The sequence below is a fragment of the Gossypium raimondii genome, chromosome 1 (assembly GCF_025698545.1).
Source record: "Gossypium raimondii isolate GPD5lz chromosome 1, ASM2569854v1, whole genome shotgun sequence".
Classification (NCBI taxonomy): Eukaryota; Viridiplantae; Streptophyta; class Magnoliopsida; order Malvales; family Malvaceae; genus Gossypium; species Gossypium raimondii.
The window spans coordinates 10,708,413-10,852,591 of record NC_068565.1 but is presented as its reverse complement, the minus strand read 5'-3'; the positions used below and the strand labels follow the sequence as shown (position 1 = coordinate 10,852,591).

At 32.3% G+C, this 144,179-nt stretch overlaps 8 protein-coding genes and 3 long non-coding RNA genes across 17 annotated transcripts; 4 read left to right on the top strand and 7 right to left on the bottom strand.

Annotated features, from left to right (window-relative positions):
• Positions 1 to 8,968: 8,968 nt before the first annotated feature.
• Positions 8,969 to 10,318, bottom strand: LOC105781927 (uncharacterized). The gene is made up of 4 exons (XM_052628999.1): positions 10,279 to 10,318; positions 9,632 to 10,161; positions 9,202 to 9,379; positions 8,969 to 9,099 (listed from the first exon to the last, which is right to left on the bottom strand). Exons 1-4 carry the CDS (start codon positions 10,316 to 10,318, stop codon positions 8,969 to 8,971), a joined length of 879 nt encoding a protein of 292 aa, XP_052484959.1.
• Positions 10,319 to 14,014: 3,696 nt separating this feature from the next.
• LOC128039289 (uncharacterized) lies at positions 14,015 to 17,124 on the bottom strand. The gene is made up of 4 exons (XR_008193802.1): positions 17,046 to 17,124; positions 16,489 to 16,574; positions 14,681 to 14,746; positions 14,015 to 14,336 (listed from the first exon to the last, which is right to left on the bottom strand). It is a non-coding gene; the product is annotated as an uncharacterized LOC128039289 (long non-coding RNA).
• Positions 17,125 to 20,303: 3,179 nt separating this feature from the next.
• On the bottom strand, positions 20,304 to 35,022 carry LOC105781910 (E3 ubiquitin-protein ligase UPL1). 3 transcript variants are annotated; one of them, XM_052631670.1, is made up of 16 exons: positions 34,663 to 35,022; positions 33,437 to 33,532; positions 33,152 to 33,358; positions 24,995 to 32,920; positions 24,611 to 24,928; positions 24,174 to 24,375; positions 23,811 to 24,094; positions 23,394 to 23,686; positions 22,109 to 23,237; positions 21,872 to 22,018; positions 21,664 to 21,744; positions 21,345 to 21,570; positions 21,117 to 21,256; positions 20,933 to 21,039; positions 20,672 to 20,847; positions 20,304 to 20,601 (listed from the first exon to the last, which is right to left on the bottom strand). In XM_052631670.1, the coding sequence occupies exons 1-15, from the start codon at positions 34,693 to 34,695 to the stop codon at positions 20,745 to 20,747; spliced, it is 11,292 nt and encodes a 3,763-aa protein (XP_052487630.1). In that variant the 5' UTR covers positions 34,696 to 35,022; the 3' UTR covers positions 20,304 to 20,601; positions 20,672 to 20,744. The 3 variants fall into 3 exon arrangements, with proteins under 3 accessions (XP_052487630.1, XP_012461891.2, XP_012461897.2); XM_012606437.2 differs by having other exon boundaries at positions 20,304 to 20,574; XM_012606443.2 differs by having other exon boundaries at positions 20,304 to 20,574; positions 24,995 to 32,917.
• Positions 35,023 to 53,391: 18,369 nt separating this feature from the next.
• Positions 53,392 to 58,633, top strand: LOC105781888 (uncharacterized). Of its 3 annotated transcripts, XM_012606419.2 has the most exons (17): positions 53,395 to 53,668; positions 53,936 to 53,998; positions 54,295 to 54,449; positions 54,711 to 54,824; positions 55,115 to 55,180; positions 55,308 to 55,391; positions 55,472 to 55,558; positions 55,762 to 55,853; positions 55,942 to 56,002; positions 56,213 to 56,272; positions 56,578 to 56,638; positions 56,905 to 57,012; positions 57,166 to 57,284; positions 57,367 to 57,438; positions 57,611 to 57,696; positions 57,777 to 57,873; positions 58,012 to 58,633. In XM_012606419.2, exons 1-17 carry the CDS (start codon positions 53,545 to 53,547, stop codon positions 58,141 to 58,143), a joined length of 1,581 nt encoding a protein of 526 aa, XP_012461873.1. In that variant the 5' UTR covers positions 53,395 to 53,544; the 3' UTR covers positions 58,144 to 58,633. The 3 variants fall into 3 exon arrangements, with proteins under 3 accessions (XP_012461877.1, XP_012461885.1, XP_012461873.1); XM_012606423.2 differs by lacking the exon at positions 56,213 to 56,272 and having other exon boundaries at positions 53,392 to 53,668; XM_012606431.2 differs by lacking the exon at positions 55,472 to 55,558 and having other exon boundaries at positions 53,393 to 53,668.
• Positions 58,634 to 72,011: 13,378 nt separating this feature from the next.
• Positions 72,012 to 76,113, top strand: LOC105781864 (poly(A)-specific ribonuclease PARN). Of its 2 annotated transcripts, XM_012606392.2 has the most exons (7): positions 72,012 to 72,463; positions 72,924 to 73,054; positions 73,159 to 73,487; positions 73,693 to 73,803; positions 74,216 to 74,342; positions 74,424 to 74,694; positions 75,071 to 76,113. In XM_012606392.2, the coding sequence occupies exons 1-7, from the start codon at positions 72,114 to 72,116 to the stop codon at positions 75,906 to 75,908; spliced, it is 2,157 nt and encodes a 718-aa protein (XP_012461846.2). In that variant the 5' UTR covers positions 72,012 to 72,113; the 3' UTR covers positions 75,909 to 76,113. The 2 variants fall into 2 exon arrangements, with proteins under 2 accessions (XP_012461846.2, XP_012461853.2); XM_012606399.2 differs by lacking the exon at positions 73,693 to 73,803.
• Positions 76,114 to 76,408: 295 nt separating this feature from the next.
• Positions 76,409 to 79,192, bottom strand: LOC105781879 (probable L-type lectin-domain containing receptor kinase S.7). The gene has a single exon (XM_012606409.2). The coding sequence runs from the start codon at positions 78,718 to 78,720 to the stop codon at positions 76,744 to 76,746; it is 1,977 nt and encodes a 658-aa protein (XP_012461863.2). The 5' UTR covers positions 78,721 to 79,192; the 3' UTR covers positions 76,409 to 76,743.
• Positions 79,193 to 79,486: 294 nt separating this feature from the next.
• LOC105781832 (uncharacterized) lies at positions 79,487 to 88,043 on the bottom strand. 2 transcript variants are annotated; one of them, XM_052631658.1, is made up of 11 exons: positions 87,622 to 88,043; positions 83,929 to 86,990; positions 83,764 to 83,826; positions 81,867 to 83,223; positions 81,398 to 81,747; positions 81,138 to 81,311; positions 80,604 to 80,758; positions 80,414 to 80,505; positions 80,230 to 80,342; positions 79,794 to 80,102; positions 79,487 to 79,692 (listed from the first exon to the last, which is right to left on the bottom strand). In XM_052631658.1, the coding sequence occupies exons 1-9, from the start codon at positions 87,782 to 87,784 to the stop codon at positions 80,302 to 80,304; spliced, it is 5,457 nt and encodes a 1,818-aa protein (XP_052487618.1). In that variant the 5' UTR covers positions 87,785 to 88,043; the 3' UTR covers positions 79,487 to 79,692; positions 79,794 to 80,102; positions 80,230 to 80,301. The 2 variants fall into 2 exon arrangements, with proteins under 2 accessions (XP_052487618.1, XP_012461821.2); XM_012606367.2 differs by having other exon boundaries at positions 79,487 to 80,102.
• A 163-nt stretch (positions 88,044 to 88,206) lies between these two features.
• LOC128039285 (uncharacterized) lies at positions 88,207 to 89,093 on the bottom strand. The gene is made up of 2 exons (XR_008193801.1): positions 88,823 to 89,093; positions 88,207 to 88,546 (listed from the first exon to the last, which is right to left on the bottom strand). It is a non-coding gene; the product is annotated as an uncharacterized LOC128039285 (long non-coding RNA).
• A 29,005-nt stretch (positions 89,094 to 118,098) lies between these two features.
• On the top strand, positions 118,099 to 122,403 carry LOC105781814 (nudix hydrolase 10). The gene is made up of 9 exons (XM_012606343.2): positions 118,099 to 118,312; positions 118,957 to 119,145; positions 119,465 to 119,530; positions 119,707 to 119,844; positions 119,949 to 120,026; positions 120,123 to 120,173; positions 120,269 to 120,303; positions 121,667 to 121,775; positions 121,942 to 122,403. Exons 2-9 carry the CDS (start codon positions 118,957 to 118,959, stop codon positions 122,170 to 122,172), a joined length of 897 nt encoding a protein of 298 aa, XP_012461797.1. The 5' UTR covers positions 118,099 to 118,312; the 3' UTR covers positions 122,173 to 122,403.
• A 391-nt stretch (positions 122,404 to 122,794) lies between these two features.
• LOC105786775 (leucine-rich repeat extensin-like protein 1) lies at positions 122,795 to 123,274 on the top strand. Its single transcript, XM_012613256.1, has one exon. It carries the CDS (start codon positions 122,795 to 122,797, stop codon positions 123,272 to 123,274), a length of 480 nt encoding a protein of 159 aa, XP_012468710.1.
• A 4,029-nt stretch (positions 123,275 to 127,303) lies between these two features.
• LOC105787211 (uncharacterized) lies at positions 127,304 to 128,449 on the bottom strand. The gene is made up of 4 exons (XR_008193800.1): positions 128,272 to 128,449; positions 127,737 to 127,965; positions 127,505 to 127,598; positions 127,304 to 127,379 (listed from the first exon to the last, which is right to left on the bottom strand). It is a non-coding gene; the product is annotated as an uncharacterized LOC105787211 (long non-coding RNA).
• Positions 128,450 to 144,179: the final 15,730 nt, after the last annotated feature.

The following is a 144,179-nucleotide window of genomic DNA, read 5'->3' as shown; positions in this document are numbered from 1 at the left end:
TAGATCATATCACTAGCAATTTCCATTTAATTCACGTACAATTCAATGTCACTAAGTTTAACACTAATACGTATTTACCATTTAACTCAACGTTTATCGATTATATCATTCAATAACACATTTATGAAATTCTTAATTTTGCAATGAAAATATCACTTTAGCTTAAATAACAACATCATCCCGGTATAAATACACTACCACTTATTCATTTACTTTAATTCATTTGGGCCCATTTGTCACTTACCATCCTTAATCAAATTAGGGAACAGTTACGGAAAATTGAGTACTTCACTTTCACTTTGCCATAGTATAACTATGGTCTTACGTATGATCACTTATCACTTGTCTCGATCGATAAGTGTAGCCACTTATCACTTTGTTTCTTGATCGATAAGTGTAGCCACTTATCACTTTGTCTCTTGATCGATAAGTGTAGCTAAAGCTATCACTTATCACTTTTCACTTGTCACTTGATCGATAAGTGTAGCCAAGCTATCACTTATCACTTTGTCTCTTGATCGATAAGTATAGCCAAGCTATCACTTATCACTTTCCACTTGTCACTTGATCGATAAGTGTAGCCAAGCTATCACTTATCACTTTCCACTTGTCACTTGATCAGATAAGTGTAGCCGAAGCTATCACCTATCACTTTGTCACTTGATCAGAAGTACTCAAATTTCCGCTCAATTTGATCATTTATTCAATTTTCGCATTTTTATTTTACTCTCTTTTCAACACTAAATACATTTCATCATACATTATATAATTCATGAAATTAACATTTAATCATTAAATTTCAGTCATATGAACTTACTATTTCATTATCTTACCACACTTGTTTCCTATACACATCACACAAGATATAAACATAGCATTCAACCATAGTCACAAGCTAGTATATTTAAACATAACTCTTTTTTGGAACTAACCACATGATAAACCATTCATGAAATTATTTCATGCCAAATCATATACCGAATATACGATACACAAATACTATGAAACTTTATTTTCACACATGAGCTTAAACCAAAACCAATAATGCACAAATATAAGCATTATTTCTATTTCATCGTTTATCAATTATAATCAAGCATATGACCAATTATACACAAATCATTCATATACTTCCCAATTTTCCTCCTCCTCCTCTCCATTCCACATCCTTAATGTGTATAACACACTTAAACAACATTAGCTATAATTTTACTATTCACTCACATGTATATTCAAAGCTGTTTATCCGAGTCAGAGTCACTAAATTATTTTTATCCGGAGATACAGAGCTCCAAATTAAGATCCGTTAATTTTACCTGAAACTAGACTCACATACCTTATTACCATAAAATTTTCAGAATTTTTGGTTCAGCCAAATAGTACAGTTTATTCTTTAAAGTTTCCCCTGTTTTGCTGTCTGACAGTTCCGACCACTCTTCACTAAAAATTAATTATCTCATTGTACAGAATTTGGATGATGTTTTAGTTTGTTTCTTATAAAAATAGACTCATTAAGGATTCTAACCATATAAATTATAACTCATAATCATTTTTGTACAATTTTTAATGATTTTCCAAATTCAGAACAGGGGAACCCGAATTCATTCTGACCTTGTCTCACAAAATCTATTATATCTCATGATTTACAATTTCATTACTTACACCGTTTCTTCTATGAGAAACTAGACTTAATAAGCTTTAATTTCATATTTTATTCACCCTCTAATTCAATTCCCACAATTTTTGGTGATTTTTCAAAGTCAGACCACTGCTGCTGCCCAAAACTGTTTAGTGTAATATATTGATTACCAATTTGACTCTAAACTTTTAATACATGATAATTTCGTCCCTAGGCTTGGAAAATGAAATTCTTGCAATATAATCCTTAATTCAAGCCTAGTATTTCTCATACATATCAATAACAGCCCATAGATTCCATGAAATTTTAGAATTTATCCATGATTTCAATACTTTTCAATTTAATCCCTAAAACATGTTTTCATCTAAAATTCTTTAATAAAACACCTTTAAACATCCATTAACATATCAATTTCATCAAAAATAACAACAATCATATGAACTTATCATTAGTATCTTCCAAAACTTTCAACAAAATGAGAAACTAGTAGAATACTAAGTTGGACCTAATTGTAAAAATCTAAAATATAAAAATTTCAAGGACAAAGCAAGAATTAAACTTACGTGAAGCCAAAATATGGAATACCAGCTCCAAACCCTCTTCCATGGCTGTCTCTCACCGAAATTTCAAGAAGAAATGGTCTTGAAATGCTTAAAATAAAATTTGGCCACATAAACTTTATTGTAATTCCAATTTTGTCCTTAATACATAAAAATCTTAGATTTTTTTAACGGTATGTCATCTCAGCCCCTAAATTGGTCCATTTCTCTTTTAGTCCTTCCTTATTTAATTTTTAAGCTATTTAATCACTTTAGCAAGTTTTGCATCTTTTCAATTTAGTCCTTTTAATTAATTAATCGCCAAAACATTAAAATTTTCTGACGAAACTTTAACACTACCATATTGACACTTCGTAAATATTTATAAAAATATTTACGGCTCGGTTTATAATATCAAGTCTCGATACCTCTTTTCTCAATTTCTTGACTTAATAAATTTTATAAAATACAAATTACTAATTTAAAATCTCTTAAAAATCATATTTGGCTCGTAATTATTGATAATAAAATTTACGAGCTTATTTTCTGAATTTGGTGATCTCGTACCACTGTTTTCGACATTTTTGAAAATCGGGCTATTACACTTTTCTTCTCTTCTTATTCTAGATTTTGTTAAAATCGATTTGTAAAAGAGACGAACAAACAAATAAATGAATAAAAAAATAAAAAGAAAACAGAAAACGAAGAACCAAAAAAAATGATCGGATTTTCAACCTCTTAAAATCTTGTTCGGTTTTTTTATTCTGATGTGTGTAAAAAAAAGCCCGAAACAATACAGAAATGGGGTTTTATATCCCCGAAAATACATCAATTTTCCGTCTATTTTTCTCCTATTTTTTCTTTTCTGTTGCTATTTTGTTATTTTTTCTTTTTCTCTCTCTGTTTGCTGCTTGTTTGTTGTGTGCAGGTACGGGTACGGAAACCTACGTGGAAGTACGAATGCGTGCGTGGCGGTGTGTGGAGGCCACTGTTGCGGCGGTTGGAGGGCAGTGATGCTAGTGTTTGGTTCTGTTTTTTTGTGTAATGGGCTTAGGGTTAGGTGTATTGGGTTGGTGAGTTTGGGCTGAGTTGGGCCGCATATATCTGTTGGGCTTGTTTTTACTTTTGGGTATTTAGTTTATTTTGTAAATGGGCTACATATATGTAAAATGGATTGTTTGTTTGGACTTTATATTGGGTTTATGATTGGTTTATGTGTAACACCCCTAACCCGTATCCGTCGCCGAATTAGGGTTACAAGGCATTACCGAACAAACACAACCATTTTTAAAACCAAACTGATCACAAACATGGAAATTAAACCATTTTCGCATTGCTATATATATATACAATCCAAATCTAACCAAAATCATACTCAAACCTATACATGCCATAAGATCAAGTTCAAACTGTTAACAAAATACCAAAAGAAGTCGATAGTGTGATAGACTATCTTGATGATCCCGAGCTCGTAACGTCTCCAAAATCTATAAAACAAATGAACAAAAACAATCAAAGTAAGCTTTTATAGCTTAGTAAGTTTATAGCATAACCAAAATACATATAAACGATCATATGTATAATCATTATATACCTAAAATCAAGTTACATACATAATCATTAATTGCATATATATATTCCAAATATACTTATCATTTGCATTTCATTGAATGCTTGTTTATGATCTTTCAAAACATATGTCAAAAACTTATATTTCCACTTATAAACTACATGAATCATATGCACATTTATACTTCTAATCCACATGTACCAATTTCGTATAAGTATATTCAACAATTTTCATATCAACCAATGTATATATGCCTATTCACTAAACTTATAGATTGAAACATTTATAAGCTCATCGAATACATATAAATAAATATTCATATACTTATTCATTATATATATATAACCCAAAATCAGTTATATTTGTATATCTATCTAATGCATATAATCACATAATTTAACATATTCACCTAAGACTTAGCACGCTAGGCTTATAGCCTGATTCATATCACCGGCACGTAGCCTGCTAGGTTTATAACCTGATTCCGATCACCGGCACTTAGCCTGCTAGATTTATAGTTTGAAAAATTCTTGGGCATTTAGCCTGCTAGGCGCTTAGCCTGAAAATTTTAATTTCACAGATACAAGGATGATTTCTCGTATATTTCTTAATAGCAACACACGTTCATAACATTTATGTATAATTCACATCCTCAACTCTATCCCAAGAAAATTTATAATCCCTGTTCGAATCATTCAAGCATTTACAATTTATACTTTTAATCCAATGCAAACCTTAAACATATATATATACTTATACATTCGACCATATATATATCAATATATAATTCCATACCTAATTTCAATACAAGAAATTATACATGTACGTAAATATATATATGCATAACTATATATTCGAACCTCACACATATGCATATATATATATATATATATATATATAACACTCAAACTTAAAATTCATTACAAGAACATATACATATATGTAAGCATACTTTTCAAATATAGCATATACATATAAATTACAATTCACATATACATATCTATTCAAACTTCTCATACAATCATGGGTTACATAACTTTAAATAAATCCAAGAGTTTATACATGTATATACCTATATATATATATATTCACACTATATATATATATATATATATATATATATATATATATTATACATACCTTTGATTAAAATCAAGAATTTATACCTATGCAACATTCATACTTTAACTAATTTCAATAACTTTTATATATATGTATATATATTCTAGCATTATATACATATATATATACATACTCATACCTTTATCTAATTTCAAGACTTGTTCATGTATTTACATATATATATATTTGAATCTAACTTATGCATATATATCTTTCTTACCTAAATTCAATACAAGCGTTTATTTATATATATATATATATATATATATATATATATACATGCTTATTCGAATATCAACTATACTTTTATACATTTCTTACCTTTATTTCAACCATAAATCTATACAAGATTTTACTTGTATATTCGAACATGTTATATATATATAAATATCATCCATACCACAAAATTTATTCAATCAATATACTTTTAATTATAGCTCAACACATAATACAATGAGTATACATGTATAAATATTAATTTAATAACTTTTAATTGCTAATAGACTTACCTCGGACGATGGAAAATCGAAGTCAGACGATTATTCGACTAATTTGGCTTTTCCCCTATCTAACTCTGATTTCTTTGGTTCTCGATCTAAATATATTCAAAATAAGATAATTCATTTATTAACACATTCAATTTAATCCAAAAACACATAATTTGGCAAATTACTATTTTGCCCCTAATATTCACACTTTTTTGCAATTTACTCCTTATTGCATAAAACACAATTTACACAAAATTTGCCCATACCACACAAGGGCCGAATATTCATGGTTCTCATACAAGTCCACACATTGCATTTATTTCACACTTTAGTCCCCTGAAAATTTAATTTCACAATTTAGCCCTATTTACTCAATTTCACTAAAAATTCCAATACAAAACATATTAATCTAACAAATATATTTCATATTTCACCTACTAACATCATAAAACTCAAGTATTCATCAATGGCACATTTCAAAATCATCCACAATTCACAAAATTAAGATATGGGTTTTGAAGAACACGAAGCAACGATCTCAAAACGTAAAATTATCAAAACCAAGTAAAACATACCTTTAATCAAGCTAGTTTTGTGCGAAACTTTAACAAGCATGGATGAATTCTTTCTTTGCTATATTCGGCCAAGAAAGATGAAAAATGACCCTTTTTTTATGTTTTAATTTAACATATATTAGCATAAATTTTAGTTTACAAATTTAACCTTAAATAAATAAATTATAAAACATATAATATAAGGGCAATGTTGACCATTGCCACCCACTATCATCTAAATGGCTTCATTGCCATTTAAAACCCCTATTTTTGAAAGACAACAACAATTGGGTGCTTTTAGATTTAACCCTTAAATTTTCATTTTATGCGATTTAATCTTTTTATTTAATCGGACACTCAAACGGCGAAATTAAAGCACGAAATTTTCACACTAGTAAATTCACACATAATAAACACAGAAAATAATATAAAAATATTTTTCTAATTCAGATTTGTGGTCCCGAAACTACTATTCCGATTAGAGTCAAACCGGGTTGTTACAACTCTCCCCCCTTAGGGATTTTCGTCCTCGAAAATCTTACCGGTGAATAGGTTTGGAATCCACGGACTAATCACATGTGAAGGATCAGATCGGTATCTACGGAGCATCGAAACATGGAATACATTATGAATCTTTTCTAACTCAGGCGGTAACGTCAATCTATAAGCAATCGGTCCAACACGCTCTATAATCTCATACGGTCCAATAAATCTCGGACTCAATTTGCCTTTACGACCGAATCTGAGTATTTTATTCCATGGTGAGACTTTCACAAACACTTTATCTCCGATCTGAAATTCTATATCCTTTCTTTTCAAATCCGCATAAGATTTCTGACAATCTGATGCTGATTTCAGACTATCCCGAATCACTTTCACTTTCTGTTCAGTCTCTTTAATCAAATCAACCCCGTGTATCTTATTTTCACTAAGCTCGGTCCAATACAATGGTGTACGACATTTACGACCGTATAAAGCCTCGTAAGGTGCCATTTTGATACTAGATTGAAAGCTATTATTATAAGCAAATTCAATCAAAGGTAACTATCATTCCCACGTACCTTCAAACTCGAGAATGCAACATCTCAACATATCCTCAAGTATCTGAATGATTCGTTCGGATTGACCATCTGTCTGCGGATGGAAAGCTGTGCTAAAATGTAGTTTCGTACCTAAAGCATCTTGTAGTTTCTTCCAAAATCGCGATGTGAATCTCGGATCTCTATCTGAAACAATAGAAATAGGCACACCATGCAATTTCACAATTTGAGAAACATACAATTCAACAAGTTTATCGAGTGGGAAATCTGTACGAATCGGAATAAAGTGTGCCAATTTTGTCAACCTATCAATAATAACCCAAATTGCATCTTTCTTGCTCGGTGTCAACGGTAAACCGGATACAAAATCCATCGTAACTCGATCCCATTTCCATTTAGGTATCATGATCGGCTGAAGCAACCCAGATGGTACTTGATGCTCGGCTTTTACTTGTTGACATATTAAACATTTCGAAACAAAGTTAGAAATGTCTCGTTTCATACCATGCCACCAATAATGCTGTTTCAGATCGTTATACATTTTCGTGCTACCCGGATGAACTGAAAATCGACTATTATGAGCTTCATTCAAAATTATTTGAATTAACTCTGAATTTTTCAGAACACATAATCGGTTTCTGAATCTCAAACAATCCTCAGCATCAACTAGAAACTCTGAATCAACATTTAAGTCACACTGAGCTCGTTTTGCAATTAAATCATTATCGACTTTCTGAGCTTCACAAATCTATTGAACAAATAACGGTTTTGCTTTCAACTCAGCTACTATCACACCATCATCAGACATAGCCATATGCGCGTTCATTGCACGCAAAGCAAACAGTGATTTTCGACTTAGGGCATCAGCAACAACATTAGCCTTTCCCGGATGATAGTCAATCACAAGCTCGTAATCTTTTAGCAATTCTAACCATCGGCGCTGTCTCAAATTCAGATCCTTCTGAGTCATCAAATACTTCAGGCTTTTGTGATCGGAATAAACATGACATTTTTCACCAAACAGATAGTGGCGCCATATTTTCAACGCAAATACAATAGCGGCTAATTCCAGATCGTGCGTTGGATAGTTCTTTTCATGCGGCTTTAACTGCCTCGAGGCATAGGCTACAACTTTGTCTTCCTGCATCAAAACACAACCCAAACCATTTAAAGATGCATCACTATAGATAACAAACTTTTTACCCGATTTTGGCTGAACTAAGACTGGAGCTTCGGTCAAAAGAACTTTCAATTGATTAAAGCTCTCTTGACACTTTTCTAACCACTCAAACTTAATGTCTTTTCGTAATAACTTTGTCATCGGGGTCGCAATCATAGAGAACCCTTTCACGAACCGTCTATAATAACCAGCGAGCCCCAGAAAGCTTCAAACTTTTGAGACATTTTTCGGAGGTTTCCAATCAATATAGCTGAAATTTTACTCGGATCAACCCGTATACCCGATGCTGATACAACATGGCCCAGAAAACTGACTTCCCGTAACCAGAACTCACATTTACTAAACTTTGCATACAACTGTTTATCTCGCAAAGTTTGTAACACAAGTCTCAGATGTTCGGCATGCTCAGTTTCGTCACGAGAGTGGATCAAAATGTCATCTACAAATACTACCACAAACCAATCCAGATACTGTCTAAAGATCCGATTCATCAAATCCATGAAAACAGCAGGTGCATTAGTAAGTCCAAAAGGCATAACAAGAAACTCATAATGTTCGTACCTCGTTCGAAAAGCAGTCTTTGGCACATCAGAGTCTTTAACTCGTAATTGATAGTAGCCTGATCTCAAATCTATCTTCGAGAACACAGTAGCCCCTTTCAACTGATCGAAAAAATCATCAATCCGTGGTAACGGATACTTATTCTTTATAGTCACCTTATTGAGTTATCGATAATCAATGCACATTCTCATCGTTCCATCTTTCTTTCTTACAAATAGAACTGGTGCCCCCCAAGGAGAGAAACTCGGTCGTGTAAAACTTTTATCAGTCAACTCCTATAACTGTGCTTTCAATTCTTTTAATTCGGTCGGTGCCATACGGTACGAAGCTATCGAAATTGGAGTCATCCCCGGTACTAACTCAATACCAAACTCTACTTCTCGAATAGGTGGTAAACCCGGTAATTCTTCAGGGAACACATTTGGATACTCACATACAACAGGTACTGATTCAATCTTCTTTTCTATCACTTTACTATCAAGAACGTATGCAAGATAAGCTTCACAACCTTTTCTCACATACTTCTGAGCCAACATAGAGGATATCACTGCCGATAAACCATTCAGATCATTAGATTCAATCCGAATAATCTCGTCATTCAGGCATCTTAAATCAATAGTCTTCCTTTTGCAGTTAACCACAGCATCGTGTAAAGTCAACCAGTCCATACCCAAAATTATGTCGAACTCGTCAAATGGCAACAACATCAAATCAGCCATAAAACACAAATCTCGAATCATCAACGGACAATTCTTACACACTTTGTCAACCAACACACACCGACCCAGGGGGTTTGATACTTTAATTACAAACTCAATAGACTCAACAGGTAGAGTCTTACTGAATACTAAGGTCTCACACACATAAGAATGAGTTGAACCAGGATCAATCAACGCAATAACATTAGTATCATAAAGAGTGAAAGTACCAGTAATAACATCTGGAGAAGAAGCCTCCTCTCGAGCTCGGATAGCATATGCTCTGGCAGGTGCATGAGCCTTAGATCGAACTGTTGTGTCCTTTGTCCCTCTCTGACTACCACTTACATTACCCAATCTTCCCCGTACTGACACATTACTCGGTCTGGTATTCTGCACAGTATTTTGATCAGCTACCATCGGACACTCTCGAATGAAATGATCCTTTGAACCACACTTAAAGCAAGACCGATCATGTAATCTGCAATCTCCAGGATGCCATTTCCTACAATGCTTGCATTCTGATCTATTTTGTCGAACACTACCAACACTAGTAACTGAAGTAGCTCGCGAACTCACAAGGGGTCGATCTCGATCATGTTTAAGAAACCCTGCAGTAGCTTTAGATCGGCTATGATCCTCTCTGGATTTCCTTGAGGCCGACTGGAACGATTTACTAAATGATCTTTTACGGGAATCTCGAGCTTCATAGTCAGCTTTTCTCTTCTCTTTCCCAAGCTCCTCGGCTTTACAAGCTCGTTCAACAAGTACTACGAACTCATTTATCTCAAGTATGCCAACTAACAGTTTAATATCTTCATTCGGCCCATCTTCAAATCTTTTACACATAATAGCTTCAGTCGAAACACACTCTCGAGCATATCTACTGAGTCTCACAAATTTCCGCTCATATTCTGTCACTGTCATCCGACCCTGTTTTAATTCAAGAAATTCCTTACGTTTCTGATCAATGAATCTCTGGCTAATATATTTCTTACGGAATTCTGTAACAACCCGGTTTTGGCTCTAATCGGAATAGTGGTTTTGGGACCACACATCCGAGTCTGAAAAAAATATTTTAGTATTTTATTTGGTGTTTATTATGTGTGAATTTGCATGTGTGAAAGTTTCGTGAATTAATATTATGGTTCGAGTGCTTAATTAAAGAAAAAGGACTTGATAGCGTAAAAAAATAAAAAGGCTAGTTAATGTGTAAAGTGTTAAATTGCTAATTCCTTTTTAATATGGAGTCCTTAATAGGTTATTAGCCCACTATTAAGTAAGTGGGTGGTATTGGTCAAGAATGACCTTGTATTATAAGGTATATAAATTTTATAAACAAAGGTTAAATAAGTAAACTAGTAATGTGTTAATATATGTTAAATTATATCAAAATATAATTCATTATTCCTCATCCTCTTAGAACCGAAACTAAAGAAAACAAAAAGAAATGAAAAAAACACATAAGCTAGGTTCGGCCAATTTACAAGCTTAATTCAAGGTTAGTTTTGTTTTGATTTTTGATAATTTTTACGTTTTTGATATCGTTGGTAAGTTATCTTTAAAGCCCATGCTTGAATTTTTGAATTGGTTGTGTATTTTGTGATATGCCATTGAAGAGAGCTTGTAGTTTTTGTTGTTAGATGATGGAAAATAAATATATGTTGTTAGATTTTTCATGTTTTAATTCGTAATTTTTAATAAAAATGTGTATTAAGGACGAAATTAAGAAAAGTGTAAATTGAGGGACTAAAATGTGAAATATATGTCATGCATGGACTTACATGAGCTTATTGAACATTCAGCTAAGCTATGGTACAATGAAAGTTTGTTAATTTTATATTTTTTTTTTGAAGTAGAGACTAAATTGTAAAAAGTGTGAAATGTCATGGGCAAATTGGTAATTTACCCATTTGTGTGTTTTTGGACTAAACTAAATGAATTATTGAATAAAAGAGTTAATTTTTAATATGTTTAGATCGAGAAACGAAGAAAACGGAGTTGGATCGGGGGAAGTCAAAAGTAGTCGAGTAGTCGACTGTGTCCGTCGATATCCGAGGTAAGTCTAATAGCAATTTAAATGTTATTAATTTGGAATTTATATAAATATATCTATCATACATTTAGTAAGCTGGAACTAAAAGTATATAAATTGAATAAAATTTGATGATTTTTCTATGTGAAAGCCGAACATAGAAATTGATTTTGGGAGGTTAATATTAATGGTATAAATTACATGTATATTAACTAAAGTATGCTTTAAGTTCAATGATATGAAACTAATAGTAGAATTTACATGGATATGTAGTTCGAATGTAAGATTTAATTTCTTGAGTTGAATTTAAAGTTATGAAATATATAAATAAAGTTGAATGTATGATACAAGTTCTTTGAGTTGAACTTAATATTATGAATTATATATATATATATGCACATACGGTTCGAATATATATATTTAAAGTTATTGAGCTGAATTTAATGTATGAATTTTACATACATATGTGTGTGGTTCGAATATAGGTTACAAATTCTTTGAACTGAATTTTAATGTTGTAAATTATACGAAAGATCATCTTTGTATCTGAGATTTTCAGGCCTAATGCCTAGCAGGCTTGATGCCGGTGAATTAATTCAGACTTGATGTCTAGCAGGCTTTATGCCGGTGAAATGTATCAGGCTTTGTGCCTAGCAGGCTTTATGCTGGTGTTTTATGCAAGGCTCTATGTTCTATAAATCTTATGTGAGCAATAGTAAAAGCAAATAAAGGTATTAAGAAAGCTAAATTGTTCAGGTATGTGTTAGCCATTTGCTTAATTTGTGTTAAGGTAAGTTGATTATTTTTAATTTGATAATAGTTTCAAATGAAATATAGAGTATGAGTTAACCATTTGAGTATAAACATATTTTGGCATAATGATTTATTGAATATTTGGCTTTGCTAAATATTTATGTGTATTTGGCCATATGGTTTGTTTATATGAAAATTTAATGTGATTTTATTAAAGCGTTATATGATACAAAATATTAGGATCTTTGGTTTATTTTAACTTAATGATGGAATAAGTATTAATATATAAATATATATTTGAATTTCTGCTTAAGACTTACTAAGCTTTAATAGCTTATTATGTGTGTTTTTGTTTACCTCGGTTTTATAAATTTTGGAGTCGTGTTACGAGCTCAGGGATCATCAGTAAGCCTATCACACTATCGACTGTTTTCTTCGGTATTTTACTAAGTTAAATTTTGAGATTATGGCATGTATAGTCTGGATGAAATAATTGATTTTGGGACTTGTATGTATATAGCCATGCGAAAAATGGCTTGTCTTTAATCATTAGTATTTGTTTTGGTTTTTGATTTATGGGTTCTTGATTAAGTGTTTAATTTTATAATTTCGGCTATGGCTTATTTATATGTAATATACGGTAGCTATGTTTTGTTGATAATATGGTGAATGATATGATATATAAATATATATATATATAATATCGTGGAATGTATGGAATTGGTAATTAATTGAGTTGAATGTTTATAAATTTTGGAAGTGTAGGATAATTTGATTTGAGTTGTATTGATAATATGTTTGGGTGTAACTTGGTTATCTGAGTTCGCTTTGTTTTCTTTAAAAAAAAAGAGTTATCCATGATCATTTTGTTTAAGTTGAGTTTATGTGATTTTTAAATGGATATTTGATGTGTATAATTTTATATTTGAAATTGATTATATTGGAGCATGAATTGAGCTTGCAACCGAATGAAATATTAAAGTTATAATGATATGACATTTTTTTGTTTAAGTTAGTTATTAAGATCTTGAGACATGAGTTGAATATTAAGGTGATATTTAATTATGAGTTTTGACATGTTAATTGAATTTTAATTATGCTATGTAATAATTAGGTATTCGAAATATCGTAAGATCATGTGGTGCATTTAAAATATGTTTGATTTAAAATATATGTGAATATATGATTCGCTTGATGTTCATATTTAAATTGATAAGTATGCGAATTGATGAATGTCAATAAAGTATAAAAATGTTATAGGTAATGTGTTATAATGACCGAACATGTATTTCTTAGCCTGGTAATGATATTGAAATATGGTTATTTGGAAATGGCTCATTAGGAGTTCAAGCGCAAGCTTGGGTCTTTTATAATGATGTATATTTGTCTTTTAAATGAGCTTAAATAGGTTAGTCGAATTGAGTACATGGTAATTGGCGAGGTGTGAATATACATTGATGTGAACAGCTGAACGTAAGGATTTTAATTACATCAGGGATTTTTTATTGAATCGGTGTGATAATACATAATTCTTACTTAATATTTTAATGTACATTTTCTTGTATGGCTTTGTGACATGTTGAAAGTTGTATCTTATTTAGTAATGCATCGTAACCCTAATCCGATGATGGATACGGGTTAGAGGTGTTACAAATTTAGTCTGAAAGAATTCCCAGGTCACTCGCTCTTTCGGAACCACCGATACTAGTGTATTCCACCAATGATATGCAGTGTCCCGTAGCAAGGATATGGCACATTTCAAGCACTCATCAGGGGTGCAAGATAACTCATCAAATACTCGAATAGTATTATCTAGCTGAATTCACTTTTCGGCGTCATCATCATCAGTAGCTCTGAACTCTTCGGCCCCGTGTTTTCGAATTTTATCAACAGGAGGTTTAAGTAATCTCATCGGATCACTTACTTGAGGTATAACAGGAACCGAAGATGGATTAGTCGGGGGTGGAGGTCGTTGTACAACCGGATTTGTTCGGACATATTGAGTAAACCAGTCATTCATCATTTGGTAAAAGGCTTGTTTAGCCTCTCCCTCCTGGTTACTCGAGGTCGGTCGAGAATCTACCGACTCTGTCCCTTGCGCGGGAGCAGGCGCTATACTCTCAACATCATCGGCTACGGCTCGTTCGGGATCCATTACTATACGAAAACACATTTTTAGATGTCAGCAGTCATCACACTATCTCAGTATAAAAATTATGGCATGTATAGCTAGACTCATACACACTACGTTAGTCCGAGAATCGACTAAACCGTAGCTCTGATACCAATAAAATGTAACACCCCTAACCCATATCCATCGCCGAATTAGGGTTACGAGGCATTACCGAACAAACACAACCATTTTTAAAACCAAACTGATCACAAACATGGAAATTAAACCATTTTCGCATTGCTATATATATATACAATCCAAATCTAACCAAAATCATACTCAAACCTATACATGCCATAAGATCAAGTTCAAACTGTTAACAAAATACCAAAAGAAGTCGATAGTGTGATAGACTATGCTAATGATCCCCGAGCTCGTAACGCGTCTCCAAAATCTATAAAACAAATGAACAAAAACAATCAAAGTAAGCTTTTATAGCTTAGTAAGTTTATAGCATAACCAAAATACATATAAACGATCATATGTATAATCATTATATACCTAAAAATCAAGTTACATACATAATCATTAATTGCATATATATATTCCAAATATACTTATCATTTGCATTTCATTGAATGCTTGTTTATGATCTTTCAAAAACATATGTCAAAAACTTATATTTCCACTTATAAACTACATGAATCATATGCACATTTATACTTCTAATCCACATGTACCAATTTCGCATAAGTATATTCAACAATTTTCATATCAACCAATGTATATATGCCTATTCACTAAACTTATAGATTGAAACATTTATAAGCTCATCGAATACATATAAATAAATATTCATATACTTATTCATTATATATATATAACCCAAAATCAGTTATATTTATATATCTATCTAATGCATATAATCACATAATTTAACATATTCACCTAAGACTTAGCACGCTAGGCTTATAGCTCGATTCATATCACCAAGCACGTAGCCCCGCTAGGTTTATAACTCGATTCGATCACCAAGCACTTAGCCCGCTAGATTTATAGTCCTAAAAATTCACCTAAGATTTAGCACGCTAGGCGCTTAGCCCAAAATTTTAATTTCACGATACAAGGATGATTTCTCGTATATTTCTTACTAGCAACACACGCTCATAACATTTATGTATAATTCACATCCTCAACTCTATCCCAAGAAAATTTATAATCCTGTTCAATCATACAAGCATTTACAATTTATACTTTTAATCCAATGCAAACCTTAAACATATATATATACTTATACATTCGACCATATATATATCAATATATAATTCCATACCTAATTTCAATACAAGAAATTATACATGACGTAAATATATATATGCATAACTATATATTCGAACCTCACACATATGCATATATATATATATATATATATATATATATATATATATAACACTCAAACTTAAAATTCATTACAAGAACATATACATATATGTAAGCATACTTTTCAAATATAGCATATACATATAAATTACAATTCACATATACATATCTATTCAAACTTCTCATACAATCATGGGTTACATAACTTTAAATAAATCCAAGAGTTTATACATGTATATACCTATATATATATATCTTCGCACCATATATATATATATATATATATATATATTATACATACCTTTGATTAAAATCAAGAATTTATACCTATGCAACATTCATACTTTAACTAATTTCAATAACTTTTATATATATGTATATATATTCTAGCATTATATACATATATATATACATACTCATACCTTTATCTAATTTCAAGACTTGTTCATGTATTTACATATATATATATATATATATATATATATATATATATATATATATATATATTCAATCTAACTTATGCATATATATCTTTCTTACCTAAATTCAATACAAGCGATTTACATATATATATATATATATATATACATGCTTATTCGAATATCAACTATACTTTTATACATTTCTTACCTTTATTTCAACCATAAATCTATACAAGATTGTACTTGTATATTCGAACATGCTATATATATAAATATCATCCATACTTCAAAATTTATTCAATCAATATACTTTTAATTATAGCTCAACACATAATACAATTAGTATACATGTATAAATATTAATTTAATAACTTTTAATTGCTAATAGACTTACCTCGGACGATGGAAAATCGAAGTCGGACGATTATTCGACTAATTTGGCTTTTCCCTGATCTAACTCCGATTTCTTTGGTTCTCGATCTAAATATATTCAAAATAAGATAATTTATTTATTAACACATTCAATTTAATCCAAAAATACATAATTTGACAAATTACTATTTTGCCCCTAATATTCACACTTTTTTGCAATTTACTCCTTATTGCATAAAACACAATTTACACAAAATTTGCCCATACCACACAAGGGCCGAATATTCATGGTTCTCATACAAGTCCACACATTGCATTTATTTCACACTTTAGTCCCCAAAAATTTAATTTCACAATTTAGCCCTATTTACTCAATTTCACTAAAAATTCCAATACAAAACATATTAATCTAACAAATATATTTCATATTTCACCTACTAACATCATAAAACTCAAGTATTCATCAATGGCACATTTCAAAATCATCCACAATTCACAAAATTAAGATATGGGTTTTGAAGAACACGAAGCAACGATCTCAAAAACGTAAAAATTATCAAAAATCAAAGTAAAATATACCTTTAATCAAGCTAGTTTTGTGCCGAAACTTTAACAAGCATGGATGAATTCTTTCTTTGCTATATTCGGCCAAGAAAGATGAAAAATGACCTTTTTTTATGTTTTAATTTAACATATATTAGCATAAATTTTAGTTTACAAATTTAACCTTAAATAAATAAATTATAAAACATATAATATAAGGGCAATGTTGACCATTGCCACCCACTATCATCTAAATAGCTTAATTGCCATTTAAAACCCCTATTTTTGAAAGACAACAACAATTGGGTGCTTTTAGATTTAACCCCTAAATTTTCATTTTATGCGATTTAATCCTTTTATTTAATCGGAGACTCAAACGGCGAAATTAAAGCACGAAATTTTCACACTAGTAAATTCACACATAATAAACACAGAAAATAATATAAAAATATTTTTCTAATTCAGATTTGTGGTCCCGAAACCACTATTCCGATTAGAGTCAAACCGGGTTGTTACATTATGGGCCGGGCAAAAATGGGTATTACAGACCCTTCCCATCACATTATTTATGATTTTTTTAATTATTTAATGATATTTCAGTATTTTTTTCATATAATTAACATATAATTTTTGATAATTTTTTTATCTTAAACTCTGAACTCCGAACTTTAAATCTCAAAACCTTGAATCCTGAATTCAAACCCTAAATCTTGAACCTTGAATTTGGGGTTCGAGGTTCAAGGCTTAGGATTTGTGATTTGAGGTTTATGGCTTGGGCTTTGAGACTTAAGGTTCGGGGTTCAAGATCCAAGGTTCGAGGTTTGAGGTTCAAGATATAAAAAATTACTAAAATATCGTTAAATAATTAAAAAACCATAATTAATAAAGTGGAAAATATCCATAAAATAATTTAATTTTGCATAAAAGAAGTGTTAAGTAAACATAATAGATGGTAGATATTTAGTTCATTTAATATATAAGAAGATACACAGATTGCTTTCACATATTCCATACGATTTGGAAACCACATATCAGATTTGTTTATATATATGCAGATCCATGGATGATTGCATTATATTTTACCATCAACTACTTTGGAAAGTTTAAATTTGCATAATTTAAATACCGTACCAAAGTTTTAATTAAGGAATAAATTATATTAGGTTAATTCTAAAATATATAGTTTTAGGTTTTATAGTGATATTGTAACCTTTTAAAGACATATAAATATTAGGGTAAATTATACAGATGGTCACTCAATTTTTAAAAGTTTTCATTTTAAGTACTCGAAAAAAAAGTTTATAATTTAAGAACTCACATTACATAGTTCGATCATTTTAGTTACTCACATTAAAATTGCAAAGAAATCTAATGTGGAACTATTTCTAAGATTTTGATTTTCACATAATCTAAGTATCATTTTAGTCACCAATATTTTAATATAAATAAGATTTAACCCTTAAAAATACTATTTAAAAAAATAAAATATATATACCCTAATTAGGTATAATGGGGAACTTGAAGAAAAATAATTAAATGATATTTATTTCTATATACCTCTCATTTAGCTTTTATTGTATATTTAGATACTTAGAACTATTTATAACCCCTCCTAACCCTTAAATAGAAGTATAATACGTTTCAACGAACTCGAACCCATGTCCTTTTACACTGACAACATTGTTAATACCAACTGAACTAAAAGTCAATCGACATTATCATTGTTATTGTTATTATTATTAGAAAGAAAAATTAAAGATTTTCACATGTTGATAAGTCAATGTAAGAACAGTGTTGCTTGTTTATAATAGATGCGTATAATAATTAATTAAAATAACTAATCTCTATTATATGTTAATTAGACATTGATAATTGAAAGTAAGAATTCGCTATTGCATCCTTTCATACTAGTTATGTATATGTACACATTTATATTTAAAAGAATAAAATCAAAGTCAGAAAAGAAAATGAAGGAAAATGAGGAGAACAACCTATATAACATACACGTAAAATAAAGCCGGACTTGGTCCTCTAAAATAAAAATTATCTATTTAGATCCTTTAAAATTTTAAAATTTTAAATTAATAAAATAATTTTATACTTTAATTTTTAAATATAATAAAATTTTAATTTAATTTTAAAAGTTATAAATATATAAACTGTTAAAATTTAATTTCCACTCCTAAAAATCTTTTAACTTCACCCTTAAATAAAATATTCAATAAGTTTAGAGACAATTATTAATTCTAAAGAAGACTGAGTGTTGCATTGATATATTTGTTTAATTGAAAAGGTAGCAGAAGGAATTATTAGGTGAGGTGGCTCCATCATTGACCAGCAAATAAAAATGAAGAAGAAACAGCCCGGGGGGGGGGGGTCCTAATTAAAATTTTCCTCTAATTCTAAATATAAATTGTCTCAAAGCTCATCATTTGGTTTCTTGGCAGCTTCTTCTTCTTCTTCTTCTTCTTCTTTTTTTCTTTCTTGAATTACAATAGTAAACAAAACTTGAACAATAAACACGACTCAAACACAGGTCATACTTGAGGTAATAAATACCCTTAATTATCCCATGACAGCTTTTACTCTGTGTTTTGTTCATAAACTAATAAACCCGGATCATGCAAACTGCAATGTAAATATTAATTAATTTACTCACTGTAATTTTAATTTTAGTTAAAGTATATTTTTTAGTATGAGCCAATAAGTAAGTCCCATTTTATGTCGTTCCATTGCCAAGTTAATCAAGATTCTTTGCTATGTATGTACCGTCAATTTGTCTAATCCGTTGTTTGTACTTTAAATTAGTAAGCAGCACTAACGGTTGACAATGAAAATTAAAAGAAAAAAGATCAACAAAGGACTACTTACGTGACCTTAGGGAAAGCTATCAACTCCCACCACTCACTTCCTTTTCCTTTCCTTCCATGATATATCGCGTTTCCTTGCTGCCTTAATTCTCATATATTTCATGCTTAGGTCCACTTACGAGTAATTACATACGAGTCATATATATTATATATTCATTTCAACTATTCAATATTCCATTCACTAAAACCCTAATTATGGTTCGAATCAATTTTTGTAAAAAAATTCGATTAATCAACTTTGAAGTGATGATAAAGGTAGAAGAGGAAGAGCACTGAGTTCCTCTGTTAGAAGTCTGATCAAAAGAAGGAAACTTAAGGAAATGGAAAGACAAGTTTGGAGGATTTGATATGATAATATAAACAATCACTATATTATTATTAAATGAACTACTAAGAAATAGTTGAGGTCTAGAGAGAGATGGGCTGATCCAAAAAGAGAAATATAGGCAGCCATTTTCAAGAATTAGATAAAAATATTAACAATAGAAGAAAGAACCATCATTCAATCTACTACAAAAAAATATCATCTTTTATCCTCTTCAGTGTTTGTCTAGAATATAAGCTCTCCACTTTTCAAATTATAAAGGCAGCACAACCAACCTTTCCCTCCATTTCTACATCATTTTGGGCATGCCATATCCCATTGTTAACATTACTACCTTCTCTTCACCAACCAAAATCTATTGAAAAAGCTTCTGCACACGGAATCAGAAAAATGAACACTATTTAGACGGTCCAGTGAAATTTGACACAATGAAAAGGTGAAATGTTGATGAAGGGTCTTCTACTTACATATTCAATATAGATCTTTAAATGGACCGCCGGCATTGCAGGGACATTGACATCATCGTAATACAAACTCTGTTCATCCAAAGCCAAACCCTTCACTAGCTTCATGGATAGCCAGCAGCAGGCGTTCCTGAAGCTGTTCCTTTGATGAATACTCAGGAAGATCTAACTGATTAAAGCTGGAGACGAAAAAAACAGTTGTTAAAAAACACAATGAAAAAGCATAAAAGTAAATTGTGAGTAAAGAATGTATTCGCTCATCACCATGTATGGGCAGAAGGCAGCCGCTCAGGAGCTCCAAAAGCCTTGTGAATCTGAAATTTTTGTGGACCAGAGATACCCTGCAGTGCCTTAAAACCCTCCAATGGCACCTGTACACACCCAATAAATTCACATGGATGCCAACCTAGGACAACCTGAACAATTTAATATAAACCAATAAAATTACCTTTGATGTTCCAGTTACAAACTGAAGCAATCTTGCCATGTCCTCTTTACTAAAAGCTTTAACAACTTCCCAAAACCATTGAATAACAGGAGATGCAGCCGTATAGCCAGTATACTCAGTGTTGGCCTTTAGATCATCCACTGCAAAATGATGAGATTTTTAGATGATAAAAGAACCACAGACAAACACAATGACAAGCATAAAAAGCATATAGGCTGGTTAGCTTACAATCAATTTCAGGAAGTCCACTGATTAGTAACTCGAGCTCTTTATCATTAAAAATTGAAATAAGTTCACGTGGCACCAATTCATTAAATCCCTCAAGGAAGGAATTGATTTGAGGACGGATAGCATTTGTCAAGATATGATCAGCAACAAGGTCTACATATTCATGTTTTGTTTCTTCAGTAACTCTGGTGTTTCTTCCTCCAGGTTTGAGCTCATAATCAGTGACCTTTTTTTCAAGCAAAACATAACAATTTAGAAGATAATTGAGAAAATAGCAAGAAAAAACCAGGGAAAAAAACTCTGTTCAATCTTTGCAAACCTCAGTTTTTTCATAAAGTATGTGCTTTTCTTCATCAGCATCCATGCTGAAAGTCAGGTCAGGAATGTCGCTTACATCATTCTGAATTATAAAAAGGAAGACATTAAGAAACAATGGCGAATTAGTCCTTCAAATAGACTCAATGGCTCCAATGCATTATGTGAGAAAACCAAAATAACCAGGGAAGAAATTGATTAATTAAACCAACCTCCAGCATCCACTTCAGATTCTTGTAATAATCAGGATCAACTGCCTCTATATCATGGTAGGTCACCTTAACACCAAGAATATGCTTGTAGAAGGATCGAGTAAAATAAACATCCAAAAGTTGACCATCAAATAGTGCCTTTGCAACCTGCATGTATCACAGGAGAAAAAATAAGAATAAAACTAATGCAAATCACGATAAACACCTACATTAGAACCTAACAGCCCAGTGGCTTACCACGCGACCAACGAATTTGAAGTAAGAAAGATGCTCGGTCTGGTAAACAGAATTGGAATTTGGCTGGAAAGTTGCATTGCTCCCCACAGTAGTAAAAAGTAATGCACCTTTATCAAATATGACCCTTGAGAGTAACTGATACCATTCTCTAGTCAGTCCACCGGCATCAATGCCCTCTTCCCCTTGAAACTGCACATTCAAGCGACCTTTCAGATCCTGAGTAGGTCGCATTCGTAACTGATTGTATGAGTCCTCCAAAACATATGCCCGCCGCACACTTATCCGCAGTGGACCAGCAAGATGTTGTTCATGTTGTTGCCTTATTCTTGAACGGAAATATGCTCTCTTGTTATCAAAGTCGATCAACCTTGGAGCTTTCAGCAACATAGATAGCGGTTTTTCTAGCAAGCCAGGATTTTGCCTAACAAAAGCGTTCAGAAGTCTACGATGCTTCTCGGCAAACCTTGCGAATGTGACAGAACCATCTAGCTTCTTCTGAGAATCCCCACCGCATTTAGAGGGTAAGGAAACAGAACACTCAGCAGACTCTTTTACTTCTTGTGCAGTCACATTTACATGATCTTGTTGCATGATAGAATGATTGGCATGTAACTTTTCACACAAAACAAAGAAGGCCTCAATGAAAGGAAGAAGTCTCTGAGTCCCAGGAGGAAGTGGTGATGACGAGGATGCTCCTTGAAGATGCTCCCCAACATTTATATTAGATACAGTTGGACAGAGTGAACTCTGAGCCAGCTGTGCCTCAGTCAAGCCAATACAATTACTCAATTCTTCCCACAATGGCTCTAATGATACATTTAACTTCCACATGGTAGCTTGCTCTTCCTGTTCATCATCACCACCCTCAGGTGTATCATCACCAACATTAGTTGAAGTGAGTGAGCTAAGCACTTGTAGCACACGTAGAATAGCAGCTCCTGCCATGGAACCTGCACTAAGACCCAGCATCTGCGTATTCCTCAGTGTTACAAGCTCATTGACAGCCGAACTACTCAAACCATGAGCTAATTCTGAAAGCTCTGAGGTAAAGAATTTCCGATGGGTCACAGCAACTGATGCCAGTTTCTTCAGCACCTCACCAGCTAACATATAAACTTTATCTGACAACCTAAACAAAAATATTACAAAGCAGCAGTCAAAAAGAAATAAAAGGATTTGCCAGGGAAACATGGGATCAAAAAGAAAAACGAACCTGAGAACAAAATCCTAACTAGCATAAATAACTTTCAACATATCCTGAGGTATAAGAGTCAAGAAATAATACCCCTCACGACCAAGAAGACTGCACAAATTGCACAAATCAGATTCTGGTAGCTGCAAGAAAATATTATGAAAGTCCACATTTTTATTGCCTTTAGATCCAGAGGATTCAGTGTTGGTCCGCTTCTCTTGATTAGACTCTTGTTCTGTCAAAGGAAGGTCCTTATGTGCATCACCAGAAGCTTCTTCATCGAGCAGGTTCTGAGAACTTGAATTATCAACAGCTAAATGAGAGAGTGACCAGCTTTCTAATTTTGATGCTGCTGTGTAGACAACAACTTGAAGTAAACCTACAACCTGCATATTACATACCATATTAAAACAAACAACAAATAATACAGAATTATATCAATATCCAGGACTAAGAGAGAGCCAGGTTAATGAGTAAAATATTTAGAAGGGCGATAAATTTAAAGAGTACCTGCTCAAGATGGGTAGTGCTGAGCAAAAACAGCGGTCGGTTCAAGAGCTTAAGAAATAATATTAGAGGGATATCCCCTTGAGAGTTTCCCAAGGGTTTTGATGCATCTCCATCGATAATTTTCTCCTTGCCTTTATCTTTCTTGGTTTCTGGGTTTTGGGGGCTCAAAGGCTCAGAAAGAATTGAAGGATCATAGTGGAACAGCATATTTGAAACGGCAGAATGATTTGTAGCCAAATAAGTCAAAATTTCAAGAACACGACGTAGTACAAGAGGTGGAAGACCTGTTGCAACATAAAAACCCGAAGGTAAGATGAGGGAAACAAATGCAGGAAGGCACAGTAATATCAGATGAAGCATTACCATCGAACACCTGTGACCGACCATAAACAACTTTTGAATGGCAACCATAAAGCCTTTGGGAATTAATTGTTGACAAACCACTGCTAGAGCCTTCAACTTCAGATCTAATCATATCAAGCAAGAGCTTTACCAAAGTTGCCCTAGTAGCACTATGTGCACAAAGATTTAACAGAAGCCTCTGCAGAAGGCCTTTCCCAAGCGGCTACAAACAGATAAAAACAAAAACAAGTGTTAGAAAATACAAGTTTCAAAGTTTTCATCAAGTATTTGGAGAAACATAACCTACATTATACCAACAGCATAGTCTGCTGTCAACAAAACTAAATAGAGTAATTCAAGAACTTTAAAGCTGTCAATCTCCAACCATCTTGGCAGATTGGTCAGATTCAGTAAGCTTTGTTGAACATTGAAGCATGAAAAACAGTAAATAGCAGTACCTGTGCTAGCCGTAGAAGGCGAATTAAAGCTTTCAAAGAATTGGAGTTCAGAAGAGGCTCCCCTTCAATTTCCTTCACTTTTAAGCTATCTGAAATGGTAGCACCAGGCCTTCGGCCCAATGTAATTCCAACACCCCTGTCCATCACTGTTTGCCTATCCAAACCCAAACCATTCCTCCGATTACTTAGCCTATGGCTACCTCCAAACAAACTGCGTGCCTGGTAATGACTCATTGCTCTATCCCTAAGCATTTGAGCTTCAGCAAGTAAAGGAGATGGTAATGCTGACAAAACTGCTTCTGAAGAAGTCAAAAGCACCTGGGACAAAGGCTAAAAAGTTAATATTGTTCAGTTATTCAGGAGGGAAAAGTTTACAGTACAAACCTCTTCACGCAGATCAGCAGGGAAGGTGGCAATGATAGAAGCGTTATCCATATCCACAGGTTGACCCTCAGCTTGCTGTGCAACTCTCTGTGCTCTTTGCTGTGCTAATACTTCTGCCTGAATGTCTGGCGGAAGAGCAGCTAAGAACTCAGGGTCAATATTATCTGCTGAAGGTGGTACATAAGTCGGAGGTTGAACAGATTGGGCTTGTTGGGAAGCCAAAACTTCTGCCCGTAAATCTTCAGGTAATGCCTCCAAGAAGGTAGGGTCTATGGCATTAGAACCAGGACCCTCAATATTAGCACTAGCTTGATCAGCCTGATTAGCATCCTGAGAATCAAGTGTGTCTGGCTCCTCTGCACCAATTTCATGAGGAATTGATTGATCGGTTTGGTTCTCTTCAGCATTAGCAGTATTCATGTCCACATCAATACGCTCATGAACCGAAGACCCATTAGAATCACCTGGGTTAGGCATCTCCAAACCAGTACCTGTCAAAATACGATTACCTGCCTGACCATCTCCTCCTGACAATCCATCATCACCCATGCCCTGTGGTGAAAGGTTTTCAGGCACAACAGAACCCCCCTCAGGCAAGTTAACCATTTCAGAAATTTGCTCTACTTGATCAGCAGCTGTTGTGCCATTCCCATCTCCAATTTCCATGTTATCATGCTCATCTGGTGCATTGTTCAAAGAAAACGTTTGAGTTAATATCCCTTCATGCCTTTGAATAGATTCAGCCATATCACCAGACTGAGGATTGAGCTGCCCTTGACATGTAACACTTTCACCTGTTCGATTAAGTTCCTGTGAAATTCCATTGTTATTTTCTTGCAGCTGATCTTCACTCTGCTGACTACTGGTGTTCTCTCCCTCTACCACAGCCTTCCCATCATTTGATGGAGGAGCATCTGATGGTTGCGACTCCTGGACTCCAGAATTTTGTGACTGCCTTTCTGCTAAATTGTTGGCTGGAGCTGTACTGCGCAAATGAGATACAAACTGTTCCTCTACAGCCTGTGCAATTGCTGCAGCTTGAGCACTTGCTTGTGGCTGACCATCATCAGTCCACCGTCCATCACCAGGCCCCCTTCTCCCTTGCAGATGCAATGAGTCCATGCCTACAGGATAATCAGTCAAGGGTGGGGGTGCTGCACTACCCAATCGATCACCAAACAGGCTATTTGGTGCATGATCAAATGGCAGACCAGGAGCATCAAACATGTAAAAGTGGGTAACATCAAAACTCCCAGATGAGAAAGCTTCCAAATCCCTGGATGAATTCCCACCGGATGACCACATCAAGCTCAAGTCCCCTGCCTGGGATGGTCTTAACAGAAGAGGATGTTGAAAGCCATTTACTTCTGTAACAGAACGATCAAAGGAAGACCTACCATTAGATCGCCTGCGTTCAAAACCTACAGGCCTACGAAGACCAAAGAGATCATCCACATTCACACCTTCAAAAGGTTCAGCAGCCACATCAATTAAACCGCTTGCACCTCCAGGTTGCCCAAGTACTTGCAGATGGTCTAACCCATCAAGGGCTTCCCTCCACCTCACCTCTATGACACGTCGCTCATGAAAGTCATCATCTTCTTCATCAATCATGTCATCGTTATAGTCATCTCCCAAACCAGTATCATCATGGTCCTCCACATCAGTATCAGCTAAAGACATCATTCCAGCACCATCTTCAGCTATATCCTCATCCTCATCCTCCCCCTCATCATCATCCTCATCATCCTCCCCATCATCCGCCATGTCATCATCCTCATCAGCCATATCATCATCTGCCCTATTCTCCACCCGGAATGTCATCTCGATTTGGTCAACATTGTGCAACACACCTCCTTCCATTTCTTCACGCATGAAATCCATCCCAAGTTCCACTGGTCTGTTGCTAGCTACAGGCTCCACTTCAACTCTCATATCTTGCTCGATAGGATCATTTGAGTTTGCGTTGTGATTGTCTTCAATTTGCAAAGTCACTTGATGTTGTTGTTCAGTTGTCTCTGCATCTACAACTGCTTGCTGACCACCCCCATTCTGGTTGTGCTCTGTCTCCTCAGCAGCAGATATAGTTACCTGATCAGTATGTCTTTCGTTTGAAGACAATGACTTCTTCTTGTTGAAACATTCGAACTTGAAAACCTGCTCATTTGCATTAGCAGCCCTAGTCAGGCTTTCCAAAGCCTTGAGCATCAGACTTACAGTTTTCGGTGCATCAGAATGATCCAAATCAACCACTTCTAGAATATTGGTTAGACACTGAACTACTCCTCCTTCAATCATGCTTTTTGCTATATCTGGTGAGCAGCCAGTGCCAGGTAAGTTGCTTGATGATGAGTTCTTTGACAAAATTGAATATGCCAAATCAGCAAAAGCAAAAACCCTTTTGTCAGGCACCAAGGAGCTATTCATTGAATTACTTTCCACATTTGAGAGAGAAGATAAGGCTTTCACAAGTTCGTTAATCACTCTTTTACGGCCTTCACTGGAACGGCCACACAGAACCACCAGAAACCAAGAAGCTTTTTCAGACAACTTGTCCCTCCATTCATCAAGTCCAGATGATTTATCAACAGATAAGGGAAGCAACCTATGCAAAATATGATGAACAATGCCAGGGCTGCCAGACGTGTCTGATTGATTAGAAACACGGAGTTGACCCATTTCTGAATCCCTTCTCAATATGACTCCTACTGCATGTACATACATTAAAAGAATATCACTCAATAACTTGAGGACAAAAGTCACCTTAGCAAGCCCTGCAGATCTTTCATTTTCAGACTCCATTTTCCTAGTTTCTTCAACCTTTGACTTACCCTTCACCTTGCTTGTGGGTTCATCAATCTCCATAGAAATTAAGCCAGTTGCACTATCTTCCTGGCCTTTGGCAGAAGGATACTTCAGAACTATTTCAAGAAGCTGATCAATCACTTGAGCAAGATTGGCTGGAATCTTTTTGTGGCCTTTGGAACACTTACCTGTTCCATCATTTACCCTATTCTCAGGAATTCGCACAGGTTCATTTGAAGCTAACCCAACTTCAGCACCAGAAGCTTTCAATTTGTCTTTCTCTCTCTCCTTTTCCTTCAATAGAACTACAAAGGGTCTACCCCCTGATGACTCCAATTGACAAACCGCAGTAGCAGCTTTCATAAACACTACAGGATCTCTGCATATAACAGGCGCCATTGATGTTAAAAATGTGCGAGGCGAAACACGGCCAGCATGCCTGCTGCCACTCAAAGTCTGTCTAATCTCCAACTCCATGGCAGTTTGCAAAGTCTGAGGATCTTCAAGGAGATGTCTAATAATGGCAGATGCAACAGTATCATAACCAGGAAAAAAACAAGTTCTTGGAAGACTAAAGAGAGCAGCTAAGCCTCCATTCTCAAGAAATTGCAAAGCTAGAGCATGCGTTTTTGTCAAGCGAGCACATAACTGAAGTACAGCCTGCATCACCATTGCTGGAACGTGCTGTTTGATTAGTTCACAAGCAAGAAGCAGCAGATTCTGACTTTCTTCTACAGTCAAGTAACCAGTAGATTTACCCAATATTTTCTCAAATGAAGTGATTGGTTCTTTCTCATTAGCATCTGAAGCTGATTTTTTCTCTGTCACTGGTTCTGGAACAGTCAAAGAAGCATGGTCCCCAGATGAATCAGGCTGAGATACTGTCTGGGTACCCTCCACCGACTCAGAAAACAATCTTGGACGGGACTGCAACATGTTATCCAAGATCAACAGTAAAGCACTGATACATTTTGGTGCCATAATTTCATTTCCCGCATCATTTTTAGCCTTAAAGTCAATCAAGATATCCAGAACAGCAGGTACTACACCATTCTGGCCAGCAATTTCACGTGTATTTCCATCCTCAGAAAGCAGCAGCGCTACAATATGAGATATCATACACAATGCACTGGAGTCCTTAGAAAAATCCAATGGACAGAGCCTCAGCTGCTGAATAAGAAATGATAGCACTTTTGGACGGTCTTCTCCTTTGTTACGATTGCAAAGTGTTACAAGCAAGTCTGTTAATGAAAATGCCATATTATCACTACTCTGGAACAACTTAACAGATGCATTGAGGATATCATCAATTGGTGGTGCTGTGGGCCTCCCTTCTTCAGTCATGACATCCATTGGCTTATCAACACTGTCAACTTTGGATGTCTCTGATGAATTTCCAAGTGATAAAGCAAGAGCTCGAGCTAGTTCATCATCCTCTTGCACAGGATCGTCAGCATGACTAATCAGCCACTCCATGGCCATTTCAACACTATTTGTTTCAACTCGTCTCAGGGCTTCCTCTGCTCTAGCCCTAGAAAAACCCATCTCGACAATGGTAGCAATGGTTCCTTCATCAGGTGCTGGGGGCATGAAACGTTGGTTTGTACTTCCTGTAATACTGCTGCGATTTCGTTTCACATCACCAACACCTGAGTATATATGCATGACAATAGAAACAACAGAAGCCACAAAACCAGGACTACAATTAGGAAACAAAGGATGGTTCCAGATCAGAAGAATCACATCCAGCACCTGAGACTGCAGCATGCGCACAAAGGTTTCTGGGTCCCTAGGAACAGGAAAGAGGCCGATTGACAAGCCAGCAGCAACAGGCTGAACAAGCAGCTGAGTCTGAGATGTAGAATTCCCAAACAATAATGATGTAGAATTAACAAAATACTCGAGCACACGGCAGTAGCATTGTAATGTATCAAGCAGCCATGTACCATGGGAGACTTTATTTGCATCACCTGCTTTCTCGTGTTCAATAGCAGGTGTAGGGATAGAGTAAGGTAATGTCCACAATAACTGACTAGTAGCTTCAAAAGTGGTAAGTAGCTCCTTAAAGGTTCCATGCACATAAAAGTTATTAACCATTCCTGTATAACATGTTCGCCGCCTACTGTCAAATGTCAGTGCTCCCATGTCATCAACAACTTTCCCAAGGTACCGACACTTGACAGAAAGTGAAGTATCAAGTCCTGAAGAAGAAGAATACCCAGAGAAACCCAGTGCCTCAAGAAATATTTTAGCCAGGGCCATACCAAGAGTCTTTGAAGCCGAACTTAATGATCCAACATCAGCTCTACGACGGTAAGGTGTCGTAAACCCCTTAACAAGAGCTGTGAAAAAGGACCGCAATGTGAAAGCAAGCTTGTTAAGAATTTCTATGACAAGAAGACCAGGACTTTTTGTTTTCAAATCCTGGACAGAAGATGTTTCTGGCAAACTGTGAGAAGAATCAGAATCAATGTTCAGAGCATTCAGGTGTCGACCATTCCTTCCACCCCTTAAACGGGACAGACCATGTCGACTACGACGGTGCAAACTTTCACCAGAACGAACAAGTGAAAGAAACTCTCGGTCTGCACTACCCAGAAACTGAGAACCACTCCTAATAGAAACTGGATTCATGTATCTCACAGCTGGGGTACTAGCATCATCATCACTTTCCCTTCCAACAGCGGCATTTGATGGACCAGTGTCTGTACCCTCACTCTCTTGATCAGCTTTTCGCTTCTCATCAGCCATGGTGTCATTAGACAGAGAAATTTGCCATATTATTTCCCTGTATGCCCTCCCAAGATCTTTCAATACATCAGCATCTACAGTGCTCAACTCAGAGACAACGCTAGTAGTGCCCTTCAAAAGAAAATTGCAAAGAGACAATATACCTTCAAGACTAGAAAGAGATCTCAGAACCTTAGTCTGGTTGCCAGTTTCAACAGTGGCTAGCTGAGTTCCTCCAATAGAAGCCAACAGTTCATTTGTTAACTTCAGCTGTTCTCTTAGGAATGAACAAACTGCTCGAGCCAGAGATGCAGAATGCTGAGGTGAAAAGCTCTTGAAGGCAACAGAAATGCTCTGTCCAACTGATGCTGAAAGAGGCAGTAAAGGCAAGGTAAACAACCGCAGGACAGCGTCAATCCCTTTCTTTTCAACAAATATACGGCATGTATCAGCATTCTGAAGGATGGTTTCAAGAAGACGGCCCACATTGCTAATACAATCAGGAAGGAACAATTCAATATTCATTAAAGAAGTATCAGGAGACACCTCTGACATCTGATCTGAACTCTCACTCCTTGAGGATTCCCTGTCATCTGGCTGAATCAAATTCCGTTCTTCAGCATCAGTTTCCATTGGAACAGGGGCAGAAGATTCAGCAGCAAAAGATGAAGTGTCAGCCCCAGTTCCGATTCTCAGTATGACATTCAAGATCTCAATCACCATGTCCACTCCAGGTGCACGCAATGAAGAAGCATGACGCATAAGTTCATCCAAGCCACTTGACAAAGAAGTAGGAGTATCTCCGGTAAGAGACCGCACATATGTTCTAGAAGTAAATATCTTGACAAAGCACCTCAAAGCATTGCGATCTTTCACTGCCGCAAGACCATTAGTATTAAGACAGAAGGCACCCAAACACTGAGGTATGCATGTTATGGCTTCGGCAGAGCAGAGAACACCATCCATAATAGCATCTAGGAAGGCAGATGGAAGACCAGCAGCATCTAAGACAGGAAAGCAAGTAGGATCCTTGTGAATTAGATCACTCATAACAGTTGCTGCAAGTGCAAATACTCCCCCACCAAAATCTTTTGCTCGTCTGAATATGATACATAAGCATTGTGGCAACAAGCTCTCCTCAGATCCATAAATACGAGCAGTGTTTCCAGGGGCATATGTTCCAAGAGATATAGCCCGTAACAAAGCTTTCATGAGTAGCCGTCGATGATAAGCAACTAATGCTTCAGAATACAAAGGCTGCATATTATCAAGCTCAGTTGACGCTCCTGCGACTACTTGTGAAATCCTCCCACTACAATCAGGGTCTTCAACTAGTTGCTTTGGACTGTTTTCCACATAAGAAACTTCAAGTTTTAAGCGAGAGATTGTATCATCTAAACCACCCAAGTCTCTGAACAGTGCAGCTGCAGGATTACTGTAATCCATAAAAGCTTCCAGAATATTGATGGCTGTGGTAACCAAATGCAGATGCTGAGGATCGGTATCTTTAAGCAGAGGTAAAAGAGTAGGTATAAACCCTGCTTCACGCATGGCTGAGCAACCTGATGATGATGAAACCAAAGCAGTGACAAGGGATAGTAGAGCCTCAGCAAACACAACAGACCACTTTGAGGTATTGCTAATTACAGAATCAATGGCTTTCTGCATGAGACTAGATAGAATGCCACGGTGTCCACCAGATGTAACAGCAGTCAATACAGCTGGTTGGCGGGATCGGTCTTGACAAAGAGCAACCAAAGAAAGCAGACATAAAATCCGAATTTTCTCAGAAACTGCATCTTCATAACTCAGTAAAGTAACTAATTCATTGACAAACTCAGGCTCATTATTGAAGAAAGAAACAAGGTCATCAGTATCACTGCTTGCCTGAACAAGAACGATGAAGGCATACAAGCGAATGCGCGTATACTGCTGCCGAGATGTTAAAGATCCAAAAGCCCTTGCAAACCGCAATCTTGATAATAAAGAAAATCTTAAATTGGCTGGTACCTTATATTCACCAACTAATTTATTCAAGAGCTCCAAATCAGTCTCTGGATGAGTGTTGATATTAGGTAAATGAATAATTTGTAAACCTCGGGTAGACTGTTCAGAGGAAGAGACCTCATTTGATGCATAGAACTCAAAATGTAGAGTACACCCAAGATCATAAGCAACTGTATCGCATCCATTCTGTATAGCACATGCAATCAATCCTAGACCCTCTTCTTTTCCCCCCCAACCTTGTGCAAGTGCAAATAACTTAGAACTCAGAGATGCATCTCTGACAGAGTACTTTCCAATTGTTTTCTTCAAGAAAGCAGCTAAAGTTTGCAAGCAAGCCTCAACAACATCAGCATCAGTCGATGCAAGCAAGGATGAAAGATGCTGCTGCAAACAGCAAGGAACCAAAACCAAGAAAATTAAGATGAAAAGAAAGAAATCAAAGGAAATAATTTCCATATTAATAATTTCCATAATGTCTGATCACCAACTTGGAAAGAAATCAAAAAAGACAACCAAGATTATAAAGCATATAGATTTACTAATATATTTTTCTAAGAGGAGGATATGTGTAGTATAAAATGTAAGAGCATAGGATTTCTAAGACCAAAAAAATACCTCATAAGAGCTATAAAAATGCTTATTTGTGCAGTTGTCCAAGACTAGTCTTATAACACGAAGAATTTGAAGAACTGCTTCCCTGGGGAAAGGAGGATCAGATCCAAAAAATTTATCCTCAACCTGCAAATCTTTCCTTGGTTTTATATGCTTCTCAAAAAATGTGTCAAAATGGTTAAAAAGCTCAACCCAATGATGAAAATCTCCCTGCATCAATAACAAAAAAGTTAATTAACTGCACTACAGATACTGCAACATTTTATCAAATAAAGGTTAAAGAGGCACCTTATCAAACTCCCAAACAAAATCTTTCAGAGGTTCCTCTATATTCTCCAGAGGCGCAGAAGTCACGCTATTGATGAAGGATCTGATTTTGGGAGGCTGATACAAATCAAAACGAAAAACAGTTACTTTAGCTATAGGCATCAATAGATTCCTAGATTTTCATGTGCTACAAATATTAGAATGCAGAATTAGAAAATCAAAGGAGACCGAACAAGAGAGAGAAAAGACAAGTAATAAGAAAAATAGACCATACACTACTGAACAGCCTAAAAGCTACTAACTGCTTTCTGTCTATATGGGAAGAAATAAGCATAACACAAAAGAAACCAAAATTTGTTCCCATAGCTCTCTATGAATATAACCTCAAGCCTCCTCATAAAACCATTTCCAATAAAAATATTTTGCCCAGCTTTCAACAATCAATATCTAACCCAAGTAGCTATTACTTGTACAGTGAAAATGTCAAAAAAAATTAAAAACATTACCAGATCATGCTATATGGCAATCAACTAAATTTAGCAATCTCCACCATAGCCTCTCCTAACTCAAGAATTACAGACATATCCTTGCTTTTTTGCAAACAACAGACAAATATTTGCATGTTTCGTCAAATGCAATAAACTTTATAGTCTTCACATTAATAAAATGACACCAAATTCAGATTCAAGCAACAATGCCCCCAATATGTTATCAGTAAAATGTCAAAAAATGAAAGGTCAATTTTATGTCGACTTAGTTATTTATTTGATACCGTAATCCTATATGGGTTTTCCAAACTGGCAATTTACTTCAAACCCGTAATAATCTTACAGACTCTATTATTTAGAGTTCAAAGTAAATAGTTAAGCTCATTTCACTTCCTGTTATTTCCTAGCCAATAAAGCAAATAGAGCATTATTTATTAATGCCTAAATACAAGGTATCAAAGAAAATTAGAAAACGCTTACAGTATTTTTTTAAACATAAATTAGAAATATATATAAACAATTCCATCTCTATCTCAACTATCAAACTTAGCTGTTAGTAACGAACTCTAAACAATCAAAAAATGAAAATATATACAAATTACAATCTTTAATCCTGATCAATAAAAAGATAATAAAAAAATCAAACTTCGCATAAATTAAACAGCATAAAAAAATAAAAATTCGAAAAACAAATAAGTAATATCAAAAGCACATAACATAATAAAAAATAATTGAAGGAAAGAATAATCTTTTACATACCACTTCTAAATACCTCCTTCGCTTGAGCTTCATGTTGAGCAAAAAAAGAGCATTTCAAGAAATAAAGATTCAGAGAATCGATCAATTCTCAAAGCAACCGAGAATTGATCGAAGAGTTTTAAAAAGTTAGAAAATTAAATAAAAAAAAGGTTAGGGCTTCTTTTTCTCAATTATCACTGTTAAAATATGAGGATCAAATAAGGATCCTAAAATTGGGAAGAAAAGTGGGATTGATAATCAGAAGTGAATTTGGGGGAAAAGTTGGGATTCCCGATCGGAAATTAGGGTTTTTGATGAGATCAAAGAAAGAGAGAGAAAAGAGAGAAGTGGAGAAGAATTGTATGAACTGGAGAATCTATAGAAAGAGTGTATTCTAAATATTTATAGTCAAAAAATAAAAATATTTAGTAAATTAAAAATAAAATATGAAGTTTTCATCTAATCTGTTGCTAGAAGAAAAATAATAAGGAAATTATTATTTATTTATTTATTTGCCTACTTCTTTGTAAATTGTACTCAATTTTATTATTATTTTACTTTTATCTAAAATATTAATACTACAATACCATTATAAAGAGAAATAATCCATATTCTATAAAATATTATATTACTTTACTCATATAATATATAAATGTGTGAAAATAAATATAACACGAATTATTAATAGTATATATTCTACAAAAATATATAAATATTTATATATTTTCCTAGTTAAATTCTACTATATTTTGTTGGAGATAAGATGCAGTCACAAATAAGTTTTTGTGAAAGTTTTCATGGTAATTATAGAAAGGATTTTGTACCCCTTTTGAGAGAAGTCTATGAGAGTTACGGTTTTATTTTTGCGTTTGCTCTATGAGAGTTAGGACTTTAATTTCGAGGTTTGGGTTTGTATATTTAGTACATTTAGGTTTATTTTCTATACATTGTACTTTCGTTTGTTTAATCATTTAGTGAAAAGTCGAAGCCTCATTTGTTTATTTTTTTATCATCTTAATTGAAGATTTTCCACGTAAAATTTATGCTTAATCTTCTCTACCCTTTCTATTTTGTTATTTATACGGGCTAATCTTCAACATAATCAATGAAACCTAAATTATTATATTAATATGAAATATGTATGTTCATTTTTTCTACTATAATAATGTATAAAATGTTATATTTTAAAAATATATTAATAATTCATGGTATATATATATTGTACATATTTATATACTTTACATTTTATATGAGGTTATTTTTCAGTTTGTATGTATTTTATATAATATTTCAATTGAATCTAACTTATCATATTTAACGATTAAATATATTGAGAGAAATTTATTTTTCGAGAGAAATTTTCAAAATTATTCGATCAATCAAAAGAGTCGACCATCCTCACTAAAGTATATTATATATTAACTTATTTCATAATAATAGAAGTTTAGGGTTTAGGTTCCTATACTTTCCTAACTTTAAATATTTCAATAAATTTTTCTTTCAAAATTAGCCACCTTCAAATATATATATATTTTAATTTATTATGAATATAAAATGACTAAATAACCAATAATTTAAAAATTGTAAATTACTTATAATTAAGAGAATAATAATTTAATTGTTAGCAAAAAAACAAATTTAAATCCCACGAAAATTTTGATTGAGTCCAAACTAAAAATAGGAAAAAGATGCCATGCTTTTGGGACAATAAATTGCATATCGTGAAATTAAGTTGAAAATAAGTTGCTATTAGTTTGTAGAGAAAGAAGCAAAGGACATGGGTCATGTCATGTGCCCCTCTGGAAAACTTAGTACCCAAGTTAAAAGGTTTTGCAAAGCTTGACTCTGCTTGAGTCTTGAGCCCATTTTCAACTTTATTACTTTAATTATTAAAATAAAAACCCCCAAAGTTAACACAAAATTTTGTGCATATATTAGAATACCAATTAATAATTAAAAAAAGTTGGATCCTTTTTTAGTGTTTGGTTTTATGCAAAAGATTGGCTTCTTCTTCTTCTTCTTCTTTTCTACATGAAAAAACTCTCTAAAAGGGTCATCTAAACACAAATGTGTCAAATAGCCCAATGTGACATTTTGGAACAATGGATGGGAAAATTGAAATCTCGGACTAGCTAATTACTATATATGTAACAAATTCTTAATTTAGCTTTATTTTTGGGTATAATTTTATTAATAAACTAAGTTTAAATTAAGTAAACAATGCCTATGAAAAGAATATGTAACAAATATATTTGTTAAAAATCATATAAAAATCAAATCAACAAAGTTAAAAATTTGATATTCATGTCAAAATTCAATACAACATTATTTTATTAAAAAAACATGATTTATTTTGTATATAAAAATATTTTAATAATTATTTAATAAAACTAATATCGATAATAATTAATTCTATAAGTATAGATATTATAGTAACAGTTTCTTGTTACTTTGGGGAGGCATATTCTTTAAAAATGAATACATCTTTCCCCTTCCACAACCCACACTGAAAGAGGTAAAAGTTAGACAACAAAGCAAAGATTATTCCTTTCTTCGCCTTCAATTCAAACTTGAATCTTGATTCGATATTATAAAACTAATAAACATGCATGCATGGCATGGGAATTGAATATTCTGATAATGGTCACTGGTTTTCACTTTTAAGATATGTTCTTTAGGTGGCCCTAAATTAATTTTAATTTATTGAAAAATATATAATATAATTTTAATTTATAATTTCATAAATTTTAGAAGGAGAAAAGGATAATTTTATTGTTTTTTTAGAGCCAAAATCTTTACTTGTCTTCTTTGACTAAAGAGTATAAAGATTTATACTATGTTAATTTTGTAAGTGAGTATATATCGCAAAGAAAAAAAGAAATAAAAATAAAGAACACACTAATTTTTACGTGGAAACCCTTTCGGGAAAAAAACCACGGGCAGAGGAGAAGAAAATTCATTATGTCAAATTCGAATAATTACAAGATGAGTTTCAACTACATCTATTTATATGTTGAAAAAACCTAATTCTAATCAAAGTCAAATATATTACATTAATAAATGTTAAATATATTATACTTATAAATACTAAATCTTCCATATTAATAAATGTTAAATATATTATACTCATAAATACTAAATCTTCAAGAAAGAATATATATTTTGTTTAACTTGACTTGCAAGCAATCTCTTAGAATTTGGGTCACACAACTCTAACAATCTCCACCTAGACACGAATTCTCAACGAACAAGTTTTTCACCTATTCCATAAAATCCCTTAAGGGTTTAACTTCAACAATGAACACCAACCAAGTCTAGCAATGCTCAGGCTTGGTTATAGAAAGTGACTTAGTCATCATATCTGCAGGATTTTCATGAGTACTAATTTTGCTCACAACAATATCACAACGAGCAATAATATAACGAACAAAATGATACCGAACACCAATGTGTTTTGTTCTCTCATAAAACATTTGATCTTTTGTAAGAAAGATGACACTCTAACCGTCACAAAATGCTGTACTAATTTGAAGGTCTTCATTGAGTTCACTAAATAGTCCCTTCAACCAAATAGCTTCTTTACAAGCCTTAGTAATCACCATGTACTCAGTTTCAGTGGTAGACAAAGCGACTGTAGTTTGCAAAGTGGCTTTCCAACTAATTGCACAACCTCCAATTGTAAAGACATAACCTGTGAGAGATCTTCTTCTATCAAGGTCTCTAGCAAAATCAACATCAACATACCCAATGACTCCATATCTAGTTCTTCCAAACTGTAAGCAAATATCAGTAGTACCTCGTAAGTATCTTAAAATACACTGAACTATTTTTCAATGTTCTTTACTGAGATTCGCCATGCATCTGCTAACTGCACTGACTGCATATGATAAATCTGGACGTGAACAAACCATAACATACATGAGAGATCCCACTGCACTAGAGTATGGAACATGTGACATGTACTCAATCTCATCATCTGATTGTGGAGACAAAGCCGATGAAAGTCTGAAATTGACTACTAAATGAGTACTAACAAGCTTAGCACTCTGCATATTGAACATGCACAGAACTTTCTCAATGTAACCCTTCTGACTTAGGTACAATTTGCTTGCTTTTCTATCTCTGAGAATCTCCACACCAAGTATCTTTTTTGTTGGTCTCAAATCTTTTATCTAAAATTCTTCACTTAGTTGGGCTTTGACCTTTCTTATCTCTCTTTTATCTTTTGCTACTATCAACATGTTATCAACATAAAGGAGTAGATACAGAAAAGAACCATCACTTTTTTTTAAAGTAAATACAACTGTCAAAACTACTTCTTTTGAAATCATGAGAAGTCATAAAGGAATTAAACCTCTTGTACCACTGTCTTGGTGACTGTTTCAAACCGTAAATGGACTTTTTCAGCAAGCAAACATAGTCCTCTTTTTCTGAGACTGTAAAATCCTCTGGTTGTTACATGTAAATATCCTCCTCAAGTTCTCCATGCAAAAATGCAGTTTTTACATCTAACTGCTCAAGCTCCAAATCATGCATGACCACAATACCAAGTATAATACCCAAATTTTGCCCGGCCCGAGCCCAACTATTAAAACCCAAATATATAAAATAAATAATAATAAAATGTTCAGTTTTTTTATTACAACAGCAAACCCAAAATACAAGCCAAACCCATTTACAAATGGCCCAGTACAAACCCAATTAGCCTACACCTAAGCCCAATACCCTGGCCCGACTAACCCAACTAGAAGTCAGAAACCCTAGTAGTTGTTGCGCCGCAACCGAACCAGATCCCCGCGCGTGCTGCAAGTCCACGCGCGCCTTCTCCAGGCCGTACCTGCACACAACAAACGCCACTCCTGCAACAGAAACAAACAACACCAACAGAGCAACAACCAGCAACGAAAAAGAAAGAGAAAATAGAAAGCGAAAACGTGGCAATGATAGATCATTTATTTTATTTTATTTTGTAATTTTGGCTATAAAGAGCCAAGGCAAACAATGTAAAAGGATTTTCCTTTTTTACAAAAATTGAATACAGAAACAAAAAATTCAAAGAAAATTTCATAAGGGTTTTTAGTCTCTCTTCGTTTTTTTCTCTATTTTTCTTTTATTCTTCTGTTCATTGCTAGTGTAAATAAATAAAAGAAAAAGGAAGTTTAGAGTGAGGAGTTTACCTTTGTTGTGGAGCCGATTCCTTGTCTTCTCCGTCGTAATCGGAGATCGGGCGAGGGATCGAAGAGCCTTTGAGTGGTTGGTCTAAGGAGCGGCGCAGAGGGGCATGTTTAGCTTAGGTTTCTTTTTTGTTTTGTTAAGATGAAATTGCTGCTGATTTTAAGGTTTGGAGGTTGGTATTTATTGTGTGAAAAACAACGCCGTTTAAGGCCGGTTCCGGTGGCCTTAAAACGGCACCGTATTGGCTATATAACCAACGCGTGTGACCCGACCTAGGGAGGATCCGCGCATTTTTGTTGTGTGATCTATTTGCGCCTTTGATCCCTTATTTTTACTCCGCCTTTTTAATTTCATTTTTGCTTTTCTGTAAATTTCTCGCATGAATTTTGAACTTGTTTCAATTCAGTCACGCATAAAACGCTGCGTTTTGGAGGGGAGGGAATATTTCCCACTCGGCCCCCCATATAATTCGCTCGTTGCGATATAGTCCCCCGCTTTGTTTTAATTACATTAATTTCTTATTAATTTAGATCTAATTGTGATTTAACCCCCTTTTTTTACATTTGTTTTTTTATTAATTTATTAATTATTTTGTTACTATTATTAGTATATACGTATGTCATTTATATTATTATTGTTCTTTTTTCTCATATATTATTTATCTAAATTAATATATGTATATATCTTTATGTATTTTGATATAATACTTATTTTTAAATTTATTGGGACACTATTATTTTATGAAATATTTGCTTTTTAATTGTATTTTTATATTTATTTCAAATTTTCAGTTATATATTATTTATTTTAAATTTATATAATTTCATTTCTTTCATTTTTAGTTATTTCAAATTTGTACATGGGGTAGGTGTTTGTATTAATTCACTTGTTTCTTAATATTTTATTATTATTATTAGCTTTTAAATGTTAATGTTCATATTTATGTGTGATGTGAGATTATTGCCTTTATGTGTTTGGCATTGTTTATTGGTATTTATCGATTATTTGTATTCATTAACATATATTATGGTTTATGAATTATCGTCAGTTGTACATTATTATTCAATCGTTTTGTTCATTCAAAAGATTACAAATGTTAAAGATATTTCATATAAAAGTTTTCAAAAATAACGTAATACTCGACATTTAGGATCTTCGAAAGGATTGAGCCCTAACGTATTGGGTTCCAATTCTCCTCGTTGAATCTAAATAATCGAGGATATGCTTAAATTAAAACATAAATAAAAAGCTCATTCTCGATAATTCGATACGTGGTGTCCTAACGCATTGGATATGACATATTGTTCTCTCGAGACGAGGATTTTTTCTAATAAATGAATAAAGGCGATATTTGATATTTAGGAATTTTGTGAAATTGAACCCTAACTTAATGGGTTTTGATTTTCTCATTTGACCCGAATAATCAAATATCCTTCTCAAATGCATAGGTTTTAAAAGTTAAAAGATAAACTTAATTTTGAAGATTAAAAATGTTGCGCCCTAACTCACTGGGTGTGACATTTGATTTCTTTGAAATAAGAGTGTTTTATTATTTAATTCAAGTTAAAAGGATCGTATTTTAAAATCTTTTCAAAATTTTGACATTAAGACATTAAACGATCAATTCGGTACCAATTTTGGGCATCACGAGGGTGCTAACCCTTCCTCGTGCGTAACCGACTCCCGAACCTGTTTTCTCAAAATTTGCAGACCTAAAATTATTCTCAAGGTGATCCAATCACACCTCAATAAAAGATCAGTGGCGACTCTCAATTTTCGTATTTAAGTCGACAACTAAATTTTTTTTAGAAAGATAGTTTCGACACCAAGCAAAGCTCAAATCGAACTATGCTTCACAACTAGGGAAAACACATCTATGAAGTCCACTCTTGGAATTTGACAACAAGCCTTGCTTTATATCTGAATTCTTCAACTCCTGGAGTTCCTTCTTTCTTTTTAAACACTCATTTACAACAAACAACCTTTTTACCTTTAGGAATTTTCATAAGATCCCATGTTCTGTTTTTGTGGAGTGATTACATCTTCTCTTGCATAGCAAAAATCCACTTTTCTGAGTCTTCACAGCTAACTCCCTCAGAATAATTCGATGGCCCTTGGTTTGCATCTATATCTTTAGTCACATTTAAAGCATAAATAACTAGATCAGCCTCGACATACTTTTTGGAGGTTTAATTTCTCTTTTAGTTTTATTTTTAGCGATAGAGTATTGTGGTTAAGAAGTAACTCTATTCTGAATTTTTGTAATGGTTTGAGGAGTCGACTCTATTATAGATTCTAGATTAATCTGATGCTCCACATGCTTTTAATTTTTTTATTGGAAGAGTCTTTAAGAGATAAGTTAGGTAGCGTAGCAGTTTCATCAAAAACAACATCTCTACTAATCATAACTTTTCTATTTCTAGGACACTATAACTTATACCATTTTACACCAGCTTTATAACCAAGAAAAACACATTTAATGGATCTCGGTTCTAGTTTTTCATTATTAACATGAGCATACGCAGGACACCCAAAGATCTTTAAATCAGAATAGTCAGCAGGATTACTAGACAATACCTCTTGTGGAGTCTTTTTCTCAATGGCAATGGATGGATATCGGTTGATTAAAGAACATGCAGTAGAGGATGCTTTGGCTCAAAACGACTTTCGTAAGTTGGCATTTGACAACATACATCGAACATTCTCCATGACTGTTCTATTCATTCGTTCTGTAACACCGTTTTGCTGTGGAGTATGACGAACTATCAAGTGTCTTACGATCCCTTCTGACTTGCATAGTTTATTAAACTCAACAAAACAGAACTCTAAACCATTGTCTGTGCGGAGGTATTTTATTTGTTTTCTCGTCTGTTTTTCAATCATAGTTTTCCAAGACTTAAATGCGGAAAACAAATCACTTTTCTGCTTCAGAAAGATCGCCCAAACTTTTTTGGAAAAATCATCAATAAAAGTTAGCATATAATTACATCTACCTCTCGAATACACTTTGGATGGCCCCCACAGACTAGAATAAATATACTTCAATGTTCCCTTCGTGTTATAGATTTCTTTAGTGAATCGAACTCTCTTTTGCTTCCCAAAAATGTAGTGCTCACAGAATTTTAGTTTGCAAATTTCTTGCCCATCAAAAAGTTTTCTTTTGTTTAATTCTGCCATGTCATTCTCACTCATATGCCCTAGACGCATACGCCAAAGTTTAGTAATATCATCATCTGACAAGGAAGAGAAAGCGATAGTTGCATCACCAGTAACAGTAGAACCTTACAAAACATATAACTTGGCAGTCTTTCTCTGTCCTTTCATCACAATGAGAGAACCTTTGGAAATCTTCAAAATCGTACTTTTAGTTGTGTATCTGTACCATTTTAAATCAAGAGTACTCAACGAAATTAAATTTCTCTTCAATTCTGGAACATGTCGCACATCACTAAGGTTCTAACAACTCTGTCAAACATCTTAACTTTAATCATTCCAACACCTGCAATTTTACACGAAGCATTATTTCACATCAAAATAACACCTTTAGACACAATTTCGTAAGTTGTAAACCAGTCCCGATTGGGACTAATGTGGAAGGTGCAACCCGCATCAAGGATCCACTCCTCGCTCACTTTAGAATTGTTGACAGAAGTGACTAGAAGTTCACCATCGTCGTAGTCTTCTACAACATCAGCTTCACCGAAATTTTCTAGTTGTTTTTCCTTTTGATTCGTAGCCTCTCTTTTGATCTTGTTTTGTAGTTTATAACATTCAATTTTAATATGCCCTTTCTTTTTGCAAAAATTACAAGTTTTACCTCTGTTTGAAGACTTCAATCTACTTTTAGATTTACCGCGAGGATTCCGTTCCTGTGTCTTTTCACGATCATCATCAGTATTCCGATCTTGTCTCCCACGAACAATGAGACCCTCTCCCTCAGAGTTGGGTTTAACCACAAGATGCTTCATCTTATCATACGAGGTCAAAGAATCATAAACCTCATCAATTGTGAGAGACTCGCGGTTATATAAATCATGCCTCTAAAGGTTGAATAAGACGGGGGCAGCGAACAAAGTAGAATCAACCCTAGATCTTCCTTATCATACTGAACTCCATGACCTCCAAGTTTGAGAGAATTTCTTTAAACACTGTTAAGTGTTCGTGCACTAACGTATCTTCCTCCAAATGATGAGTATAAAGACGCTGCTTCATATGCAACTTGTTGGTTAGAATTTTCGACATACACATTTGTTCCAGCCTCTTCCATAATGCAGCGGCGGTCTTCTCCTTCATCACATCCTGCAAAATTTCGTTAGACAAATGCAGATGTAATTGTGTTAACACCTTTCGATCCTTACGCTTCTTCTCTTCATCAGTTAATGTCAAAGGCATCTTACCTATCCCTAGCAGGGCATCCTCCAAATACATCTGCGTAAGAACTGATTGCATCTTAATCTGCCACAACGGAAATCTGGTGTTGCGATCTAACAGCAAAATTTTATACTTTAAATACGCCATTACCGTGATCGAGATGAACAACCCGGAAGCTCTGATACCAATTTGTAAAAATAGAATGTCGGTAATGACAATATATCGCAAGAAAAAAGAGAAATAAAAATAAAGAACACAAATTTTTATGTGAAAACCTGTAATACCCTAAAAATTTCTACAATAATGAAAGTAAGATAATATCTCTGATATAGTAAAATAAGGAAATAAAGTGCTAAAAAGGGGTAATTTTGAGTTATGACAATATTGGGAAGTATATTATAACATATTAATTCAAGAAAGGATTAAATCGTAAAAGTGAGAAAAGTGTTGTTACCCAAGAGTAAATACTCAAAAGTTGAGGGGTTAAAGTGTAAATATGAAAAAGTTGAAAGACCAATGGTGTAAATATTTTAAGGGTGGAATAATCTAGAAACTAAGAAAAATGGATGGATTGGGACCAAATTGAAAAAGGTGAAGAAGTTTGAGGGACTAAATCATAATTTTACCAAATTAAGTGATGACTCAAGGATGGAATTTTAAAAGATCATAAAGGGCAAAATGGTCAATTAGAAGAGAGAGAAATCTAGAAGATAATGATGATGTTGGAGATATTTTAGATTAATAAACAAATAAATATTAGTTTATTAATATTTTAATTTGATTTTTTTAAATGATATTATTTTATTATTATTAATTTATTTAGTATATATATGTGGAAAGAAGGATCAAAAGCATCCATCCCCACCATTTTTGCATGCATTAACGTGAGAAGAAGAGGAGAAGAAAGAAAGCTTTGTTTTCTTTACAATTTGGTCCTTTCACCAAAAATCCACCATTTTCACTTAGAAATCAAAAGAATTTCCATATCCATCAAGAGAGAAAGATAACAAGGAGACTATGGGGAGCTAGAATATCAAGTTAGATTCAAGAAATAGAAGCAGGAGGAGAGAGAAAATCAAGTTAAAGATTGAAATCAATTGAGCAAGGTAAGAACATCATGATTTCAATATATTTTTGAGTTTGATATTATTAAAAAAGTATGAGATTGATGTTAATGTAGAGTTTTATTATATAAGATTATATGTTCTTGATATGTTAGTGAAGAAAAAATAAGAGAAAGTGTTGAGAAATGGTGTAGAGAAGGAAAATAAGAGTGTTATAAACTTAGTAATCAATATTTTACACTAAAACAGTTTGGACAGCAGCAGTAGGTTAACTTTGAAAAATCACCAAAAATTGTGGGAATTCAATTAGAAGATGAATAAAATATGAAATTAAATCTTATTGAGTCTTGTTTCTCATAGAAGAAACGGTGTAAGTAATAGAATTGTAAATCATGAGGTATAATAAATTTTGTGAGACAATGTCAGAATGATTTCGGGTTCCCCTGTTCTGACTTTGGAAAATCATCAAAAATTGAAGAAAAATAATTATGAGTTATAATTTATATGATTAGAATCATTAATTAATCTATTTTCAAATGAAATAAACGAAAACATCATCCAAATTCTGTACAATTAGATGATTCATTTTTAGTGAAGAGTGGTCGGAACTGTCAGACAGCAAAATAGGGGAAACTTTAAAGAATAAACTGTACTATTTGGCTGAACCAAAAATTCTGAAAATTTTATTGCAAGAAGATATGTGAGTCTAGTTTCAGAGAAAATTAAAGGATCTTAATTTGGATTTTTTTAGCTCAAGATATAAATGATTTAGTGACTATGACTCAAATGGACAGCTTTGAATAAATTTACAAGAAAATAGTGAAATTATAGATAATGTTACTTATAAGCATGTTATGTAAATTAAGGATGTGGAATGGAGAGGAGGAGGAGGAAAATAAATTTATGAATATTATGCTAGCATGGATTTGCATTTCAAATGGTTAATTTGCATGATTTGGGCTCGAGGACTAAATTGAATAAAAGTCAAACTTTAGGGGCACTTTTGGAAAAATGTCAAAAAAATGACCAAATTGCATGAAATGAATTTTTTTTATTATTTAAATTACTAAATTGAATGAAATATTAATTTAGATCAATATTTGGTGGAAATTCGAGAAAAATAGAAATTTTTTAAAATGTCCCCGAATTTTGGTATTTCTGCAATTTAGCCTGGTAAGTTCGTATGAACTATATTTTGTATAATTTTAATTGAATTGAATGATATTTGGTAATGAATATTATATATATGTGTGTTTGGAATTGAATTATTATTGGATGTTTTGAAATGATTATCGGAAGCTCGATTAGGTTGGATGCTTTTTGGAGATATATCACATTATCCATTGGTTCTATCGGAAATTTTGGATGATTTGATTCTGGTTATTGTATAAGTTAAATTGGTTAATGTTAGCTCATAAATGTTTTGATTTTGATTGGTTATAAATATGAATGCTTGATGAAATAAAATGTCTGAAAATTAATTTGTAAACTCCGGTAATGCTCTATAACCCTATTCTGGGGAAGGATACGGGTTAGGGGTGTTACAAAACCCTTTCGGGGAAAAAACCACAGGCAGAGGAGAAGAAAATTTACTATGTCAAATTCGAATAATTACAAGAGGAGTTTCGACTAAATCTTCTAGATTGAAGATATATTTTGTTTAACTTGACTTGCAAGCAATTTTTTAGAATTTGGGTCACACAACTCTAACAAAGTAAGTGGTTAAGATTTTTTGTTGACATAAAGGTAGTCAGTATTGTATTAGTGGACATGTCACTTTTGTCTTAGTATCGGTACCGGCACATTGCGATGTACCATTTTGAGTTTATCGATATTTCAAAATATTTTTCATAGATATATTTATCATCCAATTTTCAAGTTTTTAATAAATTATATATTATTTTGGTTTAAAATATTATATATATATATATATATATAAATATATCTCAGTTGCTTCTATATAAATATAAGTTTCAAAATTATAGTTAGGTTTAACAATTTAATTTAATAATTAGTACTTTTAAATATAATTATGGAAAATTTAAAATGTTTAAGATAAAAAATTAGAAATTAATTTAAAATATCAAAATTTTGTACCAATCTATATGGCCAATAGTACACATCAATACAAACCAATTTCTGACCAAAAACATGTTAAAATAGTTAAAATGTACCAAAATTTTGATTAAAACAAAACATAAGTCACTATACATACAATCTACCATAATTGACACCGATAGATCAAAGTTAAAACCTGTTATTATTATCCCTTAAATTATAATATGTAAACTCAATTTGTGAACTTTATTTGGAAGGAAGTTCAAAGGATGTATAAATTGCCATTTGCCAAGCGAAAAGGAAAAACAAGTTGCCATTTGTTTAAGGATATATGTAAATTTATGGGTGCAATGAACTTTAGACTTATTATACCTATTTCCATTGGTTTTGATGCATTGCCTATGGAACCAATGGTAAAAGTATCATACAACCCAGTATTAAGAGTTAAATTGTATTTTACTTTCTCTATTTAAAAATGAGCATATTAGTCCCCGTATATGAGATCAAAGAGTAAATTGGTCCTTATGTTAAAAATCTCATCAATTTTTATTGTTAAAAACTGGTTTCTGTACATTACTATGAGGTACATGTGGCACGTTGCGTATTATTATCAAGTTATTCCGTAAGCTACACTAATTTTTAATAGTACAAATGCATGAAAGTTATAAAAGAAATGATCAATTTGCTTTTTTATTTAACGTACATTTGCCCATTTTTTGAGTAAGAATGGACAAAATACAATTTTACAAATAATATCACTGTACTCTATCATGATAAGGTCTTCTGATAATGATTTTTAGTAGATTTAGTGGCACCCTTACCTAACAAATCTCATATATATGCCGAAACGATTATTAGAAACTAGAAACTAAATCACTATTCCTTTAAAAATTAAATAGAGTAGACAAAATAAAAAACCACCAAAATTTAGGCAAAAACCACGATATTGTAGATTGAAATTAAAAATAAAAGACAAATTAAAAAATATTACCGAATAATCCTTGACTAACAACCTACCTGAAGATCGGCGGTGCCAACACCAACAAAATAAAATTTTGGATTGTAAATTTAGGAGACTAGATTTTAAAAGAATTTAATAAAAAACTGCAAATTTTAAATATTCAATTAAAACCTTGTACATGAATTTATTATGCTTATAAGCACAAAAGGCTCTTAGGAAAAAAGGGGAAAAAAAAATCAATTTAGCTTTGCACTAAATGCGCACCTAATTAAGCTTTTGCCATTAACTAACAAAATTAATTAAGTCTTTTCATTAATAATTTAATTTACGAACCAATCAAACACATGGCAACTTCTAATTTAATCCTAATTTTTCTCATAAAAATATTAAAAATTAAAATTATAAAAATATTAAAAGTTTATATAAACTTATAAAATTATGAAAAAAACATAAAAATTATAAAAAATTGTAAAAAATCTAAACAATTTATAAAAATTATTAATAATTATAAAATATATAAAATTCATTTTTGGTTCCTCATTTTAGAAATTAAACCCTAAAATCAAAATGAACAGTCGTTTGAATATTTCATGTTGACATATGTTAATATTTGCAACTATTGAATAATGAAATTTTGGTTTTATAATATCTAATCATCCTAAAAATATTTTATATCATACAACACTTAGCAGACAATTTTAATATTTCAAGGTCCAAACTATGGTAATGTACTTAAAAAACTAGAGATAAAAAAAATTAAAAATAATAGGGTAAACTACGAAAATAGTCACTTTTGTTTAACTCAAGTTACATTTTAGTCACTTATGCTTGAAATGTTACGTTTTAATTACTTACGCTATCGTGTTGTAACATTTTAGTCATTGAGTTGTTAATTGTGTAATAGTAAGCTGATGCGGTACGTTAAATCATCATTTCAAACAAAACTTTTAGGTTAAATTATACAATTGGTCCCTGTACTTTTTCATTTTGAGCAATTTAATTTATGTTCTTTTAATTTTCATTTTTTCCTTTATTTTTCATTCTCTTCTGCTTCTCCCTTTGTTTTCCTCCATTCTCCATTTCTTATAATATGATTTTTCTATATTTTCTATTTGTTAAATTTTTTTTTATGTTTATGAAAAAGAAAAGGCAAAAGCTAAAACCAAAATAAAAATTGATTCTCATATTCTCACCCCACAAATTACAATTTTTTTTTTATGTTTATGAAAAAAAAGAAGGCAAAAGCTAAAACCAAAATAAAACTTGATTCGCATATTCTCACCCTACAAATTACAAAAAAAAATGCTTATGAAAAAAGAAAAGGCGAAAGCTGAAACTAAAATAAAACTTGATTCGCATATTCTCACCCTACAAATTACAAACAAAAATTTATGTTTATGAAAAAAGAAAAGGCGAAAGCTGAAACTAAAATAAAACTTGATCCGCATATTCTCACCCCACAAATTACAAACCCTCATTGTTTGTCGTCGCTTTAACGAATCAATTTGGATCTCTCAATGACATAGTTTACAAACTCACCTCACTCAAAGACCTCGCTAGTCATGACTTATGCAGTCCACCGTTAACAAAGTTTCCCGAGCCCGTTCCCTCAACCTCCTAACCAACCCCCACAACCACCTTATCTACCTTACCTACAACATTTTCGCCCTCTCAAAACCATGTTGTTTCATGGATTCTTCAAACGAGTTTTACACTCTCAATGAGTAAAATGACCACCATACGAAACTTACGCTCAACTTTACACAAACCAGTTTGGTTCCATGCTCCGTTTCTCTCTTCGGTTCATCTATGCTCGGCTTTCAATCAATATTGCTTGGGAATATCCAAGAAAGTTTAGATCAATTTTATTGTTTGCTTAATTTTATTCATCATAAAATAGAAGAAAAAGAAATGAATAATTTACACGATTCTGTAAAAATTTGGAAATGAAAAAAAATGTTTTGAATATAAAGAGTTCAATCTATGTTTAGATTTGATTAAGGATGTGGTTTTTAATATTGATTAGTTAGATCCAGTTTTAGTTTCAAAATTAGGTTATATTCAAATCGAGATTTGATTAAGAATGATTGATATTCGATTTTGAGTGAAATTCAATTTAGAAATCATGTGAAAAAAATAAAAATTTGGTTTATTTGGTGGGAAAGGATTATGTTTCTACCGTGAATAATATGAGAAGAGAGAAAAATAGGGGAAGAAGAAAAGTAAAATAAAGAAAAAAATCAAATTGTTAAAAAAAAAGGTATAGGGACTAATTTTAACAAATGAAAAATATAGAAAATTTATATTAAAAGAAATGAAGAAGGGAGGAAAACAGAGAAAGAAGTAGAAGAGAATGAAAAAAAAAAGAAAAAAAAGAAAGAAAGTCAAAAGAACATAAAAGAAAAAAATCAAATGGCTCGAAACGAAAAAATATAGAGACCAATGTAAAATTTAGCCTAAAATTTTCGTTTGAAATGATTATTTAACATGCCACGTCAGCTTATCATTACACTATTAATGACAATTAAGGACTCAGAGACTAAAATGTTACAACACGATAAGTAAGTAACTAAAACGTAACATTTCAAATGTAAGTGACTAAAATGTAACACGAGGCAAACAAAAGTAACTATTTTAGTAGTTTACCCAAAATAATAATAATTTATCAATAAAAATGAGAGAGACACGTAATTATTATTTTACTTGTGGCGTAACGATCGATGACTATTCTCATTATCTAACGATTGGTCTAAATGTCATGTGTTCATTATGATTTTAGGGATTTAGATGATTTTTATAAGTTTTAATAGTTTTATAAATTTATTATATTTATTATATTTTTATTATTTATAAGTTTTATGGATTTTTATTAGTTTTATACGATTTTAAATATTTTAATATTTTTATTAATTTTATAAAATTTATATTTTTATAAATGTAACAAAAAAAAGCAACTAAGCACTTATATTAAATTTGTACAAAATTTAGCCCCTATTGTTAACAAAAAACCAATTAAGTTCCTCCATTACAGTTTTCATCATTGATCATATTGATTATTAAAATAAATTGACGGACCAATTAAATAATAACATGTGGCGCTTTTGATTTATTCTTACATTTTCTCATAAAAATCATTAAAATTTATAAAATATAAATTTATTAAATATTAAAATTTAAAATTTAAAATTGATATAAACTTATAAAATTATAAAAAATATAAAACTTATAAACATTACAAAAATATAAAAAACAAAAAATATAATAAATTATAAAACTTATAAAAACATAAACTTTTTAAATATTTAAAATATATAAATTTATAAAAAACCATAAAAACTCAATGTTATGAAATAAATAACAATGAAAGTAAAAGAATAAAAATAGGAGAGCAAAAGAAAAGTACGTATCTTTATTGATCAATAATATATTTACAATGCTTCTTCAACTTTACTTCTAATGAACATTAAAGTTAGTATCTAACTGTACCAAAAATGCATTATATCATACAATACTACTTAAAATTGGAGATAAAATTTAAAAATAAAACAATAATTTATCAATAAAAAGAGAGGTTCTCACAATTATTGCTTTGTTTTTGGAATATTGAGAATATTTTATTCAACATGAAAATAACCATAATAGTCTATTTATACTATAGCGGATCGCGGAGCACATATATATAAGAGCTTTAACTGGGTTGTCGAAACTAACCCATTAAGTTTCAATTTTGTAACTTTATGAATCATTATTTCTCTGAATTACTATATCTCCTTGTTTTCAACCCAATGGAGAAAACCCTTTTTCTAATTTAGTGGATATACAAATAATGTATCAATTTGAAGTGATCTAAAGAAATCCTATGTTTGTATAAGAAAATGTAAGAAAATAAATCAAGACATATTTTTAGAATTCGAAATTCGAAATATTTTTTTAAAGTATGGTACAATTATGACAGGAATCGAAACACTTTTTATATAACGTAATGGGTACAACCCAATATCTAGTTGGTTTGATAAATCCTTAAAACAAACGCAAAATGCTAACGATTAGTACAAAAGTTACCTAAATCTTTTGAAATTGTTGGGGGTGGTGCTGAAATTGTGATCTCTAAAAATCATATTTTTTCATTCATTTATTCAGTCAATTAATAAGCATTTATTTATAGATTCATAAAAATCATACAAAAGAATGAGAAATGAATCATTAAAAAAACGATTTTTCACATTATCCAACGATTGAGGTGATGTCAAATGTTCATTATAAATTTAGGAGTTTAAATGACTTTTTAAAAAAATAATTTTATATACTTTTAACAATTTTAATGATTTTATAATTTGTTAGATTTTTATATTATTTATAAGATTTTATAATTTTATAAATTTATATCAATTTTTAATATTTTAATATTTAATAATGTTTATTATTATTTATAATTTTATGATCTTTTATAAGTTTTAAGAATTTTTATACGTTTTATAAAATTTTAAATATGTTTTATTAATTTTAAAATTTATTAAAATTTGTATATTTTTATAATATTTATAACTTATTATTTTTATAATTTTTGATAATTTTATGAGAAAATATAAAATTAAATCAAAACTTGTCACGTGCCATCATTTAATTGGTTTGCCAATTTATTTTAATGGCCAATGTGGTCAACGAAAAAATAGTCATCGAAAGGACTTAATTATTATTTTTGTTAAAAAGGCTCAATTAAATGTGAATTTAAAATACGGAATTTAAGTGATATATTTTTCATTTTCTTAAAGATATTTTTGACTTATAAGCTATTTTTTATAAATTTATAAAATCTTTAAAATTTTATATAATTTTAATATTTTATAATTTTTTAATAAAAAATAAAAGATTAAATCTGAAGGGATATGTTACCACTATTCGTGAATTAGTTTTAACGATTATTTATTACATGATATTTTGTTCACCAGTGTGCATAATCGAGTACAAGAAAAGTTATTATATTGTTGGACAGGGACCTAGTCCATTTCCAGGGTGTCCACCATAGGATTAAATTAGGCCCAACATTCATGGCCAGGTCGACCATTGGCAAAGAAACCCAAACCATTCCTCACTTGGAGCTTGGGACCAGTTCTCGCTGTTGATTGTCAAACACCGGTACTGAACCCGGTAACTGGACGGTGCTCTTTTTATGTTTTTCCCATGTTATCCGAAAAACAACCAAAGACAAAGTGAACGAAATACAAGCTCTTTGGGTCGCTCTGGTTGCGTTTCATTCGAGAATTCAAAGCATCAATGGCACACCTGCTGCCACTTCGCGTATTCCTTTCTTCACAGACACAGGAAACTCCCTCCAAGCCATTGAAACTTTCCAAGAGAAGTAACAATCATAAAACATCCATTTCAACTGCTAAAAAAGGTAGGTTATAGTTGTTTCTTCCCAGCAACTGTGAGAAGAGTGAATTTTTTTTTTCAAGACCCAGAAATAAATATGAAAGACTGAAAGCACCCAACCTTTTTCACATAGGCTAGCTAGCTGTATCTGGGATTCATCCTTTAGTCCTTTTTTTGTAGAATGTTTAATTGCAGTCAGTTTGTTTTACATTTATATCAATGTGAATTATACTTTTTTCTTGCTTTATTTTGGTTTAGCCTTATGTTCCCTTTTGATTATGTGATAATTCAGGTCTTCTCAGTCCCTCGCACAAAATGCACAAGTTGAATTTGGAGGTTTCTCCCCATAGAGCTGGTAATTCAGCTTTTTCTCTCCTTTCTTATGTAAATTCATTTTCTTTTTATCAATTTTTAAGGTGGTGTAAAGAATGCTTGAAACTTGGTTATAATGGATGTGTTTCTCACATCATGCCCTTTTAATATTTGATTTTTCTAGTACATATGTGTGTTTTTCCCCTACCGAAATATATCATCTCTTGTTATTTGTAGATTAGATATACAGTCAAGGCTGTACCAGATTCAGAGTTAGGTGTTAAGAATATTATGCTCTTATCTTATGAATGGTTGACATATTTCTTATGCTCTATGCAGTATCTGCTGTGAGATTGATGAGAATTGAGTTTGGTGGTGCATTTGCTGACCTTTTAAATGAGAAAGGAAAGGGTTCTGGAGATAATGAGATGGGATATGTGGAAAGAACTCTTGGTTTCCGTACCCGTGATTTAGATGATCGAGATCTTAGATTGGTCATCCTTCTTTTGCCTTTCCATTCTCTCATGTGTTTATGACACTCTTATCATTTCAGCCTAATTTTAACCTAGGCATTCATCGAGAGATTTTAAGGAGTGTTTTATACCTTTGTTACCATAAAGTTTATACTAGTATAACCAGGCTGCATCTTTTGTTCCCCATTTGTAATAAAATTTAGAGATTCTTTTTTTTTTTAAAGTGCTTCTTAGATAAATTTAAATAGCTCATATAGTGGCATTCTGTTTGGATTGTCATAGGTTACAGATATCGTTGGTGGTACCATTCGCTGGAGGAGATATCTTGACCATTTAATTGGATCCCTATGTCATGATGAAAGTATGTTTAGAAGCATGGAACCACTTCTGTTACAGGTACTTTTCTCTTCAGATATTCTGTATGACTCTGTTCATGCTACTGCGTTGTCAAATAGCAGTCATTCCATTAGTGGCATTCTTATGTATAAAATGGCATGTGCAATTTGGAATCATTGACTAGCCCTAATGTGGATTTTATTTTTATTTTTATTTTTTAAATTTATGCTGACAATCAACTAGTTTATCCATTTCCCCTCTGAAAGACTTGCTTCTATCACGTTGAACAAAGGCAAGTCAAGTTGGAATGTTAGAACATGAATTTTATTTTTTCTCGTCTATGCTTTTAGATTCTCCGAATCGGTTTCTATGAGATTGTCAAGCTTAATATGCCACCATATGCTGTTGTAGATGAGGTAAAATCTGTTCATTAATTTTTTTTTTTTATAACATTTGTCAGCTTAGATCTGACCTGAGATAACATTCTGGCCTAAAATCCTTTTTTTTACCTTCTTTTGTCAACTTTGTCATGTACAAGTGCAGAATGTAAAACTTGCAAAGGTTGCTCTTCGACCTGGTGCTGGTAACATGGTCAATGGGATTCTCCGGAAGTTAGTTTTGGTTAAGGTTCGTGACTTCCTCTTTATGTGATTGAAACAGTGAGCAGTCATCATGATTTTGGTGTCTTCTTCACTTGGGCTTTGTAGGAAAATAACTCCCTTCCTCTACCCAAATTGGAAGGTGATAGTCGTGCACAAGCACGTGCTCTTGCTACTCTATATTCTCATCCTGTTGTAAGTCTTCAAATCTGTGATTGTAAAACTCTACTTGTAGTTCTTTTAGAAATATATATAGGAATGTGGGATGGCAGTTTTATAGTCCTGATTGGCAACTTGACTTGTGGTTGTTCATCAGTTTACAAAGTTCATAATTTTTCTCACTTTGTCCATTTCTAGTGCTAAACTTTTATTGATGAGATTTATCAATTTTTTTCTAGTGGATGGTAAGACGATGGACAAAGTATCTTGGACAAGAAGAGGCAATTCAGCTAATGATGTGGAACAATAGTGATCCCAGTTTTAGCTTAAGGTTTTTGGCCACATTTTGCTTTCCATCTAATATCACATTCACATCTATTGAAGAATTTAAGAGTAACTCTTTTGGATACTGATATCAGGGCAAATGCTGCAAAGGGAATTACTAGAGATGATCTAGTGATGCAGCTTAATTCCTTGAAGGTACTTTATTACTATTTTCTTTGCTTGAGTAGTTACTTTTAAATTTCTAGTGTTATGAAACATACAAAAACATATTTATAGTTGAAGTATTTGAAAGAAATCTTCTTAAATTGTTTTGAGTAATTCGACATATGTATGTATAGAGAGTGCCTGCTGTTATTACTTACTCTGTTACTGCCCTTACAATTAATTTTCCATTCATGACTATAGGTCCCGCATGAGGTTTCTTTGCATTTGGATGATTTTGTCCGTGTAAAAATTGGTTTGCAGGTAGGAGTTTGATTTATGGTTTTGTCCAACACGAGCACTCTATGCTCACAGACTGTATAAGTGCCATTTAGCCTACGCTTTGTGGTTATTAAATTTGTTAAAAGTTGAAATTTTCTGTCTTGACATGTACATTAACATTGATACATGACATGCAATTTATCTTTCTTTTTGAGAGCAATGAAAGTGCTTCCTACCGGAAAAGCACTTTCTGTTGTATCTATTGGCTACCAGTGATCATGATTATCCAGAAACTAAAATTACTTGTCAGGGTACAGTAGTTTGATTACCTACTTGTCCATTTTCAGAATGTCATACGAGCAGGGTTGCTGAAAGAAGGTCTCTGTTCTGTCCAGGATGAAAGTGCAGGTATATCTCACTGTCTCAATGCTTATTTGGGCAGCAAAAAGTTACCATATCTAATAAAAGTATGATATATTATAATATCATTATAGTATGTAAAGTTTCCTTGACGTAGTTATATGTTGCTACAATTACAAAACTAAATGTTGGTTATTGGTAAAGCACTTTTCATTTGTTGGTCGATTGACAATATATTTCCTTTCCCGGTTCTTCTTGACTTGATTTTGACTTTATAAACTTTTACTTTGAATTTTATGACAATTTCATTGCAGGTCTTGCAGTTTCTGTTGTAGATCCTCAACCTGGCGAGGACATTATCGACTGTTGTGCTGCTCCTGGAGGAAAGACTCTTTACATGGCATCTCGTTTGAGGGGCAAAGGTATACCAGCCAACTTCATGTGACTGCAGGTTTCTTTTAAAGGGGGCATAAGAAGCATGATCCGCTTTTAAAAGCTTATTCATATTGTTGGTATTGGAATGAGCAAGCAAATTTGCTTTAAATCAATGTTGTGAAACCTCGTTTGTATATCAGGCAAAGTGCATGCAATTGACATAAACAAAGGCCGTTTGAGAATTCTTAAAGAGACAGCCAAGTTGCAAAAAGTTGATGGTGTTGTTGACACAATCCATGCCGATCTTCGTACTTTTGCTGTAATTTCTTGCTCTTTTAAAAGCTTAAAATTTTCAGCTAATCAGAAATTTCTTACATCTATCCCTTTTCTAAAATTTGTAGGAAAGTAGTCCAATGAAATCTGGTAAAGTTTTGTTGGATGCCCCTTGTTCTGGACTCGGTGTTCTCTCCAAGGTAACTTGAAAACGACCATGTATACTTAAGTGTTCACTTGTAGCAGGGTTTTAACATTATATAAATTTTTCTTCCGATTCTTCTCCACGCTCTTCCTAGTTACCTACTATTCTATTTTTGGGGAGTTAAGCTATATCTAACCACTCTTTTTCTTTCATTTACCATTTCAAAGAGATCAGATTTGCGTTGGAATAGAAGATTAGAAGATATGGAACAACTTAAGAATCTGCAGGATGAACTCCTTGATGCAGCATCCACGTGAGATCCGTATTCTCCTTTATTGATTGAATGCGTCTTTCCAACTTTTTACCCTTACAACATTTGTTCCGCATTTATAGATTGGTGAGCTCAGGAGGGGTATTAATATACAGTACTTGCTCCATTGACCCTGAAGAGAACAAAGACAGGGTGGAAGCTTTTCTTGTCAGGCATCCTGTAAGAGAGCAATGGCTTTTTTATGAACCTTTGTGCTGATAGAGAGCGCCTTACAATTTTCAGTTCGTTAAAATTTTCTCCGACTTCGTTGTTGTCTTCAAGAGAACATGTTTGTGATTTATTAATTTTCCTTTTCAGGAATTCAGAATAGATCCTGTGAATAGATATGTGCCATCTGATTTTGTTACAAAACAAGGCTTCTATTTCTCTGATCCTGTAAAGCATTCCCTAGATGGAGCCTTTGCAGCTCGTCTTGTTCGGACTTTGTGAAGAAATTTAAGTGCGAAACAACCCTTGATGGTCTACACAATGAGTTCATTGCACGAAAAATGTTCTCTGTAACACCAAGCCACCGTAGTGAAGAGCTCATCTTTACAAGGTACTCAGATGGATAAGGATTTTAATAATGCTCCAGCATTATTTACAGGAGGCCATTAAGAAGATGATACCTATGCATTGACTTGATATCGTGCTTCAACATACAAGTTACCAGACAAACTAATGGTTGTTGTCTGGTGATGACAAGGAGAGCTGCTTGAAGAACATGTTCATGAAATGTCAAAGCTGAATGTAAGTAGCTTGATTAAAACAAGCATTGGCCTACTTATGATCAGAGTATTCCTGGTGTCAGCTAGATACAATATAATAATATTTTTCATTCTTGCAAATGCATAATGAGTTGCTGGGAAGTGATTATTCGGTACCAATATGATAATATCTACTTTTTTGCAAATGTATTAAGAGTTGCTTCTTTCTTTCATTACAGTCTTTTTTTTTTCATTACATGTCCATTATTAAAGATTAGTATTTGATAAACTACTAGTGAAAAATTTTACTTCTACAAGCAGATTCAGGGAGTATGTCACCCTAGTCCTGCTTTTGCAGTGTTTGAAATCTATTTAGAATTGTTTTATTTAAACTAAATAAATATTTTTATCAGTTTAAAACTTGAAAAAAATGGTTTTGCATCAATAAATTCTTTTAAAGATTAATATTTAATACATTTGTATAAATTTGCACACCTATAATCAAGTTTTTCAATTATATTTTTCGATAATTGAAGGTGAGAAATAGAATTATTTGAGATTGAATTTAAACTCGTATGTCTATATCATAATACTTTTATCACTAAGCTAAGCTAAGAGGTTGTTAAATAGATTTTCAATATGACTCGTTGTAATTTTTCAGAAAAATAATTATTTATTTTATACAAATTACAAATGGGAAGAAGATAACAATCACAAAGTTTGAATCTTGGTTTTTAAATGCAAAATGGGAATTAACTACTACTATCTTTTATGCTATTGACAAAAACATATCACTTGTTAAACTGTTGATTATTTGTATTTATTTATTTCATGCTATGTTTGTAAAATATGATATGAGTCAAAAATTTAAATTCTTTGTTTGGAAATAAAAATTAGATTTAATTTTGGACAAATCCAAGTCCAAATTCATAAGAATTAAATTTTGGATTTTAAAATCCATTTTAAAAGTTGAAAATTTGTTGGTGAATAACTAAACAACACAATTATATGATTAAAAATATCAAAAGCACCCCTCGCTTTGTCCTGTTGGAAAGTTTATGAGAATTCATCAAGAATAGCATCAAAGATTTGTAAGCCTGGTTGCTATGTAAATCCAATTCGCAATTATTTATCTTCTCTAGGTATATACTTCAACCACCATTGTCTTTCAACTCTCAAGAGTCGTCATACTCTTTTAAGAAATGTAATGTCTGAGTCTTTCAACATATAATCAATCAAGGCTTTGATAACTTCTGTATTGGCCAAAATTGATTAAAAAAACATGAGAACTTTTTTTGTTCTTTCTTCTTTCACACTTCCTTCAAAACCCAAACAAGAAATAATTAATTTTACTTATAATATATTATCAACGAAGCTCAAAGTTTTCAGAATTAGATCAGCAAGCGAATCATTCAGGCCAACGATTCTTGGTTCGACCGGTCCAATTAGCTCGATTGAATAAATTATTAAGAATAGATAAAATCGATTCAACCAGTTAGACTGTCGATTCTACCGGTCCAACAAATTCAACTGGTTCACAAGTCAACCAATATGACCCCTTATTTTGGATTGGTACCCCGGTCAATTACCAATCCAATCAGTCTGACTGGTTGATTCGGTCCAGTTCTAAAAACAGTGACGAAGCTTCATGTATTTAATTTAATACAATATAAATATTCAAAATTTTCATTTATACCATATTTTTCATAAATTTAATTTTAAACCCTTGACTTTTAATTTATACCTAAGTAAATTCACTTGTGCCTAGTGCAATCGATCTGACCAGCTGGTCCTGTTCAATTTTGAAAATAGTGACAAAACTTCATTTTTTTAATTTAATACAATATAAATATTCAAAATTTTATTTATATAATAATTTCCACAATTTTAATTTATAAACTCATGACTTTTAATTTATACTTAAGTAAGTCCACTTATTTAAATACAAATCAAAATATATAATTTTTATTCAGGTGTAAATAAACTATAAATGATTTGTATAAATAATACGGAAAATTTGGGAGTTTTTTCTTTTTAAATATTTTAACCCAAAAATTTATAAAAATATAAAATAGAAATTACATTTTGTTCAGCAATGAATAATTCCAAAAGAAAAAAAAATCGCTTTAAAAGAATATGTAGAAACAATCAATCTTATCCTAAGTTGTCTGTAACAAAATGGAAAATGCATTTTCTCATTCAAAATTAAAATCTTCATAATTGAACTAGTGGTGAAACTAATAATATCATCGGTTTGTTGGCCCAACTAGTTTGATAAGTATTATCAGTTCGACTGATATGTCTGGTTCTATTAAATAAATCATTAAAAATTTATAATAAAAAATTGTTCAATTGCCCAATCAATCGATTCTCGAATCAATCAGTCAAATGTTTTTCTCTATATTAATATCCTGATTGGTTTCAGGTTCGATTCAAGCAACGATGTTTAAAATCTTCCTAAAAAATTAAATTTAAAAAATATGTAGAATTACTTTAAATTTATATATAAATTTTAATTATCCAAATAATGAATTTAAATTAATTCAAAATATTGAATTTTAAATATTTTAATTTAAAAAATTAAAATAGTGAATTCATAAATAATAAATTTTAAAATGAAAATTTTGAAATTAATTCCCAAAAGTGTTAAGTATAACTAGTTATGTCATTGATTTTATTTCTTCAAAATTTTTTTTTAGTTTTTATTTTATGTAATATAATAACTATTTTAAAAATTACAACAATAAAAACATCCAAACATAATAAACCTTCAATAAAAATAATAATGAAATTTGAACCTTTTCTTTTAGTCATTTTTATAAAAAGTTATAAATGTTTGAATGGGTATCACTTAAGTACTATGATACTACTTAAAGCATATAAGTCACCACGTTTGAACTAACTAATTAATTTGTTATACATAAATATCTACTCATATCATATTAAAGTTAACCTATAATCACCTTATACGTAATAAGATATAGTTTATATGGATCTCAATAAGGACCTTTATATACACTTTGAAGATAAGGATAACACAATTTTCATTCTTCTTCTTTTCTCTCAATCACTTGTGACTTTCGATGCCAACTAAATTACCTCCAACCTTTTCTTACATTCTTCTATCAACAATGATAAAAAAAATACAGAATATTTTATTGGTTTAAAAGCTTTTCCAAAATTCATGTTATATATAAATAGATAGATAAATAGGGAGTTTATTGTACAGCATGACCTCAAATCATGATCCTTATTTTAAATTGGTCTTTAAACTTTAAAACATTCTAATTACATTATCAAACTATCGATGTTATATCAATAAGTCCTTTCGTTATTAAAATCGTTAAATGATACATTATCTTACGTGACATAATTTAAAATAAAAATTTAAAGAAAAATAAATATTGCAAGAATCTTGATTTTAATGTTTTGAAGCTTAAAACCAAACTATCATTCACTCTCTTTGTTTTTCCAATTTTACTTTATTTTTAATATTTAATGTTAAAAGTTAAATGCAATACTTTACTTTTCTTTAAGATTTTTGTCGAAACCATTTTTTTGAAAACAAAAAATTTAGTCGTTAACCTTAAAAGACAAAATAAATGGGAGTCGCCACCAATCTTTTATTGAGGTGTGATTGGATCACCTAAAAAATAGCTTTGGTCTACGAGTTTTAGAAAAATGGATCCGGGAGTCGGTTACGTATGAGGAAGGATTAGCACCCTCATTACGCCCAAAAATTGGTACCTAGTTAATTAATTACTGTCTTAATGTCGAAAATTTAAAAAAACGTAATCCTTAGCAAAACTTAAAAACGTTACGTATTAAGACCCTTATCATTTCAGAGAAAGAAAATACCACACCCAATACGTTAGGGCACGACATTCTAATTTTCCCAAAAATGAATTAGGGCAAAATACTAGTGCAATAAAAAATGTAAAAGAATATCCATTTATTCAAGATTTAAGAAATCGCGCCCAATACGTTAGGGCACAATTCCTTTAAAATCCCAAACTCGAATATTTCCTTTATTATTTTTAGAAAAATCTTCATTTCGAGAAATCAATCGTCACATCCAATACGTTAGGACACAACGTCTTTGAATTCCTAATAATGAGTTCTTATTTTTGATTAAAGAGAAATGCTCGATTGTTAGATTTAACGAAGAAAATCGAAACCCAATACGTTAGGGCTCAATTTCATTGAAAATCCTAAATACAAGCATTATCTCAATTTTGAAAATTTTAAAATCGAGTAAAAAATGTAATGTTATATTGAATGCGTGTATAAATGTCGCAATAACAAATAACAATAATAAATCGACAATTATATAGAAATAAGATAGACAAATAAATAAACAAAATTTAAAAAATAATGACATGCAAAGTATCAAATAAATGAGCAAAATAAAAAAATATGAAAACATAAATCAACAAACATATAAAAAATAAAGAAAAGAAAGTACATAATATATACATTGAAATTATGAAAAAATATATAAAAATATATTTATATATATATATAATACATTCATGAGAATAAAGAAAAATATACATATAGAAATTATAAAATATGGATAGAAAGTATAATACATATATACGTACATATATATAAGTTAATAAATATATAGATCATAAAGATAATGATTATATATATATATATAGAAATTATAAAATATGTATAGAAAGTATAATATATATGTACATATATATAAGGTAATAAATATATAAATTATAAAATAATAATTACATATATAAACTTAAAAAAAAGGAAAAAAAGAAAATATTTTGAAATTAATTAATTCTAAAAAATGACTAATTTTAAAATGTGATAAAAAAAGTTAGGGCAAATTCGCAAATAATTGAAGTCTCAAGGACCATATTAAACGCGCAAAGAATGCAGAGGGGCTGGAAAGGAAATTGTCCATTCTCCTTTAAACGACGCCGTTCAAATTAGACCAAGTTGAAATAAAAATAAATAAAAGGGTAAATTAAAAAAAAAGCTTAATTACAAAAACATTAAAATGAGGAGGGGCTAAATAAAAATAAATAAATAAAATTCGCAGTGGTATCACCTTCTCCCTTTTTTAAAATCGTAAATAAGTAAAAAAATAATCGAAAGAAAAAAATAGTAAGCCACCTTTAAAAAAAATGTCAATCGTTCTCTTTTTTATTCCTCCTCATTTTACAATGAATGGAGAAGCCTCTATTTATAGTTGAGCCTCCCCAAATCCAACGGTATAGATCAATTACATCAACGGCTGAGACTAAAGGGTATCTACAAATTAAATCTCTGAGATTACAAAATCATATCTTCTAAGATTACGTATCATATCTAAGATTGCATATATCATATCTAAGATTGCATATATCATATCTAAGATTACATATCATATCTAAGATTACATATCCTCGAAGATTATGTTTCCATATGTGAGCCCGGGCTAAAATTGGGTATTACAGCTGCCCCTCTTTGCTCGTTGTCGTGTAACAGGAACGGAGCAAAGACTTTAGAAATGACCAATTTTTGCCCGGTCACACTAGACCTTGGTGCTCTTCTTCTTCAAGCAGCCATATCCATCTTACTGCATCTTCAGAGGTATAAGAATTGGTGTCTCGATCCACTCCACCGTAACGTCGGAGAGATAGGATTGGTGACTCGTAACTTTTAATCTGCTTAACTTCTTCAGTCTGCTTCACAGCAACTTCAGGGAGATAGGATTATTAGCTTTAATCTGCTCCACTGAAACTTCAGGGAGATAAGATTTGCCATCTTCTGTCCACTTTACTACCAATATAAGAAGACATGATCTGCTATATTCGATCTACTTCACGCCAATACATGAAGATAAGATCTGCTTTCTTCGATCTACTTTGCCACCAGTATATGAAGACAAGATCTGCTTTCTTCGATCTATTTCGCCACCAATATGGGAAGATAAGATCTGCATCTTCGATCCACTTCATACCAATATAGGAAGATAGGATCTGCTATCTTCGATCTACTTCTCGCCAATACATGAAGATAAGATCTGCTTTCTTCGATCTACTTCGCCACCAATATCGGAAGCCAAGATCTGCATCTTCGATCCACTTCCTACCAATATAGGAAGACAAGATCTGCTATCTTCGATCTACTTCACGCCAATACATGAGGACAAGATCTGCTTTCTTCGATATACTTGGCTACCAATATGGGAAGATAAGCTCTACATCTTCGATCCACTTCCTACCAATATAGGAAAATAGGACCTGCTATCTTTGATCTACTTCACGCCAATACATGAAGACAAGATCTGCTTTTTTCGGTCTACTTCGCCACCAATATGGGAAGACAAGATCTGCATCTTCGATCCACTTCCTACCAATATAGGAAGACAGGATCTGCTATCTTCGATCTACTTCACGCCAATACATGAAGACAAGATTTATTTTTTCACTGATCTGTTCTCTGGGGAACATGACCTGTATAATGAATCTAATTATGCCTAATGATTAGGATGGCATAATCAAAATGCATCAAATGCTCCTAACTAGACATGTGCGAATGGTGTTTACATGAATGCAAAATTTTAATTTTCCGAGAATGATCCCGCTTAGGTTGTCATTACTCGAAGTTTATTAAGGCTTTGTAACTGACGTGCTACAATGCCTTCTTGCTTGACTGGCTTTTCTGAAGAAACATTTCGCCAGGTTGCCCCCACTGTAAACCTCAAAGTTTAATCCATCAGGGCGCAAAAATTTATATCATCGTTCTCCCACTGTAATCCAAGGGTATATGGCTTCTTCAATCCTCTCCTATCACAATTCAATGATACATGATCTAAATTTTTCTGGTCTCTTACACCATTCCCAGGGTATCGAACCAAAGGCTTATACGCAAATGAAGGCTCTCTTCTCTGAGGTAACCTCTTCCTATTGTCTGCCAATCATTACTTGCTTGTTTATTTAAGCTCTATCACCGACACGACATCTCGTTATTTTGCTCAATCAAAGCTTTTTGACAACAAAATCCAAAGAGAAAGTCCTTATTTAGACTCTTACTTATCAAATTTCCAACCTTTAAACTTAGTGCGTTCTAAACAATAGTCCTATTTCATGCTCTTGTATTATTTAGAAAAATCTAGAGTAATATGCAAAACTTCTCTTGTGAAAGTTTTATTAGTCCATTAATTATTATTCAAATGTAACATGCTTGCAAAAAGGTCATAACAATGGTTAAGAATAAAGTTAATTCTGAGCATAGCTTGAAAGGAATAAATTATCAATAATAGTAAAGAAGGATAACAAAGAAATTGGTTGGAAATGTGTATTTTGGAAAAGAACGAAGTATTCCAAGAACAACAAAATAAATTGGGTGCCCCAGATATCGCAGCTTGAGCTTCACTGTACAAACTTTCTGAAGACTATTCTGAATTTGACATGTGTTTAGGAGATCTACAGTGCTTTGTCGATGCTTCAAGACGTCGCCTACCCTTTCTTGTTAATTCAAGTATAGCATGATCATCATATGCCCCAATCTAATCAAAATTTGAACTACTCTGATCACCTCATGCCCCATTCTGATCAAATATTTGAGCTGTCCTTTTCGGGTTTTCAAATCAAATCCCTTTTGGTCTCAAGGTGCCATTTGCGGGTTTTCACCTTGGCCTCTCCTTTTTCTTTTCTTTTCTTTTCTTTTTCTTTTTCTTTTTCTTTTTTTATCACTTTCATTTTTTATTTTGATTTTAACTTTTTTTTTGAATCTGAACTCCTAGGATTAGGCAAGTCTTTGTTATCCCTTTTGATCAAAATCAACACTTTTCCAGATAATGCCTTCCCCATATGGTTCTTCCCAGCTTGGGATTAAGTTCTTTTTGTATAGGAAGGATCTTCTTCAATACCAGGTCCCTCTCAAAGAATTCTCCAGGGCGGACCCTTTTTTGTGAGCTCACATCATTTGCTTTTGGCACATTTGACCATGAATAACTTTGAACATTCCTCTTCAATCAGAATTGGGTCAAAAACTCAGAGAGAAAGAATCTTGTCTTCAATAGGCAAAATCGCAATGGGCCCAAGAGAAAGGTATTGCCCGACAGTTTTTTTTTGCGATATGACATTAATCGTGAACAGAGTGCAAACTTTTGATATTATGCTGTCAAATATGATCCTTTTGGCATTCCATTAGCATATAAAGCAGCTTCCACCCATTGACGATCCCAAAGATGAATCGATGATCGTCAGACTCTTTTGGCGATATCGACCAAATGACTTTCAATCCCCACATAAGGAGAAATCAGGTATCCCAATGATTTTTTGTAGGGTAAAATTCGTTTCTCGACTTGTTCACCATCCTTAGCAAGTTCGGAAATAGGCTACAATCTATGTCATCTTCAAAGTTATGAGTTTCCTCTAAACACATATCTCGCTCAAAAGGAGATTCTCAGACTGTAACAGCGTCACTCATGTCATTGATATCTGGGGACTCATAGTAAGTGCAAAATAATATATAAAGGATGTATGAATTTACGAATAAATATTTTTACAATATAATTATGGATGAAATGACAGAGTGATTTAGAAGAAACTTTCCAAAAGAATGAAAGAATAATTATTCACATGAAAAGAATGGAAGAATATTTGCTCAAAATGTAAAGATGTTTTTCATTAAAATAATAACATTCAGACATTAGCCTATTTCACAAAAAGTTCTCATTGCTTCTAGGCTAAAAGCAACAAGTGTTCTGAGTATTACTCTAAATAAGTTCTAAAAACTACAGGGATTTCTTTCGCAGTCCAATTATTTAGAACACCTCCAAGTTGATAAGGGCGAATATCTAACAAGGACCCTTTTCAGTTGTCTTCATGCACGGCAATGATGTGAACGCTTCCTAATCCTTCTTCATACATTGTATTCACCCCATCATCGATGTGATTGGGTAGCAGATTTTCTGCACTGGATGAACCATCAAATTTGACAACGCCTATATTGATGAGTCTTTCAACTAGCTTTTTGAAGGCAATGCAATTCTCTACTGAGTGCCCCATAATTCCAGCATGATAATCACATTACGTGTTTGTATCATATCATTTAGGGTACGGAGGTTGTAGGGGTTTTGAGTAGAAATGTGCAACAATGTACGCATCGAATAAGCTTTGATACAGCTCCTTATACGCCATCGGAATTGGTGTGAACTGGAGCTTCTCAGTACCTGGTTTCCCACCAGATTCGTGCTTTGAAGGGCTCTGATGTCTGGTGGTTTCTGTCTTTGGCCGGCCCATAGTGATTGGTTTTGAGTGGCCCTTATTATATTTGCCTGCATTATCCCATTCATTCCCCTTTTTCCTTGGGGCCTTTATAATATCTAGGTACCCCACCCTCAACTGTTGCATTTCTGCTGGTTTAACAAGAGCAACAGGAAAATTGGATCCTAGGCCTGTCGAGCAATTCACTGGTGTTGATGTACCTGTTTGATAATGTTGGGATCTGACAGCTAAGAATGCCCCTTATGGACGCCCATCTGGCTGGACTTGGACATTTATCGGAGTACCACCTAGAAAATCCCCATTATCAACCCTAATGTGGACCACCGATTTTTCCACCTCTTCTAACTCTCTAGCTAGCAATCGGTTAAACTGGTTCATCATAATTTTCTGTAATTCTAGTACCTGATCTCTTATTTCCTGCTGAAATTTGGTCAGTTGTTCCTGCATCTGTATCTGCATTCGCTCTAATTTTTCCAACCTTTGTTCCATTTCTCTAATCTTTGCTTGGATACCGTAAGGGTGTTGGTAAGTTGGTTGGTTTCCAGATTAACTGAGGAGTGATTTAAATTAATTAGAATCTTTTATTGGACTTTAATGCTATGATATCATGTAATGCAAATGCATGAAATAAATGCATAAAGAAACGTTGATTCTGATTCAATTCCATTTAGAGAACTTTACTAGAAAACAAATATTTTTACATAAAATGAATATTTATACGGCCTTGCCCTCATAGGCGAAGACATTCGATCCTCTTCTTCATTCGAGCGTTTAAGATAAATCTCACGAACTTTTCAAAAAGGACGTCTCTTTTATCTCCTTTTTTGCTCGATTCGGGTCATAATTCGTTCTCACTCATCCTCGTGATGCTCGTTGGCTTCTCTTTAAGAAAGTTTAGTGGCTCTCGAATAATCTTTGTCACCTTGAATCCTTGGGCAACGGAGCCATAGTCGTGTAGTCCTCCACTAAATTATCATCCTTCTCTTATCACTTGTTCTTGGACCATATTTGGACAACCATATTGTCATCCACTTTATCAAGAAACCCATTTTCTTATGACAAGCTCTCTATTTAGCAACTGAACGTGAATCAACACCTCTTTTTTATGATGAAATGAAATGTCATGTCATGCAATCAAAATAAAACACAAAAGGTCAGTAACATATATAAACATAGAAAATAATCAAGAAATAGTAAAACATCTATTCGAATATCTACAAGGGTTTAGTGCGATTCTACCTAAGGTAAGCTCATAAGGCTCATTATATGCGATTTGGTTCTAAAGTAAAGGTACCCGAACCAGCAGATTCCTCAATCCTCACCCATTATAGGCTCATATAGATCGAGTTCGGTTCAGGGGAATACATTTCCCTATGGCTGCACAGAGATGAAAATCTCACGAAGACATAGGTACGGATGTATCTCGGAAGCAATCCGCTACCCTACACGGAGGTAAAAACCTCACGAAGGCATAGCTTCTCACTCCCACTTAAAAGGGTAAAATTGTTCAACTCATGAAATGCATAATGCAAACAATATTTAAACAAGAAGATAATGAATGCAAAAGGATGTTATGAGTTTTTTTTTAAATATTTTCTCGACCTTAAGACAAAAGTTAATTAACTTTGTGGCTCGACTCTCTTAAAAAAAATTCCCCAGCGGAGTCGCCAAGCTGTCGAAACTATTGTTTTGAAAACAAAAAATTTAGTCGTTAACTTTAAAAAACAAAATAAATGGGAGTCGCCATCAATCTTTTATTGAGGTGTGATTGGATCACCTAAAAAATAACTTTGGTCTACGAGTTTTAGAAAAATGGATCCGGGAGTCGGTTACGTATGAGGAAGGATTAGCACCCTCATTACGCCCAAAAATTGGTACCTAGTTAATTAATTACTGTCTTAATGTCGAAAATCTAAAAAAACGTAATCCTTAGCAAAACTTAAAAACGTTACGTATTAAGACCCTTATCATTTCAGAGAAAGAAAATACCACACCCAATACGTTAGGGCACAACATTCTAATTTTCCCCAAAAATGAATTAGGGCAAAATACTAGTGCAATAAAAAAATGTAAAAGAATATCCATTTATTCAAGATTTAAGAAATCGCGACCCAATACGTTAGGGCACAATTCCTTTAAAATCCCAAACTCGGAATATTTCCTTTATTATATTTTAGAAAAAATCTTCATTTCGAGAAATCAATGCGTCACATCCAATACGTTAGGACACAACGTGTTGAATTCCCAATAATGAGTTCTTATTTTTTGATTAAAGAGAAATGCTCGATTATTAGATTTAACGAAGAAAATCGAAACCCAATACGTTAGGGCTCAATTTCCTTGAAAATCCTAAATATAAGCATTATCTCAATTTTGAAAATTTTAAAATCGAGTAAAAAATGTAATGTTATATTGAATGCGTGTATAAATGTCGCAATAACAAATAACAATAATAAATACGACAATTATATAGAAATAAGATAGACAAATAAATAAACAAAATTTAAAAAATAATGACATGCAAAGTATCAAATAAATGAGCAAAATAAAAAAATATGAAAACATAAATCAACAAACATATAAAAAATAAAGAAAAGAAAATACATAATATATACATTGAAATTATGAAAAAATTATATAAAAATATATTTACATATATAATACATTCATGAGAATAAAGAAAAATATACATATAGAAATTATAAAATATGGATAGAAAATATAATACATATATACGTACATATATATATATATAAGTTAATAAATATATAGATCATAAAGATAATAATTATATATATATAGAAATTATAAAATATGTATAGAAAGTATAATATATATATACGTACATATATATAAGGTAATAAATATATAAATCATAAAAATAATAATTACATATATAAACTTAAAAAAAAGGAAAAAAGAAAATATTTTGACATTAATTAATTCTAAAAAATGACTAATTTTAAAATGTGATAAAAAAGTTAGGGCAAATTCGCAAATAATTGAAGTCTCAAGGACCATATTGAACGCGCAAAGAATGCAGAGCGGCTGGAAAGGAAATTGTCCATTCTCCTCTAAACGACGCCGTTCAAATTAGACCAAGTTGAAATAAAAATAAATAAAAGGGTAAATTAAAAAAATAAAAAAAACTTAATTACAAAAGCATTAAAAGGCGGATGGGCTAAATAAAAATAAATAAATAAAATTCGCAGTGGTATCACATTCTCCCTTTTTTAAAATCGTAAATAAGTAAAAAAATAATCGAAAGAAAAAAATAGTAAGCAACCTTTAAAAAAAACTGCCAATCGTTCTCTTTTTTATTCCTCCTCCCTCTTCCCTCCTCCCTCCTCCTTTTACAATGAAGGGAGAGGCCTCTATTTATAGTTGAGCCTCCCCAAATCCAACGGTACAGATCAATTACATCAACGGCTGAGACTAAAGGGTATCTACAAATTAAATCTCTAAGATTACAAAATCATATCTTCTAAGATTACATATATCATATCTAAGATTGCATATATCATATTTAAGATTACATATCCTCGAAGATTATGTTTCCATATGTGAGCCCGGGCTAAAATTGGGTATTACAATTTTCATTTAAAACTATGTCACATTATATTTTATGTGTCATTTAATGTTTAAATTAACGATTTCATAATAAAAGATCCAATTGATATAACATTAATAATTTAAGTATATAATTAAAATGTTTTAAAATTTGGGAGAAATTTAAAACATGCAATAATGGCAGAGTTTAATGGGGTAAGTTAGTAATATATGCCAATTTTGGAAGATAATGGAGAAATAGATCGATTTTTTTGTATATTTAAAGCAATATGCCAATTTTATATAAATAAAATAATAAATATATAATTATAAAATAAAAATATTTTATATATATTATTATGTTAAAAGTATTTTTAATTAATAACTTATTTATTTATATATAAATTAATAAATATGTAATTATATAATAAAATTATATATTTTTATATTTATCATTGTGTTAAATATATTTTATTTTAAACTAATTTATTTGATATATTTGTATTTATATATATTTTATATATTTAATTATTAAACAAAACACATTTTATAGAACGTGTTTTCAGAGACATTAAGATAAAACAGTTCTTGTAGAACACATTTTTCATTTATCTCTCCAAAATCATTTTCGTGAATTAAAAAAAAACCTAAATCCTTAATTATTTTTTAAAAAATGTCATTTTCTTCAAATTTACTCGAGTTTCATTACGGAAAATCCCAAAATTTTACCTAGGAAATTAAGAGAAAAAAAGAATAGACTAAAACGACATCATTTAGCTTTTTACGGCCGGTAACTTAAAAGCTTAAACCCCAAGGGGCAAGGACCCAGTGGCCCGATAACTCAAAACCGAATCTCCTTTGTCCGCTGCCCTTCTAAAATCCCACCCGCCGTCGTCGCTGCTGCCACCGCCATGCTCTCATGAACACCACAAGACACTGGCCCAAGAGGGCCTTTATCCTCTCACGTGCGCTATCACGTGCCTTTTCCGACACCCCTTCCCCGACGTTCCCTCTGAAGCACGTGACACGATCCAACTTCGACTCGGCCCTCGTTGAACTCCGTTCGCACGTTCGAGCTGCCGATTTCGTGGCCATCGACATGGAAATGACGGGGGTAACTAGCGCGCCCTGGAGGGAATCTTTCGAGTTTGATCGGTTTGATATTCGGTATCTCAAAGTCAAAGATTCCGCTGAGAAATTCGCTGTTCTTCAGTTCGGCGTTTGCCCTTTTCGTTGGGACTCACTTAAGCAGTCGTTCATTGCTCACCCGTTAGTTTTATCTTCCTCTTCATTTGAATAAACATTTTATATTTGTAAAGAATGTTACCCGCGTGAAATTTTCTCCTTTTTTTTTTCTTATATATTTATTTGTTATACTTTATTGCTGATGCTATTTCATGGTGAAAAATGAAAATAAGGGTCTTTGTTGTTCGTTTGAGAGGGGAAAAAAGGTTTTTGATGGTTGAATTTAGCTTAGTTTGAATTGTTTTAGTGTTTGATTGATGATAATTAAGAGAAGGGAAAAAAAGGGCAATTTGAGCCATTTTTAGAGAAATTATTTATGGCAATTGGCGAAGTTAACAAAGAGAATGGACTGTGGTTTAAATTCACTGTAATTGCTATGAGTAGAGGAAGTATGATAATTGTATTGCTTCCCTTTAATTTGAACATTTTAATCTTTGAATGATGTTTCTTGTAAAGGCATTGAACTGTCTAATATCCTTGGCAGGCACAATTTCTTTGTATTTCCTCGTCAAGAAATTCCACTTGATAGGACCTCTTATGAATTCCTTTGCCAAACGACATCAATGGATTTTTTGGCTAAATATCAGTTTGATTTCAACGCTTGCATACATGAAGGTACTTTATCTTTCATATCTCAATTCTTCATTGTTGCCTTTATTGCTTGAGTTACAGTTTCTGAAACCGTGTTTTCTGTCTTACTTTGAGAATTTGCATCTCAGGTATATCTTACTTGTCCAGAGGACAAGAAGATGAGGCTCGTAAAAGATTAATATCACCTAAAGGAGATCAGTTAACGCATCTGTCTCATAATTTAAGAGAAACTATGGACTTACCGTTGGTCCGAGTGGCTGATGTTCTCTTCACGGAAAGAATGAAGAAAAGATTGGGTGAATGGCGTGATGATTTATTACAGAATAGGGTAGGAGGGCCTCAAGAAGAAAAGGTTCCTGATGACTTAAATCAACAATTTCGGACAGTTTTCTTCAAGATGCGTCCTGCTCTGAGTTTGGATGGATTCACTTCTCACCAACTTAGTCTGATCCGAATGGTATATGCTGTTACATCTCTCTCGAATTTTATTTGATCTCCTATGTTTAGCCTCTTCATTGTGACTTTCATTTGGAAAGATTTTTGAAGACCATTTTATTCTTGTATCATCAATATAGTGTTGATAAGAATTGTCTTTTCGTATTTTTTTTTTTAAATCTTTACTGAGGACGTAAGATTATGTCCGGGGAACTGAAACCCTGCAGGTCACAAGGAAGCATTTCAAAGATCTTACTTATGTTTGTTTTAACGGTGAAAGTACTTCAGAAGAGTTAGTAGTTTATACAGACTCAGAGAGTGATAAAGCGAGACTTATGGTAAGACACAATACTTCTGTGAGGAAGATCTGTCTGTTTGTTCCATATTTAGATGATCAGCATTCAACTGTTTTTAATACAACACTGTTTATATGTTCATGTCAGAAATTTTTTAAAGCATAACTGTAGACGCTTTTCTGTTTGTTTTCTTCCCAAGGTAGAATGGTTCCGTATTTGGCTGGGAAATGCTTTCTAAACATTTAGTATCATGAGTGGAGTAAACGAAAAAAAAAGAAGAGAGAGAGTTTCAATGCATTGATGTTGGTATGATGGGTAAATTATGCACAAACCTGACAGTGCTGGAATTATATACTGGGGCTATGTAAATGGAAGTATGAATCTGACAGCTGCATTTGGTGTGGTGTCTTTTGCATGTTGTGATGACTCTTCTCCTCTGCCTGGTTCTATGTAGGAGGAGGTGAAGAATGATCATCAGAGAAGCGCAGAAATGAAGATCAATGCTGCAGTAGGGTTTCGTTATGTGATTGATCTCCTTTCTTCAGAAAATAAGTTGATTGTTGGTCACAATTGCATCCTGGGTATGAATATCAGTCACAAGTTAGATGAAGATGTCATATTAGTCAGATAGATTATTGAAGTGTTTTTCTTTTATGATACAGATATTGCTCACGTACACAGCAAATTCCTAGCTCCTCTTCCTTCAACAGCTGAAGAATTTGTCTCCTGCGTGAACAAATACTTCCCAAGTATCATTGACACCAAAATACTTTTGAATGCTGACTACACATTACAACGAAAGATGAAGAGATCTAGCACATCATTATCCTCAGCATTTTCATTATTATGCCCAGAGATAGCTCACGGGTTTACACGTAATGTTCTGTCTTATGAGCCATGTGTTAAGGTTGAGGTCCACGTGGATGAAATGAGGTTTGCCTTTGCTTCCCAAACTCTCTAAAGTAAATTGGTTAAAAAGCCCTTGATTTATTTTATCATAGTAGCTTAAAACTTTCCTTTCTTCCTTCCCTTTTTTCTTCCCCCTCAAGTTCTGTCTAGTTTTGCAATCTGAATTGTATAGCTTAATATTAGCTCACTTTTTCATATTTACGAGATCTAATTACTCTGTATCACCCCCCTAAGGCAAATTATCTAAACATGGACACTTTGTAATGGCTGTTAGCATTAATAACAAATCATTAATGCTACTCTTGCTGCCTCCCCAAGTTGAGTAGCAACTTGGCCAAGTTGAGTAGCAACTTGGATGTCCTTCTAGGCTTTCACACTAAAACATAGCCTTAATTTGCAGGTCTTCTAATTGGAACTCTGGAGCCAAGCATGAAGCTGGTTATGATGCTTTTATGACAGGCTGTGTGTTTGCCCAGGCTTGCAGTCATCTAGGCATCGACTTTCAGCTTCATTCTCCTTCTGAAAATCTGACCCAAAATGAAAAGCTGCAGAAGCACATGAACCTTCTATATCTGAGTTGGATTAATGGTGACATTATTGATCTGAGGACTGGTAACCGGTCTGCAGAGTTGTCAGGCTCTAATATGATCAGAAAGCCATATCGAAAGATTTTATTTAAGAACATCGTTTTACTCTGGGGATTCCCTTCGAAACTGAAACCAAGTATGATAAGAGATTGCATCTGCAAAACCCTTGGTCCTAGCTCTGTTATTTCTACATACTGTATAGATCAAACCGCAGTGTTTGTTCAGTTCAGCAAGGCAGAGTTGGCATCAGACTTTTTGAATTTGAAGGACACTCTAGAGCAAAGTAACGATGCAATTTCCCATTTGCATCCTCTTTCACAACTTCTGGAAGGTGGAAATACCCATGCTGCTAGTTATGAAACTTATAAAGAGATCTGTGCATCACCTATCTCAAAAGTGTTATTTGCAGATCAAGCAGAGGCTGTTGGCATTAAATGGAAGACCGAATTGTTACCATCTGATAAAGAAGAGAGCCATGACAATACTCGTTCCCATCTAGAAAGTGCAATGGATAGTCCACAGGCTGTTCAAAAATCCAAGACAAGGAACACCGAGGATGTAGTAAATGATTCATCGAACAAACGGTTTTGTGACGATATCATTGATTCATTTCTTAAAGTCGAAAAGATCAGAAGAACCACTAACTTGTAACTCAAGCTTAAAGCTTAATGGCAGTTTTGAGCTTTTTTTCCACACTTTATTGCGAATCTGTATGACATTTAGAGTTCTTATACAAATACTAGGATTACTGAGTTGGAAATGAGGATCACATTTTGATGGCAACTTTTAGGCCATCTTCTGTACATTAACAGTTTGCCTTTGATATAAATTAAAATGCTGATTCAATTTTTTGTCACTGATTCTGATTCATTGTTCCTTTGTTTTCTAGCTTGATCAACCTTTCTGGATGAATAAACTTACCAGAAGGGATTGCAACAAAAGTATATACATTGTAAGTACTCAATTTTTTGTCACTGGATTCTGATTCATTGTTCCCATGTTTTCTAGCTTGATCAACCTTTCTAGATCAATAAACTTACCAGAAGGGATTGCTACAAATGGAAGTATATACATTGTAAGTATTCAAGCAACAGAAAGCACAAATGAAACCAATTATGAAACCAAGAATCACCTAGCAAAAGCTCTTATGTTAAATAAGATGCTAACATCAGCAAATACATAATGAAAAGGAACATGCCTCCAAGGGCAGTCAAGGACATTTCTCTTCATTTTTCTCATCTTATTAGATGAACATGATAGATCAGAGCAAGTTTATCTCAAAACTTAGAAATATATTTTCAGGTTACAGCAGAGACCACATAGTTCAATACAGTACTTTTGAACTCAGACTAATGAACTCCTAGTCTCAAAATAAGGAAACTAAATTGAAGTAATACTATAATGTAGGGTCTTAAAACAATAAAATAATTTTGCATATTAGAAAATGAAATCTAACTCTAAGTCAGCTTTGAATCCCTGCTCACCCTCAAGCAGTTGTTTTGCTTTCTTCATCATCTGAGACAAGGTCTTCAACAGTTAAGCTACAAGAGAAAGTGAGACTTGGTTTCATCTTTGGCACAGGTATAGGATCTGCCTCATTGTTAAGTATCTGAAGGACTCTCCTAATTGAAGGCCTCTCAGCACTATCAGGGTGTGCACAGCTCAAACCTACAAGCAGCAGTTTCCTCATATCTTGCTCCTTGAAAGCCCCATTTAGCCATTTATCAGCAGCTTCAATGATCTTTCCCTGACCATACAATCCCCACACCCAATCAACCAAATTCACCATTTTCTGGCTGTTTACTTCTCTCTCAATTGGCCTCCTACCACAAGCCACTTCAAGAATAACGACACCATAGCTGAAAACATCGGTTTTCTCAGTCGCTTTCCCATATTGAAGATACTCAGGAGCAAGGTAGCCCATGGTTCCTGCAGTAAGTGTTGAAACTGGGCTCTTGTCATGATCCATCAACCTTGCCAATCCAAAATCACCAAGTCTTGGATTAAAGTTGCCATCAAGCATTATATTACTTGTCTTAATGTCTCTGTGAATGACTTGTTGTTCACATTCTTGGTGCAGGTATGCTAAGACAGAGGCCAATCCAATAGCAATATTTTGCCTATGGGACCATGTCAACAATATCCCATTCTCAGGTTCTGGATGAAGCAGCTTATCAAGGCTTCCATTAGGCATAAAATCATAAACAAGTAGCAATTCACCTTTCTCAGCACACCAACCTTGTAGCTGAACCAAATTCTTATGCCTCAAACCAGCTATAATGGACAGTTCAGCAAGGAATTCAGTTTTCCCTTCATGGGAGTGTTTCGATCTTTTCACCGCTCCGATAGCCCCCGAAGAAAAGAAAACGGCCTTATAAACATTTCCAAATGCACCACGTCCTATGATCCTACTTGAGTGAAACCCTCTTGTGGCTGCATACAACTCTTTGTAACTAAACTCCCTTGGTCCAGTCAAAATCTCTGCTTTCAAACACTTTTCTACTTTCATACCCTTCCATTTCTTCACAGAAACATAACCAAAAACCGCAAGAACCACAAAAAAGAAAGCTGGACCAGCAATACCAAGTCCTAAACCAAACCTCTTATGGTGTTTTTTGGTAGAATTTGAAACAGGAATGCCTGTTATTGCTGATACTGAACTATCAGATACATTATGAGGATGTGATCTTGATCTCACAGGCAGGAAACCAAAAGTCCTGAAACTCCAATTGTAAATCAAATGAACTTCAGTACTCCCTTCTGTTGAAGCTGAAAAACCAACAAACATATCATCTTTAAGGTAGTGAGACAAATCAATCTCCAGAGATAACAATGGGGTTGGAGGCTTTACAGTTGAATAACTCAAGAAAACATTCAAAACCCTCAAATCATTCTTGTAATCAATCCAAGTAGTAATCAAATTCCCACTCTTTAAATCAATGTTTTGCAACAATGCATCAGCTGTGATGATTGAATCGAGCTCGTTGATATCCAAACCGACATGATTCCCATTGGGATCATTGAACTCGGTATCAAGCTTAGAATCAAATTCAACGGCTAAAAACCTGGTCTTGGTCGGTTGTGAAGAGTTGACAAGACCGAGATACCCACCGGGACTGCCGAGAGTTAGGTTATCAGATGAAAGAAAAAAGGTTAAGCCATCACCAAAAGAGGTTGGGTTGAGATTGCTGATGGAAAAAGAGAAACTTGTTGAGAAAGAAGCGGTGATATTGGATTCTTGATCAAAGAAACGAATTGGGTTTTCATAGATAAGGCTGCCCGAGCTTGAAGAAGGAACACCAATCTCCCTGGTGAGGCCTATGAGGCCGCCATTTTTAAGATGGGAATCGCCGAGAAGGGTGAGGTTCCTGACAGTGAAGAAAGAGAAATCAAAGGAGGTGTTTTCAGCTGAGGTGAAGAGAAGAAACAAGGAAACAAGAAGGATCCTTGGCAATGGCAGCATTGTTTTGATTCTTGGGCCGGAAAAGGAACAGTCGAACAAGCAGCTCTTGAATTGTTTACAAAAGACAATGCATGAGAAAGAAAGACGGAAACGTGGTTTAAACGGTTAGAAAATAGGCGCCTGTGGAGCTTTAAAGAGAGACACTATGACGGTCTTTTTTTTTTATATATAATATTTAGTTTAAAATAATCGTGTATTATTGTATAACGGTGTAGTTTTATCATAGATTTGACAGAGTAGAGAAATGAAAAAGAGATTTCCTTTTTTTTTTTTTGGAATGGGGTTTTGAAAAGTGACCGTTTTTAAGGTGATTGGGCGGCGTATATGTCGGACTGGTGAATTCTGACAGCCATGTGACTGAATTCCCTTTCTTTCTTTAAAGCCGAGCAAGTTCACATTTGACCCAATAATGATGAATAGACCCAACTCCTATATATATATATATTTGGTGATAATATAGACCAACCCCTATAATATAATTGATGGGGTTTGAATAGAATAGATAACAATTCAAATATATATCATTTTATTTTGTTTCAAGATATACAAGTGGAAAAGTAAAAAGAAAAGTGCATAAATTTATAAAATGGAAAGTGAGTGGAAAAGGATTTGAATATAAAGTTTTAAACCTTTGGGTGAAATCAGATTCCGAAGGGATATATACTTTTGTTTATAAAGTTAGATTTTCTTAATGCAACTCAAACGGCAACATAGAAAGTGGATCAGAATTGGTGTCAGCTTGGAAAAGAGAGGAGGCCGTGCCAACTAAGCCGACAAAACAATGAAATCCGATATTATTTTGGAAATCAATAATATGATGACAAAAAGACATGTGATGTGAGCATTGGGTCCAATTCCAAACCTTAACCCAAATCCAAATCCACGTCATTGAGCCGTTACACGAATAGAAAATTTTGAAGGTTGCGATGCTCCAACATCATCACATCACATCACATCACATGTTCACTCTGCCTAAAAAATAAAAACCATTATCAGTGGTATAAGAACCGAGATATTACACCAATGGATTTCAAAGTACAGCCAAATAAACAATTTCAACATTCTTCTCCCACCTTTAGTGCTTATAAAGGTCCAAGAACTCTTCATTTTGGGCCTATCTAGGCTTCAAATTGTAAGACATTGCTATCATCGCAACTACTTCCATGGAGCTCAGTTTATTCACTGTTTTGTATCATTAAACAGTGAGGGATTGGATTAGACGAACAGTCATTAGCATATTGGCGACTTGGAATTTTGCCAGGTCTAAAACAGTTAGCATAACTGATGCTGGCACAACTACAATTTACATCATTTGCCACATTGTTCTTTTAGTTTTTAAAATCTCCTGCTTGTTACTCTTCCAAGAATTCTCTCTACTCGCTCTGCCACAGAAAAAGAAGCAACAATTTCATTAGAGCGGAGGGTTTTAGGAATAAACATTATTTAAAACATTTTTTATAAAGTGCTAGTTGCCTTAAAAATGGCAGTGAAACTGAAGAGACGGTGTACCTTTCTATTCTCAGAAGAGCTGTCATTGAGTCGGCTGAAGATACTACGGTTTTCAAAACTGTACCATTCTATCTAACTCACTCGATATTGCTGGAGCTTTCTTGGCAAGAGAACTATTTAAGAGAACGACTGTTAGTCCAATTCACCGACATGGTACAAGATTTATGGTTTTTATGATAATCACCTTCAGAAATGCTACAAAAGCTTCCTGGGGGGAATATTACTTCTGGATCTAACCGTTGCTGGGAAGCGACAACAAGAGCCACACGATTTTTACTGCAAAAATCACCAAGAGTCAAACATCATCATCATCATTATGGAATGGTGCATGTGTTCCACGCCAGATTTTAGGATGACCAAACTAAGTCACATACCTGGCCCATGATGGAACAAATTTGTTGTTCGGTTCATCATCGTCTTCATCTTCATCGTCAGAAACTTTGTATGGCGAAATATCATATGATTGTTCCTGGCTTGTATCTGCAATCAGGCTATTGTTCCCTCTTCCTCTATCCATGGTGCTCATTACCTGAGAAAGATTCTGTCTCCACATTATGCTTGAATAAAAATAAATATATTAACAGCCATTCAATTAGTAAAAGAAACATCCAAGAGATGGTTTAGGTTAAGCTGGTATTAATATAGCAAGTAATCCAAGAGATGATTCCATCAGTCTGCTGCAAAATAACCTATACACTTGTATAAGAAAATCTCATTGCAGACGTTGCTTTCTCTTTTGCGTTTTTACATGGTGAAAACATATGTTATACCTTCTCAATACAAGCGGAGAGAATACTTTTAGCATTTTCTCCATCATAAGACAACATGCTCCAATCCAGATGGTTTAGCAATAAAGAGACCTAACATTTAGTTGAATATAGCAGTAATACCGCTAAAAAGAACTTTACCTTTGTATTATTATCTTCAATAGCTGTGCATGCCTTTACAGAAGTTGAAGCAACAGCTGTGCTAAATTCCATCTCTGACTTTTTTCCTTCATTCCCGCCTGCTATTTCTTTTTGCACTTTCTTATATTTTGCTGCTTCATCACTAGGACCCTTCGTTGTTTGTGCTCTCCCAACCTAAAACAGAGATCCAAAGTTAATGCCATTCTACAGAAAGGAAAACTTAAAATACAATATCTCCTTTACAAAATAAGGGAGTTTACCAGGGCTTGGCGCTTTTCTTCATTCTCATCCTTCTTTGAACGCAACTTCTCTTCAGGAGCACGCTGCTGCCTCCGTGTTTCATCCATATGTTTTCTCTTTCTCTCTTTCGCCAACCTTTCTTCTTCTTCCCTCTGTCTTTTCTTAGCAGCCATATCAGCCTCTTTTTTCTTCCGTTCTTCTTCTTTCTTTTTCTTCTCAAGCTCCAACTGCCTCAAATTTTCTTGCTCCAACCTTGCTCGTTCAAGTTTTAAGGCCTCCTTCTTCATCTTTCGATCGTTCTCTTTCTTTTCAGCAAGTTTTTTTGCAGCTTCAGCAGCCTCTAGAGCCTTCACTTTAACATCCCTCTTCCCTAAAAGAATTACAGAAAATTTAAAGCATCTGCATGATATATATGTAGTAGTTTTCATAAAATTCTGTGAAGAAATGAGACAAAAAGAACAGCTGCAGAAGACGTAAGAAGACGATTACCAGTGGTAACGGAAGCTGCTTGTTTTTGCTGAATAATTGGAATGAACGAAGTGACGTTAGAAACTATATTATTGACCTTTAACTCCTTCTGTGAGAAACTTGGCCCACCTTTTCTCAGGCTGGTTTTCTCAGATAATTGTGGTTTACTGAACCTATTACGAAGTGATTCACTTGCCCTTTTGGTACCATTAGCCCCTGGCAGCAGACTCCGGTTCTGTTTCAACTTACTTGTGTCTCTCCTCTTGCTGGCATTGTGTTTTCCAACCTTCTGCTTGATCCCGTTCTCAGTCCTAGAGAAGCTGTAGGTTGTGTTCACAGAGTCTAGACTATCTCTAACAGTAAATTGTTCGCTTTCAGAAACTGCTGCAGGAACATTTGGACATTCCTTAATCTCAGCAAGTGCTTCCCTTTTTCCAGAACAAGCCTCAACTTCGAAAGCTGCATCTTCCTCAAATGTATCAACTGCCTCATCCATGTTCTCGTTTTCTTCACTAATGCAGGGCAGGTCAGGATTTAAGCTACCTCGCTTCTCTGAACTGCCAGAGTTCAATGTGATTTTATCCCAGAGTTTACCAATAGGAGAAAGATATGGTTTCTTCCCATCTCCAGTAACTCGAGAACTAGAAAACGGCAAGCAATCTGAAAAGGATCCTCCAAGAAAAGCATGGTTGATATCCTCACCAAAGCAACTGGTGCTTACTTTAAGTTGACCTTTCAAAGCATCATTGTTGAGAAGGGTGCTGTTCAGGTTCATGCATTCTAGAAGTCCATTAGGAACAGACTGGTAAAGGTCAGTTGTTCGCTGCCATCTATATGTGGTTGGAAGTTGGGATAATGGGGTATGGACGCAAGCAGACTTGCAAAGCTGCTCCAGGAGGCCAGCACATTCGATTGTAGTCTTTGGAAGGTCCAGACTGTGAAAGCTAATTCCTTCGCCATCAATGAATACTTGTTCACTATCTGTCTGAATAATGAACCCCTCAACTTCTGGTCTGCTTTGTTCAGACATTGTCAAGTCTGTAGGTTGTCGACATGGAGAACTAACACCATCTTCTCCAAGTTGAGATTTACTTTCTTGCTTGCTCCTTCCGTCACAAGTAAAATGTTCAATATTGCCAAATTCTGATTTATAGCCAACATTCAATAGTACTTTGTTCTCATCTGCAGTGCATTTCCTTGTTGAACTAAACATTGTGCTGGAAGGATCTACTGCTCTTGTTCCCTCCACTGAGTGATCTTCAATACTTTCAAGGGTCTCTTGTGGCAAACTTGAGATAGAAGTCGCATCAATTTTTTTATGCATAAAGTTGGATGGGGGGCTTTCATTTCCACCCTTCTCTTTCCAATTACATTTCCCCTGGCAAGCACAAAAATAAGGCATTCGCTTAGCAAGTGTTCGAATTACATGTAGCAAACCTGTGCGATTTATGAATAACCTGTTCCAGATATGTAAGTACGCTATTTATGAAATCAAGCAGTGAAGGACCAGTGAACAATGCACAAAAATTGTAATAGTAACGGAGTCCAAAATAATATGTAAGCAAAAAGCAAGACAAAGAGAATTGAGAATTAAGATCAATTAGAAGGGACACAAAGAGGAAAGCCAGCCATCAATGACAAACATCTAATGCGATGAAGACAGCAAGCCAAAGCATAATTACAATCTATGACTCGGTGTTGTGTGCAAATCCTTTGTCACCTAAAGTTTCTTAAATGTGCCAATTCAAGAGGTAGTATTATCATTGAAATAAAACAATTAAGTTTCATCACAAAGATAAAAGTTGGTGAAAGTGCAAACATTTTATAGGAGGAAGAAATTAGAAGACATCAGTATGAATTTGGAGGTCCTAGATACTAAAAATAATTAAGAACTAAAACTACAGGAATATTAGCATACCGCATTCTGATCTTCTTCATCAGCTAGAAACGTATCAGCATTTAATAGCATAATATCTTCCCCCTGTTATATATGAAAAGTCATGAGATTTAGGATAAACATAAGATTATCTTGTACAAGTCAAATTTCTTGATAAAACCCGGTTTCTAAACTAAAGCACTTTACCTTCGAGCTTGATGACAAAGACAGGGAATTACTTTGTTGACCTTCAATCTTCCTCCGCTTATAAGACCATGAACCTTCCATGTCGGTGCCAAAGTGTCTACCTGGCTGTATGGATTGAGTTGCAACCTTGTTTTCACTTGATTTTGCATGTTTGCGATCTAGAACGGAATCAATGTCATCAGCAATACATCTTCCCATTGAATCTGCATCTTGGTATTGAGCCAGACTTGGCTCCATTTTCTGCTTCAGAGAATGACCCGTAGTTTCTTCAAGTAGTGCAGCACAAGGATGCTCACTAGCATCACTGGAAGTTGCAGATACTTTTCTTAGCAGGGCAGGGCTACAAACTCTAGTGAAATCAGTATCTGCCAAAATTGCAGGACAACCACATAAATCAGTATTCAGATTACTTGCTTTTTGGGTTGACATCACAGAATTTTCTTCTTCAAGCTTCCCATAGTCCTTAAAGAGATATTCCATCCCTGTATCAACATTTAAACTAGATCCTGCTGCATCCTTTAGTGAGTTTCCAAACAAATTTTCATTAGAAACTTTAAAGGTAGTTGAAAGATCTTCCATTAAAGGTTTTTGTTCAGAGATTTCATTGCTTTCAGGCAGAATACTTCTTACAGCATCCGTAGAAGCCTCAGGTGTTTCTCTTACTAAGGACACAACAGTTAAATTAGAAGTTCTGCCCAGTCCAGATGTCTTGTTCAAATCTGTTTCAGACTCTTTCTCTTTTTCTCTAATAGCTTCTTGGTTCAACAGCTTTTCCTGGGATGAGTTGTATTTTTCTTGGTAAAGATCAGAAGTTACTTCATCCAGCTTATCTGCACAAGGTAGTCGTGTAAGAAACCTTTTCTCCAATGAGTTGATCACTTCTTCACGCTCTGATATAAGACTAGAAGCCTCATTCAAGGTGCTCTCTCCCAAATCATCAAAATCAAGTTGCTTGGGTAACACCATCATAGCAGACTCAGAGTGTGGGCTCGTTCTTTCCAAGTCAACTCTGTCGTGCATATTCAATGTTTTTGCAAGAAGAGGATCGTTAACACCATTCAAGTTAGATGCAGAACTAGCTGAATGTGCCTCAACTAATTCATCAGAATCTGCTTCAGTGTCGGCAACAATTGTGTCACATTGATTCAATTCAGCAAGACCACTGTCATTGGCACAAGGAAGGGGATTAACTTGAGTACCAGAAAGATCCTTAAATTCAATTCCTTTGGACCTGCCTGATGACTTTGCGTATGGCGGCTTATTGGAAGCTTTTGATGTGGACTGTTTAACTGCAGACTCCAGAGCATTAGAATCAACATGTTTAAACATATTTGCACTACGGTTAGCTCTTGATCTGGTACTACCATCATTATATTGGTCTACAACAGTACTCAACTTTGTATGGTTGTCACTTGCTTTGGCCTTTATTCCACAACTTTCATCAGTGATATCACAAGGCTTAATCAACTCCTTAAGATCATGAGTAAGGCAGGCCACCTGCATTGATTTGCAAATGCCATCATCAGTGCTGCTGTCAGGATTGCTATCCAACTTTAAATGTTTATTCTCGCAGTTTTGCTGTTGGCTATGACTTCTGGATCTTTTCAATCTTCCTTGACAAACATTCTTTTCGCTACTTTGGGGATCATTTGCTTCCTTGGAACCACAACTTCCAGCCGAGATAGCAGAAGGCTTTACTGATTCCAGTAATTCATCAACAACATTGTGCTGACCATCACACTTTGCAACATCAGAAATTTTGCCAGCACATGAAAACCCATTGAGAGACTTGGGAGGTTGGGCAGAATGTCTAACTCTTTTGATGCTAACAGAGTGAATGCTTTTGCCTCTTTCCTTGCCCTGGCATTGACCTCTTTCTTCCTTTTCTACTATACAAGTTACAACATCAACTGGTTTGACAAATTGCAATAACTTATCAGCAGCATCATGCTGTAGTCCTGATTTGTTAATGGATTCTGTAAGCACAGTACCATCCTGCTTTGCAACAGAAAAACTCTTGCCTGCACCTGGTGGACTATAATCAGATTTTGGATGTTGAACAGAACTTCTTGACCTTGTGAGTCTACCAGAGTAGATATCTTCACCCCTTGCCTTACTTTGGAGTTGACCTTCTTCTTCAGTTTTCACTCCTAAACTTACAGCATGAACAGGTCCCACAAATTTTGATTCCAATAACTCTTGAAAAACACCAAGCTGTTGTCTTGATTCACTGATGGAGTCTGTGAGTACCACACCATCCTGCTTAGCAACAGAAGAAGTGTTTCCTGCACCTGAAAGCCCATTTATAGACTTTGAAGGTTGAGCTGAACCTCTTGATCTTGTGACTCGACCAGAGTAAACCTTTTCAGTCCTTTCCTTGCTCCTGCATTCCACTCTTTCTCCTTTTTCCACCTCACTACTGACAACATTATCCTGCTTTGCAACAAAGGAGTCGTTGCCTGTACCTGAAGGCCCACTCTCAGACATGGAAGGATGGATTGAACTTCGTGATCTAGTTACTCTACCTGAATAAACATTTTCACTCCTTTCCTTGCTCCTGCATTGCCCTCTCTCTACCTTTTCCACCTCATGAGTCACAACAATATCACTAGATCTAATCAATTCCAACTTATCCACAACATCTGACTGTAAAGAAGCAACCTCGGACCCTTTGTTTTGATTATTGGAAGAATTACCCTTCTTCTCACAGCTTTCATTGTTTTTACATGCTTTTGCACCGTTTCGATGCTCCAAAGCCCGTTGCCTAGACTTAGATCTCTGGATTCTTGCCAGTGATGAACAATGATCAGGACAAACATCTGACATCATTCCATCTCTACAATCTTGAGGAGGAGAAGTAACACTAGGGTCCAGCTCATCAACTTTACCAGGAAGGCACTGATCTAAGCCTTCATTTGAAGCATCAATTCGGGAGCATAAAATATGGGGTAACTGAACGTTATCAGTTGTAACAACTGGCTGTTGATAGAGAGAACAGTAAGGAATTGAAGCCTGTGACTGTGGAAGTAGGAGTCCTGAGATAAGATCTTCTTTATTCAACTCTGCAATTAAAAAGCAGACACTACCTTGTTTAAAAATCCATTAAATTAGCTGTTTACGGATCATAGTCACAATTAAGAACACTTGTGATATTTAGTTACAAAATTGAAATGCAATCAAGAATTCAAAAGGAAAGGGCTTTTCTATCTTTCAAGAGGCAAATTTTCAATGGTTAATTCAAGTTTATGTACTTGAAAGCAGGAAAAAAAAAACTTTTTCTCTTAAAAGAAGTTCAATACTTTGAAACATTCCTGCAAACATTTTCTAGTAAAAAAAGAAATAAGCATTACAAACAAAATTATTAATGTAATTAAAAGGTAAACTCATGACATACTGATAACGCAGTATTTAGTGGAATTTTGCTCCTAATAGAAATTTAAAAAGGAATATTAAGAAAAAATAAAGACGCCATTGTTAAAGAGCACTTCACATCGATTATGCGTAATAAGACTACATTTAAGAAAAAAACGGAAAGAACCAGAAAAAGAAGAAGAAATTCGACGATTCCAACGGAGAAAAGTGAAATGTTCCAATTAATTAGGAAACTGAGACAATATTATTTTAGATAATTTTGAAATGAAGTAAAGAAAAAGGAAAAATGAGAAACATAAAGCTGAAGAAAAAATAGATTACTGGAAGTAGAAGAGGAGAGGAGCCAAGGAGGTGGAACAAAGCCATCGATGAGACACTTGGAGGCGAGTTGATGATCGAAGAAAAGGATTTGCTGCTTCACGTGGTCGATTATTCGATTCTTCCTCTCAAAGATCTGAACCAACACTTTCTCAATCGTCGACATTTCTCTTCTTCTTCTTCTTCAATAGCAACGAGTTTCAGTTTCCATTTACGGCGAACAAAATTAAAGAAAAAGAAAATGGAATTTTTGAATTGACTATGACAGATCGAGAGAGATACAGACCAAGGGATGATGGATCCAAAGAAGGAAAGAAAGGAAGAGGAGATAAAGCGCGGTTCTAGAATTTGAAATTCAGAGGGTGAATCTGATAATTTCTTGACTGTTCGATGGCAAAATAGGTATTTAGCTATAACCGAACGACGTCGGTTGAGGGTAATCCACGTCAAGCAGACTACGTGATCATCAAAGTATATATCCTGCATATACCTCAACTAAACTATCACTAATTTTAAAATTTATTCCTTCAAACAAGTTTAACACAAGACAAAAATAATAAATACACTAACAATATTAAATTGAAAATATAGTAAAAAATGAAATATTCATGATAAAAACTAAATTAAAATCTTACATGTCGCTTGTACAAGCCTATTTTTGTCCGGGCCCATACCAGAAAATAAACCAAATTACTAACAGCCCATTTACAAAATTTTGACCCAATTACAAGCCCAAAATCCCCATGGCCCAATCAAATTAACCCAGGCCCAATACAATTACAAGCCCAAAACCCATTTTCAAAAAAACAAAGAAACAGAAAAACCTTAGCACCTAGGGCCTTCTGACTCTTCCGACCCTTGACCTACGAACCGCCACTGCCGCGCGTCTGTCACCGCCACTGTCCCATCACCGGCGCATGTCAATGACCTACAGAAGAAATATCAACACGCAAACAGCAAAAATAATAGGAAAAATAGAAAACAAATCGGCTATAAAAAGCCGAATTTTCCTTCTGTATTGGTTTCTTCTCTTTTTACAATAGTTAATGAAAGCAGATCAAGCAAAACTAAAAAGGTTGATTCCAAAGTTCTTTTTTCTGCTCTTGCTCTTTTATTTCTATCTTCTATTGTTTATTATATTTTTTTTCTTTCTATTCTTCTAAACCAAAAACAAAACGAAAGAGAAATGAAAAAGGACATTTACCTATCCCGAAAGCCTGTCGCCGAAGACTATTTTCGGCGTTGGAATCGACTGGTAAGGGTACAAAAGCCCCCTCCTTTTTCATCTTTCCAGGACTAAAAGGGCAGATCTTTAGGTGGGGATCGAGAGCGGGGTTAAAAACCCCTCCTTTTCTCGCTCCGACCACTGCCAGTGATGGAGCCGTGGCCTCAGCACAGCCGTTCACCGGCCGGGACAGTGGTCGGTTTCTGGGTTCATTAAAAGGGGGGAAAGAACTTTGCTTTGTTTTTTTGAGTTTAAACAGAAAATGAAATAAAAAAAATTTTGTTGGTTTAAATAACATTGCAAAACGGCGCCGTTTAAACCCCCATAACCAGCGCGCAATCCGACCCGCTTCAGGGGGATCCGCGTGTTTTCATGAATGGGCTATTTGCGCGCAAGGCCCCTCCTCTTTTGAGCTGTAGTGCAATCGAGTCTTTGTGGTTTTTATATTTTGGCCGTGTAATTTTCTGATATTTTCATTTCAGTCCGCGCTGAAACGCTGCGCATTTGGGGTTGGAAATATTTTCCGATTAGTCTCTCATGCCTTCAACGCGTTCTATATCAGTCCCGGGCTACTCCCTTTTTAATTTATTTGTAATTTAGACTCCAAAGTTCTGTTTTAAGTTTAAATTAGTCTTTTGTGTTTGTTTGTTATACTTTCGCTATTAAATTAATTTATTTCAATAATGTTACCATTATTTTTACTATTATTGTTTTTATATATTGTTATTATCATTAGCATGCCTATTATTATACCTTTGTAATTTTAGATTTAATCACATACATTTTTTATATACTTTATAATTCTAACATACATATATATTTTTATAATTTTATTCATTAATATTGTTTCATTTGGTGTTCATTTATTTCTTTATTTACGTGCTCATTATTACTACTACTTATTTAAGTGCTTTAATTGTTATTTATTTACTCTTATTTGTGTATACATTGTTGATTTCTTTTTATTATATATTTACCATCTTATTTATTTATCTTTCCTTATTTGCTTGTATTATTTTATTTGCATTATCATTAATATTACTTTACATTCATTTTTTTACTCGGATTCGTCAAAAAAAAGGAAAATTTCAAAATAAAAATAATACTCGATATTTAGAATCTTTGAGAAAATCGAGCCCTAACGTATTGGGTTTCGATTTCCTTCGTCGAATCTAAATAATCGAAACTTTTTTATATAAAACATAACTAAAAGCTCGTTATTGGGAATTCAACACGTAATGTTCTAATGTATTGGATATGACGCGTTGTTTTCTCGAGACGAGGATTTTCATTATAAATGCAATATTCAAGGTTTAATATTTTGAGAAATTGTACCGTGACGTGTTGGGTTGCAATTCTTTCACATGACTTAAACAATTGAGCACCATTTTAAATTTTATTGCGTAAATTTTTAGACAAGCTCATTTTGGAAGAGGTAAAATATCGTGCCCTAACTCATTGGGTGTGATATTTTCTTTCTGAAACGAGAGAGTCTTAACGAGTGCCTGGATTTATATAATTTTTAAAAAAAAATAAATAATAATAATAAAATAAATGATCATATTTTAAATTGGTTTTCAAAGTTTTTTAATTTTTGACATTAAAACATTAGCTAATCAACTAGGTACCAATTTTTGAGCGTTAAGAGGGTGCTAATCCTTCCTCGTACGTAACCCACTCCCGAACCCATTTTTCTAAAATTCGTGGACTAAATTTGTTGTTTTAATAAAATTAAATCTTTTATTAAAAACAACCGTTTCACAAGGTGACCCGATCACATCTCATCAAAAAAAGGATTGGTGGCAACTCCCTCTTTTTATTTTCATTTTCAAATCCAAATCGACCCCGTTTTATCAAAAATATGGTGTCAACATTGCTTATATATATGTATATATATATATAACAATTACAATACTAATGGTAACACTAACGCAATTTAATAGCGATAAAAAATATCACAAAATCTTTATACTATATCGGATTATATTTTATTTTTTTATTAAAATAGACAAATTAACTTCGTATATGTTAGATAAGTGAGTAAAACAATTCATCTCTTAAAATTTGGTGTTTATATATAATATATAATAATAAATTTAGTATTAAACTTTACACATTTATTCAATTAGACCTCAACCTTTACACATATATAAAGTATTGTTATTTTTTATTAAGGGTCAAATTGAATAAATGTGTAAAATGAAAGATAAATTTATTATTATACTTTATATATAAGTACCAAAATTTAATAAAAGGTTATTTTACTCACTCATCTTAACTTACAAGGGTTAATTTACTAATTTCTTCACTAAATGAGCTAAAATGTAATTCAAGGTATACATTTGATAGTTCTTTTACCAAGCAAAGTCAATAACTAATTGCAACATCAATCCTAAAGTTATCAACAACGAAAAATGGATTGATCTGCGATAAATGAATTGACGACTTAAAAAAAGCAAAGAATAACGGGGTAGCGGCAGGCTTAATCTGAGAGGAACAAAATGAAAGTACAGGTTTTGGGCTTTTGTCATTTTTGTACTTAATTATTTGGCCCATAGATCCATTTGGTTAATATATATATTGGGCTTACAGATATCTAATATATATTATTAAAGGATAAATGAACTTTGATACATGAACATTGATTTTGTGTAATTATACATATTAAACTTTGATTTGAGCTTAAATATATGCATAAACCTTTGATTTTAATTCAACTGTACACATTTAAAGAAATTAATACATCATTTCACTTTTATATTATAGATAAGTATGATTACTTGTGTATATAATATATGTAAATATAAAATGGTATTATATCAATAATGATGCTAGTGATTTTTAAAAATTGAATCAAATCAAAATGTCATGTATAACATTATAAATTGAATCAAAGTTCATGTCAAGGGCATAGCTAAGGGGCTAGCAAGGGCCCCGACCCCCCTAAAATGGAAAATTTTTTATTTAAGTCCTTTAAAATTTTTAAAATTTAAATTAGTAAAGGTAAATTTGCACTTTGGCCCTCTAAAAATGATAAAATTTGATTTAATCCTTTAAAATTATAAAGATATAAGCTATTAAAATGGTGAAATTGCATTTTAGTATCGTAAAAATTACAATTTAATTTTGACTTCTCTAAAAAAATTTTAACTTCACCCCGATTCATGTGTAACTTTAAAATTTATCCTATTATTAATTTCAGTTAATTACTCGTTTTTAACTGAATTTCTTTATAACCAAAATTTTATGATAAAATTAAATCCGATAGTGGGAAGATTAATTGAAGTAATTGAGATTAATTTGATTTTAATAGGATTAGGGACGCCAGCCATTAGACCTAACCTTTAATTATCTGAATCAAAAGGCCAAAGGTGATGAACCAATAAACTTGAAAAGGACCTCACTCGGCCAAGGGAAATTAATGGACTCCTGAAATTAGTAATAATAAAAATCATCTTCATATACCCTACGCAATAACATAGTATTAATAAATGCAGAAAAATCTTTTAATAAATGAAAAGAGAAATTTTGAACAGTTATTTATTTAACAAAACTCCATTCAATACTGTTTATATCAAATGGTTCATGATCAAGTCTAAACTTTATAGTAGGAAATTTTTCATTTAAATTGTTAGTGAAAAGATAAACTTGTAGAAAGTATTCTGAAAAAGTTTTTCGAAATTCAACCAAATACTCTTCATATGCAGACATAAGTTGTATAATATCAATTTTGGTTCTCAGGCTCTTGTTTTTCGTACACTGAATCGCTTCCCCGTTATTTCAGACACGATTTAACTCAAAATAGTTAAAATTTTGTTCTTATTATTCAGTTATTTAAATTTTTATATAATTATTTTTGTCAAAATTTAGTTATTCTTTTTGGTGACACCGGCAGATCCGATTCTGGGGGTCGTCTGGAGGTGCGGCCGCCCAGGACCCAAGGTTGAAAGGGGTTCAAAATATTATTTCCCAATTGTTAAGGGGGTCAAATAACTTTTTTTTTACCAACTTTTAAGGGGTCAAAAAAGCTTTTTTAGCTTTTAAAGGGCCCAAATTTTTTTTACTAACTTTTAAGGGATATAATTTTTTTCAATTTTTAAGGAATCTAAAACCTTATTTTATTATTTTACTCAGGACCCCAAAAATATGAAGAACGGACCTAGATACCGGCATTGAAGATAAATTTTTTGTCATTTTTTAATGCACACTTTTTTAGTTTTCCATTTTAACACTACTATTTAATTTAAATATATGTTTTATATTGTTTTCTTATTTAGTATTTTTTTAAAATCACTTTTTCTGTACTTAGATATTAGTGAAAATTTAAATTAATTAATACAAAATTTAAAAGAATCATATAATATAATTCAGTTAATACATACCTCCAAAACTATGACTCATATGATAAAAAATTTAAAATAAAACTGAATAAGAAAAAATCAATAGAAAACTAACTATATACTATTACATAAATTATATTGAGTGATAATATATTTTACTCTAGAGCTTTTAAATTTGAGTTTAAAAATACTTTTAAGCACAAAAACGCATTTGACAGGTAATGGAAATTGGAGCCTAGTTGTGAGAGTACTTAATTCAAATTAGGGCGGTCTTTTCATTCAGTGGGAACATAACTTCTCGACAGACTGCATTCATCTTTGACTTTGAATTTGTCAAGTCGGGTACAAAGCCGGCAACTCATTGTCTTGCTTTTTTATGTTTTTGACCAATAAATTTTAAAATTGGGCATAATAGTAATTTTAATATATAGTGTGAATTTAATTTTGATTTTATTTAACTCTTAATTTTTATGCATTGTGCAATTTTCTTTTTACAGTTTTATTTTTTTTATAACCTTTTCATCTAATTTTTTAAAAAATTTATTAGTTAAATTTGATTGAAAATATATAAAAAAGAAACATAAAAAAATACAAGATAACATTTTTTGCCTTTTCCTCATTAATTTAAAATTTACTCTCAAGTATCACAAATAAAAATAAAACTATAAAAGGGATCAAATTACACAATATGTAAATGTTGAAGGTTAAATTTTTTAGAATCAATACTAAAATGACAAAATTTATAAATATTGAAAGTTAAATTATTATTATATCAATTTTAAAAGTGTCACCGTGAGTCATTTGGTGACCTAAAAAATAAAAATTAGATAATGAGATGATTGTCAACTTTTCATAATTTAATGATAAAAGAATTTTACTATTGTAGTTTAGACTTTTATTTATTTATTTTGTTGCTTCCAAGTCAACAACATCATGTAAGTCACCTCAATCCATCTAAATCAATAACCATACTAATGGCACCCACTAAACACTACAAATTCTTTTACGTTTACTATTCTTCTTGGTTAGAATTTTGTTTTCTCTTATTCGCTATTTTTTCTTTGTTTTCCGTTTTTTATATGAAAAATACAACCAGAAAAGCATTTTTAGTTAAAAGAAAATAAATCCATCAATAATTTATAATTTTTTATTGAATTGATGTTACAAATTAATTTAATTTAAAAATATTATAATTAGTAATGAATCGGGGTTGGCGAAGCTCCGACTTCCTCTAAAATAGAAAATTTTTATTTAGGTTTCTTTATAGTTTATAAAATTTAAAATTAGTAAGGATAAAATTATACTTTAGCCCTAAAATAATAAAATTGATTTAATCTTTTAAATATTATAAAGATATAGGCTATTAAAATAGTAAATTTATATTTTTACTATAGTAAAATATACAATTTAATTTTAACCTTAAAAGAATTTTTGACTTCGTCCTAATTATAATTTACATATACACATTTTTGGTGATATACTTTTTTAATTAAGGTACATTAAAATTAAATTTTAAAATTTATAATGATTTCTTTTAATAAATTAATTATTTCTTTTAATAATATTATTTTTAGGGTTTAGAATCTTAAATCTAATTTTTTTTGTCAATCTTTACCTTTTTTGTGAATACGTGATTATTTAATTTAATCTTTTATAATTCTATTACTTGGAAGAAGAATCTAGCGGTAGAGGTCCGTCAGTACACATCACAGCAACTTAAGTTAAAAGGCAAGAAATACTTTTTAATCATCTAAGCGTCAAGTAAGGTTTGTGATTTGCTGCTTTGTCAACTTTTTCAAAGTCGCTTTTTCAATGATTATTTTGTTTGGTTACATCTCTACATAAAAGAGGCAAAAGGGGGGGCGGGGGGGGGTGATTACACTTCTTCTACCCATTATAAATCAATAAATCATTGAAATTGAGATATTTGTCGTTGACGATATGTCAATTGTATTTATTTCTAATAATTTAATGTCATATTAGTATTTTTATCTTGAATTTTAATATTTTTATTATATAAAAATTAAATTTAAATGAAAATTTTAAAATTAAGGATGAAATTACTGATGTGACATCAAACTATTGAAAAGAGATAATATCTATATTTCAGATAACTAGATATAAATACGAGTTGGTGCCCTAGTTGCCAATCCTATCATTAGAAGCAAATAAGGGGTGAGCAAGTATTTTGACTCTCCAAAATAGAAAAGTATCTATTTAATCCCTTCATAATAGATGAAATTATCTATTTAGATTCAAAAAGAGAAAAAAAATTGTTCAATCCATTCAAAAAATGATAAAATTTTAAGTTAGTACATAATAAAATTATACTTTAATGTTTGAAATTTTGAACTCAACTTCGCTCTCTTGAAAAATATTTTAATTTCACCTTTACGCACCATGTGTGCTTTTAGGTTTAATTTATCACTTTTATAGATTTTGTATAAAATATAAAAAACCTCAAAATAATATTTTATTAATTATTTTAAATTTTTTCTGATCGAGTTGAGGTTGTTGATTTGTAACATTAATTTAATCAAACACTTAAATAATAGTATATATATTAATTAAAAATTATTTATAGTTGAATACGAGGAGTCATTAAATGTATAGGAATATTTTTCTAGAACTAGATTTTGGGCCACATGAAATTTCAAATTTATTCTTGTAGTGTTGTAAAATAAAATTTTAAAATGTTTTTTCTGTGACCTAAAACACTTTTCTCTCCTCTAAATATTTATTTACGGTACCTTTTTTCCATTGAACCTAACACCACACTCATTGGTCAACGTTTATTTTTTCAATTATTGATTTGTTCTGGTCAAAACTAAATCACCTAATGGTATTCCTGCAACTTCTAATTATTATAAAATGTCAGCAACTTCTCTTCTCCTTAAAACGATTAATTTTAGTTTGTTTTTATAATGTATTTTTAATTTTCGTTACTTATAATTAATAATCATAATTTATTTTGTTTGTAAATAATATACAAATTTGAATTATATAAAAAAAGTAAATTATAATACTGATTGGAAAAAATAAAAAAAATGAAGTAAAGTAACGTGCAACAATTCTAATAATAGTTTATGATAAATATAAAATATATTTATATTAATTTAATAGACACATTTAATGATAGTGAATAAAAATAATTGTTGAAATTTGAATTTCGTTTCAAATAAATCCATCATGCATTTTCATATGTACGACACAAATAATGGATAAAAAAGATATAGTTTTAAGAGTACTTGCTTCACACAATATAAATAACTCACATAAAATTATAAAATAAAATAAAATCATAATATTATATTATCTCATCACCAATTAAAATAAATTTCGATCACTCTTTAGTACCATTTTGTTCAAATAAAATTCAATATTATCCTTGAAAGACCATTCATTGAATGCTTAATTCTTTTTAAGTAATTCTATCTTATTAAAACTAACAGTCTTCATTTTACTGCTAATTTTTCTTAAATGCTACTTGATTTAATATGTCTAACTATTGAATACTATTTATAAAGCTAAACTTAAATCGAAAACTAATTATCTTTACTAATTTTAATTTTATGAATTTTTAATAATTTATTCAATTAAACTGTATGCATTGATCGATTGATGAACCAATAACTTAACTAGTTTCAAAACCTTGAAGAAAAAAATTCAATTTTAACTTAAAATTTAGTGCCACCTAAAATTCCAATTCTGAATATTCTGCTCATAATTTTGTATACCAGAAATAATTTCAGATAAAGATACATTAAAAGAAGAAAATAGTTGAAATGTTGAATTGAAAAAGTAGGTGAATGAATGAATCGCTTTTTTTTTTTTTTTGGTTTAAATGTTCTTTTTTTAGGCTTATTTAAAACGCTAAGAAAAAGTGTTTTTTTTAACAGGTCTACTCTAAACCATACTTAAAGTCATATAACTATCGTAATTTTACACTTTGTTGCCGACATGATCTCCAACCCGACAACATTGTATCATCAAATTTTAATATTTTAGTCACGCGTCCGTTAAATCATCAATAGAGTGTTGACTTAGCCCTTTTTCAGTGGAATAGTAAATTTAGCCTTATAATGTTTACAAGTTCTATTAATCTAGTCCTAATCTAAAAAATTTAACAAATTTAACCGTCAACTTTACACATTATTCAATTTAGTCTTGATTCTTGAGAATTCAAAATTAGTTTTAATGAAAATACATAAGATTTTATAAAATACATACAAAATTTAAAATAAATGATTACCCATTTTTCACTTTTCTAATATGAAATTAATTTATTAAACTAATAATTTTATAAATAAAATATTTTAAAAAACCCAATAACAAGACTTCAACCATATTCAAACTTTTCTTCTTCTTTTTTTAAAAAAATTATTTATAAATAATAATTTATTTGTTATATGTTTGGTCTTGTTCCTTAGTCCTTGTCCAGTTTGTCGAGTCTTGGGCACTGCATTCGCCCACAACCACCAGCATCAATAACTCTTACTCTGAACTACTCGGTTTTCACACCTTCCATCGACGTGTCAATGAACTAGGAATCAGTTATGGAGTTGCTGGTATGACCTTCCACCTATTAGGCTTCTAAAACCTCTTCATCACCTATATATCATCGATCATGCCCACCTTCAAGCACAACTTCAAACACAATAAACTCATACCGGGCCACTATCCAAAGACATTGATGCTTACCCTTTTTTACCACGACTGTAGTTTTTTACCCAACTTGAACTCAGTTGTGGTTAATGTTGAAAAAAAAGGGAAAATTCGAAATCTCCTAAAGTCTTCTTCATTTTTTTCCTCTTATATTGTTTTATTTATAAAATTATTATTTTAACAAATAAATTATGTTATAAAATAAGAAAAAATAGATATTAATTAATTTATAAATTATAATTTTGTATGTTTTTTTATAAAATATTAAGCATTTTATGGAAAAATAAACTTTTAAATAGTTTTTAATTTTAAAATTTAAAATTTCTTTAATTTTTATTTTGAATTTTCAAGCTCAAGTCTAAATTGTCATAATTTGTAAAGTTGAAAGTTAAACTTGTTAATGTTTTTAGAATTAGAACTAAATTGATAGAATTTGTAAACATTGGAGGACTAATTTTATTATTATGTCAATGGAAAAACGACCATGTTAGCACTCCGTTAATGTAACATACCGTTTTTCAGTGGTGTTGGAAACAGTGGTTTTCGGACCACAATTTCGATGAGAGAGCCCGTAGATATTAATTAATATTTATGAGTTAAATATAGTATAATAATTAATCATGATTTAATAGATTTTATTAATTAATTAGTTAGTCAGGGTACAAGTGGTGTGTACCGAAAGTCTATGGTTTTGAAAAATGAGGTATTATGACCTCATTTTCATAAGTCGAGCTCATAAATATTATTATTGAATATTTAGAAAACTATTATATAAGTGGATTGAAGTATAGTATTACATCAAGGGTTTAATTGGCAATTAACCACTTTTTGATAGATGGTGGACGGTTAATGCTTTTAATTTAAAGAAAAAGAAAAAAAAACATGTTAAAATTACTGTTAAATTATATTTAAAATATGTTAAAACATTAATGAAAGTTATCATCTTCACTTTTCTCTTCCCACCACCGAATCTCCATTATTAAGGAAGCCATGAAGTTCGTCCAAGCTCTCATCCTAGCATGGTGAGTGAATTTTAATTCGTTTTTAGTAAATTTTATATTTTTAAGATTGTTGCAATTAGGTCCAATTAACTTGCACTTCAATTTTTAAAATTCCTAAAGTTTTAAAATATTTTCATTGATTAATGCTTAAATTTTTTTAATGTTAAATGGTTGTATTCTAAGCTTGGATACGAGATAAAACTATTTTGTAAAGTGAAAATTGTTAGTTTTGAATATAGGGACTAAAGTGTAAATATTTTGAAATTTGTATGAAATTTCTATAATTATTGATAATAGAGGGGCTGTGATAGAGGGTTGCGCGCGGACCAAGATCGAGTTGTCAAGTCATGGGAAACTCCTACGAAAACTCTAAACGTTTGGATCTGAAACGAAACAGCAAAACTTAATTAGAATCAATTAGATCTGGAAACTAAAAAATCCCCAAATCAATAAAGAACAGCCAAGAATCAAAACACTTATGAATAGATGTTCTTGGAAGCCAAGAACATGAATTTAAGCCCCAAGATTAACTTCCAATCAGACGAATCTATCAAAGAACACAAAACAGCAAATAAATGAAAACAGATTACGAAATCAATTGAAACTAATTCTAGGGATTGGACGGCAAGAAAAGAGGGGTTTTTGTGAAATAAAAAATGTTTCTTTATGTCCAAGGAAGTGCCGAATCAGATCTTGGAGTTTTAGAAAGGCTAAAACGCAACAAGAACAACAAACAAATTAGCTAATAAAAATCGACACAAGCAGAAATTTAAAAGAGACTGAACAGCAAGAAAATAAAGATAAAGTCCTAAGAAGCCTTGAAATCGAGAAAAATGTCACAACTCCTTTCAAACGGCTCTAATCTCCCCTCCAATGAAGAACAATGGCAAGAAGAAGGCTGAAGATGGCTCCCACAATCAAAAAGATTGTTAAAACTACTTCTAAAGAAACTCAAGAGAGAATTCTTGGAGAAAACTCTAAGAGAATTTTTACTTAGCAAAAATCTGAAATTTTAATGTATTGTAATCTGTTCTCTCCCGAAATTGGCTTCTTAATGCTCGTATCTGAGATCCAATGCGCATTAGTTGCAAGATTCGGTTTCTTGGACCAAGATTTCCAAGATTTGAAATCTTGATTTTCTTGATTCTTGAAATCGCTCAAAATAGCAAAATTGGACCAAAATTCGATTTCTTGATTTTCTTGAAAACAGGAAAGTGAATCTTGATTTTCTTTTTCCTTCGTATACGCATCTAAGGCCTTTGTGACTCGTATCAGGCTGTGGAAGGATGAATTTGAAATGAGTTTAAAAATCGGAGCTCAAATACAAAAGTTATGTTAGTTTCAGTTTTAGGGACTAAATTAAATAAAATGCAAAATATTAGGGAACATTTGAAAAGTGGAATGAAATTAAGTTACGATTACAATAGGCTGTTTTGAGATGTTTGAAATTGATTAATTAAATTAAATCATTTTATAGATTGGGATTTGAATCAATCGGAAGATAAACGCGGAAAAAAGAAAAGTTGCCTAAAAGTCATTGGTGTTGTATTCGTTGCCAATTTTGATTAGGTAAGTTTTGTATGAGACTTAATTTGTTAATAATTTTTTTATAATTGTGTTATTTAATTGCTTGATAGTTTAATTGTTGTAATACAATAATTGTTGGCATCGAAAGAACTATAGTGCAAAATATGATGTATGTGGAATACAAATAGTTATATGATATGGAAAGATTATGAAATATTAATGAAACAGCCCGTTTTTAGGGTTAATCAGAACAGTAGTTTCGGGAACATAAATCTGAAGTCAAAATATTTATTTTATTATTTTATTATGGTTTACAGCATGATAGAATCATTGTGTGAAATTTTCGTAAAGAAATTTTACCGTTTAAAGGCTTAATTCGGTAAAAAGGACTAAATCGCGTAAAGCGTAAAAGTTGAATTCTATAAGCTAAAAGCATTAGATAGTTATGAAATTTCAAAGTTGAGGGTTTTATGTGGTAATTATCCATTGGAATTATGAATGGACAAATATGTGCTTTATTAATGAAAATTTCAAGGTTAATTAATAAGGTTATAATGGTAATTATGAAATAAATTAAGTTAAATAATAAAAACATGGTGTCATCTTCACCATTTAATTTCCACCACCGAAAATGCATGAAGAAAAAAAAGCCATGGATGAAGCTATATTCGGCCTAGATTGTGAGCTAAATTGTAAGTTCGTTTTTGTTCCTATTTTAATGATTTTTACGTTTTTGAGATCGTTACTTCGTAATCTAGCTGGCCCGTGCATCTGACTTTGAAACTGTTAAAGATTTAACATGTTTCCATTTTTGAATGCTTGGGTAAATTGATGATTTATGATAGATTATGAATATTTGATGTTAGATTTTCATCTTTTATAAAGTGATTTTTGAGAAAAATGTCAATTTGGACTAAATTGTGAAATGTGGAAATTTAGTGTTTAAAATGTGAAATAAATTGAAGCTATGGGTTGATAGTAATATATGGAAAATTCGGCTAGCTTGGGTTTGTGTTTAATTTCATGAAATTGTGATTTTATGTGATAAGGACTAAATTACAAAAATGTGAAATTATGGGGGAAAAAGTTTAAATGTACTTTAAAGTAAATTTTGGATTAAATTGAATAGAATATAATTAAATAAGTTAATTTTGATATTATCTAGATTGAGAAAAACGGAATTTAGATCTAGATCAAGGGAAAATCAAAGTATCAGATTAGTCGACCTAATTCGTCGTTTCAGCGAATGAGGTAAGTTCGTATGTTTAATAAGCATTAAATCATACATGTTTAAATGCTTAATTGAGATAAATATGTGAATTCTTAAATATTGAATTTAATTGTGATTACAATGCTTTGGAAATGTTCGACGAAGATTCGACAAAGTAAAAGTCCCGATTGAACCTTAGGAATAGATAGGATACAAATGTCATGACATTAGGGTTATCGAGATTACGTGTAAGACCACATCTGGGATATGGCATCGATATGAGACTTCGTGTAACACCGTTTCTGGGACATTGGCATCGATATGTGATTTCGTGTAAGACCATGGCTGGGCTATTGGCATCGATACGAGATTACATGTAAGACTATATCTAGGATATGACATTGTTACGGTATTATGCGTACGAGATCCTCGAGTATCCTTTAGTATTCTAAATGGTTCAACGGGAAAAGTGGATGAAACATGGTTATAAGTGATGATACAACGAAAGCAAAGTATTCGTGACAGAAATCAACAAGTAAGTGAAAGTTGAGAATGAAAGTACAATCGAGTTAAACAAGACAGGCACGTACAGAACCTATGTGAGAATCGAATGAAGGTGAATTGGTGAGTTCATATAGTATCATGTATATGAAATAAGAAAGATATGTGTTTAAATATGTTGTATACCAAAATGTGCTCATTTGGCTATATGGAAGTATGAATTGACTGTTATATGAAAATTAAATCGATTAAACTTGTGAAAGCTAAGGTTAGCTATGTAAGTGATTATGTGATTGAATTGTGAGATCATATGAATTGTGTTATACTTTATGTAATTACGTAAATGTGTTTAATTGCTAATATGAGTTTATTAGCCGTACGAACTTACTAAGCTTTATAGTTTACTTTGTGTTATTTTTCTATATTTATAGTGTTTCGAAGGCTCACTCGGGTTGGAAGTCGTCGGAGATCCTATCACACTATCCAGCTATGGTTTCAGTACTTAAAAGATTTGTAATTTTGGTTATGTGGCATGTATAGGCTAGTTGGTTTGTTAAAAGTATAAGTGATTTTGGCTATTGGTGCCTATATGTTTGAAATGTATTGAGCCATGAGATTTGGTTTGTTTATAATGTGAGGTTTGATATGATGCGAAAGTATACCGATTATCTCATAAAGCCGTTGAATTGCCCTTGGTTGTCTTACCCATTTGTTATATCTTATTCCCACCTTGTTCTATTGCTCTTTCTCGATGGTATTCTGGGGCGCTAGACCTCATTCTCTTTGATACGCTTATTCAATTGACATTGCCCCTTCCTCCTATTTCGAAAATCTTAAGTAAGATGGCTTGTGATGTGCCAGGGCTTAGAGGGGTCGGCGCCAACAACGGCTGCCTTTACTCGACAGTACACGTTCGCTTCGCTCACTAAAAACAAGATCGCCTTATAATTGGTATGTGATTGTGGTTGGGGGTGAGCATTCGATCGAATCGAATTGAATCGAATTGAAAATTTTCGAGTTAATCGAGTTTTCGAATCTCATTTTATCATCCTAACTTTATTTGAAGTTTTCTCGAATCGAGTCGAGTGAGATGGAATTCGAATCGAATCGAATCGAATATATTTGTTCGAGTTAAATTTTAAAAAAAATTTTTGAGTTCTTGTAACTATTGTCACCCATCGTAATAAAATTTGTCCACCTTAATCAATTTTTTTATTAACTTTCATCACCTCATAATTTATTTATTAATTTTTTTTATATATTGGTTAGCTTCTTTGCTTGCTTAGTTGTTTCAATTATCTTCAAATTCTTGTCACTATGTATTTTGGAATTAAAAATATATTAAATGTAAACATATGATTTTTAATAAAATTATTTTAAAAATAAAATGTGAAATTGATACCAATATAAAATTTTAACACGAATATTTTATGGCATAATTAATAATTCAATTTTAATATAAATATTCAATATGACTAAACAATTCAATAATATAAATAATATAAAATGTGAAATTTAATTTAATAATATAAATAGTAGATATAAATAAAATTATTATTATTTATGTTTAGTGATTTTTTGGATAATTTTGATTTTTGTTTGAGAGTAAAGGGTGAGAAGTAAAAGTTTAGGGGAAAAATAAAAAGTTTTGGGGAATAAAAGTTTGAGGGAAAGTAAATGGGGGAAATAAAATTTTAGAGGAAAAATATTAAAAAAAATTGAAGGGGGGAGGGTTTGGGGTAAATGAGAGGTGGGATGGGAAGGAATAAAAGTTTTAGGGAAAAAGTGAGAGGAGTAAAATTTTGGGAGAAAATAAAAGGTTTTGAGGGTTTTGGGAGTAAAATTTTGAGAAAAAGTAAATGGAGAGTAAATTTTGGTGGGAAATAGATTTTGGGTAGATTGGGGGTTGGGAGGGAGGGAGTAAAAGTTTTGGGGGAAAAGTGGGAAGGAGTAAAAGTTTTGAGGGAAAAGTAAAAAGGTTTGGGAGTTTAGGGTAAAAATGTAAATTATTATAGTTTGATATTCGAATTATTCGAATTATTCGAGTTATTCAAATTCAAAAACTCAACTCGATTCGAACTCGAAATTCGAAAAAAAAATTTGAGTTGATTCGAATAATTCGATTAACTCGAATAACTCGATTCGTTTAACTCAAGATTCGAATTTTTTTTCGATTTTTTCGAGTCGAATCGAGTTTTGCTCACCCCTAATTGTGGTTATGTGGTAAGCCTTAGTAAAGTTATTGATGCATTAGTGGAAGTGTCCAAATTGATATTTACGGTTGATGAATAATGGTATTTACGTGTTTGTTTATATTGGTATTGAGAGATTAGGTTGTAATTGAGATGATGAAAAAGGAATGAAGTATTTTAGGTCTAAAAGAAATTGGTTTACATGCCTTGTTAAATTGGTTTAAATGATGATTGTTTGGTTAAATAATAAATTATATCGATTTGGTATGTTTGTGGTTAGACTAAAGTTTGTGTATGAATAAATGAAATGGTTGATTGGTATGGCATATTTGATGCAATTGTGGTTAATGTTTGATGCATGAATTCACAATGTTTAAGCTATCTATTGCGTATAAAAATGGTATATTTTGTGCTTGTGTAGGGTTGACCCTTATGGTTGGCGAATTGGCCTTGCAAATGGCCTATATTCGTCCACACGACTGTTCACACGGGCGTGTGACGTCTGTTACTTAGAAAATTCTTAAAGTTTCAAAATTTTTTGTGTAATCAGTTTAGTCCCGAACCTTTTTAAAAGCATGTTTTAGATCTCGTAGACCTATTTAAGGGACAATGTGATTATGAATGAATGTGATATGATGATACATAATCAATGTATATGAAATGTTTGTATAATGAGGTGAATTGTTCAGTAATGCCTCTTAACCCTAGTCAGGCGACGGATACGGGTTAGGGGTGTTACAATTAATTGGTTTAAGTTACAAGTATATGGTTATTTGATATGTGAACGAAAATGAATAAGTATATGGTTATTTGATATGTGTGCAAAAATGTTCAAAAGAATGGAAAATATTAAATACGTGGTACAGGACCAGTGTGAACTTAGTGAATAGTTAGGATACAAATGACATGTCATTAGGGTCTTTTATAGCATGTACTTTATACCGGTGTTGGCTTTATGTCATATATATGCAATAGGTACTATGTACCAATGGTGGATACCTTATCGATGGCTAATATCCTACATATATTACGGATTTTTCACAGCTTATTTGAGCAGCATCGTGTAATGGTTAATGTACCGATTTACTAGATATCGTACCGATGGTTAAGATTCTACATGTGTTGCAGATTCTTCATAACTCGTGTGAGCAACACCGTGTAATGGTTAATGTCTAATTCACAGCTCGTGTGAGCACTTTTAGTCATAGCTTGTGTGAGCATTATTATCCCGTGTATCTGAGGTATATTCACTATAGTTCTCCAAGCGATGAAAACAAACGTGATGTGAAATGAAATTGTTTAAATGATGTGAATACTGAATCTGAAATGGATACATGAGAATGGAATGACATAAATGTTGTACTTGCTGAGTGTTTTTGATATAGATTAAATTGTATTGTTGGAAATGTTATATGATTCATGTGTGATAATCTCACCTATTGTTGTTAAATTGTGATAACAGGGAACTGTATAGTAGCTAGTCCATTTAATTAAATGTGAACTGAGATGAGTTATATTGTTTTAAGTTGTGAATGATAATGAAACAAAATTATTTTAAGTTATAATTGGTCAAACGTGCTTTGGATAGTATTAAAGTTAAATGGTTATATTATAAGCTTGTGTAATATAATGTACTAACCTCTGGAAAGGTTATGTGATGTACTTGTGGATGTGACAGGATGCCAAATGATATCCGTGCTTGTTACATTATGCTTTCATAATTTAATTGTAAATTTATTGAGGTAAGTTAAATGAATTTCAAATAAACTTACTAAACATTAGTGATGTTTATCCTATTTTGTTTTCCTGTCCCTGTTTAGGTCTTATTGCAGAATGCGTCGACCAGATCAACTCAGAGCTCATGCTATCCAACCCTGATTCGGTATATTTTCTATTGGTCCTGACTTGGTTAAGTGACATGTATATAGGGGTTGTATCGTAGAAGTGAATGTTTAGATGTATGTGATCTTGAATTTATATGATGGTTGATTTTGGAAGTATGTTTGTTATGCATTTAAATATGTAGGATGCATGGTGACAAGTTACAAATGAAGTCATGAATGGCAAAATTTTGAATGTTGGATGATTGGGAAAATGTAGTAGATATGATTATGGTATAAGAATATGATGATGTATAATGATGAGTTGTATGCTTCAATTGCTAATGGATGTATATAAGTAAGATGTTTAATTGGTGCAATTTGACACTTTGATAAATTATGTTTAAAACATATAGATGGACTATTTAGATGACACAAAGGCTATGTTTGATGATATATATGTAGCCACCTTGAATTGGAAAGATTTGGTATGATTTGGTATGAAATTTTGAATGTTTTAAAACATGTATTGAAAGTACATTAAGTACAATAAGTCAAATGGTCTAATTTTATTTGTACCACACGGTCTAGAGGTACGATCGTGTGCATTGTGAAAAATGTTTTCAATATAGTCCACATAGTTATAGTTTGTTACACAATTTAACCACATGATCGTTTGACACGGCTATGTGAGACACATGTGTTATGACATGGTCGTATGATAAGCCGTGTGACTACTGTTGTATATTTTGAAGTTGCCACACAGGCACAGTTAGTTTCACGACTTGGAGACACGACTATATGACCCCTATTTTGCATATTTGTCTTTAACTTTTAAAAATATTGCAAATTGATCCCTGTTTGTTTCTGGGTTCATTCTAGAGCTCACGTAAGCTCGTTTGAAGCTCAAATATGGCTCTATATTATATTGAATGATTGATATGATAAAAATTTGTCATGTTTGACTGTGAGTTACCGATCATAGTTTCTATTTGTTTCAATTCAGTCCCTGTTGAATTCCGAATAGATTTTAGAGCTTTCATAAGCTCGATTTAAACCCGATTTTGTTCGCAAAGCATGATTTATGTGAATTTATGAGATTTATTAAATGTTTAATTGTATTCTTGAATTAAAGTTGCATGTAACTGTTTTTTTAATTGTTGTAACATTCTGTAACTCGTTTCCAATGATGGAGATAGGTGAAGGGTGTTACAGTTAATGATTTAATAGATGAGTAACCAAAATATTAAATTTCAATAACATTAGTGACTAAAATTAAAAATTTTAAATCTTGATGACCAAAACAAAACACACTAATAGTTGGATGATTATTTATATAGTTTACCTTAAATCTTATTTTGGTTTTTCTAGTATAACTTATTTTACTATAATGGCAAAAGAACAAAGAGTACAAAGATGGAGATAAAAACCAAACCCCAAAACTTGAAAACAAATAACCCTCAAAACAAACACAAAATTCTTCAAAAGTGTTATAAGTTCTAATCTCTAGTGAGTGTATTTTCTAAGGTTGTAAAAGAGCCTATTTATAGGCTAAATTCATAAGTCAAATAATAATAAAATAATCTAGATTAATAAGAGTTTGATTGAAACAAATAAACAAAGTTTAACTGGAAGATTATTTCTCAAATTTGACTGAAATAAGAGTCATATTCAACACTATTTAACAAACTCAATACCATACAACGTGGTTCCAAGTCCAAGACGCTACAAACCTTTAAAAGGTCACTTTAAATTAATCCAAATATGCATGAAAATGAATGAATGAGAAGGAAGCGGTTTCAATTCTAAATATGGTGCCTGCACAACAAAAGGCAGAAGTTTAGTGTTCATCAGAGACAACAATTCATTAACAGATTCAAAATCATTAAGTATCATTTCAGGTTTATCTTCATAAGGCGACTCAAAAGTTTCTCTTACTAATGAGTCAATTATGTCGACACGATTTATGTTCAAGATTTTATTTGGGTGACTTATAGAGTTGCAACGTTAAACTTCAAGATCTCCCCGTCAAATTCCATCCTGAGGGTTCCACTATGGACGTAAATCTTAGTGCTGGCGGTACTAAAGAAAGGTCAGCCTAGCAAGATGTTCGAAGATCCAAGAGTGTTATCCTCTTCTATTTTCACTACATAAAAGTCTGTAGAATAAGCCCGTTGACTTTTACTAACACATCCTCAAGGACTCCTTCAGGATGTACAATAGACCTGTCTGCCAACTGAATGACAACACCTGTCTTTGTCAAAAAACTTGCGTTAAGTGATTCATAAATGGAAAAACGCATTACATTTATGGAATCTCCTAAATCACACATGGATATTTTAATTCTTAAGTGGCTTATTTTGCATGGTATTGCAAACATGCCTCTATCTTTGCATTTTGTTGGCATATTCCGCTATAACACCGCGGATACATTCTCACCAACACTTATTCATTCGTTACCAGTTAATTCTCACTTGTTGGTGCAGAGCTCTTTAAGGAACTTGGCATATCGCAGAATTTGTTTGATGGCATCCAACTGTGGTATGTTGATCTCGACATTTCTGAATGTTTTGAGGATCTCTTTGTCCTCTTTTCCTTTTCAATGTTGGTTCAACCATCCTAGAAATGGAGGTTGAATTTTTGGCAATAAATGTTTCGTTCGAACCTATTCATTGTTCTTGTGCTTCTCTTGGGCAAAATCTTGACCAAGATTTCTACCAGGAATTGGTTCCAGTTCTCTTTCACTTTGCAACGTCACTGCATTTGCGTTTTGTCTTGGGTTAGGTTTCGTTTGTGACAGCAGCTTCCCTTGTGAGTTCATTTTCTCAATTGGAGTGGTCAACTTTCTTATAGACGTCTCAGTTTTCTGTTGAAAATTAAGCATATTAGCTACTAATTTATTGACCATGGTTTCTAAAGAAGTAACTAAACCAACCATACCAAAGAAACAAGATTAGTATGTTACTAGTCCCCGGCAACGGCACCAAAATTTGGTGTGTCGTTGTGAGCACAAAAAATATCATATCCCTATAAAATAACGAAAAGAATAGTATAAGGGAAGTATGGTCAAATCCTCAGGGACTGGATTTGCACAACTTCTTATTCCTCGAGATCCCGAGCACAGTCGTGGTAAAGAAAAAATGGCGTACTTGGAAAAAAATAGAATTAAAAATATAGAGGGGTTGAAATTATATAAATTGAAATCGAAATTGTAAAGAGAAATAGAATTGAGAAAATAGATTCTTTGATTGAGAGATTCTAGCCTTCGATTATCTCGATCCTCCTTGGGTTCAATCCTCGGCTTTTAGGTGATCTTTCTCATGATAGAATAAGTCAGTTATAGTGGAAGAGGACGCCTACGACCACTAGCTCCACTTAGATTTTAGCCTTATGATTTAGAGGAACCTAACTCTAGCCAACCGTCACTTTTGTGGGACCGTCTTACACTAGATCATCACTTCTCAATGGCGAATGCCACGCCATCTTGTCTCTTGGGCTCGACAACCACTGACGTAGTAAGCTAACAAACCGACTATGCAACCTTCCCAAAACATACAAAGCGACTGCCTTTGCACAAGATTAAAAGATCACTTTTGGAAGGACATGGACTAAAGCGTCTGTAACACCCCTAACCCGTATCTGTTGCCGAATTAAGGTTACGAGGCATTACCGAACAAAACACAACCATCTCAAAACCATCTCAAAATCAACTTCTCTTCTAACCATTTTTAATAAACAAAGACATTAAAATCTAACTAATAAAGACATTACGAACTAGCAAATCCATAAGGAAATAAACCATTTTAGTATGGCTATTATAATCATATACAATACAACAAAGTAAGATCTTCAAAACATTTATCTAGTCTATACATGCCATAGTTAGAATTTAAATATTTTAAATACCGAGATAATAGATAGGGTGATGAACTTGCGACAATCCTCGAGCTTGAAGCTTGATCTTTAAATCTATAAAATAGAAAGACATAAGTAAACAAATATATTTATAAAAATTATAATATTTCTGGTACACTTAATGAATTCGCAAACACCGTATATATTAACAAATACTTAAAGATAAATGCATATATAATTATCAACAATTAAAACCGAGTGTATATACACTTTAACGTAAATAGCCGATTGCACATATATACATATGTTTAACAAATTTTATAACCGAATGTGTATACATCTTTATTACTGCATACATCCGAATGTACATATGTACTTATCATGTGTATATAATTGATCATACACATATATACCAATCACATTTTATATTCGTTTGTATATATATATATATACTCATCATGAATTTATACCGAATACGTAGCTAATACATACATTTGAATATATATCCATATTCTTCATATACATATAAATGAGTATATTTATATATATATCTCAAATGCATACATAAATAATTATCAAGCACATAGGCTCAACATATATATATTTGACAACCGCATATCACCATATGCATTTATAAATTCAACAATCACATATACCTAATGTACATATGCCTTTATTAATTGTATATACCAAATACATACAATTATATTTAACCAATGCAAAACCCGAATGTATTTGTATACTCACCAAGCATGTAAAACCGAATGTTTATGTATTCATCGATTTCATATAATCAAAATCATAGATATATCAATTGCATATTCTCACATAATTTAAACAGATTCACTAAGCACTTAGCACGCTAGGTTTTAAAACTCGATTAAATTACACCGCCTTTAGCCCGCTAGACCTATAGTCCAAATGTATCACCGGCATTAAACCTGCTAGACGTAAAGTCTGTATTATTTCACCGGCATCAAACCTGCTAGATGTAAAGTCTGTATTACATTCGATCACTTTATAACGATCCAAACTAATAATTTCATATCTTCACTTCCATTCAAGAACTTTTACATGAATATACATACATAATCGAAACTTTCACATACATATATAAATTTCATACTTAAATTCATTGCAAGAACATATACACATAATCTTGCATAATCAAACCTCATATATAAATGTTATACATACCTTTGATTTATACCAGAATTTATACATATACAATATTTGTACTTTAACTAAACTCAAAACTTATATATATATATATATATTCAAGTATTATACATACATATATATATATACATATCTTTGACTAAATTCAAGACTTGTTCATGTATTCACATATATATATTTGATTTATCGTATGTATATATATAGATATATATATATATAACTTTCTTACCTAATTTCAAGAAAAGAAATTTACATATATATATTCATGCTTATTCGAACATCACCTATTCTTGATTACATTTCATATCTTCATTTCAACCATGAATTTATACAAGATCATACTTGTATATTCAAACATGTTATATATATTATCCACACTTCAAAATTTATTCAACTAATATACTGTAAATTATAGCTCAATATAAAATAAAATTAGTATGCATGTATAAATATTAACTTAATAACTTTTAGTTGCTAATAGACTTACCTCGGACGGTGAAAAGTCGAAACCAGACGATTAATCGACAACTTTAGTTTTTCCCCGATCCAACTCTGATTTCTTAGGTTCTCGATCTAATTATATTCAAAATAAGCTAGTTTAAATATAATTACATTCAATTTAATCCAAAAAAATATAAATGGGTAAATTACCATTTTGCCCTTAACATTTACACTTTTTACAATTTAGTCCCTATTGGATAAAACACAAAATACACAAAATTTGTTCACAACATACAAGGGCCGAATGTACCTATTGTTCATACAAGTCCTCACATTTCATTTATTTCACATTTTAGTCCCTCAAAAATTTAATTTCACAATTTAACTCTAATTACTCAATTTCACCAAAATTTCCAATACAAAACATATTAATCTAAAATATATCTTTCATTATTCATCATCAAACATCACATAACACAAAGGTTCATCAATGGCACAACTCAAAATATTCATCAAAATTAAAAATTCAAACATGGGTCGGATAGTATTTGAAACAACGATCTCAAAAACGTAAAAATTATTAAAAACTGAAGTAAAACATACCTTGAATTAAGCTTGATAATGACCGAATTTCTCAAAGCTTTTAAACCCTATTTGCTTTTCTAAGTTTCGGCAATGAAGAATGAAAATAATGGCTTCAATTTGATTTATTATGTCATATGTTAATTTAATTATTAGTTTACTATATTAACCTTTATTACAAAATATATAAACCTTATAATATAAGGTCATTTTTGACCATTATCGCCCACTCACATAATAATGGGCATTTTACCTATTAAGAACTCCATATTAACAAGACATTAGCAAATTAACACTTTTCACAATAACTAGCCAATTTTTCATTTTACGCGATTAAGTCATTTTTCTTTAATCGATCACTCAAACGACAAAATTGAAACACGAAAATTTCATACAATTAAATTCACACATAATAAACACACAGAATAATATTAAAATATTTTTTTGACTCGAACTTGTGGTCCCAAAACTACTATGTCCGATTAGAGTCGAAATCGGGCTGTTACAGCGTCAGTCCCGTAATGCAGAGAAACGATGAATACTCATTGAGAAGGCTAAGTACGGATTCTAAGCCTCATGAACCTTTTTTGGGGAATCTCAACAACCTTTGGCTAGATGAGTTTAGTGGCTCATGCTTTTAGGAAAAAAAAACAAATAAGTTTAATAAAATGGAATTTTATTGAAAAAATAAAAGGAACAAAAAGCTAAGAGCCTTAGGGAAAGAGAGTTTTTACAGAAAAGATGGGTGTCAAATTGTGTCACTCCATCCCCTATTTATAGTACATGGAAAACTTAGTTTGTTACTATTTAAACTCTAAAGGATAAATGAAGATAAAAACTGAAATTAAATCTAAATAATAGCTTAACAATAATCCTAATAAAATTCAAATTTAAATAGAGTTTTATGTTTATAAATCTCCTTTTTGAATTTTTGCCCCCAAGTCTTCTACATTTTGTATTTTCAGCACCACTTTTTTCCTATTTCGCATGCTGGCCCATTTTGTCTCCAAATTCATGCTTTTTGCCCCCAAATTTCTTTTTGCCTTCAATTTAATCCCTACCAGATAAAAAACCATAAATAGCTTAAATTAGTAGGATTATACTCAGAATAAATATGTAATTAATACATAAAAATATGTCATTTTAGAGTATTATCAACGAGACTTCAATCGAATCTTCTACAAGCTTCTTGAACAAGATCATACCTGAGTGTTCAAGTTGGAGTGGAATTTTGTGAACTTCGGTGTGTATGCCATATTAAAGATCCATGATGTAGTTGAAAGACTTGGACTCAAAACACCTTTGCCAAATTGGTATGAGGACTGCACCGAGCTTGGAAAGTACGTATCATCCGATTGCAAATATAGGATCATATGAAAAGGTTGGACACTCTAAATGGGTGGGTTAGGATGGATAACCGATTCAATAGGCTCCTTGACAATTGGTGCACACCTTTGTGCTCGGACTCACTATTATCAACTTTGGCAACTACTCTTAATGTGTGGGTTGGGTTATGTCGACTATGGGATAGACACATCGACAATTGTTGCACACATTTGCACTCGAGCTTATTCATGTCATGTTCAATTATTGTTCTTTAGTTGAGGTCTTGGGATAACATAATATTAACCATCATGATATAAAATCTATAAACAATTAATCCTAAACCAATCCATATACCTTATATCCTTATAGAGCTCGTATCCCTAGATTGAGTCTCCGATGATGACATATTGATGACGTCTATACTAATCTTGGATATATTATCCACATTCATCAACCCAATTTCTTTCCGAATGGCCTATTAAGGCCAGTTCTTCATTGCTTTAAAAAAACATTTCTGATTCCAAAAGTACTTTTGAAAGAAAAGCTGTGAAGAACAAGCTGCTTTAGGCTGAAATTTTTAGCTTTTCAGAAGTGTTTTTCAAAAGCACTTCTGAAAAGGAGCTGAAAAGGAGAAGCTAAAAATTTTAGTTTTTCCTCTCCCAAAAACATTTTTGGTTCTTAATTACTTTTTCACCCCTCCAATAACATAGTGTTTTTCTTTTTTTTTCTTGGTACTTAATTACAATTGTGTTAAAATCATTAATTAAAAATAAAAAAATATTTTTAAAATACTAATTACAAATATTTAATGGTTATATTTAAATATTTAAAATATAGTTTATATATTCTAATTAAATTTTATAAATAATTAATATTTATTGCTTAAAAATATTTAAAATTTAAGTTTCATATATTAAAATATTAACAACAAGTTATAATAATTTTTATATTCTTACTAAAATATAATAATATTAACTAATTTAAATATTATTTAAATACATATTTGTTACTTGATAATAACATGTCTAAAATAGACATTTTATTTCTCAAAAGTATTTTTTGACAACAATGCTACACACTCAAATTTTAAACCAAATTTTTCAAAAGTTCTTCTTAACAACACTTTTCAAAAGTAATGAAAAACTAGCCCTAAATCTCTATCTTAAAGTTTATCCATGTTCATCGGCTCTCACAGATTGGGGGCCACATGCTGAATTGCCACAATACTTAATCACTACGCTGCCATTCAACAATATAGAAACATACAACAGGCATGTAGACCCTCCCCAAGGCGTACGTTTCCTCGGCTACGTCTCTATATACTAAGGCATTAGTCACCTCAACCTGATACAATATCCATAGAATCTACAATATAAATTCAGGTTAGTAACATACCTCTTCACTTATATGTTTATTAATATAAATTCAGATTGTACAAGCCCAATTTCGCCTGGCCCATACCAACAAAACAAAAATGGCCCATTTACAAAATTTTAACCCAAATCAAAACAACCAACAGGCCCAACACCAATTTCCCTTACCCTAGCCCGTTTGCAGAAAAGAAAAAAAGAAACAACAGCAACCCTAGGTACGCCGCACCTAGGGCCTTCGTCCACCTACTCTACCACCACCAACTCACCTGCTCCACCTCGCCGCACGCCACCAACTCTCTGCCATCGCCCAACTGCCCACCTGCCAACAAGAAAAGAAAGCAGCAACAACAAGCAAGTAATAGAAAAATTGTAAAATGACTATTTAAAAGCCATTCGAGCATTACCAAAGGGGGGATTGGTTCTAAGGGGACTGACTTTGAATTTGTAAAAGGGGGGTCCTCTTTTTCATTTTCCTTTTTGTAATAGATAGAAACCGATCAAAAATAAAAAGCAAAAGTTGAAAAGAAATAAAGACAAGAAAACGTTGTTGTTCTTTTTCTTTTCCGTTTTTTTTTTCTCATTTTTTCTTTTCATATTTTCGAAACAAAAATAAAAAAGGGAAGCCTTTTTACCTTTTTGGTTGTCGCCGGGGTGCTCAGGAGACCGAGGAGACGATTCGGAGAGAAAATGGGGAGACTTTTGGTCTCCCCGCCGCCATGTACGGCGGCGCCGACACCGGCGACCGGTGGCCGGCATGGCGGCTCTTGGCCGGGCCCTTGCCCGGAGAAGAGGGAGAGGGGAGAGTGTTTTTGAAGTTTTTTTTTGAAAAGAAGAAGAAGAATGAAAATTTTTTTTAAAAAAAACTGACTTAAATAAGCTTTCAAAACGACGTCGTTTTGGGCAGCCTTCTTAGGCACCAAAACGGCGCCTGCTTTTGACTCGACTGTTGGTGACCCAACCCGCTCCGAGGATTCGCGTTTTTAATTTTTGGGCTATTTGTGCGCATGATCCTCCTATTTTGTGGGATGTTGCAATTTGGCCCTTTTTCATTATTTTCTTTTATTTTTAATTTACCCCCATAATTTTATTTTTGCTTCAATTTGGTCCATTTCAACGCTGCGTTTTCATGCTGTGGTTTATTTGCAGTTTTGGTCCCCTTCTCTCAGCGCGCATCACAATTTAGTTCCTGTTATCTTTTTTCATTTCGATTTCACCCCGTATATCTTGCTTTTACTTCGATTTAACCCTTTTTTTAGCATTTTTATTATTTTCTTCATTATTTTTAATATATTATCATCTTTTATTATTATTATTATTATTATTTATATCATTATTACTTATCATATTATTATTATTATTATTATATAATAGCTTATACATATATACATGTACATATATTTTTCTAACTTATTTAATATATATGAGTACTCATTTTTTTATATCTATATGTATATTTATACCTTTTCTCATGAATGTGTATATACATACTCATGCATATATGTTTTATATATATTAAAATATGTATATTATATATATATATTTTTATTTTATGTTATTTTATCTTACTTTATTTTTTATAATTCACATACGTATATATTTTCTTATACGTGCATATATTCTTATGTTTTATAAAATTTACGCATACCCTTCTCATAATATACATGTACATATTTTAACCTTTGTAAATATATACATATGCACCTACTTTTTACATGTATTTCATTATTTTCATATTTCATAATTTCATGTACCTACATATATATGTACACATTTTATATATATACATATTTATTTATCCTTTATATTTTAAAATATATTTTATATATATATTTTATAAATATTTTGTAATTCACGTATACCTACATATTTTAATTTATATCTATATTCATATATATATATATCTTTATTTATTTTCTTCATTTATTTATTTATTTACATGTCCATATTTCATAATTTTTATCTATTTTCCTTTATTGTTTTTTATGTTCATTTATGTATTTATTTATGTGTTCTTTTTTATACTTTAGTTTATTTATTTATTTGCTATGATTGATTTATTTTATTATTCGCTTTTTTTACTCATTATTTTTATGCACATTATTATATTTATTATTCCATTATGCATATTAATATCATATTTCAAACAAGGAAAATATTTCAAATTGAGGCAATATTTTGCGTTTGGGAAATTCGAAAAAACATGCCCTAAGGTGCTGGGTGTCGATTTTTCTCGTTCGACCAAATAGCTAAATATCCTTTTAAAAACTTTTCAAAAATAAGGCAATGTTTTGCGTTTGGAAATTCGAGGAACGTGCCCTAAGGTACTGGGTTTCGATTTCTCATTCCACCAAATGACTTAATATCCTTTTCAAAAATTTTCAAAATAAGGCAATATTTTGCGTTTGGAAATTTGAGGAACGTGCCCTAAGGTACTGGGTTTCGATTTCTCGTTCGACCAAATAGCTAAATATCCTTTAAAACTTTTCAAAAATAAGGCAATGTTTTGCGTTTGGAAATTCGAGAACGTGCCCTAAGGTCTTTGGTTTCGATTTCACGTTTAGCCAAATTGCTAAATATCCTCTTGAATTTTAATCCTCGCCATTCAAGTTTCTTTTAAGGATTGTATTTTGAAATTCTTTAAAGTTTTCGTTTTTCGACACTAAGACATTAAATAATCAACTAGGTACCAATTTTTGGGCGTATCGAGGGTGCTAATCCTTCCTCGTGCGTAACCGACTCCCGAACCTATTTTTCTGAATTTCGTGGACCAAAACCGTTGTTTTAATAAAATCAAATCATTTATTAAAAACAACCACTTTTTAAGGTGATCCGATCACACCTTATAAAAAAAGATTGGTGGCGACTCCCGTTTTATCAGTTTTCGTCAAAACCCAAGTCGACCCCGTTTTTCATCCAAAAAATGGTGTGAACACGGATTATTTGTGTAAACTCATGATTTGATCCAAATTTATTCAAATCTACAAATATGTTCAAAGGCAAAATAAAAGTATGTTTTTTATATTTTGGATAAGATGAACATTCGCATTTGAATCCAGGGGAGGATGCAAAACCGTTCAATTTGTCCCCTGTGCCTGTGTATGACACGTAAGAAAAAAATGAATGAGGGCGGCTAAAGTTGAGGGTCTATATTACGTCAGCATCCACTTCATCGCACCGTAGTTTTCCCGGCATAAATGGCATGCTCCAACTCTTTACCTCACCTATAAATAATAATAATAACAACAACCCGCTAAAGCAATAACTGACCACTAAGCAAACTTTTCAAACTCCCTCTAATTTTTCTTCCATAAGTTTCCCCTTCATTTTCCATTTCAGTAAACCAGAAACCAAATATTTGAATCTTTTTTTTGTTTTTATTTTTATTATTTATTTATTAACACTCTGATTATACGTTACGTACCTTCAAAAAACTCGTCTCCGTTCGTTGTTTTTGCAGGTAAATCTGACTTTGATTTGAATTTCATGATGAATTTTTTTGCGTTAGGTTGAGTTAATTGCTCATAATCAAGAGCAGCTTCACAGTTTAACCTCTTTTTATTTTTTTGAAGATTTTTCTTATTGACCTTTTCTGAGTGACATGTAGTGGTTAACTCCATTAGAGATTAAAATTGTCCCTTCCTTGTCTGGTTTGTCACAAAGAGTACGAGTTAATAAGCTTCTTTCAAATCTTCTTTTTATTTTCCCGAGTCAGAAACTTGTTAAAATATGTGGCCGAAAAGAGTTTCAGTGTTATTGTTATTATTATTTTATTTGCTTGAATTGGTTTAAAGATCTTTTATTTTATTGGTTATCCATATTGAGTCTTATTCTATCTTAGTAGTTGAGCATTAACTGCTTTTATAACCTTATACGCTTATGTAACTGGATTATGTGATATCATTTACGTAAGCATGATGTATGATATGTGTATGGATACTGTATGAACTTATGTATCTATGAAGGAACGTATAAGTGTTCACATGATGTATGTGTGAGTGTATGTTTTAACAATTTGATATCCAAAGAATTGGATTTCATTTATTTTGGTATCTTATTTAGAAATTGAATTTGAGAATTTGATATTCATTGATTGTTGAACAGATGTCGGTTTCGATGGACTTAAGGGAAGTAGTTGGAAGCCAGGTGTGCGGAAATGGAGTTTGGCATACTGAATTGCTTCCTGCTACCAATGATGGCCATGGAGGTGTCATTGTGGAAATGAAAGAGCATATGGATTCTGAAACCTTTGTTATTGTGCTCAGAGCTTCCATGTTGCAGTGGAAGCAACAGGTGTAATAACTTTAGATGAATATTTTGGTTATTGCTTTGCTGAATTTCCCTTAAAAGTAAGCTGAGATGCTTGCTTAAAATTGAAGAATGGGATTGAAATGTGCAAATTCTCCTTATTTGTTAGCTTTCTTAATTTTAATGGAACCTGAGTAGGAGATAAATCTACTCTTTAATCTTTTTAGCTAACCTCTAATTGTGAAAGTTTATCCAGAATCAACAGTTTTACTTAATTATGTCGCTGCTATTCTACAAGGGCTTTAAGTTTCTTAGTTTTAGTTTTTCAGTGTAGATTCATAACATCTGGTTTTTTATCATGCAGGGTAAAAAGGGAGTCTGGATTAAATTGCCTATTGGACTTGTGCATCTAGTTGAAACTACCGTGAAGGTAACCTATACTTGTATATATTATGCAATTACACTGTTCCAACTAGTAGAATAAACTTTGAATGTATGTTTTAGCTTTACTTGAATATTGAACTTTGATATTGTGAACAGTTTTATCCTCTGAGCTTGAGACTTATGATGTCTTGACTGCTTTGAAACACATTACACTGGTTTTAGGAGGGGTTCAGGTACCACCATGCTGAACCAAGTTATCTCATGCTCGTTTCTTGGATTCCTAATACACCTAACAATATCCCTGCAAATGTAACACACCGAGTACGTGTTGGTGCAATTATCCTGAATGATAAAAGAGAGGTTCTCCATTACCCTTTATTTTGTTCTAATTTGTTGGTGCGCCCCCCTTTTTTCTTCCCAGATTCATCAACCTTTTTGTCTCATAGTTGCTTCTTGGCTAATAGGTGCTCACAGTTCAAGAAAAGAGTGGTCGATTTCGAGGAACCGGCATATGGAAAATTCCTACAGGAGTTGTTGATGAGGTATGTGGCAGAGTGTCATCATGAGGACTTTTTACATCAGCTAGAAAATTGATTTCATGTTGCTATTAAATAACAAATGAGCTCTTCTACACACAGGGAGAGGATATTTTTATGGGAGCTATTAGAGAAGTAAGAGAAGAAACAGGGGTAAGTGATGAATGTGTAAAAATATATGTTCTTCTTACATATAATTTAAGAGTATTAATGCTTTCGTGTGACCCACTATTTTTGTCCTTTCCCAGGTTGACACAGAATTTGCAGAGGTCCTAGGGTTCAGGTATGGTGTTTGCATGATTAAACATGTCCTTTTGCCTTTAAAACTGAGTGATCGGAATAGTTTTTGACCTTCACTTGAACATAAAGAACTTACGTCACATATATAACACTAATTATGCTATGCTTCCCCTCATAGCTCCATGTTTTTTTCAAACCAGTTTTACGATTTGTTGATTGGGGGAAACAAAAATCCTCTGCTCCTCAAATTAATAGTTCTTTAAAAGGTTAAGAGAAAAATTAGTTTTTCATTCATATTATATATACCGAAGAAAATGCACTCTTGATAACGTTTTTTTTATTTTTTGATTCGGTTTAGTAAGACTTGGGAGTTGACCAATGGCTGTGAAAATGTGGCTGTAAATCTAAAATCATAGGCATGGAAAGATTCGGATGAAATATTGGTTTCAGTGGTGAAAATATTTCTATTCTATTTGAAAAAATTACTTTTTCTTTTTCGAATTTCAAATTAATCATATTTAATATTTTCGAATCAATTCGAATAAATAATTTGAGTTTAAGTCTAATTAAACAAAACTTAAATAATTGAATAATTTGATTAAAAATTGATGTAAATACCTTTCAACTCCTTGATAGTTTTGAAAATCTGTAAATTGATTCTTCTAAAAATATAAAAATATAAAATAGTTTAAAAATAGAATATTTATAAAATGTTTATTTTCCAAAATTTTATAAATATATATTCAAAAATATAAAAATTATTTAAAAATTTTAAAATGGTAAATTATATATATCTAAAAATTAAATGATAAATTTGAGGTATTAAACAAGTAAATTATCAAATCTAATTTTATGGTACTAATTATCTTGTTTTTTTTCTATTTTGTTTTAAAATATTTTTCTTTTATCTTGGAATTTAATTATGTTGTCAACAAGATCTCAGTTAGTTTAATTTTTAATTTAATTCAAATAAATTTATTCGATTCAAAATAAAATCTATTTTACTCTATTCAATTCAAAAAATTGAATTAAATTAAGGTGATATAATATAATTAGTCTACTCGATTAATTCAAATTTTTAAAATTTTTTCAAATGTTCACCCTTACAAAAATAAAAGTTGGGCTGATATTTTTCCTTTGTGGATGCGACAAGCATATTTAGTACAGTATTTCCAATGAGCCTAAATTTTGGTCATTAGCTTTTGCGAAAATACTGCTTTAAAGGTTAACGATACTTAATCCACGGACTCTACAATTCATGCTTATGTATTTGAATTTCTCAGGAGTTTTTTATTCTTTGTTGACATTGCTTTTCCCAGATTTATTAAGCTTATGTTCATCATCAATACTCCAGCGGTTCAGCCTTCACTAAATTCTTTGTTTTGATATCTTGTTCTTAAATTCAGTCAATCGCACAAGACATTCTTCGAGAAATCAGATCTATTTTTCTTATGCATGTTGCGTCCACTATCTTTTGATATTCAGAAGCAAGAGCTGGAAATTGAGGCAGTTCAGGTACAACTTATTTGTGTTGCAGAGTATATCCTATTAATTCACTAGCTAGTTCTGAATAAAGAGAAGATAAGTGTACGACCACTTTTCACAGACCTGATACATATAGTAGGCATGCATTTACTAGACACCTTTCATCTTATATGTTTACTCTTTTTGTTTCCTTCAGTGGATGCCGTTTGAAGAATATGCTGCTCAACCTTTTGCCCAAAAGCACGAGCTTTTCAAATACATTAACGAATTATGCTTAGCCAAGGTAGACAGAGACTATGCTGGGTTTTCTCCAAGGCCTACATTATCAATGTTCAGCGACCAACCATCTTACCTTTATTTGAACAACAAGGATCTGGACAAGTCAAGTTCTGCTAACAACTCATGCATAAATGTAAAATTGGGTTGATGGTACCATATCATCTGCTAGCCTACTTTATTCCTTCTTTATATATTGATCCCTTAATTCTCCATCCTCTTTCTGATAAAAGAAAGGGTGCAGCCGTGACCAAAAGTTATCAGTTATTATCTCTTGTATAATTTGACCATTGATTATATGCGTTTTGTCATCCTTACTGCTGAATATTTTAAAGAAATCTTATGAAATTATAGATATAGATCACCCTTTAAACATTGATTAGTCAATTGAGTTGGTTTAGTCCACGAGTTATAGGTTGTGTTGTGAGAACACAAATCAAAATTATCTTTTTTTGAGTATTCACAAGTCTTTTAAAATTGTCATCTTCAAATGTATCTCTAGAGATACAAACTTCGGATCCATCTAAATAAGTTAAGCTTCTAGAGCACCTCTTCATAAAAATGACAGGTGGTGTGCCAAGCGGCAAAAGACCCGGAATGAAGAAAAAAAAAAGGACGAAAGACGACAGCAAAACCTGTAGTGAGAGCCACGGTTTATAAAGTGTCTTTACGTTTTGCAATCCCATAAAACTCACTGGTTGTCATTCCCCTCGACTAAACAATCGGTTTCTTCTTTTTTTCTGAAGTGAAACTTTCTGTAGTCAAGGAAAAATATGCGTCCAGCATTTGTCATCCTTGTGGCGCTTTGGATATCAGCCTTCAACCTTGATTACATGGTTTTCGGCGGGGAGGATTCTAGTGCACTCTTGCCATCACCATCTCTTTCTGGCTATCCTTCGTATGGAGCTCCTCCATCACCCCAATCTTTTTCTGGCTATCCTTCGTATGGAGCTCCTCCATCGCCCCAATCTTTTTCTGGCTATCCTTCATATGGAGCTCCTCCGCCACCACCACCACCCTCGTCTATTTCCACCTATCCTTCATATAGAGCTCCACCTCCGCCATCACGTCCAGCACAAGCTAACTGTCCCCCTCCACCAGTTCCAGTACAGTGTTGCAAGTACCCTTCCCATCCAAATCCTAATGAATACTACCAGCCTGTTGTTGACCATTCACCTACTCCTTATTCACCCGTTTCCACCTTTTCCATTGTAATACTTTGCTGTTTTATTCTAGCTCTATCTATGCGCTAATTTTTCTTGTTTTGCTGTCAACAAGCACAGAAAATCTCTTAAAAAAGCTTGTAGTTGTTTTGTAATAAAAGACATGTTTATTTTCATTAGATCAGGTTTTAGTCTTTTGAGTCTGCATGTAATGAATTGATGGTGATGTATGTATTTCAGCACTGGAGTTGCCTTTTTCTAATAATTGGTTTGCGGTTTTCGCGAGCATGTTCGTGAGAGATAGAAATAGAGAGAATCTTGAACTCTCGTTATGCAAAGCGTGAGTGTGTAGTCTCTGCCAAGTGGAAGGAGGACCTTAGTTTCCATTAATGTCCTAACTTACCTTTCTGACTTTTTCACACGCAACGCAAGGACTTGAAAAAGAAAACTTTATATTCCCAAATTATGGATTCACATATTCAATGTATTATTTTATATAAATTTTAAATATTTTAGACTTTTTTCCTCTTCCACTTTATTAAAAATCATTTTAATTTTTAAAATTTTTAAAATTATATTTTTTTTCAAATCACTCCAAAATGAATGAGAAAATTGACATTTTCTAAGTTTCTTTGATATATACATGGATTGCCATATGGATAATATGTCAAGATTTAATTAATTTTTAAAATTAAAATCATTAAAATATATATAAAAGTATTTTTTAAACTTTAAAATTAATTAAATGTTGACTTTTCATTTACGTGGCATTCTACATGTATACAATGTTAGTAAAGTTAACATTTTATTCATTTTAAGGTGATTTGACAAAATATAAATTTAATAGTTAAAGAGATAAAAAGAATAAATGAAGGATTAAAATGATTTTTTAGGAAAAAATTATTATGTCAATATTTTATTAAGACTATTTTTCGTATCAACTTCTAAGAGTATTTGTTGTGTGTGTGTGTGTGTGTGTTTTAACATAGAGTATTTCTTTGGAGTTGAGATTTAGAATTTGAGTACATATCAATATAATTATTTTATTTGGTATTAGCGCAGTCTTAGTCCATGTAGAGATTCTATCGACATTTTATACGATATAAAGAATAACATAGTAATAAATTGAAACTGTAAGATGTAGTCATTATAAAGCAAAAACTAATATCTCACTTATTATTTTTAATTAACAAAATAATCTACAAGATGATGTTGTAAGTTAAGATAGATTTTCTTGTTCTTTATTTTGGATTTATTAAAGATTAGGTAATGGATATTTTATATTTGATATATAAATGTTTTTCATAAATAAATATTTTTAAAACAATAATAAATACATCAATATCATGTATTAATATCTGAGACAAAAAGATAAGATCTACCGAGATGAGATTAAAATAACATACAAATTTTTATATTAAGAGTTAAATTAGTTTTGTCTTATTTATTTTAAAGTAGAAGTAAATTAGTTATATGTATATTAGATTAAAAAGTAAATTAATTTTTTTGTATAGAGATTATTCATATATATTAGATCAAATAGCGATGAGATAAAAATATTATAAAAAATATCATGACTGATTGAATAATCGGTCAATAACATGCATGTTAATGTGCAAGAATTAATTTTTAACCAAAATAACTTATTTAGTTTTTAATTTAATATTCATAAATTAACTGTCTTATTTTTTAAATAAAATGTGAAGAAATACAATCACACCCTTCCTAAAAAAATTCTATGATAATTTTTACCTGTGAAACGACTGTTGAGAATTTCTTAAGCGTTTGTTCCGACATTTATTATTATTAACGATTCCTTTGACTGGGTTTAGATTCCCTCTGGCGCTCTGCAATCTATATCACCTTTGACCATTAGCCATTAATGGAAGGATCTATCCTTTGATATCCACACCCACACAGCTGAATTTAGATCTGACCGCACCAGTCATAAATTCCTTGAACTTAACCCATAGTCTTCAACATTCCTTTTAAGATTTTACACTCCAAACATCCAAAATCTTTTTCTTCGATTTCATTTCAAACAATTATATAGGTACGTGCAATCTAGTTTTGAAGATAATATTAACAACCTAAAATTTTAATAAATCGGGACATATTAGGTTAGATTATTAAAAACAAAGTTAGATGTAAAAGTGTACATAAATTTATTTATTTCTTAAAATCTTATAATTTTGATGTTTCAGATTAAGTAATTTAAACAATCACTACACCAAAACAAGCTTTTAGCGGCGCTTTGACAATCGCCGAAAAAAATGCCGCTAAAGACCAAGACCTTTAGCGGCGCTTCTCCCACAAACGCCGCTAAAGACCAAGACCTTTGGTGGCGCTTCTCCCACAAACGCCGCTAAAGACCAAGACCTTTGGCGGCATTTCTCCCACAAACGCCGCTAAAGACCAAGACCTTTAGCGGCGCTTTTCCCACAAACGCTGTTAAAGACCATGACCTTTAGCGACGTTTTTGCAAAAAACGCTGCTAAAAATATAACCTTTTAAAAAAATTGTTTTAATTAAATAATATTTATTTTTATGATAAATATTATATTATGTTTTATTTTTTAAATTTGAACTTTAAATATACTTTTAAGGATAAATAAAAAATATTATTTAAACTAAATATAAAAATTAATGAATTTAATTTTAGAATTTAAAATAACAAATTAAATAACACAATTAAAATTCAAAAGTTAGAACTCAAGTTGTCGTAAATATTAAAGCAAAAATAAAAATTTGGAATCAAAACTAAAAGAAATAATACATATGAGAAACAGACTGACTAGTTGAACCTGCCTATGACTATACACATCGCAAGAGAATTAAGTTGAAGCTCTATCAGCAACATCTTTAGTTTCATTGGCGCTGCAATTGGCACTCTTTTCCACCTCAAGATTGGAGGCAAAGTCTATGTCATCTAGGACTTTGGTCAAGAATCAGAAATTCCAGGGTCTGCACAAGGCTTTTGCACTTCTATTGCAGTTGAAAACCAAGGTATACTCTATTTAGCATAGAGCAAAATGCGAGCTTCTGGGACAAGACGACTTCTTCTTCAACACAAGTAACCTACAAAAGATGAACATGACCATTATGCACTATTATTCTAAGTACCATCAAAATGTTACCGAGTATATTACAAGTTGACACTTAAATTTCAAACTTAGGATGGAAATTTGCAATATCAGTGAAATTATCAGATCCAAATGCTTGAAGAACAAGCAAAATATTTAAAGTAGTGGGGAAACAGAACCCTCTGTAAGGTATCCTTCATAAGCAAGAAACTTTCAACAAGAAACACATTGTATCCAGTTCAGAAACTGGATATGTTAGTAACTATCCTTAGTAAAAACCAGAATGCACATTAAAATGTGAACAAATTCATCAACGCTTACCCTTGAATCATTTTTTTCTTTTTACACTAATTCATGCTGTATATGTAATTTTACAGTAACAAGAACACATAAATAAATCAAGAAAAAAAATTATGTATAAGAAATTTGTTTGTTATCATGTCATGACATGCTTCTGTTGAACTTCAGATTTCAGGAGTTAGATTACCCCAAGGTGATTTCTATTACTGGTCTATACTTCGACAGACACTCTACTTACCATTGCATGCTGTAGCAATGTAATTTACTTTTTTTATTCCAAATATTATGAACACAATTAATCAGTAGAGTTTATTTCCTCAATTATCAATATTTTAAAGTAATAAATATAAAATTTCCTGAAATATTATTAAGAAAATATATAGCAATAGCAGCACAAATTTTGAGATTTATTCCTTCAGTACCATCCTGTAATTGAATAAATTTGTATTAATAAATAAACCAACCCTTCTAAACTCCTTGCTTTTCAAGTAATAAACATCAATACATACATGGATGCCCAATTTGTATTTCACGAAATACAGGGACTCCACCCCTTTCAATGGATTACCTTCAAATTTTTTATAATTTTATAATCTAACATACCTGCAATGCAAATAAGGGACAAACTAACTTTTTCCTTCTAAACAAAAAACACAAAAAAATCATAGAAAAAAATAAGAAGAAAGAGCCATTCGAAGGCCTAAAAAACTGTCCATGCGAAGGCCTATGGGTATCATTCTAGTTAAGGTTGACACTTAATCTGACAATCCCTTATAGATGGACATCAGATTCACATTATGGCTGTAAATTATCTGCACATAAATGGAAGACCATGGTCTCATTACCTTGTTAGCACACCAAGAAAACACCACCAATGAACCAAGTTCAATAAATAAATAATCATTAATCTTCCAGTTCATAGCTAAAAAATACTTACAGAGCAATCTTCACCGCACCAATCTCAGCCACATTGGCATCATTTGCTGCTACTGAACCCGAAAACAATGCTCAAAATATGTTGAGGTGCCTTCCTGTTTGTCATTTTAATATCCTACTATGTAAATAAAAATCCAATATATACCCTTCAACAAAATTCTAGAACACGTATATAGACAAACATGCACCACAAATATAAACAAGAAAAGTAGTAAAATAGCAGAGCATCATACCCAACATAGTTCTGGCACAAATTTTCATGTGATGTAGCTTGGAGAATTAACTTTTGAACTTGCAATTTTACAGACAAACCATGTTCCACTTCTCAGTTATCTCCAGAAGTTTCCAAACTCTTCTTGCCACGATCAACATAGTCGCCTAGAAATAGGTAATTAGCATGAGGAGGAAAACCCCCGTACTCGAACAGCCTTAGTAAGTCACTATATTGCCCATGTATGTCACCTAAAAACACAAACAAAAATTTTACAATTAAGATACAGGAAAATGATGGTACTACTATTAAGTCCCATTTGAATGATATCTCCATTTCTATTCATTCGAGTTTACAATCATATTCAAACATGTCATATATATGATTTTATTTACTTCATATATCAATCAAACAGTTAAAACAAAACAACAGGAACCCAATTTCCACCTCTAGAAAAACGATAAATTAAGCTTTAAAAACCCACAAAATATTTTCTAATAACAATCCCCAACGAAACATAAAGCTAAAAATTAAAAAAAAAAGCCCAAAAACTTTACTGCAAATTTTGATGGGTGCTTCGAGTTCAAGCAAACTTGTTTCACTGGCCTGGTTGACCGAACTTCCGTCAGCCGTCTAATTATATCGTCTACTACTGTTGGGTCCATCCCTTGCGTCGTCATCGCTGCCATTAAATCGTCCTCCTTCAACGGCCTTTGATTAAACGAAACCCTAAAAAATTGAAACGGAACAAGATAAACGACCCCTTTTTGTTAGGAAGAGAAAGAGATTGGGGAAAATGGTAATAATCTTTTTTAGAGAAATTAAATATAAATTTATTTAACTTTGGAGAACCTTGCAATATCCAGTTTCTAATCGAATCATATGCAGCTATCTTTGGAGAGCTTTGGAGACGGAAAGGAGACGGAAAGGATCGAAGAACTTTGGAGAGAGGGAGAAAGAATATCCGAGAAAAAGAAAGAAAGGAGAAAGAAATGAGTTTGAAAAGGGTGAAGGAGCGAAATCCTCACAGACCGCGAAGAAGAGGGGAAAAAATTAAGGGGTTCAGTGGGGGAAAATTTGGATAAAAAGGCGCGTTTTTTTTTTAAATAAAATAAATTTTTTTGGCTTTTTTTATAAAGACGCCGCTATTGCTTATATTTGCGGCGTTTTTTTATAAAAACGCCACTAAAAATTAAAGTTCTAATCATAAACGGTGCCGTTTTATTAAGCTTAATGCATAGTTCTGGCGTTTTTTACAAAAAATGCCACAAAATCTTTAATTTATTTCATTTCTAAAATATAAGAATTATATAAAATTATAAATTTTAGGTTTTTTGTCTTTTTTGTTTGTATTTTTATTTCATTTCTTAGAATTTTGGTCCTATATATCCAAAATAATTAATTATACGTACCTAAATATATATCCATCCATATATATATCAATACTTTTTTGACTTATTTATTAATTCTATTTAAACTAATATTTAAATATATCAAATGATTTAGATTAAATTTTAAAATATATTTTTAAAAAACTAATTAATCTAAACCCAAAACCTTGATTCGACCCTAAAATCTCTAAATCCTAAATCCCTAACTCTTAACCCTAACTCCTCTTTTACAATTATATAAGAACTTAATTAAAATATAAATTAAAAATACTAATTAATCTAAACCTTAAACCCTAGCCCGACCCCGAATCTCTAGACCCTAAATCACTAACTCATAACCTTTAATCCTAAACCTCAAACCCTAAACCCTTAACTACTAACCCATAAACCTTATTTAATATATAAATTAAAAAACACTAATTAATCTAAACCCTAAACCTTATCCCAAATCCCTAACCCCTAAACCTTATTTAATATAAATTAAAACATACTAATTAACCTAAACCCTAAGCCCTAACCTGACACTAAATCCATAAACCTTAAATATATCCCTAACTCTTAATCTCTAACCCCTAACCCCTAAAACACAACCCTTAAACCAGAATCCCTAATCCATAATCCATAATCCATAATCCCTAATTCCATAATCTATAAACCTTAAAATTGTAACTCCTAAACCGGCCTTAAATCATAAATTAACCCTATACCCTAAACTATATACCTTAAACCTTATATTTTAAACCCTAAACTATAATGATAATTAATTAAATATTTTAAAATTAATACTATGGTATCTTTTGCAATTATATATGAAATTATTTAATATATAAATTAAAAATCAATCAGTCATGCACCCAAAAAATTCTAAAATTATTTTAAATAATAGTATTTTAATTTTTCTATTTTTAACAAATATTTTTCTATGTTTTTTATTTTAAATTATTTCTACGTGTCATTATTTCAAATTTATCAAAATTTAACAAATATTCAATTAAAAATAAATTGAATTTTAATTAATATAATTAAACAAATTAAATAGTAAATAGACAGATAAAATATTTTTGCGGCGCTTTTTTAAAAACGCCGCTAAAGCCCCGAGCATTAGCGGCGCTTCTTGGAAAATACCGCTAAAGCTCTGAGCATTAGCGACGCTTTTTTAAAAATGCCTCTAAAGCCCTAGAAGGTCCAAAAACGATGCCGTTGGGTTTAGATTTTTTGTGGCGTTTTATGAGAAGCGCCGCTAATGCTCAATTTTTAGCGGCGTTTTTTTGTCCAAACGCCACTAAAAATGCCGCTAAAAGTCTGTTTTGGTGTAATGAATGCGACTCTCTTTTTTTTAAAGAAGGAGACCCTCTTTTCTTCCATTGGTTTTCAAAGATTTAGATAAGTACATACAATCTAGTTTTGAAGATAATATTAGCAACGTAAATTTTAATACAAAATTTAATAAATTAGGATATGTTATGTCGATTTTCAAAAATAAAATTAGATGTAGAAGTGTATATGAATTCATTGATTTATTGAAATATTCAAATCTTATAGTTTTGATATTTTAGATTAAGTAATTTAAAGAATGTGACTTTTCTTTTTGAAGATGGAATGTTAGAAAAATTACGTATGGATAATTTGGGGATCATAACACTAATATATAACTTTTGCACATTAATTTTAGTTTCTAATCAGCCCATCATCAATTAGAAATTAGATATTAGAGTATTTACATAGATTTGACTCATACTTTATTTAATAACTGAAGTCCAATAAGCCTTAACCAAATTGGATCATTTTAAATTGGGTTAACCTTTTATGATAGTAAATAATAACATGTAATTATTCTTATTATATATGCGATGCCCATATTTTTCTAATAATCTCTTTTTGGACTACATATATATACTAATTACTTTACAATTACATGTCATTATATAACCTTATGAGCTTAAAACCTATTAAATCCAAAAGATATTCCAAACAATCTCGTCCATTAATTATGTTAACATAGAACCAATGTGACTTTCGTTACATATATCATAGCTAAATCCATCCTTGATCACATATATTAACACAATTGAATGACATAAATCAAGTATGGATGTGTAGCATGGAAATTACATGTAATGTGATCTTAAACATGCCTATTTCCAACTAGTCCTCCTTAAACCTTAGTGAGATCAATTCTTACCAAAAATCAAAAAGTGTGAATAAATTAGATATTCCTTATTTCTGCAGAAAATAACCTTAGAATTCGTAAACTGAAATAACTAAAAATGTGTCTATAACAGAATTCCCACTGAAAAAAAAATCTGTAAACATTTAAAATTACAAACTTCCACTAAAATCGAACATCCTCAAATGTCATTACACCAATATGAGCAGTGTGCTCATAAAAAAAACATAGGGTGATAGTCTTTTAGAGTAGATCCGCAATTATGAAGGTTGTCCCAATATGTTTTATAGACATCTAATCACTCGAAACTTTTTCTTTAACAACGAGGAATTTAAAGTCTATATGTTTAAACTTTGATGTGCTACTGTTGTTATTGGAATAAAGGATTGTTATTTATTGTTATAATTTGCACATTAATGACAATTTTGCATCCATATTCCATCACAATTGGGTACCTAATGATTCCTAACTTATTAGACCTCCGATATGTGAGCATGTAATGTTTTGTTTTATGAAGATAATGAATGAATCGTTTGGTTGCTTTCCAATGATCAATACTTTAACTCCTGAAATATTTGCACAACATCCCAACAATATACGCAATATCCAAATGCGTACAAACCTGAACATACATTAGACTCCCACTGCTGAAATGTAGAGAATCTTATGCATTTTCATAATCTTAACATCATTCTTAAGGCATTGATTGAGACCATTCTTACTCCTACTAAACTTGTGATGTATAAAATCATTAACCAAAGCCATCTAAAAACTAAATGAGATAATCACTTGGTGAATATTGTAATATCACTGATGAAAAGTTTTCTTGAACCCATAAATGGATTCCTTTAACTTGCAAACCATTGGCTTTGCATCACCGAACACAAAGTTTTCTAGTTGTACCATATAAATCGTCTCATCAATGTCGCCATTGAGAAACGTAGTCTAGACATCCATCTGATGTAGCTCAAAGTCAAAATACGTCACTAAAGCCATTATAAACCTTTCTTTAGTTGACCTTCTTAATGGCATTAGTTCTTGATGTTGTTGTTGGAAAATGTGCCCATATTGTAGTAAACTTGTAACTGTTTTCTATTTATTTGAATGATGAATAAATAAATAAAGTTAATTTCACATTTCACTATTATGCCTTTTACATTTTGCATGCATAGCGAAATTGTGGCAAGCAAATATTAGATCATTGATTGTCTAAAGTTCAAACTGAAGATAAGTGGCATTGTAAAGAATGTTTACATTGCGAGAAAGAAAAATTACTTCAGTAGATAATCTAAAATAGCTCGTAATCCCGTAAAAGAATCAAAGTGAGCATTTGATTCAAATACTGAGAATGATTATTATGTTGTCTACAATTCGAATTGGGGAGATGGCTAGTCTTGGCTATCGGAGTAGTTGACTCCACGAGTAGAGATATAAATGTACTCATTGGTAGAATGATACATTTGTCATATCCCAAAAACCATAAATTAAGAGTAATTAGGTATAAGGATTAAATTGCATATAAAACAAACAAAATAAAAAAAGAAATAGAAATAGAAAGGTAGAAACAAAACAGAGAAGTAAAATGAAAAAAAAGAAAAAGGAGAAAAAAACAGACGAAGCGCCTTAGGGTTTCAAAAGTTCCAAATTTAATTGGTTAGTCAATTTAATCATTTTTTCTTGTAATTTTTATGTTTTTGGAATCCCGGTATTAAATGCTACCTGACCCATGTCAAAATTTTAGAAATTATTGAGTTTTTAAATGTTGTTAATGTTGAATAATTTTAGTATTAGGGATTAAATTGATAGATTTTTAAGTTAGAAGTGAAAAAGAATTGAATTGTAGAACAAATTGTAAATTTTGAGGAATAGAAGCTAAATTGTGAAAATTCAAAATTTAGGGATTTAAGTGAAATTAGAGAGTTAAATCTAGTTTAAAGTGGAAATTGAATGAAAATATAGAATTGATTGTGATGAAATAAAATTAGTCTCGGTTTAGGGACTAAATTATAATTTAGACAAATGTTGAGTAAAATTTGAAATATACAATATGATATTGAACTGTATTGTATTGATGAATTTTAATTGTTTTAATTCCGTAGCTAACATCGTACTGGAATCCTCAACTAAAAAGGGAAAAGATAAAGTCGACGAAGAATAGCTCGGAATTTCTGGTTTGTATTTCTATAATCCGAATTTAGTTGTTAATTGTTATAATTCATTTAATGCATATGGTAAGTGTTGAGGTGAGAATTATTGTGATGAATTTATTGAATTTATATTGATTGAATTGGTATATATATTGAATATATATATTGAAATGAAATGAATATTGGTTGTATTTGAAAAGTGAATTGAAATCCTATTAACTGTATCGGGCTGAGTTGGATATAGATGCCATGCCATAGGATTGGAAGAGTTCAGAGATTTCTTCGACTTCGAGTCGATGAGACATTGGGTGTCAATTTACTATTTCGAATTTAATTCGATGAGGTACTGGGTGCCAATTTACTTCGGTTTAACCGATGAGACACTGGGTGTCAAATTATTACTTCGAATTATCCAATGAGGCACTGAGTGCCAAACTAATGTGTTTTGGTTTGATCTGTGTATCCATCCGCGTCCAAGTCGTGTTAATAGGGGTAAATGAATAATAAAGATTTATAATTTATATTGAAATGGTATGGTATGAGAAATGGAAGTGAAATAGTGAATTGAAAATAGAATGTGAAATATGTTTCAAATATATGGAATATATGAGTTATATACTCATGAAATGACTATGGAATGAATATTGTAATTGTATAATAAAACGTGAAATAAATTGTGAAAAGCTATTTATATAGCAAGTATGAGAATTGAGATATTTGTGAAACAAATGAAATATGACATGGTTGTAATAATTAAATATTAATATGTGTTTATATTTCAATTGTATATTTGTAATTTCTTATCTTTAAATATTCGGATTATAGAAATACCACTGAGTTTATACTCAGCGTACGGTTTTATTTCCCGTACGCAGGTTAGGTACTTAACTTTTGATCGTCGATTCAGCATCCAACAACGATCCCAAACTCAAATGTGGTGATGTTTATCCTTTGTGTCGGCCTGTACTTAGGGTGTTTAAATAATAGTTATTTTGTGGTTTGATTGTAAATGAGGTTATAAATTTAATTTTGGTTGGTTTTATACATATAAATATGTGTTTGCTTTTGAAGCCATATTATGACATGATAAATTTAACTAAATCTAGATAGGTGCATTTGAATTTAATTATATGTTTAAGTGCTCATGAACTACGCAAATTGATTTGGATTTGGTATGTTTATAATTTGGATTAAAATGATGCTTTGATGACTTGTTTTGATGATATGAAATGTTTGAAATTTCTGTCTGTTTGATTTATAAACTCCAATAATGCTTCGTAACCTAGTTTCAGCGAGGGATACGGGTTGGGGGTGTTACATGGTACCTTGATAGTGGATGCTCAAGATATATAACTGGTAGCAAGAGTCATTTCATTGAACTAAATCCAAAAAGTGGAGGAAAAATTACATTTGGAGACAACTCCAAAGGACTCATTTAAGGAATTGACTTTATTGGTAAAAAAATTTCAATCTTATATATGTCAATGGTCTTAAGCATAATCTTTTGAGTATAAGTCAATTATGTGATAAAGGTCTTAATGTCATATTTAAGTCAAATGGGTGTAAAGTTGTTGACATTGTTTCTAATAAAATTGTGCTTGTTGGTCATAGAATAAGAAACAACATCTACATGGTGCATTTAAATGATTTGCATTATTCAAACATTTGTTTTATGACCAAAAATGAAAATACTTCTTAGTTATGACATAGAAAACTAGGACATGCTAGTATGCATAAGCGTAGCTAGGGAGCTGGCAGAGGCCCCATCCCTCCCTAAAATAGAAAATTTTTCATTTAGGCCCTTTAAAATTTTTAAAATTTTAAATTAGTAAAGGTAAAATTACACTTTAGTCCCCTAAAAAGGATAAAAAATTTATTTAATCCTTTAAAAATTATAAAGATATAGATTATTAAAACGGTGAAATTGTATTTTTAATATTGTAAAAATTACAATTTAATTTCGCACCCCTAAAAAAATTTTCTGGCTTCGCCCCTACTAGTATGAGCATATTGTATAAATTGGCTAAAACTGATTTAGTAAAAGTTTTTTTTTTTTTGCCAAAAATTGATTTTGATTTAGATAAAGTTTGTGATGCATGTGTTAAAGACAAACATAAAAGAGTTTCTTTTAAACCTATCAATGATATGTCTATTAGTCGAGTTTTACAATTAATTCACATTGATCTTTTTGGACCTATTAGAACTACTATCTTAGGTGGAAAACAATATGCTTTTATACTTGTAGATGATTACTCTAGATTTACTTGGGGTTCTTTTCTTGAGTACTAAATATGAAGCTTTAGAGAAATTCATCATATTTTCAAAAATTAATCAAAATGAAAAAGGTTACTAAATTTCTAGTGTTAGGAGTGACCATGGAACCGAATTTCAAAATCTTGGTCTTGATGGTTTATGTAATTCAAATGGTATTAGCCACAATTGTTTAGCACCCAGAACCCCTCAACAAAATAGAGTTATTGAGAAGAAAAATAGAACTTTAGAAGAAATGGCTAGAACTATGCTTTGTGAAAATAATTTGCCAAAATATTTTTGGGCGAAAATCACAAACACTGCATGTTATATTGTAAATTGAGTAATAATTAGGCCTATTTTTAAGAAAACTCCATATGAACTTTTCAAAAAAAAAAAAACAACCTAACATTAGCTATTTTCACATTTTTGGGTGCAAGTGTTTTGTTTTAAATAATGAAAATGATAACCCTAGCAAATTTGATGCAAAAAGTAATAAAGGTATTTTTCTTGGTTATTTTTTAAACTCTAAAGCTTATCAATTCTTTAATAAAGAACTTTAGTAGTTGAAGAGTCCATACATGTTGTTTTTGATGATATTAACTCCCTTCCTAGAAAGGATTCTTGTGTTGATGATAATGATGTAGGAATATTAAACAATAATGATAAAGTTGAAAAATTATCAAATGAAAAGATGCAAGAACATACACAAGATGCTCTAAAGGAACTTACTCTAGAGGAAAGAGAAGTTAGTCATCCAAGAGAGTACAACTAGATAAAGGATGGTAAAATTTTAGGCGATCCAACCAAAAGGATGACTACTCGATCCTCTCTTAGAAATACTTGTAATTATGTTGTATTTATCTCATGCATAGAGCTTAAGAATATAAAAAAAATTAAATGATGAAGATTGGATATTGGTTATGCAAGAAGAGTTAAATCAATTAGAGAGGAGTAAAGTGTGGACCCTAGTTGAGAGACCTTGTGAACAATCTACTGTCGGTACTAAGTGGGTTTTAAGAAACAAACTAGATGAGAGTGGTAACATAGTGAGGAACAATAGTAGACTTGTTGCTCAAGGGTACATTTAAGAGGAAGGCATAGACTATGATGAAACTTATGCACTTGTAGCTAGAATGGAAGTCATTAGAATGCTTTTAGCTTTTGCATGCTTTCATGATTTCAAATTATATCAAATGGATGTTAAAAGTGTTGTTATAAATGATTTTATAAATGAAGAAGTGTATGTTGAACAACCACTCGATTTTGAAGATTTAAAATTTCCAAACCATGTTTTCAAACTTTCAAAAGCTTTGTATGGCTTAAAACAAGCTCTTAGAGCTTGGTATGAAAGATTATCAAGCTTTTTTATTGAAAAGGGTTTTTGTAAAAGGAATGTTGACACAACACTTTTTATTAAAAGAAAAGGCTAATATATTTTAGTAGTACAAATATATGTTGATGACATTATGTTTGATGCTACTAATGATCTTTTATGTCAAGAATTTTCTAAGCTAATGCAAAGTGAATTTAAGATGAGCATGATGGGTGAGCTCACATTCTTTTCAGGGCTTCAAATCAAGCAAAAGAAGGATGACATCTTCATTAATCAAGCTAAGTATACAAGGGAGATGCTCAAGAAGTTTATGATGGATATCCTCAAACCACAAGCTACTACTGTGAGCCTTTCTAAAAGCTTGAAAAAGATAAGGAAGGTAAATGTGTTGATATTAAACTTTATAGGTCAATGATTGGTTCTTTACTCTATCTTTCCGCAAGTAGATCATATATTATATTTAGTATTTGCTTGTGTGCCAGATATCAATCTTGTCCTAAGGAATCACATTTACAAGCCATTAAAGAATCTTTAGATTAGAGACACTTCTAACTTAGGCTTCTGGCATCCTAGAGACTCATTCTTTAACTTGCATGGTTTCTTGGATGCGGATTTTAGAGGTTGCAAATAGATAGGAAAAGCGCCTCCAATACTTGTCAATTCCTAGGCAACATACTTATGTAATGGTTTTCAAAATTACAACATAATGTTGCCTTGATCACTATCGAAGCGAAATACGTCTCCGCCAGTATTTATTGTGCTCAAGTTTTTTTTTGATGGAACAACAATTTAAGGACTATGGAATTGATGTAGATAGCATTCCTGTCAAGTGTGATAATACTAATGCTATTTATCTTACTAAAAATCTCATCCAACATTCTAGAACTAAATATATTGAAAGTAGACACCATTTCATTAGAGATCATGTCCAAATATGAGATATTGTTCTAGAATATGTTGATACTTTGCATCAATTAGCTGATATTTTCATTAAACCTTTAGATGAAGGAAGATTTTGAACACTCAAGAGAGAGTTAGGTATTACCACCTTACATTGATTTTGTGTTCCAATGCTTTTATGCATCTTCATGCTTTTAACATGCTTTATAGCTTAAAATTGATTGAAATAACATGTATGAATGATTTCTATGGTTTTTAAATACATATAGCTAGGGGGAGTTGAAGTTGCATAATTTGTCTATTTTGACCTATTTGGTATAGTATACAAATTTTTTATTGCCTTTAAGTATGCTTAAGTAGACTTTATTTGATAAAATTGATCAATTTTTGATGATTTTGTGATTTTCTATGATTCATATGCATCTTGCCTTAATCCTACATAATTAGATGTATGAAATCATTAGAAATAGAAAAGAAAAAATAACATTTTAAATCAGTTCAATGCACTTTAGGCTTTAGAACTAAGTTTTGGGAAGTTTCTAAACTTTTGAATCAATCTGGGCATTGCAATATCGATACTTAACAAAAGTATTGATACTTAAGGTGAAGTATTGATACTTCATGAAAATTATCGATACCATCAATATTTAAAAATGGTCTACAATGTGTTTTAAAAACATTTTGGGCAAAAAAAATTTCACATTTTCTCTTTACTGATTCTCAAAACACCAAAAATCGGTACATCAATAATCTTAAAATTTTCCTTTATTCTTAAAAACCTATAAGCAAAAACATCCCATCTCTCTAATTCATCAGGGATTCAATTCTTTCACATTGGTTTTTCATATTTTCAAAGATATTGAGGTAAAAAAAACTTCAATTTTTGATTTCAAAAATTACAATTTATTTGTGTTAATTCTTGGTTGAATCTTGTTATTGGGATGATCTAGAACATATATATTGTTGTTTTGATGCAGGGGATTTGCCAAAACTGAAAATTCCTGTGAAATTTTTCTATAAAGTACCCTTTCCCACAAAGTGCTCGATATAATTCCCAAACGAAATTTCTAAGTTGTTTAGTGTGTCTTAGGATCTTAGTTCGTCACTATGCCTCTTAAGAAACACTCTCGTGCTAATGCCTCTTCTTCCAACCCTTCTAGTGGTCAAAATGACTCTTTAAATGACTGTTTTTGAAATTTCGAGGATAAAAATTATTTTCATGCTTATTTTTCTTCTCGAAAAGTTAATGTTTCTTGTCCTCTAGCTCTTGATACTTTAACTGATTTTAATTTTGCCTATCTTCAAACTTTAAACGATTGGCAATAGACCAATTTCTTTAAAATTTATTTTTTCGCCCATGTCAATCTTGTTCATGTCTTTTATTCTAACACTTGACTTGAACATAACCCAATTGGTGAGACCGTTGTTGCTATCAACTCATAGATTTTAAATTCTCTTATTCTGCTCACCTTTGAAAACTTTGGCAAAATTTTAAAATTACCTATTGGTGGTGAATCTAATGAAAAATGACCTTCAAACCTGGCCTCAGTCATTCTGAGCTCGAATGCTTCCGATCTCAATATTAATGATTGGTTTCTTCACTTAATTCTCACTTGGATTTTAAGACCTATTTCTAAACATGCTTTCCTACGAGCCATCGATTATTGGTGGCTTGATTTTTTAAAACTAATAGACGTTCCAAACTTACTTTAATCATGTTTAATGATATTACCAAGGTTTTCGGCAAATAGCTTACTAGTGTAGTCACCTTACCCTTTGAAACCTATCTCTCTTATATCTTCAAATGCCTAAAAATTCCCTCTTGAGGCGATCTTCCTTTGACGACTCCTCTACCTCTTAGTGTTGGATCGCTTCGTCATATTGGCTACAAGAAGGACCCTCACACCAATACATGGGTAAAGGCTTCATTGCCCTATTTCAAATGTTAGTTCATTGTTCTTCATTGCTTTATATTATTGAACTAACCACTTTCTTTCTTTTTAAGATTTACTTTGATTTGTTTTGATATAATAAAAAGGGGGAGAAATGTGGTAAATTGGTTGGTATAATAATCTCTATAATTTTGTGACCATTTTCAAAAACAAAATCGAGCCTTTAATTGAAATTACTTTTTAGTGAAGGGGAGTACATTATTCAAAAACAAAATTTACCAAAGTGTTTTGTTATATCAAAAGGGGAAGATTGTTAAACTAAGCTTTGTTCTATAAATGTTTTGATATAACAAAGACAATGTTTTTGAATAAAATTGATAAATTTCAAGTGACAATTTATTTCAAAATATTTCTAAGAGATAAACTTTTAGATCTAATATTCCAAAACACTTAAAAATATTTTGAAACTTGTTCAAAGTAAAATTTTTCAAACAATTTTATGAAATTGCTCTTAAGGACCATAGTATCGATACCCTCAATAAGGTATCGATACCTTGAACCAAGTATCCATACCCATGCTTGGTATTGATACCAAAATGAGCTTCGAAGATCATAAAAATAGAGCAAAAATCAAAAGTATCAATACCCTTATAAAAGTATCAATACCTTCTTCAAAGTATTGATACCCATGACCTGGTATCGATACCAATTTGAGCTTCGATGTTTTGGAAAATTGAACAAAAATCAAAAGTATCAATACCCTTAACAAAGTATCGATACCTTTAAAAAATTATCAATACCCCTTCCTAGTATCTATATCATTTTAAGGTTAAATGTTTTGAAAAATCAAAGAAAAATTACCCGAGTATCGATACCATCTCCAATGTATCGATACGTCATAGAAAGTATCAATACACTCATTATTGTATCAATACTATAGGGTTTAACAGTCACTGAATTGAGGCATTAAATGCCCAAAGTATCGATACCTCTGAAGAGGCATTGATACTTGTTCTTGCAGGACACATTAATGCTCTGGTTTTTAGAACTCTAACGACTCTATTTAATTCCTCTACAACCACAACGGTTGGAAACCAATTAGGGGTTGTCTGTTGTATTCGAGTCATATTCAGAATGATGAATTTTTCTTGTAAGTAAAGCCCGATACCCACTCTTCACATAATACTCCCCAATGACATCATGACGCCAAACCAGTATATCATTTGCTCTAGAGATTGCAAGGGGGATATTGAAAATGCAAAGAGCTTGTTCTCGGTCAACAATCCTGCAAATCACCTCATTGTTCTAGGTACCCGAATCTACATCAATTAATTGGTTCACTGTAGTCTAACGAGTATTAATACTTTGAACTAATAATCTACTATTACCAGGACCAGGCAGCCAAGGATCATTCCAAATATTCATAGCCTCACCACTGCCAATTCGCCAAAGTAGACCGTCCTCAATTAGCTCCCTAGCACTGCATATGCTCCTCCAGGTAAAAGAGGGGAAGAACCAACTTTTGCTGACATAATATCTATAAAAGGATAATAACGAGCTTTAAAAATTTCGCTAAAAGACAATCGGGCTGGGATAGAAGTCGCCAAACTTTGCTTAGCTAAAAGGTCCCAAAATCCCAGCCTGCCATCAACTTTGGGGATACATAGTGCACTCTAAGTACTTCAATGAATTCCTTTAGCTGATTTACTATTAGACCACCAAAATTTGTTCAAAATACCTTCTAACTTTCGACATAAGGTTTTCGATAAAGCAAAACACTGCATAATGTATACAAGAATTACGTGTAACACCGAATTTATGAACACTTCCTTGCACCCATCAAAAGATACTGAAAACTCCAACCTTCAATTCTCCTTCTAAACCTATCCAAAAAGTTTGCAAAAGCCCATCCCTTCTTTTTCCCAAAACTCATTGGCAAACCTAAGTATTTCTCCGGATTTGTTGCCACCCGAACTCCCAAAATGTTGGTTACTAAATTCCTCTCATTTCGACCCACACTTGCTCCAATATAAATAAGCAATTTATCAATTAACTTGTTGCCCCGAAACTAGTTCATATTCCATAACTATGTTACGAACTATATTAGCTTTATCACTCAAAGCATCACCAAAAAGAATACATTCGTCCGCAAACAACAAATGATTAATCGCTAATCTTTCCCTTCCAATTGGAGCACCCCTCATCAAATTTTTATGTTTTGCCTCATTTAGTAGTATAGAAAGACCTTCAGTGCAGATTAAGAAAGATAAGGGCTGAGTGGGTCACCTTGTCTCAACCCCATTGACGGAGAAAAACGATCACTAATATCCTCATTAATGCCCACCATATAGGTAAACGAACAAACACACTACGTGATGAGAATGACCCAATCTGGATGAAAACCAAATCTAGACATCATACCAGCCAAAAAATCCCATTCAACTAGATTATACGCTTTACTCATATCGAGTTTAAGCACAAAATTCCCTTGTTTACTCCACTTCTTTATTTTAAGAGAGTGTAAGACCTCATGAGCAATTAAAAAATTATCTGAAATGTGTCTCCCTAGAATAAAAGCCCATTGAGCTTCATCAAAACAGTATCCCAACATTGTACTCATTCGATCCACCAGCACTTTCGCAATAATCTTATAAATCACATGACATAAACTTATAGGTCTAAATTGAGAGAGATTTTTCGGTTTCTCAACTTTTGGAATTAAAACTAAATGGGTTTTACTGATCTCGCACATTTCAATCTCACCTTTTAAAACAGACAAACAATAGCTAGAAATTTTAGCCCCGATAATATGCCAGTACCTTTGATAGAACATTGCTGGAAAATTGTCAATCCCTAGGCTTTTAGGGGCGCCATCGTCTTCACCATATGCCAAATTTCATCCTCACTAAAAGGTTTAAGCAATCATTTTTTCTTTTTGTTATCCTTTGCTTTACTAGGCCAAGCAACCTATCATCACCCCCTGATTCGGAAATCGTATAGAGATCACCAAAGTGCTTCAATGCAACTTGTAACATCTCCTTTGTTTAAGAAACCCACCGCCTATTCTCTTCTCCCAACCCAACAATCCGATTGTGACTATGATGAGAGACAACAACTTTGTGGAAGAAACTCATATTTCGATCGCCATTTTTCAAATAATTCACCCGAGCACGTTGTTCCCAAAAGACTTTCTCTTTATCAACCTTCAAGTTCAAACCTATTTGCACCTTCATAATTTCTGTCAAAACCGCATCATTTGGATCCCGATCATAGAGGTCAAACAGCCGTTTTTCCAAAACCATTCAATGTCATTTTTGCTCTTGGGTTCTTAAATGACTCCAAAATTGGAACTACTGACCCACTTTTGTTAACTTAACAGAGACACTAACATTTGGATCAAGCCATACCTATCTAATTGTCTGTTCAAAGGATTGGTCTAAGCACCACCTTGCTTCAAAATAGAAAAGCTTAGACCCGTGGCTCTTTCCATGTCGCAAGTTTTCGGTTGTATCCATAAGGACCTGGTAATGGTCCAATATAGAAAGACTCAGATGCTCTACCGAATATCCTGAAAAAAGATTCATCCAGCCCAAACTCGCAACTCCCTTGTCAAAACGTTCTCTTATATTAGTGGACAAAAATCCTCATCTCTCCCACGTGAACCATCTACCAATAAACCCCAAGTCATAAAGTCTACAATCCTCTAAAACGTTTCTAAACTCAACCATTTGTCGTTCAAACCTAAGTCGTCCCTCTTTTTTTTTTCAAAAGAGTTTGTAATCTCATTGAAATCTCCAAATACGAGCCAAGGGACCAATTGGTCATGACCTAAATGACTAAGTAACTTCGAAGACCTCCACCTATAGCGTTCATCAAGATTTCCATAAATTTCACCATTTTCATTATCTTGAATGTCAACATCCACATGGTAATGAGAATAGCTTCTAAGCGAAACCAAAGAATGACCTTTCTAGCCTAGAGATAAACCTCCTTTTGATCCAATCGCTCTAATGTCAATACCATTTGCAAAACCACATTCAATCGAACCATTTTCATCTTTTTAGAGTTTAACTTTGTTTCCATAAGAAAAAAAATTCTGGGATTAATGACCCTTAATTTATTTTTGAGCCTGTTAACAGTCCGTGACCTCCCCAAACCACGGACATTCCAACTAAGAAGCTTCATTGCGACCGGCTGCTCTACCCTGCAAAGCTAGCCGATATATCATGAATTCCTCCAATAGAGTCATTACCCAAAAGTTTAACTGAAGCACTCACCACACACTGTCATTTCTTACCGTCCATAGAATTAAGCGGGTCATTTTCTTCATCTATTTGCAAATCCATAGGCCCATCCCCACATTCGGCCCCATACAACTCACT

Bases quoted from the DNA above. Each gene is read 5' to 3' on its own strand.
- LOC105781864 (XM_012606392.2), top strand. From the start codon at position 72,114: ATGAACACCACAAGACACTGGCCCAAGAGGGCCTTTATCCTCTCACGT. The intron at 72,464-72,923 runs GTTAGTTTTATC...TATCCTTGGCAG, and splicing joins CAGTCGTTCATTGCTCACCC to GCACAATTTCTTTGTATTTC. The intron at 73,804-74,215 runs GTAAGACACAAT...GGTTCTATGTAG, and splicing joins GTGATAAAGCGAGACTTATG to GAGGAGGTGAAGAATGATCA.
- LOC105781879 (XM_012606409.2), bottom strand. From the start codon at position 78,720: ATGCTGCCATTGCCAAGGATCCTTCTTGTTTCCTTGTTTCTTCTCTTC.
- LOC105781814 (XM_012606343.2), top strand. From the start codon at position 118,957: ATGTCGGTTTCGATGGACTTAAGGGAAGTAGTTGGAAGCCAGGTGTGC. The intron at 120,027-120,122 runs GTATGTGGCAGA...TTCTACACACAG, and splicing joins CTACAGGAGTTGTTGATGAG to GGAGAGGATATTTTTATGGG. The intron at 120,174-120,268 runs GTAAGTGATGAA...GTCCTTTCCCAG, and splicing joins AAGTAAGAGAAGAAACAGGG to GTTGACACAGAATTTGCAGA.
- LOC105781910 (XM_052631670.1), bottom strand. From the start codon at position 34,695: ATGAAGCTCAAGCGAAGGAGGTATTTAGAAGTG. The intron at 24,376-24,610 runs GTACTGCTATTT...ATCTGTTTGTAG, and splicing joins GCCTTCTACGGCTAGCACAG to CCGCTTGGGAAAGGCCTTCT. The intron at 22,019-22,108 runs GTAAGCCACTGG...TGATACATGCAG, and splicing joins TCAAATTCGTTGGTCGCGTG to GTTGCAAAGGCACTATTTGA.
- LOC105781832 (XM_012606367.2), bottom strand. From the start codon at position 87,784: ATGTCGACGATTGAGAAAGTGTTGGTTCAGATCTTTGAGAGGAAGAAT. The intron at 83,827-83,928 runs GTAAAGTGCTTT...CATATATAACAG, and splicing joins CTTTGTCATCAAGCTCGAAG to GGGGAAGATATTATGCTATT. The intron at 80,506-80,603 runs GTATGTGACTTA...TGATTTTTGCAG, and splicing joins TTTGTTCCATCATGGGCCAG to TAAAAATCGTGTGGCTCTTG.
- LOC105781927 (XM_052628999.1), bottom strand. From the start codon at position 10,318: ATGACAGTGACAGAATATGAGCGGAAATTTGTGAGACTCA. The intron at 10,162-10,278 runs GTAGATATGCTC...ATGAGTTCGTAG, and splicing joins GCGGAAATTTGTGAGACTCA to TACTTGTTGAACGAGCTTGT. The intron at 9,100-9,201 runs GTTGTGAAGCTT...TGTTCCCTGAAG, and splicing joins TCAGAAGTATGTGAGAAAAG to AATTACCGGGTTTACCACCT.
- LOC105786775 (XM_012613256.1), top strand. From the start codon at position 122,795: ATGCGTCCAGCATTTGTCATCCTTGTGGCGCTTTGGATATCAGCCTTC.
- LOC105781888 (XM_012606419.2), top strand. From the start codon at position 53,545: ATGGCACACCTGCTGCCACTTCGCGTATTCCTTTCTTCACAGACACAG. The intron at 53,669-53,935 runs GTAGGTTATAGT...GTGATAATTCAG, and splicing joins CATTTCAACTGCTAAAAAAG to GTCTTCTCAGTCCCTCGCAC. The intron at 54,450-54,710 runs GTCATCCTTCTT...GGATTGTCATAG, and splicing joins ATGATCGAGATCTTAGATTG to GTTACAGATATCGTTGGTGG.